Source organism: Balaenoptera musculus, chromosome 2, assembly GCF_009873245.2.
Source record: "Balaenoptera musculus isolate JJ_BM4_2016_0621 chromosome 2, mBalMus1.pri.v3, whole genome shotgun sequence".
Classification (NCBI taxonomy): Eukaryota; Metazoa; Chordata; class Mammalia; order Artiodactyla; family Balaenopteridae; genus Balaenoptera; species Balaenoptera musculus.
This window is the reverse complement of record NC_045786.1, coordinates 127,589,931-127,734,109: the sequence shown is the minus strand read 5'-3', so window position 1 is coordinate 127,734,109 and position 144,179 is coordinate 127,589,931. Positions and strand designations below refer to the sequence as shown.

The 144,179-nt window shown below is 41.4% G+C and overlaps 2 protein-coding genes and 2 non-coding genes across 4 annotated transcripts; 1 reads left to right on the top strand and 3 right to left on the bottom strand.

Annotated features, from left to right (window-relative positions):
- Positions 1-7,456: 7,456 nt before the first annotated feature.
- On the bottom strand, positions 7,457-7,560 carry LOC118891403. Its single transcript, XR_005018984.1, has one exon. It is a non-coding gene; the product is annotated as a U6 spliceosomal RNA (small nuclear RNA).
- A 35,502-nt stretch (positions 7,561-43,062) lies between these two features.
- NID2 (nidogen 2) lies at positions 43,063-122,175 on the top strand. The gene is made up of 21 exons (XM_036842643.1): positions 43,063-43,378; positions 44,056-44,364; positions 53,594-53,826; positions 59,571-60,280; positions 70,374-70,523; positions 70,952-71,197; positions 72,725-72,925; positions 74,271-74,501; positions 100,071-100,214; positions 100,916-101,044; positions 102,670-102,813; positions 109,765-109,884; positions 110,712-110,942; positions 114,397-114,618; positions 115,240-115,409; positions 117,629-117,758; positions 118,166-118,337; positions 119,157-119,314; positions 120,493-120,616; positions 121,082-121,194; positions 121,475-122,175. Exons 1-21 carry the CDS (start codon positions 43,148-43,150, stop codon positions 121,483-121,485), a joined length of 4,179 nt encoding a protein of 1,392 aa, XP_036698538.1. The 5' UTR covers positions 43,063-43,147; the 3' UTR covers positions 121,486-122,175.
- Positions 122,176-122,306: 131 nt separating this feature from the next.
- On the bottom strand, positions 122,307-142,827 carry RTRAF (RNA transcription, translation and transport factor). The gene is made up of 8 exons (XM_036842644.1): positions 142,653-142,827; positions 135,797-135,921; positions 132,434-132,533; positions 128,233-128,319; positions 127,232-127,320; positions 124,978-125,046; positions 122,760-122,808; positions 122,307-122,637 (listed from the first exon to the last, which is right to left on the bottom strand). Exons 1-8 carry the CDS (start codon positions 142,711-142,713, stop codon positions 122,483-122,485), a joined length of 735 nt encoding a protein of 244 aa, XP_036698539.1. The 5' UTR covers positions 142,714-142,827; the 3' UTR covers positions 122,307-122,482.
- LOC118891392 lies at positions 134,502-134,611 on the bottom strand. The gene has a single exon (XR_005018975.1). It is a non-coding gene; the product is annotated as a U6 spliceosomal RNA (small nuclear RNA).
- Positions 142,828-144,179: the final 1,352 nt, after the last annotated feature.

Sequence of the window (144,179 nt, the reverse complement as noted above, 5' to 3'; positions counted from 1 at the left end):
CTAATTAAACCTTCCCTGTAGAAACACACATCCTCAGGCTGGCATTTGAAACTTTTCATAATTATTTCCCCCCGATCTGTCCAACCTTCCATCCATCCAAAATCATTTCCTCCTGCTTCTGTACATACAATTTTCATCTGCTGTCCAAACCTTTCCTTGTACTTACGTTTCATTCCACACTCCTTCCTCTCTGCCTATCTACGGTCTATCCATTCTCCAAGTCCACATGAAAACCTCTTCCTTCAGAAGGGGTTTATGGATGAAATGACCAGATACCTGGCTTTGCTTTAAAATAATGGGCAGAGGAAATGAAGCAGGTATCCATATATGTGGACCTTTCCTCACTCAAATGCAAGTTAGTTCCCCCAAATAGCTTTTATTTGGGAAAATAAAGAAATATCTTTAAAATGCTCCTACTGAGACTTCTCTGGTGGTGCAGTGGTTAAGAATCTGCCTGCCAATGCAGGGGACGCGGGTTCGAGCCCTGGTCCGGGAAGATCCCACATGCTGCGGAGCAACTGAGCCCATGCACCACAACTACTGAGCCCGTGTGCCACAACTACTGAAGCCCGCGCGCCTAGAGCCGGTGCTCCACGACAAGAGAAGCCACCACAATGAGAAGCCCGCGCACCGCAATGAACAGTAACCCCCGCTCGCCGCAACTAGAGAAAAGCCCGCGTGCGGCAGCAAAGACGCAACACAGCCAAAAATAAATAAATAAATAAATAAATTTATTTTTAAAAAATGCTCCTACTATATAGGGAGTGCCCTATTTTGGAATGGATTGCAGTTTGAAGAGGGAAAGTATTGGTGGCCTAAGAATGAGGAAATAGGGTTCTAGTTTTTAAGTGCTGATTATTGATAAGTTTTGTTTATTCTATTAACCTTGTTTCATCATATATAAGTTCTTCCATTGCTTTAGTTCATTGTCTCACTCATGGAGGCTGATTTTCTTGAATACTTCATGTTCCTTGATCGTGAATTTAGCTTTGTGGTTGAGATTCCCTGTTAGATTCTCTGCTGCATCTGTTTGCATGGGAAAGAGGCAAGAGTTGCCCTTGTAGCTTGCATCCTGGCCTGCTTTCAGGAAGAGGAAGGACAGGGTGTGCCACCTGTCAGGGCACCTTACTGGTTGGTCTGTTAGATGTTGGTACTCACCACTCCCTCCTGAGGTCATCAGCGGTTGCTGCCCTGTCTCTGACCTGATAGAGCCTGGGGGCAGACACCCCATCATTGCTTCCTGGCTGCTGTTGCTATGGTATCTATGCCTTGTCTATTGCCCTGGACCCCTTTCTGCTGCAAGTCTGTGTAGCCTCCAGGTGTACCCTCCACCCCCAGCAGTCTGTGCCTGCCTTTCTCAGCAGTCTCAGGTGAGTCTAGTCTACAGATTTCCTTTTCAATCCAACCGCCTCAACATTTATTCTTTAAATTCTTAATCTAGTTTTTAAGCAAAATTATTTCTAGGCACTCGGAGGGAACTTCAACTTGTACTTAGTACACCATTTTGAAATTAAAGTCTCAGTTTGGGCTAAACTAGCCAGGTATCTCAGAAGCCAACCCTCCGATGGCCATTGGGATTAGTGCTTATTCACCCACCTTCGCCAAAAGTGAGACAAGAAGAGGACATGAACTTTTGGTTAGGAAGCAGGGACAATTTATTTTTCTTAAAACTGATTTCTTGTTAATATCTGAGTGGGAAGTTAGAAGTTTGCATCCAAAGAATTCTTTTGGTCCTTTAGGAAATAGGCCACTCAAAGTTGGAAACACAGAAAAATATCTCCACATATTTGCCTGTTGGAGTTTGAAATTACATAATCCCCTAATGAGTGGATGTCAAGCCCCTGCATCTGTCAGGGCTCCTCCTCTAGGCTGAGAAGCAGTTTGGGTCCACGCAGCTGGAGAGTTTATGGACACCTGAGTCCAATCCAGCTGAGTAGGGGAGAGGCTTGAGCAGGAGACAGCCAGGTGCAGGCCATGCTTAGGGCTACATCTGGGGAGAGGGGATTCCACGTGGGTGAGGGTCAGCCTGAGGGCTGAGTCAGAAGAGCAGAGAGGATTCGGAGGGCTCTGGAATTCTCATTAGACCTTGGTGGTGAGATGAAATTTGGGCGTTGATCCTCTGAGCAGGGTCAGACCCTGTTGAAAGAGATTCTACTCAGAGGCTACTCTCTTATTTCATGAAGGAGGGGAAAAATTGCAAAGTCCTGAACAAGGAAAGAAACCTTTTAAAGCTCTCTCTCCTTTTTTTTTTTTTAAAGGGGAAGTGTGTCGGTTTATTCAGGTATTAATACAGTGTAAATAGGATTTAATAATTTAGTTAAGAAATCATTGCTTTGTTTGCCTTCAGGAAGCTGTATAAAAAGATCCAGGACCCCTTGACCATTCTCTAAAACTTAAATGTGTGTGACCTACACAGGGGTGGGGTTAGGGAAGTGGGGTGGTGACTGGATGGGAAAGGGTAGTTTTAGGCCCTGATGATGTGTTCACCTGGTCACATGGTTTTGTAAAATTTGCAAGAGTAAAACTAGTGTCTCTTTCTATGCTGACTTCCCTCCATCACCATCCCTTCATATCACATGGCAGCCATGTGATATTTTGGGGTATTTTGGGGTCTGGCTAAAGAAGTGTTAAAGACACACATTGAGTTTGGGTTCAGTGTGATGTATAGTTTGCAGGTACTCTGGGTACAGTTATTTCTGGCCGTTTGAATATACGAGTAGCTCTCAGGAATTCTCTTCTTAAATGTTTTAATTTGAGCTGTAACTCATATATCATAAACTTGACCCTTTTAAAGCATACAATTCAGTGATTTTAGTATATTCATAAGGTGGTGCAGCCATCACAACTAATTCTAGAACATTTTCATCACTTCCTGAAAGAAGCCACATCAGTTCACTACCTATTCTCTCCCTCCCACCAGCTGACTCCCAATTTCTAAATCCCCTCCTAATCTACCTTCTGTCTCTGAATTTGCTTATTCGGCACATTTCATATAAATGGAATCATACAATATGTGTGCCTTTTGTGTCTGGCTTTTTTCACTTAGTACAGTGTTTTCAAGGCTCATTCATGTTGTAGCATGAATCAGTACGTTATTCCTTTTCATGCCTGAATAATACTCTATTTTGTTCATTCATTCATCAGTTGATAGATATTTGGGTTGTTCCCAGGAATGCTCTTCCTAACCAGTGTGTTAACTCATTCAGCATGAAGGTCCAGGGCCAGTGGTGGTATTATTCTATGAACATGGCTCAGGGTCCCTGAGGCCAGAAGTGTGAGAGCTGTAGAGGAAAAACAGGTTTGGAATAGAGTCAGAAGCTCTCATGCTAGAGGAATGACTAAATCTATCTATTCTTTCCACAGAAGTGATATTACAAAATTGTTGTCAGAGACTATCAAAATATTTGCAGCCAAAAAATCTAGGAAAACCTATTATAGTGGTATGTCAGGTAGTCAGTCAATTAAAAATCATTTTTCTGAATTTGGGGATATTTTTGGTAATTATCTGTTTTTTCAAAATATGTGATTTGTGGTTTATTTTCTCATTTTAAATAAAAACTTTAAAATATAATTTTATATTTGTAATTTTGTATTTTTTTCTTAAAGGAAGTCCCCCAAGTTATAGGTTGCAACCCCTCAAAACCAGGAACAACCCTGCCCTAGGGCCACACTTTGAACCTACTTTCCTTGTCCTATACTTAGAGGTGGTCAGGAGCTTGTTGAGGGACTTCCTCCAGGGAATTATACAGCAAGCTGTTCATTTTGTGGTTTTCCCTCCCTTTTATTGTCCACTTTTTTCTTCTTGGGAGCACTTCCAGGGGAAACTAGCTCATGCAACACCTTCATTAATGTACAATACCTTCAAGAGTTGCTGTAATTGATTGTATTCCTCTCTATGCTCCCCTTCCCTGTTGGGCAGAGTCTACTTACCCATAATTCGGACATGGGTTTGGCCATGTGACTTGCTTTGGCCAATAGGATGTGGACAGAGACGTCCACGTGATATTTCCAAGCACCAACTTCAGGGGCTTCGCAAGTTAGATCTAGCTCTAGAAGCGTGTGGTCCTTCAGCGTGCATCCTGGAAGAAGGTGTGCAGGACAGACCTGCATCCTGAAACCTGTATTCAGTCTGAAGAGGAGCAGCTGCTGCTGACCATGAGTGAGAAATAAATATCTGTTATTCTAAGCTACCGAGATGGAGGTTGTCAGAAACATAGTAGAATTGCAGCAGGAACTGACTTATTTGTTGCACATTCCCAATCCGAACAGCAGAGCTGATATCATTTATCTCTCAGGAAGAAGCTAAACTTAGTCCCAAAGCTCAAATTTCCCTGACAGCAGATCCCGATACCGCACCTTTCCAGGTTCCCATTTTAGCATGCTTCCACCTTTTAAGGAAATCCATTTCTGAGTTAAGGTCGTGTCTCCTTTTCCTCTCCTCCCCTTGGGTATAATTTTAAGTACAAATTATTTCACTGTTTACACTTTCTGTAATAGTATTTTTGCCACTTCAGTTAAACTCCAGATGCAGCCCACTACACTTCCTCTCTCAACTGTGGCTGCACCAATTTATTCCCACCAACAGTGTAGAAGGGTTCCCTTTTCTCCACATCCTTGTCAACATTTGTTATTTGTGTACCTTTTCATGATAGCCATTCTGATATGTGTGAGGTGATATCTCATTGTGGTTTGATTTGCATTTCCCTGTTGATTAGTGATGTTGAGCATCTTTTCATGTACCTGTTGGCCATCTGCATTTCCTCTTTGGGGAAATGTCTATTCAGTTCTTTTTGCCCATTTTTCAATCAGCTTGTTGTTGGTTTTTTCTTTTCTTTTTTATTTATTTATTATTTATTTATTATGTTTATTTTTGGCTGTGTTGGGTCTTCGCTTCTGTGTGAGGGCTTTCTCCAGCTGCGGCGAGTGGGGGCCACTCCTCATCGCGGTGCGCGGGCCTCTCACCATTGCGGCCTCTCTTGTTGTGGAGCAGAGGCTCCAGACGCTCAGGCTCAGCAGTTGTGGCTCACGGGCCCAGCCGCTCCGCGACATGTGGGATCTTCCCAGACCAGGGCTTGAACCCGTGTCCCCTGCATTGGCAGGCAGACTCTCAACCACTGCGCCACCGGGGAAGCCCCGGTTTTTTCTTTTTTTGATGTTGAGTTGTAGGAGCTGTTTATATATGTTGGATATTAATCCCTTATTGGTCATATCATTTGCAAATATGTTCTACCATTCAGTAGGTTGTATTTTCATTCTGTTGATGGTTTCCTCTGCTGTGCAAAAGCCTTTAAGTTTAATTAGGTCCCATTTGTTTATTTTTGCTTTTATCTCCTTTGCTTTAGGAGACAGATTAAAAAAGTTATTGCTGTAATTTATGTCAAACAGTGTTGTGGCTATGCTCTAGGAGTTTTATAGTATCTGGTCTTACATTTATGTCTTTAATCCATTTTCAGATTACTTTTGTATATGGTATTAGAGAATGTTCTAGTTTCATTCTTTTACATATAGCCGTCCAGTTTTCCCAGCACCACTTGTTGAAGAGACAGTCTTTTCTCTATATTGTTGCCCCTTTGTTGTAGATTAATTGACCATAAGTGCATGGGTTTATTTCTGGGCTCTCTATCCTGTTCCATTGATCTACATGTCTGTTTTTGTGCCAGTACCATACTGTTTTGATGACTGTAGCTTTGTAGTATAGACTTAAGTCAAGGAGCATGATTTCTCTAGCTCTGTTCTTTTTTCTCAAGATTGTTTTGGCTGTTTGGTATCTTTTGTGTTTACATACAAATTTTACAATTATTTGTTCTAGTTCTGTGAAAAAAGTCATCAGTATTTTGATAGGGATTGCACTGAATCTGTAGACTGCCTTGGGTAGTATGGTCATTTTAACAGTATTGATTCTTCCAATCCAAGAACAAAATTTTGCCATTTGCAGCAACCTGGATGGACTTGGAGGGCATTATGCTAAGTGAAATAAGTCAGACAGAGAAAGACAAATACTGTACGATATCATTTGTACGTGGAATCTAAAAAATACAACAAACTAGTGAATATAACAAAAAAGAAGCAGACTCACAGATATAGAGAACAAACTAATGATTACTAGTGGGGAAGGAAATGGGGAGGGGCAGTATAGGGGGAGGGAATTCAGAAGTACAAACTATTAGGTATAAAATAAGTAAGCTACAAGGACATATACAAAATGGGGAATATAGCCAATATTTTATAATAGCTATAAATGGAATATAACCTTTAAATATTGTGAATCACTATATCATACACCTGTAACTTATATAATATTGTACAGCAACTATACTTCAATTAAAAAATTAAAAATAACAAAAAAATTTTAATAAATAAAAACAGAAAAGAAACAACTTAAGTACCAACTATAGGGGATTGGTTAAATAAGGTATATCAATAGAATGAAATACACTGTAATCATTAAAAGTGATGCAATAAAAATCTACTTAGTGACATAGAAAGGAGAGGGTTACCAAACAGAATGAACAGTATAAACTCATTTTGTAAACACAAAATACATGTATATGTCTAGAAAGATATATGCCAGTTATTTACAGTGGTTATATCTGGTTGTTAGAATTATGGGTGATTTTTATTTATTTCATTTTGCTTATATTTTTTGTCTTCCTTTGCTAACCATATTTCCTAATGTTTTAATTTTGCAGTAAAAATTAAACAAATGTATTGTTATTTTGACCCTTACAACTGTTTTAGATGAATTGAGAGGACTTCTTTCCCTCTTTTTTTCACTTTAATTTTTTATTTCATTTTGTAGACACTCAGGGGTTGGGAATAAATGATGGGCTTTAACACAAAGGTGACAAGGATGATGATGGAGGTGGTTTCGTTCATAAAGAAGACAGTAAAGGTCCAGGCATGCATATATAAAGGGCATGAAATGCAAGGTTACCAAAGTGATATAGGCAGCACAGGTAAGATGGATTTCCTCCTGTGCCCTTCCTATAAAAAGTTAAGCAGATACCGATTAGCTTGGATTTGCATTTCCTGATGGAGTCCAAATCAACACAAGGTGATACCTTCCCATCCCCAAAGGCCTGTAGGTTATTCTACTATAGAGCCTTGGTTGGGGAGGAGGGGACAGATCCAACTGAGAGAATTTTCAATTCATTATATTTTCCCCATGAGTCAGAAATGAGCAACCTTTTATTGCTTGAGGATCAATGTAGGAAAAATAAAATTCCCAACAGGCTTAAGTGACATGCAGCAGGTCACACAGGAAGCTAGAGGTGAAGTCAGACTGATTTTCAGCACCATACATATTCCACCCATGTCATCTCAGTAATTTCTGAGGAGACTTATGATGGTGGCAGCGTTGACAAAGTTAACTCAAAGCGGAGAAACCAGACATCCTCAGCCTAAGCATCTGTCTGAATCATTTGGCACCATCATATAGATAGATGGTTCCTAGAAAAAAAATATGGAATACGTCACGATTTTGTGTGTCATCCCTGGGCAGGGGCCATGCTAATCTCTGCATCGTTCCAATCTTAGTACCTGCTCTGCCAAAGTGAGTACAAGAGGACCTCTTATTGTCGACCATGACATGAGCTCTCTACCTTTTTCAGAGAAGGGGCAATTCCAGATTCAGTGTTTCCCTTCTGAAATAAACGATGGCAAAGAAAAAAAATCAATAAAATGGAAAAGCTAAACTATAGGAAGAGAGAAATAACAGAAACATAAAATTGTTCAACAATGTGATCAGCTAAAAAAGATCAGAGTAAGACTGTGTCTGAACAAAGGTGGTTAAAGCAGAGGCTAGAGCTGGGTTTCTTCATAACAGGCACTTCTTACAGGCTGAGCGTCCCCTCTGGCTTGATGATGATGCAGAAGACAGACTTGTGGTGAGCTGGAGGAGCCAGTTGTGCATCTCTCTTCCTGGCTCTGCATTGAGTGAAATCAGCTATGGTGGGAGCATTTACACCACAAAAATGAGCAAGTGCTATAGATCAGGGCTCTTTCCCTTGGAAAACTAGTTGTTAAAGGTTTACCAGCGCATCACTGTGACAAACCACAATAACCTTTCAGAGGAAACTCCAGAGAATATGAAGCAGTCCTGGCAGAAGTTCAAAAGTATACAAACCCTTCCCCAGCCACTTTGTCTCACTACCCCCTGCCCACTGCAGTCCCTGAAAACCCACCTCCCCAAACACTTTCTTGTTATGCCAAGCAGGAAGCTTCCCGGGGCTCTTAGAGCAGGCCTGAAAACAGGGTACATTCTCAAGGAGAGGCAAAAGAATGAATGAAAATATGACTCCTGCCATGCACAGGGCATGCCACCTCTGAGCACAAAGTGAAACTTGAACTATCCCTTTGATCTTATAAGGAACATATAAAGGAAATCAAAAGGCCCTTAATGGCACTTGAATTTGTAGAAGAGCAAATCTCACTTCCTTTATACTTTTTCTCCAACATCTGCAGCTCTGTCTTGAATAGAATCGCAGATGGTTTTTCATTACCTTTTTTTAAATGTCTGGAGAAACAGCTCAACTTTCCAAGCAGAATTATTAAAAGAATTCAGGGCAGGATGTAAAATCTTTCACATTTTCTAAGTCATCAACTCTCCCTGCATTATCATAAGTTCTCTTAAGTGTAGTTGCTTTCCTCCCATTTCCTCCCCTCCTGGGCTGCACTTTTGTAATAAAGTAGGCTCAAGGGACATGAGTCCTTCCTCTGATTGGGTTAGGGTAGGACGAAGGCAAGGGGGTGGGGAGAGAGAGTGACTAGGCAGCCACGTGGAAATGACATTGTCTCTTACTGTCCACTTTACATAGTTGTCATTTTTCATGCTGGTGTCTTTAATTAAGTCTTGTATGCATGACTGGCGGTGCTATCTGTAACATCCTTATAAGAACAATTAAAAGCTTAATTTAATGGCTATAAAATGTAGAGAGAAATAAGAAAAAGAATCTCCAGATGCTGAGAAATCTTCAAAAACGATAAACTCTGTACTTTAGTGAAAAATAATGCTTTAATGTTTTCATTATAAAAGCATCCATGCATATTAAAGAAAATTTAGACTATATGGAAGCAAAGCCCAAAATAGCTAAATCCACAGGATACAGATATTTTTGTTTTCTAACATGTCGTGTTTTCAGGTCCATTTTGGTTGGATTATCTCTAACATCTATTGATGTGTGCGTGCTTCTGTTTATTCAGATATAGAGCAGAAGATGCAAATGGGCAGCTTTGGGGCCAAAAAAATATCTGGCATGTTTTATTTGGCCTGTGCAATATATTTATGATTTAAATTCAATTTTAACATGCAAAAATGGAGAGATTTCACATTAAATCCATATTTAGAATTTTTCTTGAAAAATTGAAATGCATTCCCAAATGTCAGGAGCTGAGAAGAGGCAGTCCCCCTCAGAAGGGGCAGGTGCTTGCCAATTTGAAAATTGTCCCAGTGCAGTTTCTTTTATTTCTTTATGCTGCCTGTTTGGCTCCTGTTGTTATTTAAATTTGATGCTCTCGATGTAGAAGTTTTTGGTTTTTTAATCATTGCACTCATTTTTTCCATGCAACTTTATGTTCAGTTCTTTTCTCTAAGCAGTATCTCACTAGCCTTTCCATATGTTTTCTCTCTGATTGTACCAGTGTACATGAAATAGTACATATCACGTACATAACAGTATAAAGAGCAAGGTAACTATTATTTTAATATTTTCTTCCCATGTTTTCTATGCAAATATCCTTTTTAATAGTGGGAATCATATTGCACTTACAGTTTCATATCCAGCTTTTTTATGTGCAGCTAAGCTAACTTAGTCTTCCCCACACGGTTACCTATTTAGGTGTTCCTTTTTCTGTCATAATTATGTTATAATAAATATCTTTGCTTGAAAGCTTTTTTCTCTACTGAGGATTCTTCTGCTAGGATATATTCCTAGAAATGGGCTATGCAAAAAAAGGAAGTTTAGGCAACAGTCTGTGATCCAGACCTCATAGCCAAAGCCCAAAATAGCTATATCTACAGAATACAGATTTTTCGTTTTCTAGCGTGTAGCGTTTTCAGGTCCAAAGTCCTAATGAGGCTGGTAGTCTTGGAGCCCACTTTACATTTTCCGTCACAGGTAATTTCACCATTTCTTTTTCCTTCATCCTACCAGTTCATCCTACCACCTTGAAATTCCTCTTGAAAAAGATTTGTCCAGAGCCTACTGTCCGGAATCTGAATCATTTTTTTAACTCACAGAGGCGTGTAACCAAACTAGAAGACAGGTACCACGAAACCTGTACTGTGAGGCTGAATTAAAATCACCTAAGACGGGAAGGAGAGGCCAAGGTGGCCGCTCAGACTTCCAAGCCAAGGGCACCATGGCGAGCGGCTGGTACTCACTGCCTGGAGCTGTTTACTGGTAAGGTGGAGTTAAACAGCTTTTCATATATTTCTTTCTCTGAACACTTCATGAAGCCAAAGTTTGAAGGGAAAGGGGAAATATGAAAATCTGCAACCTCATTCGAATAAATGAATATACTTAGCTAGAGCAATCTGTAATCAAACTTGACAGGAGCAGTTGTTTCTAGATTGAATTTGAAACTTATTTCATTTAAAGGTATTTTTCTTAATTTCTACCTCTGGACTTTAGGATTTGATTCTAGTGATTTTACTGCCCGGGAAACTGAGAGTGGGGGGAGCATGAAAGTTATACTTAGTTGTCCCTTGCTCACTGTATGTTAACATAAGTATTGATCTTTGCATCAGGGCTAACAAAACTTGCCAAATCCTAGCCTGCTTTTGTTCAGTCTGTGAGCTAAGAAGATTTATTTGTTTGTGTATTTAATATAAGCTTCTTCTACCAAAATGTTAAGGATAGTGAGTGCATCTTTCTTTTTCATGTGTCCTTCATCTAAGTTCATAGCAAGCACTTAATAAACGTTTCTTTAATATGTGATGATTATCTATTTATGTAATATTTATCAATGTATATATGATACTGTTTAGAGTAGGCTCAATTACCATGGGCATCTAAAATTTATGAAATATTTTTATTTACTTATATTTTAATGGCTTTTCGTAAGAATATATCATGTAGGCTATATACCTTTGTGTAAAATTAATATAATATATGAGGAAGATAACAGACTTTTTTTTCTTTTTCCTTTTCTCAGTTTTATTGAAATACGACTGGCATATAATATTGTATTAGTTTTAGATGTACAACATGATGATTTGATATGTGTGTATATTGTGAAATGATCACCACAATAAGTTTAGTTAACATCACATCTCACATAGTTACGAATTTTGTTTTCTTGTGATGAGAACTTTTAAGATCTACTCTCTTAGCACCTTTCATGTATGATACAGTATTGTTAACTTTAGTCACCGTGCTGTACTTTACATCTCAGAATTTATTCGTCTTATACCTGGAATTTTATATCTTTTGATCACCTTCACTCGTTTCCCCCATCCTCATCCCACCACCAGCCCCTGGCAACCACCAGTTTATTCTCTGTTTCTATGAGTTTGGTTCTTATAGATTCCATGTACAAGTAAGATCATACAGTATTTGTCTTTCTCTGAGTTGTTTCACTTAGCATAATGGCCTCAAGTTCCTCCATGTTGTTGCAAATGGCAGAATTTCCTTCTTTTTTTATGGCTGAGTAATATTCTATTGTATATATACCACATTTTCTTTATCCGTTCATCTGTCAGTGGACACTTACATTGTTCCCATGTCTTGGCTATTGTGAATGATGCTGCAATGACCAACGGGGTGCAGATATCTCTTGGATATGGTGGTTTCATTTCCTTCAGATAAATACCCAAAAGTGGAATTGCTAGATCGTATGTAGCTCTATTTTTAATTTTTTTGAGGAACCTCCATACTGCTTTCCACAGTGGCTGCACCAATTTACATTCCCACCAACAGTGTACAAGGGTTCCCTTTTCTCCACATCCTTGACAATGCTTATTATCACTCGTGGTTTTTTTTTTTTTCAGTCCATCTATGGTAATCAAGTTACTCGTGCTGCTGGAAGCTGACTTTTCTTTTCTTTTCTTTTTTTTTTAATAAATTTATTTTTTTATTTTTAGCTGTGTTGGGTGTTCGTTTCTGTGCGAGGGCTTTCTCTAGTTGCAGCGAGTGGGGGCCACTCTTCATCGCAGTGCGCGGGCCTCTCACTATCGTGGCCTCTCTTGTTGCGGAGCACAGGCTCCAGATTTACAAGGTCAGTAGTTGTGGCTCCCGGGCCCAGTTGCTCCGCGGCATGTGGGATCTTCCCAGACCAGGGCTCGAACCCGTGTCCCTTGCATTGGCAGGCAGATTCTCAACCACTGCGCCACCAGGGAAGCCCTCGTATTTTTGATGATAACCATTCTAACAGGTGTAAGGTGATATCTTATTGTGGTTTTGGTTTGCATTTCCCTGATATTTAGTGATGTTGAGCACCTTTTCATATACCTGTTGGCCATCTGTTTGTCTTCTTTAGAAAAATGTCTATTCACTTCCTCAGCCCATTTTTTAATTGGATTTTTTTTTTTTTTTGCTACTGATTTGTATGAGTTCTTTATATATTTTGGGTATTAAACCTTTATCAGATATATATTTAGCTAACTCACAATATGTTAATATAAGCATTGATCTCTATATTAGGGCTAGCAAACCTTGACAAATCCTAGCCTGCTTTTGTACAGTCTGTGAGCTAAGAAGAGTTTTTAGATGTTTACATGGTCAGGAAAAAAATCAAAAGGAAAATAATATTTTGTGACGTGAAAATTATATGAAATTCAGACTTTAGTGTCCATAAATCAAGCTGTATTGGAACACAGCCATGCCTATTTACTTATGTATTGTCAATGACTGTTTTTGTGCTATGAGGGCAGAGTTGAATAGTTGTGACAGAGATTATATGGCCTGCAAGACCTAAAATATTTACTCTCTGGCCCTTTACAGAAAAAGTTTGCTGACTTGTGCTCTAGTGCATTTAGAGACATAGCCTGACACAATTTAACACCCTTAGCAAGGGGTTCTGTCAACAGTAGAAGATCTAAGAGAGATGGCCCACATGACTTGAAATCAAGTGTTGAACCTATATTGGCTAAATTTGTAGGTGCCTCTAAATCAGGCAGGATGAAGAGAAAGTTGTTCATTGAATGTCAGAAAAAGAATTAAAAATGAATACGATAAAGGATTATGCTGAAGTGGGCATTTAGGATCTAAAATGAAATACCACAGGTACAAAATGAGGAAGGCCTGAGGGAAAGTATGGCATTAACATTCTGTTGAACGGTTGTCAAATGGTAGTGTTAAACAGTAACTCACATTCCCAAGAGAAGCAAACACAGGCAAGCTTTAGTAACAGTGACATTCCTATCCTCTTGAAAACAATCCTTCCCTCAAGCTCAGGAGCTGAGCTTTTTGGTTCTTTGGATCCCCTCACCATGCACTCCATAAAGGCTGTTGACTCATGAGCTGATATATATGCTGGTATCTGGATTTTGGAGCTCCAAACTCTACAAAGACACAGGACTGAGGGTTCTACAAAGATAATTGTAAGTGGGGAGAAATAGATGGATGAAAAATGGCCCCCAAAGCTGGTGTGTTTAAACTGTAGAATGAAGAAGGAATAGCTTTGAGGCTGTAGAGCACAGACTGGATGTGAAACAGAAGTCTTGGTCTTCAATGCCTGGCCGTGCCACTTATTAGCCAAGTACTTTAACCTATCTAAGCTTCTTTATCTAGGTTTCCTTATCTATGAAATAGAACTATCTCCTTAAGTGATTCTTGAAGGAATTAAATGAGATAATGTTAAAAGAACTTTGTAAATTCTAAAGCACAAACAGATGTGGAACACTGTTATTGATAGAAAGCGGGGCTGTGACAGTGATTATCCTCGAGTCCTGAAGAATTATTCCATAGGGTTGTTGGATTTGTGCACTGCACAAAGGGTTGCAGCTAAGAAGGCCAATGGGGGCTTGCCAAGCTGCTCTGGCTCAGGCTGAATTCATAGGGAAGACAAGAATGCTTTTCTCACAGTAAGCCATCTTCTGCTTGCCAGGACACACACCCACCCAGAAAAGGTATCTTTCCCCTTTCATTCTCATGAAGGTGCTGTGTAGATTTTGCATATTTATATGAAAATATATGATGGCATTGTATATTAAACAGTAGTCAAGGGGATAATGCTAGATAGATGTTTTCCATTTCCTCAGTGAAGATGCAATATTTGCTGAACTTGAAGCAAGGGAGAGCTCAGGCAAAGAGAAGCTCTCTGTTGATCTAAGAGAGCTCAAACATTATCAGACCACTTGAGGTGAGAATAGAATATTCATCTTTGCAAAATCTTTTAGGACAAAATAGAAAATCTTCTAAGTGTCTGCCATCTAAACATCTCCCTGACACTCTTTCTGGTTCTCTGATTCTCACATTATCCTGAGATTAAAAGACTTGAAGCCTGCCACGTGGTTTCTCTCTGCTTCGCTCACCAGGAAAAAAAATTGTTTCTTTTTCTTAGTTAGATTTGTATTTGTCAAACACCAAACTGTATTGCATGGTACTAATAAATTTAAAAAAAAACAGACAGGAAATATTTGAAACTTTTGGGAGTCTTTATAAATGTCTTATGTCCTGTGCATAGAACTTCTCTTTTCTAACATTTATTGCTTAATCCATTCAACTTTTTAACTTAGTCTGTAAGAAATGCTTCCCATGTGGTGATGCTTCCTCTGCATTAGCAAGAAGCTGAGGTTAGCAGTGCGCAATATAGTCTGTAGGCATCAGCAGATATAATACTGCCTGCTCTGAGCCAGGAGTTGAAATAAAAGCAAACAGGTAAACTGTTGGCCTGAGCCAGCTGTACCTTCCAATAATCCCAGCATGCTGATTTCTCTTTCACTTTTGGAAATCCTGCAGAAAGTGTAACTGAATATTTCTGGGCTGAAATAATGGCTTCACCCTCAGGACCACTTTATGCAGAGGACTCTGCTTTCAATATATTTTTGCAAAGCAGTGACCTTTTTATTTTCATAAATTTGCCCCATAGAGGACTATTTGTTTTTTTCAGTGATAGCAAATGGCCTACAACATGAATACTGCTTAAAATGCATTCATTGACTGAAGGAGTGCTCAAACCCTGCTAATATAGAATAGTTTACATGATAAATGCTTTTATATGTTATACAAGCTTTTATAACAGCTCTGGGAGACACAGAAAAATATGATCCTTGTTTAACAGATGAGGAAATACTGTTGGAAGGAAGTTAAATGTCAGAATCAGAATCACACAAGTCAGTAGCTAAATCAAGTTCACCCCATTAGTCTCGGTCAGGTTCTTTTTGGGCTACTCTCTCTGAATAACAAGCAGAAAAAAAAAGTTTATTTTTGGCTATTCTGAAAGATAGTTAAGGAGACACCACCACCAGATCATACTGGATGTTAAATTATATTTACTCAGTTAACCTCCTTATTGCTGCATTTTATAATGTTACATGGTTTAAAAATTATTTTCAGGGACCTTCTGAGTAGAGCACAGTATAAGATAGGAAGGTCTTGACCTACTTTTTTTTTTTTTTTAACATCTTTATTGGAGTATAATTGCTTTACAATGGTGTGTTAGTTTCTGCTTTATAACAAAGTGAATCAGCTATACATATACATATATCCTCATATATCCTCCCTCTTGCATCTCCCTCCCACCCTCCCTATCCCACCCCTCTAGGTGGTCACAAAGCACCAAGCTGATCTCCCTGTGCTATGCGGCTGCTTCCCACTAGCTATCTATTTCACATTTGGTAGTATATATAAGTCCATGCCACTCTCTCACTTCGTCCCAGCTTACCCTTCCCCCAAACCTCTAGGGGTTATTCTCATTCCATCATCAACCAATAAAACTCCCCATTCATACTGAATACTTGCCCTTGAGAAATTTACAGTTGAGTCAGGGAGGCCGATTATACATATTCAAAATGGAAAATATAAGTATAATCCCAGTGTCTAAAGCTGGTAAACACAAATGTGATTCCATGAACACACATATCCAAGTCTTCATGGCAATTGACTACAAATCCTATTTCTTCCAGTCTTTCTTCCCAAATAAATTTTTGGGGGTTCCCAGAGATGCACATTTGTGTCTAAGACCCAGTCTTGGTTATTGAAGCAACAGTGGGTGACAAAGCCAAGGTTCTGCGCTCCTGGTTTTTTTTTTAAATTTTTTTATAAATTTATTTATTTTTATTTTTTTATTTTTTTGGCTGCGTTGGGTCTTCGTTGCTGAGTGTGGGCTTTCTCTAGTTGCGGCGAGCAGGGGCTACTCTTCGTTGCGGTGCGCGGGCTTCTCATTGCGGTGGCCTCTCTTTGTTGCGGAGCACGGGCTCTAGGCACATGGGCTTCAGTAGTTGCAGCACGTGGGCTTCAGTAGTTGTGGCTCGCAGGCTCTAGAGCGTAGGCTCAGTAGTTGTGGCACACGGGCTTAGTTGCTCCACGGCATGTGGGATCTTCCCGGATCAGGGCTCGAACCCGTGTTCCCTGCATTGGCAGGCAGATTCTTAACCACTGCGCCACCAGGGAAGTCCCTGCGCTCCTGGTTTTGACAGCCCCTCAGAGGTCTCTCTCTGATAGTGGAACGTGGCTCACCCAGCATGGCAACCGTCAGAGCCATACATGTGACCACCACCAAGAGGACAGCTGGATTGTCCCTTCCCAGGGTTCAGAATACTTCTACATTGTTCTCCATCTTTGCAGGGGAGGGAAACCTCTTTGCTCAACAAATTCTTGTTGAACATCTATTACATGCCAGGCACTATTAAATCTAGGAACTTAGGGGATAGTCCTCTTCTCATGAAACTTATGTTTCTAGTGGGGGAGAGAGAGACAATAAACAAGCACACAATTTTGTAAAAACAAACTCCTAAAGAAGCAGTTTACCATGAGGGCTTTAGTCACTTTTTGATGCAGTGTCATCAGTAAAGGGCAGAGAAAGACAAACATGTATGAGAATAATAACAAATATTTTAAAAAATTAGAACTGATTTTGTATTCAATTTTTAGTCAGTCTAGATCCAATCAGGAGAATAAGTCTCAAAGGACTGGTTTGATCAGTTTTAATTAACCAAGTGACTTTTATCTCCTTTATTGATTCATTGTTTTGTCCTTTTTGATGTATTTACCCAAGCACAATAAAATACATTATGTATTATCAGACTTCATCTTGGATGGCCAGGAAATAGTCTAGGGCAATTTTATTTTTTAGAACTATATTAGGCAACATATTTATTCTAGCTTCTTGAGCAACTCAAGTTTGCATTTTTTTTACTTGATAATAAGTCCATTGTCAAGATAAATTGTGGAGCTTTTATTATAGTTCAGGAATCCTGTGTAAACCAATGAAATCCACTATATTGGACAATTTTTGGTAAGTTGTCATATAAAACTCTTGATAAAATATGAGCAAATGAAAGGATGGCTTTGAATACTTGGAAAGACTAGATTGTCCAAAGAATAGATCACATTTTGGTATGGTAAGGACAAAAAGGCTGTTTCATTAGTCAAGAGGAATAGACTCAAGAATAGCCATTGTGTTCTGTTTAATGGGAATAGGTACTAATAACAGTTTGATCTTAATTGGTCTAATTGTGGAAGACAAAATCCCTGGGAGAGTTTAAAAAAATCATGCAATGATTCTGCATAGCTTTTTGGGAAAATAATTGGACCTGTTTGCATAATTAGTCACGTGTCTCCTTGTTTTCTGATGTCCTTGGATCCCTTAGAGTTTCTGAGAAATATCAGTAACAGCAGCTAATTGATAGGGACCTAGAATCCCATTAAAGAATATAGATGTTCACTGAGGCTGCGCGTCTGGAGCCTGTGCTCCACAACAAGAGAGGCCGCGATAGTGAGAGACCCGCGCACCGCGATGAAGAGTGGCCCCCGCTTGCCGCAACTAGAGAAAGCCCTCGCACAGAAACGAAGACCCAACACAGCCAAAAATAAAGAAAGAAATTTAAAAAAAAAAGAATATAGATGTGTCAGAGTTTATATATATAATATATATATAAAATATGTATATAATATATATATAAAATATGTATATAATATATATATAAAATATATATAATATATATAAAATATATATATAATATATATATAATATATATATAATATATATATAATATATATATAATATATATATAAAATATATATAATATATATATATAAAATATATATAATATATATATAAAATATATATATTATATATATAAAATATATATATAATATATATATAAAATATATATAATATATATATAATATATATAAAATATATATATAATATATATATAAAATATATATATATTTTAGTGAGTTTTGAGGCTGTATATCAAAAGTAATATTTAGAAAGTTTGATGGTCACTCCAATTCTTTGAGAAAGGCAAATTTAGTTCGGAGACATTCATGGGAAAGGAAGAAGTTAAGAGGGCAAAAGAGATTAACACAAAAGAATAGAAGTAAAGAAGAAAGAAACAAACAATAAATTTCAAGTTCAATGATAAGGCCTTTGACCCAACCGTAAATGTTCATCCAAATGTATTAAAAGGAAACTGTCTATACTTGATGTCACCTTTTTCATCCATCAGGGGTTGGGAAGGAAGCTGATAACTTGCAGAAACTGTCTGCTTCTGGAGGCCTTTTAGTGAGCCTAGGGTCAGATATACAGTAGTCTAGATTGGAAGATTCAGATGGAGATCCTAAGTATGTTTATGGGCAAACATGTCTGTGATGTATGTGTTGGAACTTAAGAACACTATTTGTGGTTAAGAACACCTGAAATGGCCCTATTCTGTGTAGTTTGAAGGCTGGCTTTCATTGTAGTCTGTTTGAGTATATTTGGTCTCCTAAATCTGTAACATGTGGTGGTGAATTCAGCCAAGTACCTTTTAGAATTGCAGCTCACATCGGTTAGACCTATGACTACATATCAACCTGATCATGTCTGACAAGGCCAGAATGTTCCAAATGGAATCTGTCAGAGGGAGGGTCAAGTTGAGTCTCACAGGGCTTTATGGAACAATTTTATACAGTGAGAATTTATAGGCATTTTGACAGATAAAACTGAAATGGAAAATTGGGATAGTTTTGATTATAAAATAACTCATTTTATGTTTCCAGAATGACGTGTCAGTGACATGCTTCTTTAAATATTTCTTTAAATATTTTAACTGTAAAGTGACATTTAAAAAAAAATCATCCAGTTCTCCCTGGATTATGATAGTTATAGATAAGGCAAAATTTGATCACCTGTTGAGTCTCTCAGGTAAATTTCTTCCCACCCATAATTTTGTAAAGTCTGAGCCAATTTGACCCTCCACTCCCACTTGGGTTTTTTTGTTTGTTTGGTTGGGTTTTTTGGTGCATAAGTAAAAAGGCCTGGAGAGGTAGCTTGGAAAGGCATGAAAGGATGTGAGAAAATTTTGAAATAGTATCTTTTTTTTCTAGTGGAATAAATTGTTAAATTTGAGTAAGTCCATTTTATTCAGAAATCAGATTGAACAACTGTCTTTTAATGGTAGTAACACCAATAAGGGCTATTTGTTTTGTAGAATAGTAGGCAGGTGTGTTTTCTTTTAGGATGAGCTTCAGTCTGAGTTACTGAGATTTCCTTTAGATGTTAGACTGTTTACAATAAGTAGATAATTTAGTTTTTAAATTTAATTTATTTTTTAAATTTTTTATTGGAGTGTCCAAAGAAGTTAGAAAAGCCCTTTTAAAAAAATAATATATCAGGGCTTCCCTGGTGGCGCAGTGGTTGAGAATCTGCCTGCTAATGCAGGGGACACGGGTTCGAGCCCTGGTCTGGGAGGATCCCACATGCCGCGGAGCAACTAGGCCCGTGAGCCACAATTACTGAGCCTGAGCGTCTGGAGCCTGTGCTCCACAACAAGAGAGGCTGCGACGGTGAGAGGCCTGCGCACCGCGATGAAGAGTGGCCCCCACTTGCCACAACTGGAGAGAGCCCTCGCACGGAAACGAGGACTCAACACAGCCAAAAATAAATTAAAAAAAAAAAAAAAAAATCAAAATCATGAACAATGTAAACTTCACCCTGTCTTAATTGTGGCATACTCATGTCAGAGCTCTCCGGGGAGAATAAGCTACGGGTAACCAAATATTTAGAATCTATTATTCATACAGCACTAACTATGCATTGGTTATTCTTAAGATGTAGTGATCACCAAATAATATCACGTTAGGGTTGTCATCAGGGTCAAACATGAGCCAATCAGAACAGGGTATGCTTAGAGCAGATTTGCTTATATTAGGAAGGAAAGGTAGGGTTACTGGGTTTAGATCAGAGCAGCATTTAACCGCATGTGGGAAGCAGACATCACAAGAATTTTATAGGTGATAATCAAATGGCCTAAAGTGTTGCTTATTGTTTGGCTGCCTCTAACAGATAAACAAGGTGGATAGGCCTTAGATGAGGGGTTGAGAAAAACATAAGCAATGGGCTTATAATAAGCTCCTAGTTTTGAATAAGTACCCTTAAAATGTAACCTTGTCCTGAATGCACAATGCGTGAGAAGAGGTTGGCATAGGTTGAAAGGTTCAAAGTAGGGGGTTAGTCTAGTTTTCGCTTAAGAAAGGAAGAGGTTCATTTGGCATCAGGATTCAGAAAGTGGGCACTGGCACAGTGGTTCCAGTCACTTGTAGAGTTGACAGAGCTAATTATAATATGAAGAGCATGAGCCATGCCTTATTATTTTAGTATTGCTCCTCTCATAAGGTGAAGGGATAGATCTTTTTGGTTACCCAGGGACTATCTGGAAAACCTCAAAGATAATTTAGATGTAAAAGAATATTAACAGTTTTTTAGTAAAATTTGATTTTGGGGTTTAAATTTAAGAAAGACAAGAAAAGGAGTGTATCTGTATCAGGGGGTGTGATAGGAATAATGATGCAGCATTTGTAGGATGATATGGAGTGGAGAGGGTCTGCGGCGGACATATGTTATGAACATATCGCAGTAGTCCAGTCATGAGGTGATGAGGGCCCAAACAAGAATCTGTCATTGACATATATACACTACCAAACGTAAAATAGCTAGCTAGTGGGAAGCAGCCGCATAGCACAGGGAGATCAGCTCGGTGCTTTGTGACCACCTAGAGGGGTGGGATAGGGAGGGTGGGAGGGAGGGAGACGCAAGAGGGAAGAGATATGGGAACATATGTGTATGTATAACTGATTCACTTTGTTATAAAGCAGAAACTAACACACCATTGTAAAGCAATTATACTCCAATAAAGATGTTAAAAAAAATAAAAATATAAAGTGTACTTGAAGAGAAAAAAAAAAAAGAATCTGTCATTGAGACTGGAAAGGAAGGAACAGACGTGCAGCGGCAAATGCAGTGAGAACTGGCAGAGCTTAGTGACTGTCTGTGAGGGGAGGCACAGGAGCAGGTGAAGATGATGTCTAGCTTTTGATCCTGGGTCACTGGAAGAGACAAGGGAACCCGGGACAGAAATGCATTTGTAGTATGGTGGAGCTGTGATTTAAAAGGCAAGGAATTTTTTTTTTCTATTTCTTTAATTTTGTATCTATATGAGGTGATGGATGCTCGCTAAACGTATTGTGATAATCGCTTCATGATGTATGTAAATCAAATCGTTATGCTGTATACTTTCAACTTATACAGTGCTGTGTGTCAATTATACCTCAATAAACCTGGAAGAATAAAAACCTTAGAATTTCCTAAGTGGAAAAAAATAAATTTAAATACATAAATAAAAATAGCAGATTTTCAAATTAAAAAAAATAAAACCAGGCAAGGGAAAAGGCAACTGTAACCTTCTAAAGGAAGCAATAGAAGGAAAGATATGTGCTTTCTCATTCATTCATTTATTCTGTCACTTCATGCCACAATGGATCTGAAACCATTTGTAAAATTACACAGAATATAAATAGATGAGGGAACTGGTAGATGAGAGAAACAAGCATAGGAACTATCAAACCCAGATGTGATATTAGCACATAAGTTTACATACTGTAGACACTACCCTGCATGTTACTAGGTTTATAATGTAAATTTGGCTCTAGACTTCTTAATAACCTGTGCAGGGACAGAAGCACTACCAGTAGAAGATTCCCAGTATCCATGAAAATGAATGTACTGTTTAGTAGGAGCGCAGCTTTTCATGACACTGACCTGTGAATGTTTTCCTGTTGTTCACAGAAAGAGGACACAGGGATGTAACAGATGATGTAGTCTCCTGCCTGATCCCTACAGGGATTTGTGATGGAGCAAATGCATTAATATATGAATGCCGCCGGCCTTTCCCTCTGCCCTGCTTTAGGGAGTATTTTGGCTTTGTTCGTTCAGTTTCTTTTCCTCATCCACCATGTAAAGACAGTTCTGCCTTTGCAGACTTTTTTTTTTTTTTCTGGATTTTGTGGATGACTAATTGAGAGGAAAGGGAGAGGGACGGGAAGCCAAGGTGTATATGTGAACTAAGGTTGGGAGAGGGATTCTTTAAGGAGTTTCTGGAGGAGAGGTCGGCTTGGAGGAGCCATGAGGCATGAAAGAAGCACAAGGAGAACAAAATGGTTCTAAGAAACATTCCTGTTGATTATATATCTCCTTCAAAAGGTTTGAGAAATATTAATCAGGGATTGTTTCATTTTGAAATCACAGCTGGTTGTTGGCATTTCTTCCATGGATGCTGGCACTACTCTGAGACTGGAGGATGTGGATCCTTGTTTCATTATGGAGATATGAGGAGGCTGCCAGGTGGGATGGTGGACCTAAAGCGCTGCACTCCTGCCCTGGGCTAGACTGACATCACTGCAGATCTGAGCTGAGAGCACAGTTTCTCTCTGACAGTTAGACCAACAACACAGGTGACCTTGAAACATTGGAACAGGGGCCAAAGTGAAGACTTGATCCACTAAGAGTTGCAAACTAAGGGATAATGTACTGGTGTGTGTTCATTAAATAGAGGTAGCCTCATCAGTAACAAAACAAGAAGGCTCAAGAAATGGCAACTTGGCAACTTGTTGGTTTCCAGGTCAATACAGATGAATGCCTTTCTTAAGACAACTCCAAGAAGTGGTATAGGCCAGACCCACACTCTGCGTGGTTAGGATTGTCCCAGTGGCACATATGATTATAGGACATTGCTTTGTGAGGACTGCAAACAATGAGTATTCCTAGCCTCTCCTTCCTATACCTCCATCCCACCCCATAGAAAATTAGGGCTTTGGCTGATTAGTTTTTCCTCCTTCCCTGTTTTGTAAGCAGGGTCCTGCCTTTGGGAGACCAGTTCTTCTGAGGTTTCATAATGAGAATTGATTGGGAAGGGAGTAGGATGGTGAAGGGCTAGGGGTAGGCTGGTCAGGACAAGTCAGGAGTTTTCTACGGATTTGGGAGTTGAGAGACTCTGTAGGAGACATGATTGTCGAACATAGGTGGCAATTTTTTCTGGAAGCTTTATTTATTACTTTTTACAACTTTATTGAGGTAGAGTTGACATACAATAAACTGCACATATTTAAAGTGTACTATTTGATGTTTTGATATATGTAGACACCCATGAAATTATCACCACAATCAAGATAGTGAACTTACAGATGAGATTTTTAAGAAATATCCGGTGAATTTTGTCTTGCCTTTGCTCTATTTAAGAAGCAAATGTTAATGAGAGAGTTTTCATTATTTCAAAGTTACTTTTTGGTTGCCAAACTATGTTTCTGTGACCAGGACTCCACTCAGATTCTGGGCCATTGCTTCAGCAGGGTTATGTTTAATACAGAATTTAGATGGCTGTTTCTTTAACATTCTTCGATTGAAAATATAACTTCAAAAATAACTTTATGGCTGATGGGTGACTTGGGAGAGGGAAAGAGGCATAATAGTACAGCCATGGTTGCTGGACAGTCTGTTTGAGCCAAGGGCAGAGTTTCTAATCTCTAGTAGAATGATGGATTATGTGTCTTTTGGCAAGCTCCATTCTTGTAGCTGAGCTTTGGATAAGTCCTGGACCACAGAGAGTTGAAACTTACAATATTTAGCAAAAACTTGGAGTTGCGATATTCTGGGTTGTTCTTTAAAACCAAATCCAAATACCTTGGCAATCAGTACAGCCAAGGGTAAAATTCTGATCTTCTTATTGAAATTAGGGAGACTGACCAGGAGAGTTGTCTGGACAGAACCACAGCAGAACCAAAATCATCCCCAGGAAACAAGTTTGGAGTTACTCTGACTTATAGATGAACAAGAAAGACTCAGGACTCTGAATTTCTGTGGCATGGAACAAATCATTTTAGATTAGAAAATTTTAAAAGAAGATAATATTCATTTCCCACCAAAGTCATAGAAAAATTTAAATAAAATTCTTATACAACTTCTGATGCTAAGCATGTACCTTTCTGGTTTGCTCTCCAGTATAAATTAATTGTACATTGAATTCCCAGCTAAACCACTTAATTTGACTTACTGCATCAGGATACTTTCAACTGCGAGTAGCAGAGACCCTGACTCAACTGGCCCAAATAATAAAGTTATTATCCCATTTAACAAACCCACAGGTTGAGCAGCTCCAGAGTTGGTTAGTTTAGTGACTAAAAGACATCATCAAGAACCCAGGGTCTGGGCTTCCCTGGTGGCGCAGTGGTTAAGAATCCGCCTGCCAATGCAGGGGACATGGGTTCGAGCCCTGGTACGGGAAGATCCCACATGCCACGGAGCAACTAAGCCCGTGCACCACAACTTCTGAGCCTGCGCTCTAGAGCCCATGAGCCACAACTACTGAGCCCACATGCCACAACTACTGAAGCCCATACGCCTAGAGCCTGTGCTCTGCAACAAGAAAAGCCACCGCAATGAGAAGCCTGCTCACTGCAATGAAGAGTAGCCCCCGCTCGCCACAACTAGAGAAAGCCAGCACGCAGCAACAAAGACCCAACGCAGCCAAAAATAAATAAATAAATAAAATAATTAAAAAAAAAAAAAAAGAATCCAGGGTCTGCTGGGGGAGAGATGGCTATTAAAACAAAATCAGGGTTCTGCTAACAAGGAAGAAGGGGGAGCAACTACATCTGTCATTCAGAATTATGGATAGAATCTGATTAAAATTGGAAACATACACCAAAGTTGATCGTTTTTATTAAGATTCATTCTTAAGCCATTATTTCTGGCAAAAATCTATTAGCAAGACTAACAGTCTATAAAGACCACTCCTAGTACATTGCAGTAAAGCCATATCCTTTGTATAGAGAATATGTGTTTTAATTCTTAATAGCAGGCATTTAATCATTAAAATTAAAGTTCAAAAGAAAGAGACATAGAACATCTCTCTTTTGCAGTGCTACAATGTTTATCTGATCAATTAGAAGATGAGTCTTATCAACCCTGACCCTCAGGATCTATTAAGGTATGAGTTTTGTGTGCGTATGATTACCTGGAGGCTCCGTACTGAGCTCATTCAACCTAGCCCTTTCAGGCTCATGACCATAGAACCATGGGCTAAAGAACAGTCAAAAGCAACTGCTAACAACTTTTGTCATTCCTGTCTTTATAAGGAAACAGAGAGCAGGATCAATGTCAATAGCCGTCATATCAGACACCTGCATCAGGCCTTACCTGGTCTTGTTCAAGCCCCCCTGTGGGGGCCAGCACTGCTGTGGGCTCAAGCAAACTTCATGCAGGTGCCCCCTGCCAGGGCTCCCCCTTCTCTGTATGTTGTACCCCTCTTGTCTCCAGCCCCTTAGCCTCCCTACTGATGCTGAGCTGTGGGACAGGCCCTGTTTGGTACTCACACATGCAGACCTGAAAGTGCAGAAGGAAGTAATGCTCCATGGGGCAAACTTTTGACCTAGAAGAAGGGAACTGGTGGATAAATTCATCCTCCTTTATCCCTACCCCACACACAGCTTATTTCATGGCTTTTTAAGTAAGGACAGTCCTGACAGTATCAAAGCATCAGTTGAATTTAATGGCACAGAACTCTATAAAGTTTCCTTCCATTGGCTCTCCTTCCTCCTGCCTCTCTCTCCTTGTCTCTCGTGCCTGCTTCCTGAGCATGCATCCCTAATAAAGTAGGGACATAGAAAGCAGCTTTGGGCTCTGCTTTCTGGGGAACTCAGGTTAAGCCAGTAGAGTAGCTAGACCTAAAATCTACCTGCTCCTTGTATAAAACATGGGGTTAAGAAACCCAGTCTCATAATTAATAATGGAGAAAAGAGATACAGAGTTTAGAGGAGACATTTAATACATATATCTAACACATTTAATAAATAAAAATTGTAATCTGGGAAGATGAGAAAAATTCCTTATTTAAAACAGGATAGGCTAAAGTCTGGGTTCTTCTAGGAAGGAGATGTAGATTTAGGAAGATGGGACGTGTCCTCTTTATCTTTTTAGCTCTTGCACCTCCTTTATGCTGACTGTAGAGTATATGCTCAATTGACACTTGCTGAATGAAAGGAGGAGAGAAAGTGATGGAGATATTTTAAAGTTGTGCAGAGGAGGTATGGTCAGATGGCAAGTTGAAGGCAGGGAGTCAAGAGGAACAGGCGTGTCTCTAAAATCTGCCAGGCTGGGGCTATGAGCAAATCTGAGTCTCTAACGCCTCATGGTATTGGACTTTACCTACCTGAAGGGAAGCTGTAGGCCAGGGGACTTGAGGTACTCCATTTCTGAGCATCTGTGATCTCGATTCCTTCTCTGTAGAATGAGAGCATTGAAGGACATAACCTTTAATGGATCTACTCATTCTTAGTATGCTGTGAGTCACTTCTCTAGGCTTTTCAGAGAGGGGGTCGTGGGGAGGCAGGAGGACTGGGCAGTGGGAAAAGCCTAGGTCAGTCTCAGTGGTGAATGTTGGAATAAGCAACCAAAGTAAGGGTTCTGAGTAGCAATTAGGACCCAGCTAGGGTTGTATGAGCACAGCCAGGCCCGGCAACCTGAGACTGTGAATGGAAAAGTCAAGGGCTGGAGAGATCCCGAGAAGGCTGATGATGCTGGGAGGCCTACAGAGTCGGACCCTGGGGTCCAGCCTCTGCACGGGACGAAGTGAATCCAGACGGAGGTCAGTGTTCCTAAAAAATGGAAGGGGAGGGGTATTGCCATGTGGGAATCTGGTTCAAGGTTAGCTTGAAGAAGCAGAATTCCAACAGTCAATTCAGAGGAGGAGACTCGAAGTTTGAGGTCTTGGACTTGAAAAGTTGCCGACTGGGAAAATTGCACTCGGAAGGAAGTAAAAAAAATCTGAGCTCCAGACACAGTCAGTTAACAAGCTATGCAACCGTAGAAAAAGGATTTCACCCCTTGGAGTCCTGTCCGTGGAACAAAGTGCAATTTTAAGGTTCTCTTTGTCTTTCATCTTCCATGGTAATGGGACAGTGGTGGTACAGCTCGTGGTACTGTTGTGCCGGGGAAATTCTATATAGGAATAAAGAGGCAGCTGTCCACAGAAAATCTTGATTTTACCCTGCTAGAGGGGACATCAGATGCATTATGTGCTCCTGACGGTCCCTCCAGCAGAAGCAGGAGACAGATGGTGGGGACAGAGAGGAAGTGAGAGACTTCGCAGAACACTGACCTACAAGGGACCATCCTTTCCACATCCTTACTTCATGAGCTCACGGGGTGTGGCTTCCAGGGCTCTACCAGTGTCCTAAAGTCACGTCTGTCCTCCTTTTCCTGCCCCACCCCTGCATGCCCTGGCAACAGAGTGAAAGATGAACGGCCCATCGCCCAACTGCCCAACTGGACTGCCCTGAGCCACTGCAACAGGCCTCCACCAATGGCATCAGTAGGAGGGGGACCAGCTACTCCCTTCATGATGAGGGACCTGGAAGAAAGTCTTGGAAGTGGCCAGGAACACCAACCCTGTGGGCGTCTGGGCCCTTCCTGCAGTATGGCAAGGGGGACCTCAGGCCCAGGCCCTTCATCCACATGCCTCTGAACCATAGATTTTTATATTTTGAATATTCCTTTCTCTGGACTCTCTGCATTTGAATATTTGGAAGCCTGTTGCATCTCAAGTTTTTAGCTTTTTTTTTTTTAACCAAAAAGGATGAAAGACTTAAGATAGTCTAAGGAGGAAGATTGTCTTGCTGGTGTTGCATCAGATTCTTTTCTCTGGGGGAGGCCTGCTGTTGAGGCAGCCTGGGGTGGGTTGAAAAGATTGTAACATGTTCTGGCTTGGGGCCCAACATTGTTGAAAAATGCTCAGAGGAGACTCAGAGCACTTAGATTTTTGGCTTTAAAACTGCCTTTGTTTAGATGTTCAAATTTGTTTAAATATTTTCTCAAACAGAGACAACAAAAGAACTTGAATAGAAATTTTTTTCCATAAAACAAAGCCTTTCCTAACCTAGGCTGACAGACTCTTTACAACAATAATAACAACCACTCTTATCTATTTTTTGATGTATATTGTTTGCCAGGTCTTAGGTCCTGTTCTAAGTGTTTCACATACTTTATCTCATTTAATTTTTTCAACAGTCTCCAAACTTAGTACTATTATGCCCATCTCAAAGGTGAGGAAGCAGAGACTCAGATGGCTTGAGTCTACTATATACCAGGGTGAACTAGTAAACTTCAGAGTTTAGGTTTGGCTACAAAGTCAATTTGTTTGACTTAAAAGCCTGGTCTCTATCTGTGGTATGCTGGAGAATGTCCAACAGCCGGCTCTCTGGGAGGGGAGGGGAGGTCTGCTTTATAGTGCTTGCCAGTTTCCTGGAGTGTAAATACCCCCAACCATGGCTGATTTCAAGCTACCTACTTGACCTCACCAAACATGGAGTTGGGAAGAAATACATAAAATTGACTCTTGCTGGTATCAGCTGCCTCCAGCACACCACAGCTTACTTTGTGTGTTATATTGTCATCAAACACGTTTTGGAGCCTGGAGCAAACTTGTATCACCCACGATTTAGTGACAAGGTCCCCAGTCTCTCTACTCTTCATACATTTATTCTTGGAGGGGGCCTTCTTGGGACATTGAGGCAGAGTACTTACCCTGGCCAGACACTGCCCTAAAGGCTTTTCTCACCTAATTTTTCCTACAGCTATTTTGAGGAGACTGCTGTTGTCTTCCTTATTTCACAAAATGAGGAAACAGACGCTCAGAGTGCTCAAGGAATTTGGTGAAGGTCACACAGCTCACAGGTGAGTGAGGGGTGGCTAGACTAAGGATGGACCTGAGTCTATGAATCCTGATGAACTTTTAGGGAGGAAAGGGGAAATAAATAAGAGGCTGGAGAGAGTAGTGTTTGCCAAGCAAGGTTGGACATAGATGAAGTTTTATCTATATAATGGAAAAAAAAAAAAGCTATCATTCACTGGTATCTGGGTGATAGCAAACATCAGAATGATTGGCTATATTTTCATTTTTATGATCTGGATAACCTGGGAAAGAGCAATTGTGGTACAGTAAACATATGGAGGAATTGAAGGGTCTTGATTGAGTCCACCTTCAGCCACATCAGCTACATGATCTTGGACGTGTCCCTTGACCCTTCTTAGCTTTGACTGTCTCATTTCTAAAACAGTTGAACGGGCATCAACGGAGACAATGTAAGTGAATGGCATTTATGATCCAAATGTTTACATAATATTAAGTTTGGGGGTTGAACAGACACAGCTGGACAGAAGGAACTTCCTTTTATTCACAGCCTTTGAGCTTTCAGGAAAAATGTTAAAAGTTGAGAATTAGCTCAGTTATTGTATAATTTGGGGTTCAGTGATAAAGAGATGGTATATAATTTCTTTAATCTTTAAGGGCTTTAAAAAATAGGTCCAAGATAAGTGTATTTTTCATGGAATTAAAAAAGTTGTGAACTTATGAATGAATATCCAGAACCAGTCTTCTCCAGGAGAACTGGGTCTAGTTGTGTTATTCTGTTTCTTAGACTGGTTCTTGCTGATTTTAAGTTTAGGTTAGAAAACCATCTGAATCCAAATGGACTAAACGGTTGTTCCTGGTCCCTTAGAGCTGTCACCCTAAATTCACATTGCATGGTAATGGTAGGTATATCTAGCCAAAGGCTTATGAGAATTTTCTCATACATTGATACGTGCAAGTCACAAGCAGTCTTAGGTTAAGACTGATGCTTAAGGAATTAAATCCTGTACATTCTCCTTTGACCAGAAGGAATGTTGAGAAAGAAAAGTATGGCTCTGTTTCCCCACGTATGCGATAAAGTCTGAGACTTGCAAAAGAGCTTAAGTAGTACAACTCGTGTAAGAAGAATTCTTTGGGTGTAGTTAGTATAAACAGAGGGTCCTTGGCATGAACAGAGCCTAGGCAGCTGCAAAAGATTTGCTTAGAAAACCAAAAGATTAAATACTCTTAGAAGAGAGAGAGAGGAAATACCCACTAAGGTCTCTGATATTTCCTTTTTCTTTCCTACTTCTCAATAGCCTTCTAAGATTAAATATGCCTATCTATGGCTATTAAAAAAAACAACAACCAAAAAACCAAAACAAAAAAACCACTTCTACTTAAGAATAATCATATTGTCAGCATTTCCCCCTAATTTCCTTAAATTTAAACAAGCATGGGGGTCTAAGTTTTAGTCACAAGAAATAAATCATTTACATTCCCTTGCCTTCATATCTATTCTTTATGAAATCATTCATAAAGGGACACTGAGAGTAATTTAACCCCCATGAGAATATTATGAGTTAATAGGAGTGATTGATGCAGAAAGGAAGTGCCCTTAAGTGAAATAATTAAAAATACATACCAAAATCAGTTTGTTTAATATGGAAAACTGTGGTGAGCAATAATACAATGTAATAAATTTCTTTGTAGTCTTGCTATTCCCTATGATAGAGCAGCTACCCATATGCCAAGTTTCTTAAGACACATACGTGCAATTAACTGGACCTTGTTTTATATTTCCACATAATTCAACTGGTTACATCTCCTAAAATAGTCCTTATTGCTGCAACAAAGTTCTCAGTTCAAAGCTGGGAAATGTGTAATGTATAATTTCATCAGGAAGTTGGTACAACTTTAAAATTTTACTAGAATATAGTAGAAATACTAAATGCTATTATGTTTAAAAATATGGGATTGTCAAAATGTGACTTTTTGGACTTAAAATCAGAAAAATTTCTATTTTATTAGAAAATATAACACAAGACAATTGAACACCACAATGTGGAAAGCTATCCAGGATTATTATTAAGTGATTAAAAGCAAGTTTTCAAAAAATACGTATAAAATGCCACCATTTTTGCACTTCTATAAATACTATATATGTTAGCATATACATGGAGGAATATACACTAAGGTGTTAACAGTAGCTATGACTAGAAAGTAAAATTATTAAAGGAAACTTTTGTATTCAATATAACATATTTCTGTAACATTTAAATTTTTTATAACAAGCATGTATCACATTTGAAACCAGGTAAAGACTGTTTTTAAAATCTGTATATACAGATGGCAAATAAGCATATGAAAAGATGCTCAACATTGTTAATAATTAGAGAAATACAAATTAAAACCACAGTGAGCTACCACAGCACATCTATCACAATGGCTAAAGTAAACAATAGTGGCAACATCAAATGCTGGAAAGGATGAGGAAAACCCGTATCATTTAGACATTGCTGATGGGAATGTAAAATGGTACCACAACTCTGGAAAACAGTTTGACAGTTTGGTATAAAGTTAAACAGACACTTAGCATATGACCCAGAAATTGCACTCCTAGGACAAGAGAATGAAACTTATTTTCACACAAACACCTGTACATGAATGTTTATAGCTGCTTTATTCATAATCAGCGACATCTGGAAACAGCTCAAGGTCCTTCAGCTAGTGAGTGGATAAAGAAACTGCAGTACACCCATAAAATGGACTACTCAGCAGTAAAAAAGAATAATGTACAGGTACATGTACCAAAATAAATGAATCTGAAATGCATTATGCTAAGTGAAAGAAGTCCAGCTCAAATAGCTCTGTGATTTCATTTATATGACATTTGGAGAACAGATTAGTGGTGTCTAGGGCTGAGAGGTGGGGTGAGGGAGGTGGATGCACTGGGCAATGTTTTAGGGTGATGGAACTTTCTGTCTCTTGATTGTGGTAGTGATCATACAGCTCTAAGCTTTTGTCGAAACTCATAGAACTGTACACCAAAAAAGCAAAATTTACTGTACGTACATTTTAAAATAACTTTTAAAACAGAAAAATGTTACTGAAAGAAAAAGATCTAATTAGTGTTTTATGAGAAAAATATATATTTCTTCACAAGTCTTTATTCATTCTGTAAATTTTCTGGGTAGAGTTAAGAGAGACTGCTTTTAAATTGACAAAGGCAGTGGCCAAGTGTGAATGAACTGTGATTCTCTTGCTGCTTGAGGAGGGATTGGGAGTTCAGGGCCATCGCTTGCAAACTCTCTTTATAAACGAAAACTGTATGAAGTGTAGGTCAATGCTCAGTTCTTCAGGAGTGGATGATACAGATGTGGAAGATGTACGTCCATTAAGGCTTTAACCCCCTTCACGCCTGAGCGTTGCCTTTCCCCCACCCACCAATTAGATGCAAAAGGTTGTTTCATCCTACTTGTCTTAAATTCCTATGCTCCTTCTTCCTTTTATTAAAACCATGAGTATAGAAGGCCCTTGAGGGCCACAATAAGCAAAGTTCTCTCTCCTCTGACAGTTTCATGGACCCTAACTGTGTATATCTGCCTGGGCTCCAAAATGTACAATGGAATGCTTTGGTAGGCGGCGTGAGAATAATCTCTTTAGCAGTTAGCATGGTATTTGCCAAATATAAAGCAATGTTTTCAATTACATTTTTCCTTTAAGTTTGTGTGTATTATGGAAGGGCAATTAAAAAAAAAAAAAAAGGAAAAGAAGGAGGAGGAGAAGGAGAAAACAACACAAGAAAATCTGCTGGCCTGAGGCCAGAAGGCTGAATTTTTCTTGGTTGCGTTCATTTCCCAGCTCAGCGTAGAGATGAGGCCTGTCCTATTCACATGGCTTATTAATGAGTCAGGCTTTGAGTTGTAAATAGAAGGGCCAAAACAGATCATTCCATGTAAGTAAGTCTTTAAAATGGCACCCTAAGTAATGGTTAGGATGCACCAGATATTTTTAGTGAAGTCACCACTTCACAGAACAGCTTACCCAGGAGTCTCAACTGAAGGAAGCACCCTCCCCCAAATGCCTATCATTTTATTTCCCTTCTTGGAATATAACACCTTTCCCGTCCCGTCGGAAAATAACATTGGGAAGCTACCATTCTGCTTATGTGATTCTGTTATTCTGTTCACTGTGGCTGCCAGATGCTTCAATTAAGGGCTAAAAGGTGGTCTTTTCAACTGAAACTACCAAGTGAATGCTTCCACGTTGAAGTCAAGGGAACAGGGGTCTATTAAGTCCTTCCCGTATACCTTGTCTTTGAAGAGATCATAGCCAGAGAGCTCAGCAGAGTCCATCACCAGTGCTTTGAACTGATCTGAGAGAGGGTGCTTCTTCCCATCATCTCCGTTTATTGCCGGCATTGCGTGGGGCAGAAAGGGCTGGAGCTTTGGCTCCGTGGTTGCTAGCCTGGGAACTTGAAACTTGATTCTCTTCCTGCTACGATGTGTGAACGAGAGACTGGAACTTCCTGAGTCAGAGTTTTGTCACACTAAAGCAAGGGGATTCGAGTACAGGATTTCTTGGGCCCCTTCTAGTTCCAAAAGGCTATGAGTCTATGAAATAAGAGGGGAAAAACATATGAAACCCAATGAGATCAAGTCAGTAATGGAGTTCAAGGATATATAATGCTCAGGACTATTCCTGAATCATGAACTCACCTGTTTATCAGGATACTGCTCATTGAATATATAGAATAAAAATTAAAGAAGTGGCAAAGGACCCTATTAAAGGACAATTTAGAAGGATGGAGATGTTTAAAATTCTAGGACACATGGTATAATGATGTTAAATACTCAAGCTTTTGAGGTAGCCTGCCCAGGTTTGAATTTTAGCCTCGGTACTTGGTAGCTGTGTATCCTTAGCTAAATTGCTTTTCTGGGCCTCATCAGAATGTAAAAAATTCATCAGATGTAAAAAGAAATAATATTTTCCTCAAAGAGTTGCCATGAGGATTAAATGAAGTAATGCATGCTTGCCTGGATCATGAAACATTTGAAGTAGATTGCCAGTACTACTGCTGCTACTACTACATAGAGTATATAGTGAATGATAATACTCCAGAACTACATAGAGCAGTGGATGGTGGTAGTGGGACGGCACTGGTGGAGTGACTAAGGTACCAGCCTCGGCATACAAAGTCTAGGGTTTTACTTCAAGATAACACAGAAACAAAGAACGTGCCCACAAACAAATTCCACAGTGTCAGTGCCATTGGGCATGTACTGCCATTTGCTAGCTAGGCAACTTTTGGCCATGTCTCCCGACCTCTCCAAGCCTCAGTCTCCCCTGAAGATACTAATGCTTGCCTCTCAGGATGTTGGAATGAACTGCATGAGACAATGCATGTGAAATCGTGCACTGTAAACCACAAACTCCTCTGCTGCTGTAAGGATTGTTATGACCTAGTAAGATAATGAATGAAAACCTATGACAAGTCTTTCTAAAATGATACATCCATTTCTCTGACATGTCTTTGCTTTTTTTTTTTTTTTTTTGATGACATCTACAGGAACATGTATTACTGATAGATAAAACATTAACTGTCTGTGGCGCTTTACCATTTTTACCTGCTTTACATAACCTCCTTTCATTCCCACAACCTGAAAGGTGCGTAAGCTATCTGTCTTCATCCTGACCGTGTGCTTAGTTCTAATCAGCGTCTTCCTCCCCAGCTGCCGTGGTCTGACCTCTGCTCCTTCTCCTTTTCACTCATACCGTGTAGTTATTATTGCAAGCAGATGTAAGAATAATATCCAACGCTCCTCTTGAATGGTAGGTCAGGGGAAGCCTTTGAACAAGGAAGGCGCATATTCAGGTATTTTAGGAAGCTTACTTAACAGCAGCTGAACTCTGATAGACTGGAACTTGTGGGCTAAGACTGGGTAGATTAGAGTGTTGTTTAACGACAAGGAGAGGTGGTAAGTGCCTGGACTTGAGTGACGGCAGGGAGGATTGGAAGGGGGCAAAAGACTGGAGACCAGGAGGCAGGAAGTAAATCTACAGAATTATATTCATTCACTAAATATTTATGAAACGTTTACCGTGTGTCAGGTATTACATTAGGGGCAGGGAACACACCAGTGAGCAAAAAAGACAAAATCTTGATCTCTGTGAATCTGTGGTCTGTGGCATTTGTCAAGTAATTGGATGTACATGAAAAGGGAAAGCGAGAAGTCAAATAGAGGTGGCTGAGGTTTCGGCTTGAGTGTCTGGGGACATGGTGTCACAGTTGACAGCAATGGGAGGCAGGAGAAGGACTGGGTTGGTGTGAAAGGTGACACATTCGTTTTCAGCACAATGAACTTGGAGAATTGCTATAGAATTAAAATGCTTTCCTGAAAGGAAATGAGCTCAGGATTAACTCTTGGGTTCTGTGACTGGCACCATGTGATCTATGGGGAGGTGTACAGTTTAATCAATGTTTGATTCCCAGAGACACCCAGATTAGACTGGAGATACTTACTTATTCCTGGTCCTGAATTTTAAGAGGCATTTTTCTTGTAAACCTTATATGAGAAAATTCATTAAAATAGTATCATTAAATGTAGCTTTATAAAAAGATACTGAAATGTTTATCAAGTTGATTTTTCTCATAAAGACCTTCCATAAAGGTTGAAAGCATAAAATTAAATCTTAACTCAGTCAAGGTATTTTTTGGAAGCAGTAAGATAACATAACCCTACTGCATTGTTTTCTGATGACATAACTTAGTACAGGGAAGGAATATAGAGAATATATGTCCTGTAGGCTGTGTTTCAAATATCAGATGTATCTGGGAAACTACTGCTGAGGGTGGATTTTGGTTAATTTCGGATCAGATTCTCTGCCTGGTACCTGGCACAGCAATGTTCAGTGTGGCAAATCAAAAAAAGCTCTGGAGGCCACAGATATAAACTAAGAGAGTTGGACTGCCTGGGTTTGAATTCTGGTTTCAACCCTTGCTGGCTAAGTTTTTGGTCAAGTTGCTTAATCCCTCTCGCCTCAGTTTCTTTATCTGCAAAATGGGCGTGTACAATGGATTAATGAACTCATTCTTATCCGGTCCTTAACTAGAACCTGGTACATTATAAAGGTTCAATTAAGGCTTGCCATGATTATCTTTGGCTTTATTAGCATTGTTCTGACTCATGCACTAACTTCTAGAGGAAGTGACAATGGCCAGCCGGTCACATGCGGCAGAAACAAGGTGATTCAATTCGGTAAGAAGCACAGGATGTCTAGGAAAGCAGCACAGATGAAGCCAAGGACAACAGCCTCTGGAAACACGGCCACAGCCACTACCCAATGAGACAGCGCACACTGAGATCACTCCCGGGCAGTCACTCAACTCATTAGAAGTTGACCAGCCCTTATTTATTCAGCATTGTGTTAGACAGCTGTGGGAGTCTTAAAGGAAGTGAAAAACAGGACCTTTGAGGAACTTACCGTCTGGGTAGGGAGAGAAGTCTTTGTGAAGGAGCTGCATGCTGATGTTATAGTAATTAAATCCTAACTTGTACTTGGGGTAGTCACAGGAGGAAAGGGAGCAGTACTGGCCTTTCTGCACTATTCTTTCTATAGGCATCTAATGTCATCAACCGGAATACCTTCAAATATAATCAGCAGTAGAAATCTTGTCTACCAACATAAAAGCCACACCTTTTAATTTCTACTTTCCCCGCAACAATCCAGGATATAATTAATATGTGAAGAAGCAGGGAGTGGGTTGCTTGGGAAAAAGTACAGGAGTTAAGAAAGATTTCTTTACAACACTTTTTCCCCCTTCAAATCAACAGTGGTTTACTAAACAGCCCAGAGGGTTGTAGCAGGTACTGTGCTAGACCCATGAGATTTAGAATATGAGGAAGATCCGATCCTGCCCTCGAGCGCTGGTTCACATTCTAGTGGCCAGGTGGGACTGTCAAAGTCTATCTCTCTTTCCGTGCTCAGGCTTGTGGGAAAAACAGTCTGAAACAGACATTAGAGTGCATAAGAAAAAAGAACACAGAAGAGTGCCATTACAGGAAAACTACAACCGAGGCCCTTTCAACCAGATGAAGGGACAGACATAAATAGGCCATTTCAGTATTTTCGGTGAGGAGCTAAGACAGGAGTGTGCCCGGGTGTCACAGCCACGCAGAGGAGAGGTTCTCTGCCAGAATTTGGAGAGGCTGCTCATGTGATGTGATGTCTGCCCTGCATCCTGAAGGGAAGGAGAGACCATCAGGAGACGGGCAGGGTGTTCCAGTCCAAGAACAGCGTGACCAGAGGAACACCAGAAGCAAAATACTTGTGTGGACGGGGAACTAGAAACAGTTGGGTGTTGCTAAAGGTGTGAGCAGGAAGGCGCAGGAGATGACAGGTGAGGCCAAGCCATGAGGGCCCTTCCAGCTTAAGATTCACCCTAAAGGTGAGGGAGAGCCACCAGAGGGTCTTAGACAGGAATATGTGATGGTCAGATTTGTGTTTGAGATACACATAGAGGAAGGATTTAGCAAAGTATCTGTTAGGATTAGGTACTGCTGCGTGGAACAGTGCTTAAGCCAACAGGGTTTGTTTTCTAAGTCTGGAGGTAGGCAGTTCCTCACTGGCTAAGACACTCACATCCTTGTTGCCTTTTTGCTTTGCTATCCTTTTGTCCTCACAGTGTCACCTCATGGTCAGAAGATGGCCGTCTGAGCTCAAAACAACACATTTGTGTTTAAGGAAGCAAGAATAGGGAAAGATGCTACTCTTCCCTTTAATCACCAGTGTAAAAGCCCTCCCAGGGACCACCATACTTTGAGGAAACTACTGGTGGTCAGGTCAGGACTATACTAGCTGGCCACCTCTAACTGTAAGAGAAGCTGGGAAATCAGTGACCTTCTTACTTACGTAGTAGATTTGGGCAAGGGAGGAGGTTGGGAATAAGTGGTAGTTTTCAGGTATGGTATGTAGCTAACCTGTAGTTTCTGCCACAGAAGCTAGCAGGTGGGAAATAGTGAGGACCCAAAACAGGGCAATGGTAATAGAGAGGGAGTGGATACTGCTGCCATTAACTGAAACTGAAAACTCAGAAATTCTGAGTAGTGGATCTCATTCTCTTAGATGTCGGTTTGAAGTATCATCCCAAGAGGATATTCAGCAGGGAGTTGGACATAAATGAAAAACTCAGACTTAGGGCTTGGGATATATTTGGAGGTCATTCAAATGTAGGGCATCCCACCTACATTGTAATGACCTTCAAATATATCCCAAGCACTAGGAATTTCTAAGTAGTGAATGGTTTTTCATAGGCCTAACATAATTTTCAATCAATCCTGAGTCTGTGGAGATGGGCAAATTTGCACAACTCTATTTTCTCTACCTGCTAGAACACCCAGCCTGGAATTTAATGGAGAGTAAAGTCATGTAGGGAATCACTGTGTGCAACAAGAACCAGAATATTTTCTGCCAAGGCCACCTCCAATACAAACATGTACACACACCAGTCCGTGCTATACATAGAACTTGGCCTTGAATACTAAAATCTATTTGCCATACCATGGAGCAAATGTGTTTTCATTCTCTTGATTAAAATAACAGGAAATGTCATCATTCTTGAAGTCATTGTATTTATAACAGAAATATAGCCACAAGTATATATATATATATATATATATATAAAACTTTGGAGACTCTTGCCGAGGTCTATTGGCAAGGCATCTGGTACCATCCGTGGCTTGGGTTAAAAACTCCTGCACTTGAGAATCTTACCTCTCAAGCAATTACTCTGAAGATCCAATCCAAGAGGACTAAAAATGTCTAGAGAAGAAGTCCTCTATAACTTCCAGCCTGGAAGGGCCTATGTCTCTTTAGCTAGTCTGGCAGGTCATGGAAATTCTACTCTGGAGCTGGGGATACAAGAGAAATACTTTTTCAGTATTTACTTTGACCAGTGAAATAGCTATGACAGATTTTTTTCTTTTCACCAAGACCCAAAGTGACATTTTAAAGGAGAAACCACTCTTTGGGTACCATAGAGTCTTTTAAAAACAATATTAGAATAAGAGCTCAAAGGAGTGTCTGCTCAAGCACAGCTGTCCAAAGCCTCATATTTCAAAAAGAATTCGGCCACTTTAATGCAGACAGGAGTCAGGACTGCTCATTTCAGCCTCTTCCCTGTTGGATCTACTTCTTCGTATTCAGATAACATCAGATTCAAACCTAGTGACAGCCTCTCAGTTCAAGGGCATTTTTTGCCCGTTTTGCTGTTAAATGCATGCTACATTGCAGCATTGCTCCTTTTTTTTTTTTTTTAATATATATTTTTTAAATTTTATAGCTACTTTATTTATTTATTTATTTATTTTTGGCTGTGTTGGGTCTTCGGTTCGTGCGAGGGCTTTCTCTAGTTGCGGCAAGCGGGGGCCACTCTTCATCGCGGTGCGCGGGCCTTTCACTTTCGCGGCCCCTCCCGTTGCGGGGCACAGGCTCCAGACGCGCAGGCTCAGTAGTTGTGGCTCACGGGCCCAGCTGCTCCGTGGCATGTGGGATCCTCCCAGACCAGGGCTCGAACCCGTGTCCCCTGCATTGGCAGGCAGATTCTCAACCACTGCGCCACCAGGGAAGCCCCGCTCCTTTCTTTTTTTTTTTTTTTCCCATATTTATGCTTTGTTTTTGCAACTGCTTATGAGATCCGTAAGGTCAAGGGTCACATCTTGCACTCTGTTATTTCTTGCAGAGTTGTGTTTGTCATGGTAAACTCCCAGGAAATAGTTGCTGAATGGATGAATGAATGAAAGAATGACAAAAACTGGAGAGCAGTGGTAGGTGAGTCGCTAGGCAGCCTGGTAAAGAGGATTACAAAACTCAGGTCAGATTAGCAGGAAAGGTGGTGTAGGGACAAGAATGTTTCATCTGAGCTGCAGACATGGATCCTAGGCCTAGGTTGCCTTGCTTGGCTTCACTCTTTCAACAAATATTTCTTTAAGGGTCTTCCAACGAGCCAGGCTGGAGTTGTAGCAGGCCATGAATGAGACCAAGTCCCCTCCCTCCAAGTGTTGTAGTGGTAGGGAGGGGCCTATGAGGAGACCAGGGATGGCAGGAGATATGATAATGACAAGCGCTGGGCACATGGAGCAGAGAAGGGGCTTCTATGTTAGACTGGTTTCCAGGAAAGCTTCCTGGAGAGAAGGGTTTTGATTCAATTCTTGAGTAAGTTTTTGGCTAGATGAGACTGATTGGAAAAAACATTACAGGTAGAGGGACTAGCATGTGGGGTTGTCCAAACCATATAATAGGAGGTTGCCTTTGAGAACTAAAGTCCCAGCTGAAAGGCCAGTGGCGGCCAGAGCTGAAGTTAGAGACGTAGTCTTGAGCTGCCTTGCAGAGGGCCTTGTGGCAATGTGATTTAGAGCTAAAGATCAGACGTTTAGAAATCAGACACAACTGAGTTCAAGTCACAGCTCTTGTACTTACTAGCCATGTAGCAGTAGCTGTTCTTTTTTTTTTTTAACCTAGAAATCAAGTCTTGATTTCTTTAGCACAGTGTCTGTCTAGCTCTATCACTTATCTATTGCTGCATAACAAATTATCCCAAACCATAACAGCTTAAAACAACACGGCTTTGGGCTTCCCTGGTGGCGCAGTGGTTGAGAATCTGCCTGCCAATGCAGGGGACACGGGTTCGAGCCCTGGTCTGGGAAGATCCCACATGCCACGGAGCGACTAGGCCCGTGAGCCATAATTGCTGAGCCTCCGCGTCTGGAGCCTGTGCTCCACAACGAGAGAGGCCGCGATAGTGAGAGGCCCGCGCACCGCGATGAAGAGTGGCCCCCACTTGCCGCAACTTGAGAAAGCCCTCGCACGGAAACGAAGACCCAACACAGCCATAAAATAAAAACAAAAAAAAACAAAAACAAAAACAACGTGGCTTTATTAAATTCTCAAGTATCTGTGGGTCTGGAATCTGAGCCCTGCTTAGTGAGGGTCCTCTGCTTCAGGGTCTCTCACTAGGCTGCAGTCAGAGTGTCAGCCAGAGCTAACGTGCCATCTCAAGACATGACTGGGGAAGGATCCACTTCCAAGCTCACTTACATGATTGTTGGCAGTGCCTTGCAGATGTTGGCCAGAGCCTGCCCTCCGTTCCTTGCTATGTGGGCCTTCCCAGCATAATGGCTTGCTTCATCAAAGCCAGGGAGAGAGAGTCTGCTAGCAAGACAGATTTAGCCTAATCATTGAAATGATTTCTTATCCCTATTGCCACATTCTTTGGTTTAGAAGTTACTAGGCCAGCCTACTACTCCAGGGGAAGAAATTACGCAAGGGAGTGAACATCAGGAACTGGGGATCATTGGGGGCCATCTTAGGGTCTGCCTGACCCACTAACTTATGGCTTATCACCACTAAATAAATGTTAACTATTATTCTTCTCAGTTGAGAGATTTGCAAAGGCTACAGAAAGCCAGTGAAGGATTTCATATCAAGGAGTAACTTTAGGTGACCTTGGGCAAGTCAAGTCACCTCATGTCTTTGAGCTTCTAATTCCTCCTCAGTACAATGAAAATATCTGTCTCCAAAAGAAAGGAGAACATGTATGCAAACAAAAATACATTTTTGTAACACCAAATGTACAAAATCTCCACAGTCTAAGGAAGCAAACTGCTTTGGGGCAATTTTCCATTTTGTGTTGATTCTGTGAATCTCACAGTCTGATCTTTCCAAAGTTTTCAGGGCTTGTCCCTGTGGGCCGGTAAGGATTTGTATAACTGGAATAAACACCCACAAAAAGAAATCTGTTTTTTGAGCATCCCTTAAGGCATTTCCAAAGGTTTGCTTTTCCCTTCTTTTTAAATACCTTTGCTTCCAAGGACCCCATGGGGGTCCCGAGAGAGAAGACAGTCTATCTGGGAAATATCAAGCTCTTGATAATAATATTGGTAATAAAATCTCGTCCGGCTCCTGGAGCTTCGCAGCGGGGATGTTTATGGTAGATGGGGTTCCCGCACACCCTCGCAGCTGGTTTGGAGGTTGTGCGATTTCCAGTCCCGCGGAGAGCTCGGGTTACCACCTCCGTGGGCGCTGTCAAGGGCAGCTTCCATGCCCGTGGGTAGCGGGCGAGAGACCCGGGGTCCCTCCACCGTGGCTCCTGACTCATTTCTGCTTGGTGTCCAAACCGGATGCCTCATTCCGTGCCCCAAACAGAGCCGATCACACACTGTCGGTTTCATGGCCTTCCCGGGTGCGGTTTTCCCCGGGGAAGGTAAACAACGCTCTTGACCCGAACTGGCAGGCATTTCGGCCCGGTGGCCCTGTCCTCCCAGGCAGTACAGCTCTCCCGGGAGGCGGCCTTCGGGAGGGGGACGGAATTTAGGAGTCAGCCCCCCGGCTTCATACAAAGGCGCGCTTCTCCGCAGCGTCTCTGGGTGGAGCGAAGAGGTCGAGGAAGCTGTGGCTGCGACAGTGCCTTTTGCTTCTCGGCCCGAGAGCCTGACCTCGAGGGCGAGGGGCGCCCGGCACCACAGGGCAGGGCACCATCCTCGCCTTGCCAGCCTGGCGGGGCACTTCGCGCCAGCCAGCAGCTGCACAAGCCGCCGCGAGGTCCCCCTTGGCGCTGAGGTCATCTCCTGCAGCGCTGCTGCCTTCGGACCGTGCGGGCCATTTGGTCCCGGAGGCGGGAGTCGCCGGCACCCCTGGGCAGCCTCGAGAGGAGGGTGAGAGTGCCCCCGCGAGCTCTCGGGGAGCGGAGGCGGAGGAGAAATGGTTCCGACCACCCCTGGCCGGGATGTTTCACCCCGCCAGCCCCGCCGGTCCGGTGACCACTGCCTTAGAAAACTTAAATGAGAACCAGATGTGGTGGCCGCTGTCGAACTTTCTCAGAGCCGGCGATTGGTCCCGGGGCCAGGGCCGCAGCCAATCAGCGCTCTGGGAGGGCCCGGAGTCCCGCCCCGCCCGGGACCCCGCCGGGATCCAGGTTGGAGGCCAGCGCGGCGGGTCTAGTGGGCTGGTTGGCGGAGCCGGGACGCGCTCTGCCGTGGGGCAGCCCAGGGCCGAGAGAGCATGCGGGGGGACCGGGCGGACGAGCGGCCCGCGCTGCCGCCGCCGCCGCCGCCGCTCCTGCTGCTGCTGCTGCTGCTGTCCCGGGCCGCGGCGCTGCACCCGGGCGAGCTCTTCCCCTACGGGCAGTCGCGAGGGGACCAGCTCCTGCAGGAAGGCGACGACGAAAGCTCGGCTGCCGTGAAGCTGGCGCTTCCCCTGCGCTTCTATGAAGCCCAATTCAGCGAACTCTACGTAAGTTTAGCTTCTTCCTGGTGCGGGATTCTGCAGATTTCGTGCAGCTTCTGAGCAGGCGTCAGTGTAGTGCGGCTCTCAGTGAACCCCTGCCTTCCGAAGGGAGGAAATAGTCCGCACAGTCGGCTGTCCCCGAGCGCCCTCGGGGTGGGACCTGGCTTTGCAGCGATGCTGTTGCCGGACCCTCTGCTTTTCCCTGCTTCAGGGGGGCGGGGGGGAGGGGAGGAGGTGTTCAGAATTGTTCGCAGCCGCATAAGCGTCCCAGGCAGAAAAGAAGGTGGGATTGCCAAGCCGGCCAGTGGGGTTTCCAGTTAGGACAGCGAGGAGGCTGTGCACGTCTGCAGAGCTGGGTGTTCCCTCCTCGGACCCGTAGCTTTTTTCCAGGGTTGTGCGGGAAGTGTGAAGATAACGTGAACGAGTTTTAGGGCTCCTGGACCTATTGCACCGCGCTTGTGGGCTAGGGGTGACGGATGGGACGCCGGCTGAAGTTGCGCTGGTCGCCCTGAACCAGGAATCGGTCTCCCAGCCGATGGGGAAGGGGGAGCTTCATGCCCTGGGCGGTTCCCTTCCCTCTTTACGGAGCCAGGGTGGGCGCTCGCGTCCGGACCTGTGGTGGCCCTCCTTGGGCTTCCTGCAACGTACGCGACCGACACACTTTTGTCCCCCTCGTCCCCCAGGTGGTCACCAACGGCATCATCTCCACCCAGGACTTCCCCAGGGAGACCCAGTATGTGGACGATGATTTCCCCACAGACTTCCCGGCCATCGCCCCTTTCCTGGCCGACATCGACACGAGTCACGGCAGGGGCCGGGTCCTTTACCGCGAGGACACCTCCCCGGCGGTGCTGGGCCTGGCCGCCCGCTACGTGCGCGCAGGCTTCCCGCGCTCCGGCGCGCACTTCGCCCCCACCCACGCCTTCCTGGCTACCTGGGAGCAGGTGGGCGCCTACGAGGAGGCCACGCGCTGGGCCCCGCCCTCGGGAGAGGTAAGCGACCAGGGATGCTTGCTTGGCCTCTGTGCCAACCGAGGGATGGGCTTGAATTCTGGGCTGGAACCCAGGGACTGGCTTGAAATTTTTCCTGAGTCTGCTCTCCCGCTAAATCTGATGTATAGTTTGGTGGCACCAGGGCTGAAGTGGCTCGGAAGGGAAGAAGGCTGTTTTCTCCAAGCTTTCTCTGAGGGTCTGAGAGGTCATTCTTGCAAGGGGAGAACTGCTTAAGGGATGTGAGTGCCCCAGTGCAGATGCAGAAGGGGTTTATGGTTTGATTGTTTTTAGAATCACCTCATATATACAAGAATTATTTCTAATTACATGTTCATTGAAGGAAACACATCAGAAAATGCTGGCAATTTTAAAAAGAACAACCACTCATTTTCCTACCACTCAAAGATAACCACTGTTAAAACAGTTTCGTGTGCATCTGCCAGAGCTTTTTCCTATCCATATCTGTATCTATCACTGTCTATTAATGATGAGTTCACATTGCACATACGGTTTTGTAACTTTTTTTTCACTAATTAGTAAACTCTGAATATGTTTAGCTGTCAATAAATATACTTCTACAACATCATTGTTAATGTTTGCATATATTCCATCCAGTGGATTTCTCATTGTGCCCACTGGTCAGCAAGGTTATTTCCAATTTTTCATCATTATATATTTGTGAAGCACTTTTTCTTTTTTAAGATAAATCTTTGTACCATGTCACTAGTTGACATTCCAGGAAGCGGAATTGGTGGGCCAGAGTGATGCATTTTTTATAAGGTTTTAATAGCCTTTGCCAAATTGCCCTCCAGGTACCGGTTCACATGCTCCGTACTTTACAGGAGACTGCCCTTGATTCCTTGAATAGTCTCTACCTGAGAAAGTGAAACAACGTAAGCTCCCGGTCATTAGGCTTGGCAGCAACATTTGAGGTACTCCAAATGGACATCAGGTGGCGCCAGGGTGGCTTGGCAAAAGGTGAGCTGCCTCACTCCTGGGGTAGGTAAGGGCTTCCTCCTATGAAATTAGACCTGGATCTAAAATGTCAACTCTGAAGGCTGAAACTCTTTGAGTTTATCTCTATTTTAACTCATCAAAGTGATTCTTAGCTATAGAAAGATGACACATATCCTCCGTAGGTTCAGAGAGATTAACTAGCTTGCCCACTCTCAATGAGTGATTCAAGATGGTGGCCATTCTTATTCTGTGCTCCCTGAGTAAGAGGAATATTTCCTAAAGGCTTTACTAAGCAAAGAAGATCTAGAAATACAAATCATTTGAATTGATTTTTGCCGTTCATTTTTTTGGGGGTCAGGCAACATCTAGTTTTGTTTACTGAATGATTTTTTAATGCATAGGTTTGACATTTCAGTTATTCAATTCAACAGAGTACATTCAATTCAAACAAATACACTGAGCACCTTCTTTTTTAAAAAAAAAATTTTATTTTATATTGGAGTATAGCTGATTAACAATGTTGTGATAGTTTCAGGTGCACAGCAAAGCAACTCAGCCGTACATATACATGTGTCCATTCTCCCCCCAAACTCCCCTCCCATCCAGGCTGCCACATAACATTGAGCAGAGTTCCCTGTGCTGTACAGTAGGTCCTTGTTGGTTATCCATTTTAAATATAGCAGTGTGTACATGTCAGACTCAAACTCCCTAACTATCCCTTCCCCCCTGGTAACGATAAGTTTGTTCTCTAAGTCATTTATACAATGGAATATTACTCAGCCATTAAAAAGAATGAAATAATGCCATTTGCGGCAACATGGATTGTCATACTGAGTGAAGTAAGTCAGAAAGAGAAAGAGAAATATCGTATGCTATCGCTTATATGTGGAATCTAAAAAAAAGAATGATACAAATGAACTTATTTACAAAACAGGGACAGACTCATAGACTTTGAGCACCTTCTTTGTTCAGGGCATTGGTCTAGGTGGAGGGTTGGAGAAAGATGAATAAGGTATGTTGCATTCATTAATTCACTTTTGTCCATAAGTTTAAAAAACATTTAAAGTTTAATATATCTATAATACAAAGTTTAGAAAATAACGTTTATAATTATACTAACCAGAGGTCACCACTGCTAGTATTTTATTGTGTTTTCTTCCAGTCTTCTTTTCTAAACATATATCTTATATGTGACATATTCATATATGTATGTGTATGTAAGTAATTTATATTTAAACATAGTTGAGATTTATTCATCCAACAAACTTTTTTGCACTTACTGTATGTCAGGACATGTAGAGACTGTGAAAGGACACATTCTTTACTCCTAAGGATGTCATAGTTTAATAGGGATATTGATTATTATTCAGTATGATAAGTGAAGTAGCATCTTGACTTAAAGAGATTAACTCTACCCCTCCCTTGTTAGGGGAACTGATCTGGGAAAGTTTTGGTGAGCAATTGTCTTTGCATCTGAGTTGAGTAGAGTAGAACATTCCCAATAGAAGAGGTAGCATATGACATATCACCCATGGACTATATTGTATAATGTGTTTGGGGCATTCCATGTGGTATCTTATTACTGAAGAGGAAGGGTGGTGGGACATGAGGCTGGGAAGGCCATGGAGCGGGGGCAGATCATGCTATGCTCGGAGTTTGGACTTGGTTCTTTGGCATTGGGCAGCTTTTGAAGGATTTTAAACAGAAGTTTTTTGTTGTTATTTTATTTTTTAAAGAGAGCTCTTTTTGACTGTATTGAGAAGGTAAGAGTTCAATGGAAAGACTGACTACTTAGACAATTATTATATATGTTGTTTATTCAGGATATCTTGTTAATTCTTATAACAACATTTTATCATGCTGTCTTCCCACAACAATGCTGCATGTTTAAGATAAGTACAGCAAGACTTATTGTTTGCCATACCTAGTAAGTTAAGGCAGTTGTCTAGAATTCTGTACATAGTGAGGCAAAGGCAGGTTTAGAATACAGATTTCTTTTTTTTTTTATTTTACTTTATTTATGGCTGTGTTGGGTCCTCATTTCTGCGCGTGGGCTTTCTCTAGTTGTGGCAAGTGGGGGCCACTCTTCATCGCGGTGCGCGGGCCTCTCACTATCGTGGCCTCTCTTGTTGCGGAGCACGGGCCCCAGACGCGCGGGCTCAGTAGTTGTGGCTCACAGGCCCAGTTGCTCTGTGGCATGTGGGATCTTCCCAGACCAGGGCTCGAACCCGTGTCCCCTGCATTGGCAGGCAGACTCTCAACCACTGCACCACCAGGGAAGCCCCTAGATTTCTTGATTCTTAGGTTTTTGTTGTTGTTGCTTTTACCCAGACTTTTCATGCAGGACCCATTTCCTTGGCACAAGTGATGTAGGTAGACACAACAATAGTTGTACCTTTTCCAAAGACTTCCAATAAATGAGGTTTTTTTTTTATTGTCTTGATGTGATCTTTGTACCAGAAGAGTCCTTGGAACCATATTTCACTCAAAGGAAGAATGAATTTGGAATGAAATTTTCCAAGGACACTACCAACACCTTATTACTTCCAAATTAGTATTCCAATGCTCTTAAGTGAATTCAGCTGCATCTATCTTATTTTTTCAACAGAGAAAGACAACGTTGAGCTGAGTGAGAGGAATCGGAGAGTTGAGCAGTTGCACAGGATCTCTGGGGTGATGAAGTCACACTAGAGCTTTAGGATTCCAATTTTATCAGGGCTTATTTGAAACTGAAAATTATAATACAGACAAGGTGACTTATTACTTTTCTCAGTTTCATCTGCAGCATGGGAATAATGCTTCTGATGTGAAGATAATGACAATAAAAAACATTTTGAAAGAAGTGGTTTATGAAAGGTTATCCAGTGACTTTGGAAGCAATACTCCAGCCTCAGTCTTAATTTCCTAATCTGTAAAATGAAGTAGCAACGCCTACCTTACGGGACTGTTGTGAGAATTCACTAAGGTGACATTTTAAAGTAGCCATTATGGTCCCTTAGACACAGCAAGTGCATATGCTCAGCCAATCTGTGTTCCCCTACATTGAGTTGATGGGACCAGATTCTGGTTCTTTTATTTCTCTATTTCTCTGTCTTGTAAGGATGCTGTGATGTAAGTCCTCTACTTAAGGACTCTTTAAATACAAGCTTTTCTAAATTCCAACTTCTGTCTAGGCCTTTTTATGGTGGGGGCAGAGTGGGAGAAGATTTGTAGAATCCATCTCTTTTCTAATTAAAATCAATCTTCAGACGTTGCCATATGCTGAGTTGGCATAATTTGTTTCATTTAGAAAGGAGATACTCTGTTTGGAGAGAGGATGTTTCTTTAATTACCCACATTGAAGTTTCTTCTGAATACTTTGAAGAGCTCTGTGACATGAGTTCTCGTTTTAATAGTTCTTTGCAGATAGATTTTGGCAAGCAATAATCTACTTTGCTTGAAGGACTGTGTGAATTCTACATGGCCTTCTTAAACCTTGGCATACTAACTTCATGTTGCAGAGTTACTGGAAACTTGAAGATATCAGAGGAATGGCATCTTTACCATTTAAAACTATTTCAGATGTTGCCCTTTCTCGACATGGATGTTCGTGGTGGGTGTGACAGGATGCGGTACCTGATACTGCAAGAATATCAAGGTGTTACTGCATCTAAAAACATATCACCAAATGGTGTTTATCAACTCACTCAATCTGAGACTCCTTGAACTGTCATAGGTACTTCACAGAGCAAAGTCACGGTATTGACCTTCAAAGAACTTATGGGCAGGAGACATACTGCCCATATGTTTACTTTAGCTGTGTTTTTTTTCCGGAGGTGGGGTAGGTGAGACTGTTGTTTTGTTGTTGGTTGAAGGATGAAGGGGGATAGGGAACTGGGCTACATAGATCTGTGTGGTACAGGGAATGCATTGTTGACCTGTATTAAGTTGGGCTGAAAGAATGGATATTGAGAATGGGGCAGCAGGACAGATTGTTCTGGCCTAGGGTGTGTCCTGGGGGAAGGCCAAGAGAGCTGAGGCTGGAGAAATGGATGAAGGCAGGTGTGGTGCAGTAACATAAGATAAGCAGAAGACTTCCCAATGGAGGCTTCACCATGGGGAGGGAGGCATGCTGACTTGTTTCAAGGAATGATAGTCATTGACAGAGAGGGTTGGATCCAGGGAGAAAATGAGAGGTAAAAGCAGGACACTGTTGTAGCTTTCTGAGCTCTGAAGCTGAGGTCCAGAAGAGGGGAGGTCTACAGTCTACCTGAAAGAGTTTAGCCTCTGTCTGAGATATAGCTATGCAGACATAGAGAACAGAGACATATATGGAAATTGGTTAAAGAAATGCTGAAGTTTTGCTAAAGACTAAGTGTCAGGAAGGTTATAATATTAGTGATGTGATAGTACTGAGCATTTATTTTTGAATTTTTTGGCAGGATCTGTAGGATTTAGGGAAGAAAGAAATGAACACGGGAAAATCATGCATATGACAGTGACCTATAGGTAACGGGAGATGGAGAAATATACTAAGGAATGGAGATTACTGTTCACACCAAACACTGGAGGCCAGAAGTCAATGACGCTATGACTGTAGACAGCATGTGACCCTAGAGAAAACAGGGAAGAGAACTTTGTGACGTGTGTCGGAGACCCCCTACTTCTTAATTTTCATTGTAGTTTTTGTAAACCACTCTAGGCAAACCCCTTTGGGACATGGATGTCACCGTTGTGATTTTTTTGGCCAGATGGCTGAAATTAATTAAATCAGTTGCAAAAATCAGGAGCTCATTGAGGGGCATGTTTCCTATTTATCAGCCTGGCTCTGCCAAGCATCAAGTCAACACTGATTAGCAATGTCCCACACCTGGGAGGGAGAGCCCAGCGCTGCCTGATTTCTGCCCAGGGCTCTGGCTTTTCTCTCTTTCTGATAACAGGATGGCAGACCTTGAAGCTCCGAAGCACTGGCCCTGCTCCTCTTCCTCCCTGGGATCCTGAGGGAGTTGGGAACTGGTGACCCTTTTGTGGGGTTTGGCAGCCCATCTGAGGCTTTCCCTTCAGGGACAGAGCATGTGGGGTTCTTGCGAAGACTTTTCTCCAGGAATGTGAAGACCTTTCCGGTCTGGAAGCCTGTCAAGGAGTGCTCCTGGGGGAGGAGCCCTGCAGGACATCATGAAGAGGGCTCTTTAGCGATTAGATGTAGAATTTTGTGGAACGGAGAGAACTTTAAAAGTGATCATTTGGTATGCGGGTGGTTTTTAAACAGCCAAACTTTTTTGGCCGGTCTCTGGGATCCTATATTCTATTTAAAATTCTTCTATTTGCCTATTTCGGTGGAGACAAGTAGATTAAATAAATGCTTGCCACCTGTAGTAAGTGCTTGTCTCAGGATGGCATATAAAAGACATTGAATAAATTTTCATTGAAATGAACTTGTTGACTGGCTGAAAGAATGAGTAAAATAAAGTGCTAAATACCCAGACCCCACAGTAAAAAGCCAGACTCTCCCCTTCACAGCTCTGTTTACTTTTTCCCTCCCCTCCCATCCCCTTCAATTCCTTCACAATCTATGGGACCTCCTTATCTTATAGAATTTCTCTAGACTTAGAACCAGGATTCCTCCTATCTGACGTTTATTGTGGGCAATCAATGCCAGGAACTTTGAAAGCTTTGCTTTTTAAAACAGAATCTGTCTCCTTCCTTAATTACTTTTCTTTCTCTAGTTGAACTTTATTTGGACTAAAGTAAAACTGAAGTTATTGAATCTCCATTAATCGATGATGTACTGAATGGCATATACTCTGTATAGACATGATACAGGACAGCCTTTGTTTACATTTGGCAGAAGTTATGGCTTCCGAGCTTTGAGAAATTCTAGAAAACATCCCTTGCCTTTTGTTTTTGGAAAAGTCAGGCTTTCCGGATGAAGCAATCAACAACGACAACAGTAACAAATATATGAGCACTGCCCCCTGCCCCCCATCATTAAGTTTCTGAACTTAAAGAAAGAAAGAAAAGCAAAAACCCAAGCCAAGCAAGGTGACCTTTTCTGTGTTGGAGATCTAAAAGAAAGTTTGGATAGTATTTTGGTTTTTTTCTGGAAAAGCATTTTAACACCTGAATTTCTTTGTCTTGTAAGCAAACCCTCAAAACTGTACTTTGAAGTTAAACATAAGAAAGAAGAATCAACACTAGGAAAGAGCTTGACCACCGTATGGGGAAGGACCCAGGACAGAACAAAATGCAGGCCCATGCCTCTTGTTTGCTGTTTCATTTAGTAAAATGTGATGTGCTTCTCTCTGCCTAATTTTGTCCGTCTAGCAAAATGGGGAAACCGTGCTACTTATCAGTAAATAATGTTTCTAGGAGCCACATTGTTTAGGAAGTGGTGGTATTTATAAATACCTCCCCTGCTGCCTGCTAAATTGTAAACGGAGTGGGATTTAGTGAGAGAGGTGTTCTCAGAGACCTTAATATAACATCTTTTTTAAGATACTCAAGCACCATTAACTGATCATTTGGGTGGGGGGAGGTAGCTGGATGTAGGTAAAGGCAAAAATGTGTCTTGTTGAAAATACGAGAGTAAGTTGAACTTTAAGGAGTGATTCTACAAGGACCTGGGTGCTGAGTCTGTGGCTAACTCAGGCTCCTGGCCTCTCTTTCTGGTCTGCTTTGGCTTCTGCAGTGTTTATTAATGTTCACAGGCAGCCTCTGCAACGCCTCCCCACCCCAGCCCTTAAGGTGTTGGGTCCACGCCCTCCTCTCTGGCCTCCACTACCTCCTCCAGCAATTCTCCTAGAATCCCAGCCATGGCTGCTTCCCTGTCCTAAGCTCTGAGACTGTCCTGGGCAGCGGCTGCGTCCTTTGTTTCTTGGCCTCTTTGTGCCAAGCATACTGTCGAGTGCTTAGTAGGTACCTGGCTGTTTGAAGTAATGTACAAATGAATTAATGAACTGAGTTTACAAACATGTAAGCAGCTAACTGGGCAAAACGAGGTGAGTGCTAACTTGAAACACTGAGATGCTGCAGAGGGTCGGAGAACAGCAATAAATCTACAGGGAATCGCGAAACCCCTCAGAGGGGCGGCATTAGAAGGTCAGGAGTGTTTCCAGGCACAGGAAAACGTGAGCAAATGTGCGGAAGCATCAAAGTACATGGGACAAATGGACAATATTAAATAATCTGGTGGAGATGCAGGGGATCTGAGCCTGAGAAGAGAGTTTGCAGCTTATAAATCACCTGAGATGGCCGGCCAAGGAGTGGTTGGGACAGCCTGGTGGTGCAGGGTAGGGACCCTGGCCGGCCTGCCACCGCATACTAGTAGCCTGACCTTAGGCAGATCTCTTAGCCCCTATGTCTTTGTTTCCTCATCTGAGAAATGAGGGTAGGGTAACTCTGGTGCTGGTGTCAAAAGGTAGATGGGGGCTTCCCTGCTGGTGCAGTGGTTAAGAATCCGCCTACCAATGCAGGGGACATGGGTTTGAGCCCTGGTCCAGGAAGATCCCACATGCCACGGAGCAACTAAGCCCATGCGCCACAACTACTGAGCCCGCGTGCCACAACTACTGAAGCCCATGTGCCTAGAGCCCGTGCTCTGCATGCAACAAGAGAAGCCACCACAGTGAGAAGCCCGCACAGCACAACAAAGAGTAGTCCCCGCTCGCTGCAACTAGAGAAAGCCTGTGCGCAGCAACGAAGACCCAACACAGCCAAAAATAAATAAATAAAATAAATTTATAAAAAAAAAAAAGGTAGATGGAAGAGAATAGAGAGTAAGGCTTTGGGAACAGTAAGGAGGCCTTTTGATCAGCCAGTGCCTCATACCACCCCTGCCCATAATGGGCATTCAATAAATAAGTGAATGAGTGAATGAATGAATGAATGAATGATCCAGATGAGTGCCCAGGGCAGAAAACTAGGGCAGTGGCTGTGGGAATGTACAAGTTAATTTTGCTACTTGCTCTCAGCTCTGAAAGAAGTTTGGATGAAAGAAGTTTGAAACCTTAAAAAATAGCTTTATTTTTTTTAACCAGCGTTTTTTTTGTACCTATGCATATTTCAACTATTAATCTAAATTGACGAAAGATGATTATAACAATAATATAGCTTATGTAATTATGTTTATAACTTGGAGAGGAAATTTAAAAGAATATTATGTGTAAAAACAATTTAGAGAAATCCTGAGAAGGGGGACAACCCTTTGCATTTTATAATGCTTTGCTTGCATTTTGGGGGGGGGGTTTGATTTTTGTTTGTTTTATTAAGAATATTTTCTATTTTTTTTTCACAGCTGAATACTTTCCAAGCAGTTTTGGCATCTGATAAGTCTGACACCTACGCCCTCTTTCTTTATCCTGCCAATGGCCTTCAATTCTTTGGAACCCGCCCCAAAGAATCTTACAATGTCCAGCTCGAGCTTCCAGCCCGGGTGGGCTTCTGCAGAGGGGAGGTCGATGACCCGAAGAGAGAGGGACCATATTTCAGCTTGACTAGCACTGAACAGTCTGTGAAAAATCTCTACCAGTAAGTAACATAGGGCTTACGCCCTTTCCTGTTGGAATGTAAAGACCCTTAGGAGCTACCTAAACTTGAGTGGCCCTACCCATTAAATATCATCTCCGTGGTTTCTAAGCAAGGGGTCAGATCAAAACCAGGAACTAGGCTAGACCCTGGGAGGAGCACGTTGACCAAAATATAAACAGTCCTTTATTTTTCCTGCCCTATTGGCTATAGATACCGGAAACAGAACTCTGTGTGTGTGTGTGTGTGTGTGTGTGTGTGTGTGTGTGAGCACAGCCACTGAGGCTTGCTATGGAAAACATTGCCCTTGGAACCACATAAAAATACCCAGTAATACAACTGCCCAGGTTGAGGTTTTTCCAGGTTAATCGTTTCACAGCTGGAGACGTTGTGAGTTAGTCTTTTGGACGGAGAGGTGTTAAGAGTAGTGTAATTTGGGAAAAAAAAAAGGAAAACCAAACAAACAGATTGGTAGATTTTTGGAAGTCTCAGGATTTCTCAGTGGCTTCATTATCTGAAATCGTCCGGAGGGTTTTCCATGCAATGCCTGGGACCAGGCACATTCCTTAGTCCCATCACATAAGATCACTCTGCTCGTGCACATCGTGCCCAGTATCTGGGTTAGCACCTGTTGATATTTAATAATTTCCAGGCTCTAAAAAACTACCTCTGCGTTTATCCCTTCCCTGAATACTGGTCTAGAAGCCAGACGGAATATATTGGTTACCTGGCCTCCCTTGGCGCCTCTAAAGTTTCGTTACATGATTCCTGGGTATTGGAACATCTTACACTTTTGCATGCCATCTGCTTTACTCAGAGACCAGAGAGCGGGCCCTACAACCAAATAGGGTTACTCAGAACTGACATTTATTGAGAGTTTACTGTATGCCAACATTGTGCTAAACACTTTCTAGAAGTTCTCTTAATTAAAACTCAACAAGAATCTCTGGGGGTAAGTTCTTCTCTTTTCTCAATGTGACACATGAGCTTAGGGAAGTTAAGTTGCCTATAATCTCAAAGTTATGAAGTGGCAAAGCCAATATTCAACCACAAGTCTGGAGCTCTGAACTACTTATTTTATGCTGAATCCTGGACTGCTTTCCCCTTCTCATGACTCATGTCGGACATCTTTTGAGCTCCACCAAGGTTGCCTTTTAGTCTTGACTCTGGAGAAAACTTAGCTCCTTGTTTTCTGTCCCCTGGTTCCACCCTCCTCTTCTACTCTGGAGCCCATAGGTTCTCTGCCTCTCAGACATTATCGAGAGCTCACCATGCGCCAAGGGCTGGAAAGAGAAAGATGTCTAAGGCCCAGGCCCTGCACGCAAGCAACCTGCACTCTCCTAGAGCAAACGGACAAACTACAGTTCCAGAGCATGGGAGTAAGTGCTAACACCTCCTCAGGGTACAGGAGGCAGTGAGGGCCGAAAAGCCGGAGGGAAAAAGCAGGCGTGTTCCCCCCACCATAGCCGTAATTGCATCTAAGAACTCACACAGACACATGCACGCACACACGTACACATATACACCACTTCCACTTACCTCCCTCCACGCCTACCTCATCTTTATCTTTCATGCTTCATAGAAACCTCTGAGTTGCTTGATTGAAAGTGGAAGATATGGGGCCAAAATGACCGGCAGAGGAATTTTTCTTTAGTAGAATCTGTACTTAGTATAAAAACTAAAATAAAGTACAAACAATGCCGAGAAATGTGAAATAGAAGTAAAAATTACCCATTCTCACTACTTCAAGTGATAACCATTATTAACAGTCATTCCAGAATTTTAAGTTTATGCAAAACCTTTTTCAAAACCAAAATGGTTCTTTTGTTATATATATGGCATCTTCCCATTTATCACTGTCTATAGGTGTCTTTCAGTAAGATATCTGTTATATTATTATTTGAACGCTATAAAACATGGCATCATATATAGCCTGTATTATTAAGACAATAACTTATTGATGAACATTTAACTTATTTCTGGTTTTTCCTTTTATAATTATTGTTTCAGTAAACAAAATAATACACATTGCTCAGATGCTCGTCTTAAAGATAAATTCTTGAAAGTAGAATTGCTGAGAAAGGATATATATGCAGTATAACATTTTAATGAATGCTAACCAACTGCCCTTCAGAAACCCTGCACCAACTTACGTTCTCACCAGTAAGGAGGGCTGTGATCAACAGTGTCTGTTTCCTACAAGCTTCTAATCTTTCTAGTATTTGTGAATCTGATAGGTGTAAAATGTTCATATTTTCACTCTAATTTCTTTGATTACTAGTAAAACTGAACACCTTTTCATATGGTTAATAGCCATTTCTTTGCTATTTTCTATTGAGGTATTTACAAAGACCTTTAACAAATAAGAAAAAACCTAGTAAAGATATTTCCTCTCAAATGCTGTGAATATTTTTATCCAGTTGTTCATCTTTAAAGTTAGTTATGATCTAGAAGGTGTAAGTTTAGGGTTGTCAAAGTTATTGGCCTTTTCCTTTATGATTTCAGGTCTTGGTATTATTCTTAGAAAGGCCTTCTGTACCTCCAAATTATAGAAATGTTCCTCAATTTAATCTTCTATTTTACATTTATTTATTTATTTATTTATCTGGGGTATGTGTGTGTGTGTGTATGTATGTGTTTTATTGAAGTATAGTTGATTTACAATGTTGTATTAGTTTCAGGTGTATAGCAAAGTGATTCAGATATATATATATATTTTTTTCAAATTCTTTTCCATTATAGGGTATTACAAGATACTGAATATAGTTCCCTGTGCCATTCAGTAGGTCCTTATTGGTTATCGATTTTATATATAGTAGTGTGTATATGTTAATCTCAAACTCCTAATTTATCCCTCCCCTCCTTTCCCCTTTGGTAACCATAAGTTTGTTTTCTATGTCTGTGGGTCTGTTTCTGTTTTGTAAATAAGTTTAGTTGTATCTTTTTTTTTTTAAGATTCCATATATAAGCGATATCATGTGATATTTGTCTTTCTCTGCCTGGCTTACTTCACTTAGTATGATAATCTCTAGGTCCATCCATGTTGCTGCAAATGGCATTATTTCATTCTTTTTTATGGCTGAGTAGTATTCCATTGTATATATGTACCACATCTTCTTTATCCATTCATCTGACAATGGACATTTATGTTGGTTCCATGTCTTGGCTATTGTCAATAGTGCTGAAATGAACATTGGGGTGCATGTATCTTTTTGAATTATAGTTTTCTCCAAATATATGCCCAGGAGTGAGTGGGATTGCAGGATCAAATGGTAACTCTATTTTTAGTTTTTTAAGGAACCTCCATACTGTTTTCCATAGTGGCTGTTATCAATTTACATTCCCACCAACAGTATAGGAGGGTTCCTTTTTCTCCACACCCTCTCCAGCATTCATTAGTTAAAATTTCAGAAAATTTCAGAAAAGTGGAGGGAGTCATCTAGATTTACAAGCTGTTGACATTTTGCCATCTTCATCATTTTTTTTCTTTTTTGCATAAGTAATTTAAAGTAAGTGACACACAGCATGCCATTCACTCCTCAGTGCTTCAGTATGCATCTATAAAAAATAAAGTTATTCTCCTAGTCAATGGAATTGTTGTCTTCCTCAAACTTGTCTCATAATTATAAGCTCAGAGGTCATAAATTATATAATTCATAGTGTGTTTGTCATAACTCTTCTTCTGCACATTTAAATATGAATGTACACATTTGTATTTTTTGAGATTATACTTTCCTACCTCCTGGAAGACAGTAGTTACTAAGTACTTATTACATGCAGGGCCCCATGCTGAACATTTTATGTGATTTTCTAACTTAATCCTCCTAACAACCCAGGGAGGAAGGCACTGTCATCTCATTTTGGAGCCTTGTTTTCCTTTCTAGGAAATAAATTAAGTTCTTTCTGTCGCTAAGCTTTCCAAATGACCTTGGATTTTAGGATAAACTCAAACTGGCTACTTTCTCATCATGCACAATGACAAAAGCCAGGGTAGTGATTTATATTTAATTAGAAGATTATTTTATTTAGCTTTTATCTGTCATAATTTGTATTTTCCTACTCTTTTAAGCTTTTATAGTTTTCTGTTTCTGACTTCAAGAAGAAATTTCACAGCTGCAACACCTCTGATGTGATAATAAGCTCAACATCCTCAGATCTTCAGAATTCTCTCTTATCGTCTTCAGCGTTCCTTGCTTGCTTGCCAAAAAGCACCGGCATTAATTCTTAGAACCGACCAAGTCTACATAGCATACTGCACAAAGGATCACAGTTTTGCTTTCTATGCTCCTGTTTCCCTGAAGTAATTCCAACAGCAGCAGTGGCAACAACAACAATATACAAGGGGGTGGGGATTGATTGATTGATTCTTGGAATTGTGTTAAAAATATTATTGCTATGGAAATCCACATGAATATGATGAGTACCAACCTAAATGAGCAAAAGTCTCTTGTCTCTATATGACTCAATGAATTTCCTGTTGTCTTATTAGTCATTAACTGATTTCTCATGGACTGACTTTTGAGGAAATCCCACAGCATGAGAGACTTAGAGCCTGGTGTTTGGGCCATATGCCAGAGAGTACAGAAATGGGTGTATTCAAGCCAGCCAGACCCTTTGTTCCTTCAGGTTTTTTCTTATTTTTTTTGAAATTTTGTATGGGGTTATCCTCTTTGGAATGTATCACTGACTAAAATGATGGATCGCTGGGATATTTGGAAGGCTGAATGGAGCCCGTGTTCTTTTCTAGTGGGGGAAACGCGTGAGCTCCCTGGCTGCAGATGTTTCTGGATAACTCTCACCTGTGACCCGTGGCAGTTTGATTAACTTGCTTTCTTATTTTCCCCTTAACTTTGTTCTACATTTGCTCAACATTTTTGAGACTTAGGCATTTCTATTTCTTTGAATTTTTTGACATGGGTTCACCAGTCTCTGTGAATTAGTTGATTGATTAATCCACGTGACTAAACCCCAAAACGTCTCTAACATTCTGTAATGTAGAGTAAGATAATTAGAATGTGGATTGACTCTAGTGTGTTAGCTTTCTGACGTAATGTGGATGTTCAGAACACGGGCTTTGGTGGTAGTGCTGAATTCAAGTCCAAGCTCTGTCAGTTATTAATTGTGCAACCTTAAGAAGATTAATCTCTCTAAACCTGTTTTCTTCTCCGAAAAGTTGGGCATGATCACTTCCCCTACCTTGCAAGTTGTGTTGAAGAATGTTAAGCACTTGGCATGTAACTAACTCTCAAATAAAAAATATTGTTTAAGAGTTTGGCAAAAATGTTTAAGCATATGTTTTCTTGAGTTTGTTAAAAGTAGAGGAAGGATAAAATATTCCCACATTCCCTATTTGTTTTCAAATAGCCATTTAGATAAAACATGTAGAGCAGAATTCTGATTTGAGGGTCTGGCAATTCTGATTTGAGGGTCTGGCATAAAACATGTAGAGCAGAATTCTGATTTGAGGGTCTGGCATAAAACACGTAGAGCAGAATTCTGATTTGAGGGTCTGGCATTCGGTAGACACATGGCCTTTGAAACCCATTGTTAAATAAGAGGTAGTTTACATCAAAATTCCAGTATAATCTTTAGTTACCGTGTAAGTCTGGTTTTATTTGGGTTTCCTGCCAGTGAAAACTCTGAATCTGATCTTAATAGTCTTTCAGTTTTAAAATAAATCGCTCGCCTTTGTGGGAAGGTGGTGGATGGACACTTTTGTGACAATGTCCTGTTTCCTTTTTATTTAGACACAGCAACCTGGGGATTCCTGGAGTGTGGGCCTTTCATATCGGCAGCACCTCCCCGTTGGACAATGTCAGGCCAGCGACAGTTGGAGGAGACCTTTCCAAAGCCCACCCTTCGGCTCCCCTGGGACATTCCTTCAGCCGTGCTGCGGCCCTTGAGGGTGACTACACTGAGGACAATTTGGATTATTATGATGAGAACGAGGAGGACGTCGAATACCCGCCCGGTGAGCCAGAGGAGGCATCGAATGGCCACAGCACAGTCGATGTTTCCTTCCACTCGGAAGCTGATTCGAGGTCGTTAGGAGGTGGGATCTCTCCACCAGATTCTGAGCTGGCCTCCCCTTTGCCACGTCCAACATCTAGGGATGGGCCTGAAACAGACTCTGCCACCTTGAACCCTCCAACCAAAGAGGGGAGACCTCAGGGGGAGACAGATGCCCCGGATTTAAAAGGCCGAGTTGAGTCTTCTGAACAGCCGGCGACCACAGTCCCTGCTCCAGCAGAGACTGGAGATTCACTGGATCCTTCCCAGCAAGCCCCGCCTCCCTACCCAGATGGACGGGCACAGCCCGCAGACAGAGATGTTCCTCCAGCCCATCCAGGAGGAGAGGCGGTTCTTCCAAATTACCCCGGGCCGGATCACGCTCCACCCCTGGGTCGCAGGAGGCAAGTGGTCGGGGTGGAGGACGACATCAGTTCCAACACTGAGGGTAAGTGGGTTTGAACCCTGGGTACTAAGCATTCATTGAAACAATGCTGGTCTTCCAGAGAGTCGTGAATTTTCTCTCAAGCGAGCTGAGGGAAGAGTTTCGCAAAAAGAAGCTTGGGACTGATTTCTAAAACCCATTGTTTCAGGAGATAGAGTATCTTTCCTTTGCCAAAGAAATCTTGGCAGGCAAATTCTGTTTGGAATCTCTTGACCATTACTAATGTTTTATTTATTTATTTATTTATTTTTAAAATGGGCCTCATGAATCCCGTGGGGAAGAACTGGGGTTGCTCGTGCCAGCTGTGCTCTCACATGGAATGAAGTTATTTCAGTCTGAAAGTTCAGCAAAGGTAAAGCGTTTTGAGGCTTCGCACACATTACGGGAATGGAGGGCTTCAGGCTTTAGTTTCAAGCAGCGGGTTGTGCTGGCTCGGATGAACATTCCGGATTCTTCCTCTGTGATGGGATGACCCCGGTGCTCCCCTCGCTTAGAGACACGGCGGTGGGGTGTGGGAGAGGGGACCCCTGGGGAGAGAAAGCTGCGAAACACCTGTGTCTTGTCAATTCTGGTTCACGGCTGTGCAGCTGTGCTAGTCAGCTCCCCGGAGACTTGCCCTCATTTCATGACTCACTGACCAGAGCGAGGGGCCAGCAGAGAAATGCCCAGGGGAGGTGACGGTTCATTAATACAGACACGGAGCCCATGTCACCTTCTACTGAAGGCGAGGCTTGTCATGTCAGCTCTTTCTTCCCCGTCAGGGATGTAAACACCTGAATGGGAAACTGGCCACGGATTCATCCCATTTGTTCCAGGGACTGCTCATGTGACCTCTGACGGGAGGAGAGAGGTCAGAGGTGAAAGCGTTCTTTAGGACCTTTGTTTTTTTCCTTCACCTTTTCTGTTTCCCATACTTTTTATGGTAAACAGGTTGACCTAGCAGAGGGTCTTCCAGGTGGTTCTGCTGTGGTCCTGATCTGCAAGAATTTGCTTGAAGAAGCCCTTCTTTCAGGAGAGGTGAAACTGTTTTGTGACTGAGGCGGCATTGTGTAATGATTACAGGGAGAACGTCGGTGTAGGTTTGAATCCTGGCTGTCACGCTGGCTGGGTGACACTTTATGTAGCGTCCAAGCCACCAGTTTCTCCTAAATTTGTCGAGAGGATTAAAAGAGATAATGAAGTTCTTAAGCTAGCGTCTGTACTAGTTGGATCTTAATAAATGGTGACTGCTGTTACTAATTATAGAGGATTTAAAGCAGTGGGAATGGGGGTGGGGCGGTAGAGAATGAAGAGCGGGCTTGTTAAATACTTGTGCCTTAATTTGTGCCTAAGGACCACATTTCTCTCAAGTTGAAGATGTGAAGTTTATTGGAAGGCTTCAGAACCTTCACACCCTTCTGATAGTCTCCTGAGTTTTCAGCCTAAGTGCCATATATCTAAACAAAATGTAAAGCCAAGTATCAAAGACACTTTGATCAAAGAGATGTTGAGGTAAAGATGTGCTCCTATGTGGTCTTTTCATTTGTGGGTTGTGATTTCCTGCCCTGGGAAGAGCTTGGAATATCAGAAAGCAGGTCCCTGGAGTGAGTTGTTAAAGGGTTAAGAAGAAGGGGCTGCACATCCTGCTTTGAACTGTGAAGGGCTGCAAAAGCTGGAATAGCTGTAGGGGTCTAGGGAACTGGCCGTAGAGAAAAACAGGCAGCAGCCAGAACCCTCGCGGGGCATGAACTATGTATGATATTTATCAGCTTCTGGATGACGTCTGCCACTGACATCTTAGAAATGGCAAAATGCCTTCGAAACAGCTGGTTAATACAATGAAACATTTAGGAAAAAAAATCCAACTAGAAGTTTTTGAAACGCGAAGAAAAAAGAAATCAACCACCATATTAGCAGACAGGGAAAGCTTTAAAACTTGAAAGCAGAAAGGGAAAAATAGGTGAACCTCTGGTTTCACCTCAGGCTTTAGGAAGACTCGGTATCCATGGGGAGTTTGTTCCAGGATCCCCCCGCAGATACCAAAATCTTTGGATGCTCAAGCCCCTTAGTCAGCCCTCCGTATCCACGGTTCTGCATCCTCAGGCCCCCCCAAATGCGGGTTCCCCTAACCTCAGATCCTTAACATTGCACAGGATCCGCCGTTCCTTGAATCTGCGGAGATAGCGGGGAGCTGACTGTATAGAACCACGCAATTGTTAATTACTTGGTTTTTCTTGGCAGTGAACTTTGTTTTTTCAAACAAAACGTTGGCATCCCAGAAGTCCATCAGGCAAAAGTGGACTCCCTCTGGGAAAGCCGGTGGGCGGGGTGGCAGAGACTCCCACCAAAGAGCGCCTGCTAACTGTCCAGCCTCAAGCCATCTTGCCCAGCTTTTCCTACTGATGCAGTGGAGGAGTGTGGATTTTGGTGTTTGATGGACTTGAGCTTGACCCCCAGCTCTGCTATGTGGTTTGGGATAAGACATTTTCTCTGACTCTCATTTTCTTCAGCTATAAAATGGAGATAATGTAGACCTCATCAAAGAGTTGCGAGAATTAAAATTGGGCATGGAAGCACCGTGCCCAATAAATTTTAGTTTCCCCTTGAAGCTTCATAGCAGTCAGCTTGGTAAACCAAGAAATTAAAATTTAAAGCCCTCCCCCAAATAGCTCTCCTTTCTCTTTTAAATTTTTTTTTTCCCCCTTAGGGACTCTTTTTATAGACTTTTTGTTGAGAAATCTAGATTCTTTTTAGATCATGTCCACACCAGGCAAGAATGTCCCAATTTCACTCTAGTTCTAGCCTTGAGCATATTATTTGCTTTGTTCTGTTTTCATAGACCAGAGAACTGGCAGTAAATTGGATGCACAAGCTTTCTCTGTCTCAGGGGTCTTACTTCTCCAAGCAGCTCTGGAAGCTTGTTGTCAAACCAAAAGTTACCTGAGCATCTGCCGTGTGTCCTTCTCTGACCGGGGCACTAGTGGAAGTTTTTACTGGTGTTTATCAAATGTCCACTCAGACTCTGAGAGGAAACTTTGCTTGGATTGCACTAGCACAGTTAATCCTCAGAATTGCCCTGTGGGGTAGATACTATTATCCTTCTCACAGTACAAAGAAGGAAACTGAAGGCTGAAAATACTGAGTGATTTGTCTGCGTAAGAGGCAGACCAGTACTGCAGGGAAGCCGTGAAGATTAGAGCAAGCTGTCAGGTAGCACAGCGCAGGGCAGATTCACCTGTGGTGCCATCAGGGAAGTCTTCGTGGAGGAGGGGGGCTTGAGCCAGGCCATGGGGTCGGAGTCTCAGTTTAGAGAGGGAGAAAGTGGGGCATATTCTGGACAGAGGAGTGACAAGAGTGGAGGTGGTGAGGTGGAAATGGAGAGGGAGTGAGTGAGTGAGTGAGTTGGGGGCGGGGGATGTTAGAGGCAGCTGCCATTGAGGCTCCAGATGCCTAGGACCAGAGACTGCCGGTGTTGTGGGCAGCAGGACAAGCTTGATTCACAGGGGTCGTAGAGATTTTTAAACCTGCCCAGGTGGTGCAATGGGGAGCTGAATTTGACCTCAGTCTGCATGATGCATTAGAAAGGGGGTGGGACACCTGGCTTTCAGAGACCTCAGGTGTTCTCACTCCACCATGGGATCCTGTTGATTCTACTTAGACGGCATTCACGCAGGGCAGGCCCAGGGTGTGAACAGGGATTTCCCTGTGGCTTCCGGTCCAACTCTACTTCTGGCCTTGGGAGAGGCCTCAGGAATGTGTTGCTCAAGCAGCTTCTACCCTGGGATGAATTCGAACAGGCTCTGCTGCCCAGCCCAGCCTTCCAGGCACAAAAGCCCCTCTCCCGGGTGCACCCCCAGGTTGCTGAGGGACTGTGAACAAGAGGCCCCCCATACCTGTGAAGACACCTGCACGGGAGAACCTGCTAGTCTCACGATGGTGGATGTAACCCTCCCCCCACGGAAAAACAGGGTCCTAATAACTGTTTGCCCAACGAGCTTCACGATGTACCACACACGTACCCCCAAAACAGACGAAAACTGGAGGGAAAAGCATACCACTGTTTTTCATTATAAAGTTGGATGTGGTTTTTCTTCTTCATCTATCATTCTGTGAGGTGGGAAACCTAAGAAAAATCTGTCCTGCAGTGAAAATGTAGGTCCTTTTTCTTGAGGTAGCAGGAAGTTAAAAGTAAAAGCTCGGCTGCCAGGGGCAGCCCTGCGCAGGAAGCCCACCGTCCCCGTTGGCATGATGAGCCCGGTCTGCTCCGTGGGGCCTGCTGGCCTTCCACGTGGCCGGGCCAGGGCGGAAGACGAGCGCTTAAGTGTTTCTGGAGAAATGAAGACCGAAGGGTGGGTCAGAACAAGTGCAGAGGAGGAGTTTTCCATTTGTGTGAAAAACTCCCAATTAGGACAAGTCTCAAGTACCCTGGCAGCACTTTTGCTTCTTTTCCCTTACACAGCCCCCCTAACCCTACCCCAGTTTTCTTCCTGTTAAGGATAGGAGAAGAGTGAAAAGCATTAACTGGAAAAAAGAAATGAGATTTTAAAAATCCTCACGTGAAGTTTCCTTTAGCAACGGTCTAACCTCAGTTAACAAAGCTGCTGCAAACTGAGCTCATTCAAACCTGGCTGACCTCTGCCCTCCTGCTGGGCCCGAGCTGCCAGCAGACTTGTCCCTATCGTTTCTGACTCTCTGTGACAGGAGCTGCCAGGCAGAGCGTGGGTCCCCGGAGGGTCTGGAAGACAGCCTGCCCCAGTGGGTAAAATTCAGGAGAGAGGAATCTGTGGAATGAAAACTATATTTCTCAAAGTTCGGCTCTAGTCCACTTGTGGCTCTTTCTCCCGTGGCCCTGGTTTAAAGTGCTGATTCCACACCCTTCCTCCACCTTCTGACCCAGAATCTGCCTTTTTATTTATTTTTAAAATATTTATTTATTTATTTATTTAGGCTGCGCCGGGTCTTAGTTGGGGCACACGGGATCTTCAGTTGTGATATGCGGGATCTTTCTTTCAGTTGCAGCATGTAAACTCTTAGCTGCGGCACACGTGCGGGATCTAGTTCCCTGAGTGGGGATCGAGCCCAGGTTCCCTGCATTGGGAGGGTGGAGTCTTACCCACTGGGCCACCAGGGAAGTCCCCAGAATCTGCCTTTTTAAACCAGGTCCCCTGGTGATTCTGAAGCCCATCACACTTGAGTACTGCTGGTGTAATGGAAGGAGCATGGGATTTAGAGCCAGAAGATCATATAATCTTTGTGGGCCTCAGTGGTGTCATCTGTAAAGAGGGGATACCACCTCCTCACCAGAATAGGAAGAAGTGTGTGAAAACACATTCAAAACTGTGAGGTACAGAGGCATAGAAACGACCACAGAAAAAGAAAAAGTGCCACTTTGTTTTTGCATCTGCTCACTGCACATCTCATCCAGCTGGGATTTTGACACTGATTCCCCACCTTCACGAAATTCAGCATCTTTGAATCTACCTGCAGTTATCATAGAAATTTGAGAAGTCACGTTGGCCAGAAGTCTGGCTTTTCTTCCCTGGATAGAGAGCCACAGGTGGGGTCACATTTCTAGGTCCTGTTCTCCCCCTTCATCGGGGAAGGGAAATGGCTCCCGGGCTCCCGGTTCCCTCCACTAAGGATCTTCACGTGCCCCGCTTGGGGGTTTGGCCTAAGTGGGCCATAAGCACAGCGTTCCGCTTCTCAGCCGGGCCAGGAATGAATGCTAGAGCATTCCCTGAAATCCCAGCCACCGCAGGAGCTAATTGGTCAGATGAAATTCATTCACTACATTAATCAGCATTCTCTGGCTCAGAAATGGAAAGTTTGCAAATATCCTGAACATTGTAATCACTGGACGTAATAGTCACCCCAGGAGTGGCTAAGGTACAGACTCGTGGGATCTGCCCATCGAGAGTCTGAATTGATAGGTCTAAGGTGTGCCCTGGGAATTTGCATTTTTAACTGGCATCCCAGGTGATTCTGATGCAGTGGTTCCCAGAATCCATAGGGAGGAACGCAGCTGTCCCTCTGAATGGTTGAGTAGTGCCGTGCTGAGGGTATAAGTCCCTCTCAGAGCCGCGGTGGGACTTCTCAGATGCCTCAGAGGTGTTGGGAGAACTGATCTGCCACAAACCTGCTCCAGTAAGTGGCAACTCCAGCCTTCCAGTTCCCACGCCAGGAAATGAACATCCCTGTGGACCCCTCTCTTTCTCCTCTTGTCCTCCCCACCCTCCTCTCCTTCCCTCTCTCTACCCTCCCCCAACTCCTTCTCCTCGTCTCTCCCTCCATCCAATTCATCAGCAAACCCTGGCAGCTCCACCTTCAAAGTACTCCAGATTCGGTCCCTTCTCATCCTCTCCACCAGGACCTCCTACTATCAAGGCACCGGCTCATTCCTGAGGTTCCTGTAAGTCAGACCGTGTCACTCTTCTCCCCAGCAGCGTCCCCCCCCTCACTCAGACTAAAGCCCAAATCCTTCCCTTGACCTGTGAGGCCCCGCGGGTGAGAACTGGCCAGGATTACCTCTCCCGCCTTCTCCTGTCTCCCTGCCCCCGTTCCTCCCACGCGCCCCGCCAGCCTGACGAGAGCTCCTGCCTCCACTCACCCTCTCCTCCTCCAGGCCTCTGCCCAAAGCTCGTCCTCTCCCCAGGCCCTCCGTGGCTGTGTCATTTAAAAGAAGCAAAGCCACCTTCCGTCTCCAGCCCTCTTGTTCCTCCCCGATTTAAGCTTCTGCACGGTTCTTGACACCATCTGCCATACTGAATAATTGACCTGTCTGTTGACTGCTGCCTAAAGGGGGGAATGTAAGCTCCAGGACAGGAATTTTTGTCTCTTTTGTTCCCAGCTGTATCCCTAATTCCTAGTCCAGTGCAGGGCCCATAGGGAGTGCTCGATAAGTATTTGTCTGAATTACTGAAAGAATGAAAGAAAGTTGCAACAGGCGTTTACCTTTCATCTAAGCTGACATTGTCAGTGTTACACGTGCACGTCTGCATGTGAAGGCAGGCGCGGAAAAGGGATCCCGGTGTTCCTCTGACTAGGAGCGCAGCCATCTTTCCCCCGTGGGACTGGCGTGGGCTGGAAGGCTGAGCTTGTGTTCTTGGCTTAGTGACTCCCATCCTGAGCAAGCAGCTTTACACACACACACACACACACACACACACACACACACACTTGAAAAAGACCCCCAAGCCAGCTTACCAATAGTTAATTTAACCCATCGTAATTATAGTTTCAGTCTCGTAAGAGCCTTTCATGGGGCTCTAACCGTTATTTTTTGTTAGAAACTTGCGGTCTGCGTGTCCACGAACTTATAAACTTTGTCACAGTTGCATTTGTAAGTTGCTGGCTGCACTGCTGAGCCTCTCCTTTTACCCATAGAAAAGCCATGCCTCCTCCTAGTGTTTCTGTTCAATTAACCCAACTCAGCACACCTGTGGTCCTCCTCCAGCTCATCTCTCCCTGTTTCATGATCCTCTCTTAGAAGAGGGATCGGGCGGAAGAACAAGTCTTCACAAAACAACAAATAGAGGGAACATAATACAAACCCATCATTTCTTTAATCTGAGGGCAGAACAGTGTTAATGTGGTTTTCTTTTTACCTGAATTTCCTGAAAATGACTACCTTTTAGTCCTGCGTCAGATTGCCTTTTTTACCTTGGTGCTCAGAAGTACGCTAAGAAATAACGTGATTTCTGGCAATGAGGTGTGAGAAGGGGTGTCATCCTGATTTTGGAGAGGAGGAAACAGACACGGTGCATTTCTGTGGTTCCTGCAGAGCCACCTGAGTCAGGCTGCTGTTGAACGTCAGAGCTTGGGACCCTCTGCTGCCCCTGCTTCCCTTGTGTTCTGGAGGGAGAGTCCTGATGGCAGTCGACGCCATGAACACACAACTATGCCAGTCCCTCCAGGGGCCGCTTCTTAATACTTGTGACTTTTCAGAGCTGGAGAAACCCAAGATTTTGACAAGTTACATTCATTTATTTTTACTCAAACTGGAATTTTTCCCCCTTATTAAACCGATGGTATAGATAATGATACATTGTTTTCTCACAGCAACCTCTTATCTTTTTTATTATCCATTCTGTTTTTCTGCCTTGAGTTTTGTGTCACTTTCCTGTTTTAAAAAGTGTTCATGGTGATGCCTAATTTTCTATTTTTATCAAACTGGAATTTCTCAGCCGTGTAGGCCTGGTACCAAATCTTGAGTCACCGACTTCACTCTCACTCTGTTCCCAGTCAGATATTCCACTTGAGTCAAGATCGTCTGTCCTGCCAACCCCCAGCTCACTTCTTTCTCAAGAATCTGTAAGCAGCAGTCAAATACTGTCCAGAAGTTAACGCTACTGCTGCTACTCAGTTCTCCTACCTGTGCTTTTCTGTCAGCTGTGACAGCCATCTGGACAATCTCTGCTATCTTCTCCCATTAAGCCTGATTTATAAAGTAGGACTCAAACCTGACTGTCCAAAGCCTGTGTTGATTAACCCCAGTCACCTGAGCAGATCTTTGCCTGGCTCTCATGATCGATGTCTTTGGGCTCTGCCGGAGGGTGGTTGAGTGCAGCTGTTAAGAATCTGGAGCCAGACTTCCTAGGTTCAGATCCCAGCTCCACCACCTACTGCCTGTGTGACTTCAGGAGAGTCACCTTAATCTGTGCCCAGCTTGTTTACCTGCAAAACAGAGATTAAAAAAGTCCCTGCTCTTGTGCAAATTAAAAGAGTTAATAAAGTTCATAGAGTAGTACCTGGCATATATTAGGCACTATTTCAATGTTCACTTTGTTATATTCTCACTTGCTGATACAAGTCTACGCTGGCCCCATTGTTACTTCTATGGTGCTACATTCCCACCCTGCCCCAACGTTGGTTTGTTTTCTGTTCTCCCCGGAATACTGGGTAAGTACTGATCTTTCCATTTCTTCTTCCTCTTCCCATTTCCTCCTTTTCAGAGCTAGATGTGGAACACAACTGCCACCCAGTTTTTCCCAGGAGCGGGTTATCTGTCTTCCTTGGGAGCCGGCACCTCACAATAGCACTGGAGTCTAGCACTAGAGTTCTGTGCCATCTTCGCTCAGTCAGCTCCTGGAGTCTCCACCCAACTCCTGCTCCGGGGGATGCAGACGCAGAGGTGTGCACAGCCACTTTGCCTCCTGGCGGCCGTGCTTGGGATTGGGATCATCCCCTGTGTCCCCGGACAAAGCTTTCGCTTATCTGTCAGCAAGCCCCAGCCACACCCCAATTCCTTGGCCATTCCCTTTAGGGACAATAGCATCTGCTCCAGTTCCTTTGTTTCTTGGTAGCACAAGTGATTCTCTTTCTTTTTTTAATGGGCTAAATAAGTGGGAGCTGGAAGGAACAGCTACTGGAGCACTGAGGTTACCCAGGTACACATGGCTTCCTAGAGAATGGTGACTATGGCCAGGCTCTCCGCTGCTGCCCTGACATCCAGCTCGGGCCACACCCACCACGAGAAACCCTGCAAAGGCACAGACCCTTTCACAGCCGGACTCCCTGTTTCCTCCCCCTCCATCTCCACCTGCCTCTCATACACTTTCTTTAGGGTGTGTGTGTGTATGTGTGTTCTTTCTTTAATGCCCTTCTCTTTCAGGAAAAAAATTTTTCTGGGAAGTAAGACAAGCTATAGGTTATTCTCTTCAAGTTCAGGGTTACCAAAAATAAAAGAATGGTTAGACAGAAGACTGTGTTTGTTAGTTTCTCTCTTTGGTCTTCCTCTCAGGAGCTCATTAATATTAGTTTGAACCGTATAAAAGTGCTGACCTTTGGCCATTTTTGACCCAGAAGATGGCAGTTCCACCTAACACATACTTCCTGGTTGGCTTTCCTGTCACTGCACCGAGGGGTGCAGTCCCATCCTCGCTCACCAGCTCTGCAGAGAGACCAGATGGGAGCAGTCAGCAATACTTCTTGCCAGCAGACAAAGCAAGTTAATTCCCCCGAGTTGAATGTTATTTCCGTCTCTTAATCATCAAAACCCCATTTGTTTATTACAATCTAAATGATTTTATGGAGCAGATGCTGTGTCCGTGATGAACCTTGGCAACCGTGATGCTGGAATCCCTTAGTCCTTTACATGCAAGTTTGTTTTACTTTCCAGTCTTCATGTACAATGCTGCCAACAAGGAGACCTGCGAACACAACCACGAGCGCTGCTCCCGGCACGCCTTCTGCACTGACTACGCCACGGGCTTCTGCTGCCACTGTCGGTCCAGGTTTTACGGGAACGGGAAGCACTGTCTGCCCGAAGGTGAGGGGTGCTGGCTTGATTGGGGCGGGGGCTGCTCTGGGTCTGTTTCTGTCCCTTGCTGTTTCCAGCTGCCAGTGTGAGCTCTGTTTATGGACCTTGTGTCTCTGCTGCTGGAATCAAAGCCCGAGCAACTTGCAGGTGCTCCGTAAACGTTTGAGGAATGAACACGCTTGGGCTGATTTCCCAACTTGATTAAACAGAAATGTTTCCTCCCTTTTGGCTAGCTCCTTAGAGTCCAAGTGGACAGGAGAGAGGGAGGATGGGAGAAGAGAGATCAAAGGCAGGTCTGTTTCGTACCTAGATGGGTAGCGGGTGGGTTAGGGAGTTGTGAAAAGGGCTGAAGGTGGAGTGTGGGGAGCTGTCAGTGGGATAGTTTTATCTGTGCGTGTGGACGACGTTCAAGGCTGACGGGGTTTGCTGTCTCTCAGGGACACCTCATCGAGTCAATGGGAAGGTGAGTGGGCACCTCCGCGTGGGCCACACGCCCGTGCACTTCACCGACGCGGACCTGCACGCTTATGTGGTGGGTGACGACGGCAGAGCCTACCTGGCCATCGGCCACATCCCGCAGCCCGCCGCCCAGGCCCTTCTCCCGCTCACGCCGATCGGAGGCCTGTTTGGCTGGCTGTTTGCTTTAGAAAGACCAGGCTGGGAGAACGGCTTCAGCCTCACAGGTGAGGAGGGCCACAGGTCACCATGGCTTTGGCGGCCTGGAGCCTTGGGTTTTTATTCAGTAGTCAGTTGTCCAAAGTTTCAGAGCCACACAGGTGTAGTTTTTCTGCCCCGAGGTAGTTGGGGATGGTTTGGCCTTGCAGGACTGTTTTTTTTAAAATTATTTTTGGCTGTGTTGGGTCTTCGTTTCTGTGCGAGGGCTTTCTCTAGTTGCGGCAAGTGGGGGCCAGTCTTCATCGCGGTGCGCGGGCCTCTCACTATCGCGGCCTCTCTTGTTGCGGAGCACAGGCTCCAGACGCGCAGGCTCAGTAGTTGTGGATCACGGGCCTAGTTGCTCCGTGGCATGTGGGATCTTCCCAGACCAGGGCTCGAACCCGTGTCCCCTGCATTGGCAGGCAGATTCTCAACCACTGCGCCACCAGGGAAGCCCCAGGACTGTTTTTAAAAGACAGTGATTTCTTCTAAAGGTTCTCCAGGTTGTTCTGAGAAATAGGATGATCCCATTTAGAGCATTCATGCCCTCTTAGCCCAGTTTGTTGAAGCTTCCGTGTAATTCAGGTGTCACTCACAGATCTGCCAAAGAGGGATGCAGGTGGTAGTTCCAGGGCACCTGGAGATGATTTTACTTCATGGGGGAGGGGTGCCTTTCCTCTTTGTCCCCTGATGACTCTGATCTATAATAGTATAGACAGTGCTTCTCAGACTTTAACCCACCTGCACATCACCTGGGGCCTCGGGAAAGTGCAGGTTCTGATTCAGTAGGCCGGGGGTGGCAGGCCTGGGGTGTCTGTGATCCTGTTTTCCTAGCAAGCTTCCAGGAGATGATAATGCTGGTCTAAGGACCACCCTTTGATAGCAAGGGTGTAGAGAATACTTTCTGGCTTCTCACCTCACTACCCCTTGTTTCCTAGTGGATTTATCTTTATTGCACATAAAGTGTGAGAGAAAAGTTCTTGGCCCACCTCCAGCTGTAGAGCTCAGTAGGCATTTGTAGGATCTTGCTCTTAATCAAGTTTTGATAAAACCTTGAGTCAAAAGTAGATAAATAAAATACAGTATACCTAGTTACATTTGAATTTCAGATAAACAATTAATAATTGAATAATTTAGTATAAGTATGCCCCAAATATTGTATGGGACATACTTATACTAAAAATGTTTTTTATTCATCTGATATTCAAATGTAAATGGGTATCCTGGGGATTTTTGATTGTTTTTGTTAAGTCTGACAGTCATAGAAAGAGAAAGGTCACGGATGTTCCTAGGGGTTTATTTTTCACAGAAAACAAGTTCCTACAAAGAGAAGCAGTGTGAGATGGGATAGAATGGAACCATGCTCTTTAACAGAAAGTTCGGGGAACTGGTGAGATCAACAGCTGATAGTACTTAACCTTGGTTATCAGATCTCCTTAGGCACCATCCCCAACAGTAGCAGAAATTGGGAAGTGGAAGTATGCACTGGTGATTATTGCTGGAAGATGCAAGCAAGGCCTCCTTTCATCCCTGGGCTGGATTTTTTTCCTCTCCAGGTGCTACCTTTATCCATGACATGGAAGTTACTTTCTACCCAGGAGAGGAAAGGGTTCGAATCACTCAAACTGCTGAGGGGCTGGACCCAGAGAACTATCTGAGCATTCAAACCAACATTCAAGGCCAGGTGCCTTACATCCCAGCAAACTTCACAGCCCACATTGCTCCCTACAAGGAGCTCTACCACTACTCGGACTCAGGTACGTGCAACCAGTTCTCACTCCGTAAAATGGGGATGGTGCGTATCTCACGAGATAGTTGTGAGGATTATGTGAGTGACTATGTGGAATGTCCTTATAGAACAGTGTGTGGCACATGAAATGAGCTCAGTGTTGTTTTTATTATTCTTGTTATTTTATTAGTGTGAGAAAAGTGCTGGCTGTTGTACACAAGAATATCAACATCCCTACCCAATATTTGCAGATAATAATAACATAATAACAACCTTGTCTATGGGGTGGGGAGGGATGGTATGATTTTGTACCGTTTTTAACCATCCTGCTCTCTGGGCTGTGGAAAAATATTGATTATTGGAATTTATACTTGTTCTGTAACCTTGTTTCAGCCTGCTTTGAACTCAGAGATGCCGTACAGTGTTGTAAAACTACCACTAGATTTGGAGTCAGAAGACAGGAATTCTTATCATGGATGTGTTTAAAATATGTGGGGAATAAGATCACTTACTGTCTGAGAGCTTATTTTCTCATCTTTAGAATGAGAATAATCACCCTTTTCTGTCTCTCTTACATGGTTGATATGTGTAAGGTGTGATGTGTTCTGTAAGACACCCCCTGATTTTGAGACGCTGCCCCAATCTCGGTTGCTTTCCTGCAGCACAGGGGTTTGTTCTGAGTTGTGCCTTTGCTTCTCGTGCGGTGTGAGAGCTGGAAGCCAAGCAAGAGGCACAGGGAAGAGAATGAGCAGCAGAGATCTGGCCTGGGCACAGGGTAGCTGATGTCTAGAAAACTGCCTGGCCTCCCAACTCTGCACCCAGATGGAGATAAAAGACCCCCGCCCCTTTCCCCAGAAGCCTCCAGACTTAAGTGCAAGGTGTTGGAAGTCTTCTCTTCTGTGCACTGATGGATGGATTGGTTGAAAACCTGGGGGGAGCGGGGTAGAGTCAGGCCAACTTAAGTTCCACTTCCAGCTCTGCATACCAGCTTTGCTTCTTAGACTACTTAATTAACTCTTTAACCTCTGTGAGACTCTCCACACAAGATGGCAGGGCCCACCTCACTGGCTGCTGTGAGGAATAAATGAGGCACTGCTTATAGAGTGCTGGGCATGGCTGGCATATAGTAAAGTTTATTCTTTGTGAATATTGGCAGCAGTGATTATACCTCCTCCCTCTCAGTGCTTTGGTTTTACATCTACACGGGTTCTTGGGATTGCCTTGCAGGTTTCTCATATAAACTCAAACTTCCCAAGGGGACATGCTCCAGCAACTACATTAAAAACTGTGTAGAGAAACTCACCTCACATAAAAAAACCTCTATATTTAATATTTGTAAATTTCCTCGTTTGACTGAATAATGTCTATTGCAGCTGTGACCTCCACAAGTTCCAGAGCCTACTCTCTCACGTTGGGTGCCGTCAACCAAACACGGTCCTACCGCATCCACCAGAACATCACTTACCAGGCATGCAGGCATGCCCCCAGACACTGGGCCACCCCCACCACCCAGCAGCTGAATGTGGACCGGGTCTTTGCCTTGTACACGGATGAAGAAAAAGTGCTCAGATTCGCTGTGACCAATCAAATTGGCCCTGTTGAAGGTATGGTTTCCCTTTTTTGTTATTGCTGGGCAAAAATTACCTCCAACCTTCTTTCTTTCATGCGTTTTGAGTGGCCTCAGAATGATTCACATAGGTTACTAAGGGTAACTGAGTGCCAGGCTCTGTTAGGTGCTGGGTGTAAGGATGAATAAAGCAGGGTCCTGTCCTTGAGAGGTAGAAATGGAACTTTTAGGATAGTGTTCCTGCCAAGATCAGGAATAGAGCATATACATGACGCTGGTTTGCTGCAACACCCAATTTTGTGTGCCGTCTGTGTTGGGGATACACCTGTGAACAGCGTGTGGCCAAGTTAGGAGGGAGATTGATGCTGACAAATATTTGTTATGATTGTGATAAGTGCAGGGTGCTGTGAGCCTAGTTGCAAGGTTCAGGACTGACGTCCCCAACGAAGTGAAATTTTAGCTAAAACTTAAAAGATGAGAAGGATTTCACCAAATCAAGGTGGGACAAAGAGCCAGAGCCTAAAAGAACAAAATGAAATAGAACTTGCATGTATGAAAAAAACTAAGTTAGCATCATACTTAATGAGGAAAGACTGGTTGCTTTCCCTCTAAGATCAGAAAGAAGATGCCTGCTCTTGATACTTCACTTCATCACTGTACTAGAAGTTCTAGCCAGGGCAGTTAGGCAAGAAAATGGAAAAAAAAAAAAAAAAAAGCCATCTAGATTGGAAAGGAAGAAGTAAAATTATCTCTATTCTCCTCTGACATGATCTTATTGGTAGAAAAACTAAGGAATTCATTAATAAAAAAAACTATTTGAACTAATAAGTTCAGTAAGGTTGCAGGATATAAGATCGGTATACAAAAATTAATTGTATTTCTATAAAGTAGCAATGAGTAAACTGAAAAGGAAATTAAGAAAACAATTCCATTTCCAAAAGAATAAAATGTTTAGGAATAAATTTTTAGGAAGAAGTGCAATGCTTTTACATTGACATCTATAAATGTTTCTGAAAACAAAGATGGCTTAAATAAATGGAAAGACATTCTAAGTTCATGGATCAGAAGACATATTGTGTTTTTAAAATTATTTTTTAATTGAAGTATAGTTGATTTACAATACTGTGTTAATTTCTGCTGTACAGCAAAGTGACTCAGTTATACACATATATTCTTCTTTTATTCTTTTCCATTATGGTTTATCCCAGGAGATTCAATATAGTTCCCTGTGCTATACAGTAGGACCTTGTTTATCCATTCTAAATGTAATAGTTTGCATCTCCTAACCCCAAACTCCCAATTAATCCCTTCCCCTCCCCACCAACCCCCTTGGCAACCACAAGCGGAAGACATAATATTGTTAAGATGGCAGTGCTTTCTAAATTGATCTATAGATTCAACACAATCCTGTCAGCTAGCTTTTTTGCAGAAACTGAAAAGGTGATCCTAAAATTCATATAAAAATTTAAAGAACCTAGAATAGCCAAAACAATCTTGAAAAGGAACAGAGTTGGAGGAATCATACCTCCTGATTTCAAAACTTAAGAGTAATCAATACAGTGCGGTCCTCTAATAAGGATAGATATACAGATCAATGGGAATAGAAGTGAGAATCCAGAAATAAGCACTCACATTTACAGTCAATTGATTTTTGACAAGGATGCCAAAACAACTCAATAAGGAGAAAGAGTACTCTTTTTAACAAATGGTTCTGGGATAACTCTGGATATCCACATGCAAAAGGATGAAGATGGTCACAGCAATAAGACAAGAGAAAGAAAAGACATCCAGATTGGAAGGGAAGAAGTAAAACTGTCACTATTTACAGATGACATGACACTATATAGAGAAAACCCTAAAGTCTCCACCAAAAAATTATTATGACTAATAAATGAATTCAGTATAGTTGCAAGATACAAGATTAATGTGCACAAGTCTGTTGCTTTTCTACACTAATAATGAACTATCAGAAAGAGAAAGCAAGAAAACAATCCCATTTAGAATCACATCAAAAAGAATAAAATACTTAGGAATAAACTTAGCCAAGGAGGTGAAAGACCCATACTCTGAAATGTATAAGACATTTATGAAGAAAATTGAAGATGATACAAAGAAATGGAAAGATATGCATGTTCATGGACTGGAAGAATTAATACTGTTAAAATGTCCATACTAGTGAAAACAAACTACAAATTTAATGCAATCCCTATCAAAATGCCCAGGACATTTTTTTTCCCAGGAATGAAAACAGATAATCTGAATTAGAACACATAATCTGAAAATTTATATGGAACCACAGAAGACCCCAAATAGCCACAGCAATCTTGAGAAAAAAGAAGAAAGCTGGAAGTATTATGCCCCCGGACTTCAGACTATACTACAAAACTACAGTAATCAAAACAGTATGGTACTGTTATAAAAACATACCCATAAATCAATGGAACAGAATAGAGATCCCAGAAATAAACCCACACATTTATAAATAGCTCATAAAACTCAATACCAAAAACTAAATAACCCAATTAAAAATTGGGCAGAAGACCTGAATAGACATTTTTCCAAAATAGGCATACAGATGGCCAACAGGCACATGAAAAGATGCTCAACATATATATCCAACATATATAAATAGCTCATACAATTCAACATAAGAAAAACCCCAAACAACTCATTGAAAAATGGAAAAAAAAAAAAAAGGAAAAATGGGCAGAAGAACTGAATAGAAATTTTTCCAAAGAGGAAATGCAGATGGCCAATAGGTACATGAAAAGATGCTCAACATCGCTAATCATCAGGGAAATGCAAATCAAAACCACAATGAGATAGCCATTCTGACAAATGTGAGGTGCTATCATCAAAAAGAACACAAATAAATGTGTTGGCAAGGATGTGGAGAAAAAGGAACCCTTGTACACTGTTGGTGGGAATGTAAATCTGTGCAGCCACAGTGGAAAACAGTTTGGAGGTTCCTCAAAAAACTAAAAATAGAACTACCATATGATCCAGCAATTCCATTCCTGGGTATGTATCTGAAGAAAATGAAAAAAAATTCGAGAAGATGCATGTGCCCCAATGTTAATAGCACAATTATTTACAATGGCCAAGACATGGAAGGAACCCAAGTGCCAATCAACAGATGAATAGATAAAGAACACTTGGTACACACACACACACACACACACACACACACACACACACACACACACACACACACACACACACACACACACACACACACACACACACACACACACACACACACACACACACACACACACACACACACACACACACACACACTGGAATACTATTTGGCCATGAAAAAGAGTGAAATTTTGCTATTTGCAATAACACGATGGACTTGGAGGGTTTTATGCTTAGTAAGATAAGTCAGACAGGGAAAGACAAATACTGTATGCTGTAACTTATATGTGGAATCCAAAAAACAAACGTGAATGAAGTGAATATAACAAAACAGAAATAGACAGATATGGAGAACAAACTAGTGGTTACCAGTGGGGAGAGGGACGGAGGGAGGGACGAGATAGGGGTAGGGGATTAAGAGGTACAAACTACTATATATAAAATAAATAACCTACAAGGATATACTGTACAGCACAGGGAATATAGCCAAAAGTTTATAATAACTTTAAATGGAGTATGATTTATAAAAATATTGAATCACTATGTTATACAGCTGAAACTTATAGTGTAAATCAACTATACTTCAATTAAAAAATGAAATTGCATATGCAAACGTTGCATATGCAAACCTGAAAGTGTTTTGCCTAATTGTAAAGCATTATAAAATATTGAAGTATTGTTAAATCTATTTCTAGACAAACAAGAATTGCAGTAAAATTGAATAATACTCATTAGAAAAAGAATGAAGATGGACCTCTACTTCACACCATATACAAAAATTAACTGAAAATAGGTCAAAGGCCTTAATGTACTTAAATTAAAATTTTAGAAAAAACTTAGGGGTGAACTTTTGTGACCCTAAATTGGGCAATGGCTTCTTCAATATTATGTTAAAAGTACAAGCAACAAAAGAAAAAAATAGATAAATGGAGTGTCATCAAAATTTAAAACTTTTGAGAATTCCCTGGTGGTCCAGTGGTTAGGATTCAGTGCTGCCGTGGCCCAGGTTCAGTCCCTGGTTGGGGAACTAAGATCCTGTAAGCCAAGCAGCATGGCCAAAAATAAATTAAAAAAAAAAAAATAAAAAACTTTTGTACTTCAGAGGGCATTATCAACAAAGTGAAATACAACCTGCAGAATAGGAGAAAATATTTGCAAATCATATATTTAATAAGAGACTTGTATCTAGAATATACGAAGAACTTTTACAACTCAATGAGACAAATAATCTAATTAAAAGATAGGCAAAAAATTTAGATAGGTATTTCTCCAAAGACATCATCCAATGAGCCCATGAAAAAATGCTCAACATCATTAATCATCAGGAAAATGCAAAAATCAAAACCATAATGAGATACTACTTTATATGCATGTGGATGGCTATAGTCAAAAAATGGATAATAGCACATGTTGGTGGGCATGTGGAGAAACTGAAACCCTCACATGTTGCTGGTATGCATGTAAAATGGTGTAACTGTGGAAAACAGGAGTTTCTCAAAAAAGTTAAACACAAAGTTACTATTTGACTGAGTAACTCTACTCCTAGTTATATACCAAGAGAAAGAAAGAAAAGCTTATGAAAACTTCATAATAGCCAAAAGGTGGAAACAACCCAAATGCCCATCAATTGATGAATAGATTTTTAGAATGTCATAACTCTTCAATTATAATAGTATGGATAAGGATAGTATTAAATTTAGGTTAATGGATGGTGAAATTTGGTATAATACTGATAAGGGTGCAAGTTTTTTGTCATGTTAATAAGATTAAGCATGCTATTAATGAAATACCTTATGTAACTTCAGGCACTCAGAAGTGGAATGGAGATAGTCCTAGTTTTATGGTTAGGGCTATTGTTATTACTACTGATACTGTTGTATTAAAGATTTTTGTAATGGTTCATTGGCCAGAATATAATAGGTTAAGGAGAAAAGCTATTATATGTAATATTGATGTGGTAGCTTGTGTTAGAAAATATTTAGTGGACGCTTCTATAGCTCGTGGGTTGAACTTTTTTATCATGATGGGGATAATGGCTAATATTTCTTTCAAATCTGATTCAGATGAGTAGTCAGTGAGAGCTGGTTATTACAGTTATGGTCCCTGAGAGAATTGTTGTTAGGATGATGATAAAGATGATGGATTTTATTAGTACTGGAAGGATATAAACCAACATATTCGGGGTATGGGGCCAATAGCTCATTTAGCTGACCTTAGCATAGAATATAGTGTAATACGGTAGCACGAAGAATTTTGAATTCTTAAGGATAGGTTCAATTCCTGTGATTCTAGAAATAAGAAGGCTTAAACCTCTATTATTTACTCTATCAAAGTAACTCTTTTATCAGACATATTTCTTATGTTTGTGGAGGGATGCTTGATGTTATAATAGGTAGTGAGACGTGCCATATGCATAGGGCTAGTGTTAGTGGTAGGAAGTTTGTTCACAGTAGATGTATTAACTGAGCATATTGGAATCGAGAGTAGGATGCTCAAAATCATAGGAAAGAAACTGTTAATAATAGTGTTTTTATAAGAAAGTTGGTTGTATATAGTTCTAATATGCGGGGGTTGTGGAATGCTCCTAGAAAGAGGATTGTTGTGAAAATATTTATTATAATGGCATATTCTTTTTTTTTTTTAATTTGTTTAGTTATTTATTTTTTTATTTTTGGCTGTGTTGGGTCTTCGTTTCTGTGCGAGGGCTTTCTCCAGTTGCGGCAAGTGGGGGCCACTCTTCAGCGCGGTGCGCGGGCCTCTCACTATCGCAGCCTCTCTTGTTGCGGAGCACAGGCTCCACACGCGCAGGCTCAGTAGTTGTGGCTCACGGGCCCAGTTGCTCTGCGGCATGTGGGATCTTCCCAGACCAGGGCTCGAACCCGTGTCCCCTGCATTAGCAAGCAGATTCCTAACTACTGCGCCACCAGGGAAGCCCTATAATGGCATATTCTAAGAAAAATATAATGAATGGGCCTGCTGCATATTCTACGTTGAAACCCGATATGAGTTCAGATTCTCCTTCTGTTGTTAGGTCAAATGGGGCCTGGTTAGTTTCTGCTAGAGAGGAGATAAATCACAGCTAGGGGTCATGATGGGAAGACTATTCATAAATGTTCTTGTGTTGTGATGAGGGTCGAGAAAGTAAAAGTTCCATTTATTTAAAGGGCTGATAGAAGAATAATTGCTAGTATTACTTCATATGAAATTGTTTGTGCTACTGCTCGTAGGGCTGCAATTAATACATATTTTGAGTTGGAAGCCCATCCGGATCATAAGATGGAATATACGGTGAGGCTTGACATAGCTATTATAAATAACACCCCTAGATTTATATTAATGAGGGGATAAGGTATAGGTAGAGGAATTCATATGATTAGGGCTAGGGTTAGGGCTAGGATTGGTGCAATAATAAATATGGAAATGAAGGATGTAGCTGGTCATAATGGTTCTTTAATGAATAATTTGTGTCAGCAATAGGTTGTAATAGGCCATATGGTCCAACGACATTTGGTCCCTTACAGAGTTGCATATAACCTAGGATTTTTCTTTCAATTAATGTGAGGAATGCCATGGCTAGGAGAATGGGGATAACGAGTATTAAGATGTTAATTATAAACATTTTGTTAGGGAGAGGATTTGAACCTCCAGTTATAAAGGTTTAAGTTTTACACAATTACTGGGCTCTGCCACCTTAACAAACCCTGTTCTTGGGTAATATTTTGTATATATTAATTAAATTAAGATTATATCATTAACTGATTTATCAGGTGCTTTTTGAAAGTGGGCCTTATTTCTCTTGTCCTTTTGAACTGAGAGAAATATATAATAGATAGGAACCGACCTGGATTACTCCGGTCTGAACTTAGATCACGTAGGACTTTAATCATTGAACAAATGAACCTTTAATAGAGGTTACACCATTGGGGTGTCTGGATCCAACATCGAGGTCGTAAACCCTATTGTTGTTATGAACTCTAGAAGAGAATTGAGCTGTTACCCCTAGGCTAACTTGTTCCACTGATAAATTTTTGGATCAAGAAATGATGATATGTTTTGACTAGTAAGTCTAGACTTCAATCACTCAGAGCCTTTTTTGTTCTCTGAGCTCACTCCAACCAAAATTGTCAACCCATATAAAAATTTGTTATCCCTTAGTGGTTTAGTTAGTTTTTTGGGGGGTTAATTAAAGCTGCATAGGGTCTTCTCGTCTTATTTTATTATTCCCGCCTCTTCATGGGAAGGTCAGTTTCACTGATTGAAAGTAAGAGACAGTAAAACCGTCATGAGGCCATTCATACAAGTCCTTATTTAGAGAGCAAATGATTATGCTACCTTTGCACGGCCAGGATACCATGGCCGTTTAACAGTTGTCACTGGGCCGGCAGTGCCTCTACTGCTAGTTATGCAAGAGCTGAGGTTTTTGGTAAACAGGCAGGGTTTATGTTTGCTGAGTTCCTTTTACTTTTTAAAATCTTTCCTTGAGTGCATGCCTGTGTTGGATTAACAGCTTACTTAATAAATAATTTAATGTTGCGTTGTGTTCATTTGCTGTTAATTATCAGTATAGTATTAGTTACTGATGTAAGCTCATGCAAGGAGAAATATTTCTTGTTACTCATATTAACATTATTGCCTCTATTGGTCAATAGACTAGTCCAGTATAAAGCTAGGAGTTGATTTGCTCATTATTGGTATTAAGATAAAGTTACTGTTGAGCTTGAACGTTTTCTTAATTGGTGGCTGCTTTTAAGCCAACTATGGTGGTGTTTTTACTCTCTAGATAAGGTTGTATCCATTTCTAAAAAGCTGTACCTTTTTAGATTAACATTTAAAAATACATTAAAATTTATGACTTTTTTGGTAATTTTTAAAGTTGAACTAAGATTCTTTTCCTGGACAACCAGCTATCACCAGGCTCATTAGGCTTGTCACCTCTACTTACAAATCTTCTTATAATAAATCTACTTATTTTGCTACGTAGATGAGTTTGTTCTAATAAACTGTTCATAAGTAACTCATCTGGTTTCAGGATGTTTAACTTAAGTTCTCTTTGTTAAATGTTTACTAGTTAAATCATTATGCAAAATGTACAAGGGGTTAACTGCTTTTTATTACTTTTAATGTTTCATCATTCCCTTACCGTATGATCTCTGTAGTGCCAGAGGATATTTTAAATTTCTATCCCCTATACTTTAAATGTTGAGTAAATGTTTTATTTAATTTGCTTATATTAGTAAAACTTGTGGGGGGTTGGCTAGATTTAGTTCAAAGTGTTCATAAATTATGAAATCTCCTAGGGGTAAACTAGGTGCTTCTATGTAAGCTAGGCTTTGATTTATCCAAACACACTTTCCAGTGTGCTTACCTTGTTATGACTTGTCTCCTCTCATATAATTAGTGTTTAGTAATAGATTGTAGGAAGCTATTGTAATACTTGAGGAAGGTGATGGGCAGTGTGTGCTTACTTCATGGCCTTATTCAGTTAAGCACTCTATTCTTAATTTGCTACTAAATCCTCCTTTGGTTTTTAGTTTTCATAAAAACCTACATGTAGTGAGAAATACATTCTTGAGATAGAAAATGTAGCCCGTTTCTTCCCACTCCATAGGTTACACCTTGACCTAATGTTTTTATGTATAATTATGCTTACTTTTATTCCTTTTTAGGGCTTGCTGAAGACGGCATATAGACTGAATTAGCCAGGGTTGGTGAGGTTTATTGGGGTTTATTGATTATAGAGCAGGCTCCTGTAGAAGCACTGCCAAGACCTTTGAGTTTTAAGCTGCTGCTGGTAGTACTCTGGCGAATAATTTTGTTATAATAATTATTTGGGTTTAGGGCTAAGCATAGTGGGGTGTCTAATCCCAGATTGGGTCTTAGCTGTCGTGTAATTAGGAAATACTAAAGTCACTTTCGCAGTCTATTTTTATTTTAGCTATGGCTTTTTACAGCTTAATTAAAATTTAACTTTATGTTACTCTTTAACAGGCTTTCCGCTGAATTTCTATTAATTTGGGTTAATCGTTTGATCGTGGTGGCTGGCTCGAAATTTACCAACCCTAGTTAATATAACTTAGTTGAACTTTTGTTTATGACTTAATTTTAATCACTGCTGTTTCCCGTGGGTGTGTGGTTAAGCAAGGTGTTATGAGCTACTAGTATTAGTGGACTTGATGACAGGTCCTTTTAATGATTTAGAGGGCATTCTCACTGGGGCTCAGATGCTTGCATGTGTAATTTTATTAAAAACCAGTAGAAAGGCTAGGACCAAACCTATGTGTTTATGGAGTTGATAAACTCATCTAGGCACTTTCAGTGTCTTGCTTTAGGTTTTAAGCTACATTAACAAGTTGTGTTTATATTGTAAAGTAACATGTATATAGTTGTTTTGTATGATTTGTGCTAGATTTAGTATTAAAATTTTGATAAAAATGGTCCATAGATCTAGGGAGATGCCTGTCTATATAAATGGTAAATATCTAAGTAATTCATTGGTACGATTAGGGTTTATTTTCTAGGTATATCCTATTTTGAGCATTGTTTATGTTTGTTGGATAGATTAACTAAATTCTATGTATTTATATGTTTTTGCCTTGTTTGGGGGGTTTGGCAGGGCATTATAGGCATGTAGAGTATGGGATTTAGTGGGGCGTAAGGAGGGCTTGTTAAACAGGTTATTTACCTGTTCAATGTGTATGTGTATGTATATATGTATGTGTGTGTAATTTCCTTATGTCCTGTAGCCATTGACCGAATAACACCTTATGGTTGATGATGTTGGTAAATAATATTCAATTAAAGTCTAGCTACAGTTTATTTGACTGTGTTAAGACCTCAGATGGCCATAGCTGAGTCACAGCATCCCTATAAAAATTTAAAGATACCAAATGCATAAAACCACAGTTATGTGTGAGCATGGGCTGATTAGTCATTAGTCCATCGAGATGTCTTATTTAAGAGGAAAGAGTGGGTGATTTTAGGTGAGTAAGAAGTAGGAACCAGATGTCTGATAAAGTTCATTAATAGAAACCCTCACAAGTTATGGGCCCAGAGCAAGAAGAGGGACACCTGCTAAGTGGGGTTGATAGTTTCACACAGCTTGCTGATTGATCTTGTGATCTAGTGGATATGATATGTATGTTGACTAGCATTGATTTGACTTAATGTACTGTGTACAATCAATAATATGTACTATGTAATAATAATGTACATGCTTATAAGTATGGGGTAAATAATGTACGATTATACATATCATGTATTATGTATGGTATGATGTATATGTACTTATTAATGTGGTAATACACATTATGCATGAAGTACATGGTAATTTATGGTAAAAAGAGGTTATTTTAATACTAAGATTGTACTTAGTAATCTTGTAAACGTCCCATAACAAATCTTCAGGGAATAGTTTAAATAGAATTTCAGCTTTGGGTGCTGATGGTGGAGCTGGAGCTTCTTCCTTGAGTCTTAGGGAGATGTGTTATTCTCCTTTTCTGGTTTACAAGACCAGGGTAATAGATATATGGATACTACAAAGACTCTTCATTTTAGGAGATTATTTTCAGTGATGCTAGTTACTGGCATTAGTACTAGAATTAAAAAGAAATATAGAATGGATGCTAGTTGTCCGATAATAATGAAGGGGGTGCTCTATGGGTTGTCCTCCAATTCACGTTAGTGTTAATAGGTCTCCTACTAGTACTCAAAATACGCATTGACTGAGAGATCGAAATGTTATGCTTTGTTGTTTGGACGTGTGAAGCATTGGGATAAATGCTAGAATTAAGATTGAAAAGATTAGGGCCATTACTCCTCCTAATTTATTAGGAATTGATCGTAGAATTGCATATGCAAATAGAAAATTATCACTCTGGCTTGATATGAGGTGGTGTGTTGAGAAGGTTTGCTGGGGTGTAGTTGTCTGGATTCCTAGTAAGTCGGGTGAAAATAGCACTAATATTATTAGTATTAGAATTAGCAGTAAGGCATCTAGGATATCTTTGATTGTACAGTAGGGGTGAAATGGGGATTTTGTCTATATCAGTTGAGATTCCAGTGGGGTTTTTAGATCCTGTTTTGTGAAGGAATAGTAAGTGGACAGCTGCTAGTGCTGCAATGATAAATGGGAGAATAAAATGGAAGGTGAAGAATCGTGTAAGAGTTTCTTTATCTACTGAAAAGCCACCTCAGATTCATTAGACAGGGCTTGTGCCAATATATGGAATTCCTGAAAGGAGATTAGTAATAACTGTTGCCCCTCAGAATGATATTTGTCCTCAGGGTAAGACATAGCCTATGAATGCTGTAGCTATGACTGTAAATAGTAAGATGATTCCAAGGTTTCATGTTTGTAAAAAGGTATAGGATCCATAATATAAGCCTTGTCCTACATGAATAAATAAGCAAATAAAAAATATGGAGGCTCCATTTGCATGTAGATATCGGATAATTCATCTATAGTTTACATCTCGGCAGATATGTGTTACTTATGAAAAAGTAGTTATTGTGTCTGATGTATAATGTATTGCTAGGAATAAACCTGTCAAGATTTGTAGAATTAAACAAATGCCCAGTGGGGAGCCAAAATTTCAACATGATGAAATGTTTGATGGAGCTGGGAGGTCAATAATTGCGTTGTTAATAATTTTTATTAATGGGTGTGATTTTCGGATGTTGGTCATTAGTGTTCTTATAGTTGAATTAAAACGATTTTTCATTTCATTGGCCATGGTTAGATTCCATGTAAGAATAATGATAACATACATTGTATTTATTTTAAGTACTATTTTTGTAATTAGTTTTGTGGGCTTTTCTTCAAAACCTTCACCTATTTATGGTGGACTTGAATTGATTGTAGGTGGTGGTGTTGGTTGTGGGATTGTGTTGAATTTTGGTGGTTCACTTGGGGGTTTAATAGTATTTTTTATTTATTTAGGGGGAATATTAGTAGTATTTGGTTATACGACAGCTAATGGCTACTGAGAAGTATCCTGAAGTTTGAGTCTCTAATAAGACTGTTCTAGGTATATTTCTTTCAGGGTTGATGATAGAATTTTCAATAGTATTATTTGTTTTAAAGGATGAGGAAGTGGAGATTGTATTTAAGTTTAATGGACTAGGGGACTGGGTAATTTATGATACAGGTGATTCTGGGTTTTTTGTGAAGAGCCTATAGGAATTGCAGTGCTGTATAGCTATGGTTCTTAATTGGTAATTGTTACTGGTTGATCATTACTTATTGGTGTTGTGGTTATTATAGAGGTTATCATGGTAATTAAATAGAATTATGCTTAGGGCAAGGGTGATGAGGAATGAAAGAAAATATAGTTTGATTAGGCCTTTTTGGTCTGACACTAGTATAGAAAATTTTGTTTGAATAAGGGAAGTAGTTTTTGGTAAGATACTTTCTAGTCAGATTAAATCTAGGAGACATGATGCTGATTTTTGACTTGTTGATAAATTTAAGTATGGTGGGAAGCGGTGTATAATAATGGGGAAATACCTAAGAGGTTGGAAAATTTGAAGAAGTTTGAGGGATATTTAAATTTTAAGTTTTGTGTAGTGAGGTTGATTTCAAATGCCAGAATAAAACCTAGGATGGTCACAGCAAAAGCAGTTAGTTTCAAGTAATCAGGTATAGTTATTTGTGGGATTGTCATTCGGGGAATTTTGCTGGAGGTAATGAATCCAGCAAAGATACTTATAGCTAATAAACGTTTAACAGAATTGATTAGCAGTGGGTTGTTTTCATTAATTAAAGTTAAAGTAGAAAAGCGAGGTTGTCCTAATAGTGCGAAGAAAATAATGCGAGTGCCATAGACAGCTGTAACGGATGTGGTGACGAGAGTTATTCGCTGGGCTCAGGCGTTGGTGTACAACGTGTTAGCAGTGTCGATAATTAGTTCTTTAGAGTAGAAACCTGTGAGGAACGGTATTCCTGTCGGTGAGAGACTTCAGATAATGAGGGCCGCTGTGGTAAAAGGTATAGCTTTAAATAAACCTCCTATCTTTTGAATGTCTTGTTCATCATGAAGGCTATGAATAATGGATCCAGAGCAAATAAACAGGATGGCCTTGAAAAAGGCATGTGTGCAAACATGGAGAAATGCTAGATAAGGTTGGTTAATACCGATTGTTACTATTATAAGGCCTAATTGGCTTGAAGTAGAGAAGGCAACATTTTTTTTGATGTCATTTTGGGTGAGAGCACATATTGCTGTAAATAATGTAGTTAGGTTTATCCAGGCATAATGTTATTGTTTGGGTAAATTTATTATTCTCTGTTAAAGGGTAAAAGCAGATAAGTAGGAAAATACCTGCTATAACTCTTGTGCTTGAGTGAAGCAGAGCTGAAACGGGAGGAGGGCCTTCTATTGCTGAGGGAATGGCTGGAGGCCAAATTGGGTGGATTTTCCAGCTGCAGCCAACACAAGTCCTATTAGAGGTAGGTTTGAGTGATTTTGGTTAAGTATCAAGATTTGTTGTATGTCTCATGAGTTTCAATTAAATAGAAATCATGCTGTGGATATAATAAGTCCAATGTCTCCAATGCGATTATATAACATTGCTTGGAGAGCGGCTGTATTTGCATCTGCTTGTCCATATCATCACCTGATAAGCAGAAAAGATATAATTCCGACTCCTCATCCAATGAAAAGTTGTAAAAGATTGTTAGCAGTGATAAGAATTAGTATTGTGATAAGAAAAAGGAGTATTTAAAGAATTGATTAATGTTAGGATCTGAGTGCATGTATCATATTGAAAATTCTATAATAGATCATGTGACAAATAATGCTACTGGCACAAATATTGAGAAATAGTCTATTTTGAAGCTAAGTGATAATTTAAGGGTTTGGATAGTAATTCAATGTCAGTTTAAGATAATTATCTCTTGACCTGTATGAATGAATATAATTGTTGGAATTAAGCTGGTGATAAAAGCATATGAGATAGTGGTTTTTTACAAAGGATGGTTATGTGTTACTTTTGTAGATGTTGGTGTTTCTTATTATAATTGGTATCGTTAGTATAAATAGTATAACTAGTGTGAAAGAGGAAAATAAGTTTATTACTTTTATTTGGAATTGCACCAGTTTTTTGGTTCCTAAGACCAATGGATAGCTATCCTTTAAAAGTTTGAAAAAGTCATACTGTTAGATATGGAAGCATGAATTAGCAATTCTTGCATACTTTTTCAGTAAATAAAAATATTTAGTCTTCTGTTACTAGATTCACAATCTAGTGTTTTTTAAAACTGTATTTACAGTACAAGGGCCCTAAAATGATTTGGGGGTTTAATGATAGGAGTAAGAGATGTAAAACGTGAAGGGGTTATGAGGGCATTTTCTCATGTGAATGATGGTGGGTATATTTGCCTCATTGTGTTACAATTAATATGTATAGTGAGTATAAGGTGGTAATTACTATGTTAATTCCTATGAGGATAATGGTGATATTTGATCATGAAAAGGATGTTACTACTACAAAGAGTTCTCCAATTAGATTGATAGTTAGGGGGTAGAGCTAGGTTTGTTAGGCTTGCTAGTAGTCATCATGTTGGTATTAATGGGAGGAATGTTTGTAGACCTCGGGCTACAATTATTGTTCTGCTGTAAATTCGTTTGTAATTTGAATTTGCTAGGCAGAATAATATGGATGGTGTGAGGCAGTGGGCAATTATTAGAGCAGTGGCTCCAATATAACTTCAAGGTGTTTGGATAAGAATGACTACAATAACAAGTGCTATGTGACTGACTGAAGAATACGCGATAGGTGATTTTAGATCTGTTTGGCATAAACAAATTGAACTAGTTATGATTATTCCTCATAGGAGAGTGTGAGAAAAGGGTATTCTATGACATATATTAGTGGGTTTAGTATTGTTGTAATTCGCAATATACCGTAGCCTCTGAGTTTTAGTAGTACGGCTGCAAGGACTATGGATCCTGCAATGGGGGCTTCTACATGTGCTTCAGGTAATCAAAGGGGAAGGCCGTTGAAGAGTATTTTTACTATAAAGACTATCATACATGCTAGTCATATGAAAATGTTGGATCAGGAGTTGGCTATTGCTCGTGTTCGATATTGAAGTATTAGAAAATTTAGTGAGCCTGTGACGTTTTGAATATGTATTAGTGCTACTAGGAGTGGAAGTGATCCTTCTCGTGTATAAAATAAGAAATAAAGTCCTGTGTTAAGACATTCTGTTTGATTACCCCATCGGGTAATGATAATAAGTGTTGGAACTAGTATTGCTTCAAATAAAATATAAAATAAGATTAATTCTGTGGCAGTGAATTTTATAATTAGGAATATTTGTAATGTAATTAGCATGGTAATATATAATTTTTTTCAAGTTAATGATTCTTTGAGTAGCTGAAATTGGCTGGCTATTAATATTTATGGTAACAGTCATGTTGTAAAAATTAATAATGGTGCTGATAAGGAGCTGGAGAAAAAGAATTAGTGAAAAGTTGAGGCTATTGTCATTAAATTGATTAAGAAGAAAAAGGCTATGAGACTGATAAGCTATGGACTGTGGTATTAATTCAGATTATGTTGTTCTTTGATAATTATGTTAGTGGTATTAGTATAATTGTAGGAATAATAACTTAACATTGGAGGAGATTAAGATTTTGTACATAATCAATGCCATATGTGTTTGATACTGTTACTAGTAGTGATAGTCCGAGTGTGGCTTCTCAAGCTGAGAATACTAGCAGAACAATTGGTATTATGCTGGCTAGGGCAAAATGTGTATTTAGGATTATTAGCGTTGCTATAATGAATAGTGATAATATTATGCCTTCAAGGCATGATAGTGAAGATATTAGGTGAGATCAATATATTAATAATTCTATAAGAGATACTGTAAATGTTATAATAATTATATACACTAAAAGCACTTGGTAATTATGAACTTAATCTAATGAGTTGAAATCATTTATTTTAGTTTATTTACCATATTCAGTTCATTCTAGTCCTTTTTGGGTTCATTCATTAGGCTAGGCTTATTGCTAGTAATAAAATTAGGAATAAAGCTATAATGAGTATTGTTTTTAGATTATTTGTCTGAGATGCTCAGGGTAGGGGGTAAAAGAGCAATTTCTAAATCAAAAAGGAGGAATATAATGGCTACCAGGAAAAATTTTATGGAGAAAGGTAGACGTGCTGATCCTATAAGGTCAAATCCGCACTCTTAAGGACTTGTTTCTTCTGTGTAAATATTTAATTGGGGAAGTCAGAATGTGATAAATACAAGTAGTGAGGCTAGTGCTATGTTTGTAATTAATGTCAATATTAGAGTTATTCTTTTCCGGATTCTGCTGAAGCCAATTGACTGTAAGTCAACTGTACTATTTAATGCTAAAAGAATAAGATCCTCATCAATAAATGGATACATAAAGGGATAGTCACACTCCATCTACAGAATGTCAACATCAGGCAGTGGCTTTGAAGTTGAAATGGTGGTTAGATGTGAAGTGATATTTTAATTGACGTAAGAAGCAGACGATGGGACTTCCCTAGTGGCGCAGTGGTTAAGAATCTGCCTGCCAATGCAGGGGACACGGGTTCGAGCCCTGGTCCGGGAAGATCCCACATGCCGCGGAGCAACTAAGCCTGTGTGCCACAACTACTGAGCCTGCGCTCTAGAGCCCGCGAGCCACAACTACTTAAGCCCGTGTGCCTAGAGCCTGTGCTCCACAACAAGAGAAGCCACCCCAATGAGAAGCCCACGCACCACAACAAAGAGTAGCCCCCGCTCGCCGCAACTAGAGAAAGCCCGCACACAGCAATGAAGACCCAACGCAGCCAAAAATAAATAAATAAATTAAAAAAAAAAAAAAAAAAAGAAGCAGACAATAAGGAAGAGCCAATAGTTAACATGCAGTCTGTGGAATCCTGTAGCTATGAAGAAAGTTGACCTGTATACCCCATCTGAAATTGTAAAGGATGTTTCATAATATTCTGAGGCCTGTAGAAAAGTAAAATAAACACCTAGGGCGACTGTGATAAAAAGACCTTGGAGTATGTGTTTTCAGTTTCCTTCTATGAGGCTGTGGTGAGGTCAGATAGTTGACACCCCAGAGGCTAATAATACGGAGGTATTAAGAAGTAGTACTTCTAATGGATTTAGAGGACAGATACCTGTTGGTGGTCGGCATCCCCCTAGTTCAGGTGTAGGGGCAAGGCTTGAGTGGTAGAAGGCTCAAAAAAAAAACTGGTAAAAAAGAGGACTTCTGAAATAATAAATAAGATTATTCCATATCAAAGTCCTTTTTGAACACTTGGTGTATGATGGCCTTGAAAAGTGCTTTCTCAGATGATGCCTTGTCATCACTGATATATTGATAAGGCATTAGTTAGTAGGCCTAGTGCTAATAATAATGTTGAATTGAAGTGAAATCATATAATTAGGTCTGCTGTTATTAGAAGGGCTGAGAGAGCTCCTGTAAGGGGTCGGGGACTGGGATTTACTATGTGATATGCATGAGTTTGGTGGGACATTATGTATTGTCATGTAGGTAAAGATTTGCTAGTAAGGTAAATGCATAAACTAGAATTATTGCAATGGTGAATTTGAGGGTAGTAAGTAAGACAAGGATAGGAAATGTAATGAGAGCTGTGGTGGTGCTAATACTCAGCAATGCTAGAGTCGCTCTTCTAATTAAATGAATCAATAGGGGTCCTGCTGTGATGTTAGCTGTTAATAGTATGGCTAAAGCTGTTGGTTGAATGAATAAGCTAATAGTTTTGTTTTTTGTTTTTAAACTTTGTTCTCATAGAATTTTTTTTAAATTAATTTATTTTATTTATTTTTGGCTGTGTTGGGTCTTCGTTTCTGTGCGAGGGTTTTCTCCAGTTGCGGCAAGCGGGGGACCACTCTTCATCGCGGTGCGCGGGCCTCTCACTGTCACGGCCTCTCTTGTTGCGGAGCACAGGCTCCAGACTTGCAGGCTCAGTAGCTGTGGCTCACGGGCTTAGTTGCTCCACGGCATGTGGGATCCTCCCAGACCAGGGCTCGAACCCGTGTCCCCTGCATTGACAGGCAGACTTTCAACCACTGCGCCACCAGGGAAGCCCCAAGCTAATAGTTTTGATGACTGCTAGCATAGGAATAAGAGGAACCAGTGTTCCTTGTGGTAGAAAGTGAGCTAAGCATGCTTTTGTTTTCTGATGAAAGCCTGTAATTATTGTTCTTGCCCATAGAGAAACTGCTGTTCCTAATATTATTATTATAATATTCCTAATATTATAAATTGCTATTAATATTATTGAGAGTTGTGTAGTAGTATGAATGAATGTAGTAATAGTCCTAATAGATTTGTTGATCGAATAAATAAGTGATGTAAGTATTAGTGCTCAGGTCTGTCCTTTGTGATTGTGAATAGCTATTATTTGTTTCAATGTGAGTTGAACTAATCATTGTTGAATAGAAATTATACAATGGTTAATTAGTTGATTAGGGGTTGGGAATAAAATACCTGGGAATAAAGTGATTAAGATAACAATAGGAAGTCCTATTATTGTTGGGGCAATGAAAGAGGAAAATAGATTTTCGTTCATTTTGTTTCTCAAGGGGTAGATTGTTTTTGTACTTTGGTAGACATCAATTCTGGATTTGAATAATAAGTACATTTTGAAATTTTTAGTTGGAATATAATAGGACTAGAATTATTAATAGAATAGTAATAAATCATGTTGATGTGTCGAATTGTGGCATATCATGAAAGGGAGTTTTAACCCCCAGTCTTTAACTTAAAAAAGTGAATGCTATTTAGCTTCTTAAGGAATTTATAATATTGATGAGGATCATTTTTCAATGTATTTTAGTGGTTCTAGTTCAAGGACAATGGGTATAAAACTATGATTTGATCCACAAATTTCTGAGCATTGTCCGTAATATAGACCTGGTTGTGGTGATATGAGAGTTGTTTGGTTTAGGCATCCTGGAATTGCCTCTGTTTTTACGCCTAGTAAAGGCACAGCTCATGAGTGTAAAATGTCTTCTGAGGAGGTTAGTATTCGGATTGTTATTTCTGTAGGTAAAACTACTCCGTTGTCTACTTCTACTAGTCGTAATTCTCCTGTTTTTAGATCTGATGTTGGAATGATATAGGAGTCAAAATTTAATTCTTCATAGTCTGTATATCATAGCTTCAGTACCATTGGTGTCCTATAGTCTTTACGGTAAGGGAAGGGTTATTTAGTCCAGCATGTAAAGCATTTGTAATGATGGCAGGGCAATTAGAATTAGGATAATGGCTGGTAAGATTGTCCAGACAGCTTCTACTTCTTGTGCATCTATTGTACTTGTATGTGTTAGTTTAGTTGTTAATATGAGTAAAATAATATAGAGGACCAAGGAGCTGATTAAAAAGATGATTATTAACGTATGATCATGAAAGTGTAGTAGTTCTTCTATAATGGGTGATGTTGCATCTTGAAAATCTAGGTGGAGAGGACACGCCATAGAGACATAAACATAAAACATAAAAAGGAATGAAGCACTGTTACATGGTACAGTATGGATGAGCTTTGAAAGCATAATGCTAAGTGAAGGTAATGAGTCATGAAGGACAACATATTACATGATTCTATTTATGCAAAATATCCAGATAGGCACATCTACGGAGGCAGAGAGTAGATTAGTGGTTGCCTAGGTTGGAGGCATAATAGTGGGATAGGGAGTTGATTGCTAAAAGGTACAAGGTTTCTTTTAGGGGGGATTAAAATTAAAATGTTCTAAAATTAATTGTGGTTGATGGTTACACAACTCTGTGAATATATTAAAAACTAATTGCGCACTTGATGTTTTTCATTTTTTTCATTTCCATTTGCATGGAATGTGTACTTTAGATGGGTGAATTGCATGGTATGTGAACTATATCTCAATTTGAAAAAACAGTTGTGGGGAAAAAACCAAAACTCTAAAGCAGTGGTTCTTATACTTCAATCATCATCACCTGTGAAGCTTGATTAAAAATCTGGATACAAATGTTCTAGCTCTATCAAGGAACCACAGGACATGAGGAACTTTAAGTGCATATTATTAAGTGAAAGAAGCTAGTCTGAAAAGGCTTTGTACTGTGTGATTCTAGACTTTCTAGGAAAGGTAAAACTGTAGAGACAGTAAGTAGATCAGTGGTTGCCAGGGGCTCAGGGGGAGGGAGAGAGGGATGGATAGGTGGAGTACAGGGTGTCTTCAGGGCAGGGAAACTATTCTGTATGATACAATAATGGTGGATACACATCATTATACATTTGTCAAAACCTATAGAACTGGACCACACAAAGGGTGTATGCCAATGTAAACTATGGATTTTAGTTAATAACAATACATCAATATTGGTTTATCAGTTATAACAAATGTACCACACTAATACACGATACTAATAACAGAGGAAACTGTGCAACTTGATGGGAGGTAGCTATGGAAACTGTACTTTCTGCTCAATTTTTTGGTAAACCTAAACCTGTTTAAAAAAAATAAAGTATGTTAATTTTTTAAAAATGTTCTAGGCAAGCCAGAGGATGAGCCTGGGAAGTCAGGGAACTCTACAGATGTGAAATGACCTTGTCAGATCAAGGGAGCATTTTAATTCTGAAAACCAGTAGGCAGTTTTCCCCTAGAAGAGGCACATGAGGAGAAAGAATGTTTCCCTTGTTCAGTTCTGTATTGATACTGCTGAGCCCGGAATCCACACCTCAGAGAGGTGAGTGTGTAACTGGCGAGTCTGTGCTTCACCACTGGAGCTGAGGGCCCCTTAAGCCTCCTTGGGCTCGATGTGCAGTGGTCACTTCAGCAGTATGATAACAGGAGATTAAGGTAAGAGGACAGGGCTCCTCTCTAGGATGTAGAGGTGATTTGAAACGGGAATCCTGAGCTTGTTGGTGTGGTTGGTTGGCTGGTTTGGTTTTAAGAAACTGGGCTGGGGGGGGCGCACAGCCATTGACTGTCTGAAGAAGGGATTATACGGTAGTGAATTAATAGTATAAAAATGTCAGCTGACTTTACAGGAACACGTACCTCAGAAGGAAGGAAAAGATCTCAAGGAGAAATTTCAACAAAAACACCAGGGGAAAATGACCTTCACCTTTGAATGTCCAGTTCAGCCCTTCGCTGGGTGTAGGCGTCTGATCTGTAAGAAGAGTAGTTTATCAGGAGAGCCTCCCAGCCCTCAAGGTCTCATTCAGACTCTGGAATCATGTAAGGAAAAGACAGATCTCTGGGTGTATCTTTCCTAGAGACATACCCAGAGGGAGAAGTAGCAAAGGGTCAGAAAGCCAGCAAACTGGCCAGGTACCAAGCTGCTAATTTGCCTTTAGAACTGCATGATTTTTCCCTTCTACCCAGGTCAAATAATAATAAGTAGTAGTAGTAGTGCTAGTAGTAGCAAAGGACAGTCTTCTTGATGCCAAGCACTGTTCTAAGTACCTTGCATGAATTAACTCATTTAATCCCCACCACAACCCTACCCAGTAAGGGAATTATGACTCATTTTACAGAGACTGCGGTGTAGACATGAAGTAATCTGCCTGGTCACAGCTAGAAGTGTTGAGCTGGGACTCAAACCCAACGCCGGCTCCAGAGCCCACTCTTTCCCCCCAAAGGCACTGCGGCTCCACATCGACTCCACAGACCCCGGGACTGCCTCGTAATATAGACCAAACTTTAAAAGAAGGAACGTGGGGATTTACCCTTTGCGTTTCAACCCTGCTCATCCACCCCTACAGAAAACAGCCATACTGTTCATTCTACCCGAATAGGAGAAAAATGGGGAAGAAAGAAGAAAATTTATGAAAAGGAAAACAAAACACAACCTATTTTTTCTTTCCCCTCGCAGCACATGGCAGTATCTTCACGAGAGCCTTTGCATTTTTCTGGAGGGAGCAGTTATCTGGCTGGAATGCACGTGAAACAACACAGCTGCCCCACCTGACGTGGGAGCCCCTGGTTCAGTGTCCTGGGATTTAGAAGCAGTCTCCAGACCCTCCACAACCCTCCAGTCAGCCCCCTGCCCTCCCCGAGAGTTTGAGCTTCCAGTGCGGCTTGGCTGGTATCGGTGGGTTCACAGGACAGGATCCAGGAACGCTTCCTGCCTTTGCCCCCGCTCAGCTCTCCAGTTGAGGAGCCTTTGGGCGGAGGGCCATGCGTTGAAGCTGAACGGACTGTTCCTTTAAGGAAAACCACTCTTCCCCTGTTGATTGAATGAGTAAATTAGTTCCAGATCCTCTGTCAGAGAGTCAAGCTGTTCAGAGGGTAAGGGTGAAATAGAAAATGTCTTAAGAAGGATACAGCTCTTCTTTACTTACTATAATAGGAGAAAAGCTAAACTAGCCATAGAGAATGAATAACCAAACATTTTTAGAAATGGGTTTTTAATACAGTGTTGTTGGAAACCAAATTCTGAGCACAGGGCCCTCAGGCTCAGAAAGGGTTGACACTTGGTTTAAAGCTGTGCTGTCACCGTCTTGAAACTCTTAATAATTTATGAACATAGAGTCCCACATTTTCGTTTTGCACTGGGCTCAGCAAATGATGTGACCTTGCTGTCAGTGAAGTCTATTTTAAGTCAGCATGATGTAATTATGCACACTTTCTCCTCAATTTCAGGTACGCTAGTGTGTCCCGTCCAAGTTTGCCAATCAGCTTTTGTGCTGCATGTTTTTTCTTTTGTTCTTTTTAATTTTTATTTATTTATTTATTTATTTATGGCTGTGTTGGGTCTTCGTTTCTGCGCGAGGGCTTTCTCTAGTTGCGGCAAGCGGGGGCCACTCTTCATCGCGGTGCGCGGGCCTCTCACTATCGTGGCCTCTCTTGTTGCGGAGCACAGGCTCCAGACGCGCAGGCTCAGTAGTTGTGGCTCACGGGCCTAGTTGCTCCACGGCATGTGGGATCCTCCCAGACCAGGGCTCGAACCCGTATCCCCTGCATTGGCAGGCAGATTCTCAACCACTGCGCCACCAGGGAAGCCCATTTTTTTTCTTTTAATGCCTCACCGGGTGGTAAACTCCTGACATTACGTATACTCACTAATCTCTGCTGAAGTGTGCCACGGTGAAGTTTTGATACTGGAAAGTACTGAACATGAGGGCTAAGCCACTAGTGTTTGTAAACGAAAACATTTCAAAGCTCACTTCTTCCTTTGACTGGGTACGTCAGGAATTGGTACAAAACCTTCTCCTAAAATGGAGAGGGAATAATGGGGGGCAATCAGGTTCTTGTCTCACGTGGGGCCTTCAGTGAGGATGCAACCCTGTCGTTCTCAACTGCAGCACACAGGGGACTGACTCAGGACCTTGGTCAATACGATCAAGTCAACCCTGCAACTACAACCCCAGTGCTGTGCTCCTGGGCCCGTCTGGCAAGAGAACCAGAGGGGGAGGGATGAGGGACGTCCAAGGATGTCTGCGTGATTTGGGGAGCGAGGCCTCTGCTGGCGTACTTCAGTTCCTCAGGTTTAAAAATGCTAGAGCCACTGTTGGTCCTGTTTTCTTGCAAAGATTCCGTTACTCCAGCCAGTGTCACTGAGGTGAACTGAGGATAAAACCATGGCCCTCCTTATTTTCAGGCCATAATGTGGGAATCAATGATAGGAGAATATTCCACCACGGGACCACACGTGGTGTTTCTTATAAAGCGATGATGGGAGTTTACCAGAAAGTGAAGGCGTCCCATCAGGGACTCGGCCAAGGCATCCCCATTCACAGCAGACTCATAGAGGAAACTGGAAGAGTCGTAACGTGGGCGGTGGGCTAGCACTGGGGAAATGACCAGGCATCCTAAGGACTGGAGGGAAGTCCATCTGTGAGGCAGGTGACAGCAGCAAGCACTTGGGTCTCGACTGGGAATTATGTGGGTGAGGCCCACTCACATGAGGTCAGGGGGTGGGGAGATGTGGGTGAGCTAGAGTGAAAGCAAAGGGAGTCCAGGAGGAGGTGGTACTGCCAAAGTCTATGGATGCCAAGCTGCTGGTTTCTAGGGTAGTGAGACAGCTGTGGGGGGCAAGGTAGGCTTGTGCCCCAAGCTGGCTGTTGAGACAGAAACCCGGGGACAGAAGTCAAGTTATCATGACTTAGATGGAGCCCCATTAGGAGCAGGGATGGCTTGAGGTAGAGCCCAGGAGGTTTGGGTGGGGCTCATGCAATCTTTTGAATCTAAGGTCAGAATTAATTCACAGGACTGAGACAGAGCTAAAACTTCAAGCGAGAATGAACTCTGCCCGGCTGATGAGGAAGAAGGAACGCAGTCACTGGGGGCTGGGTGGGCTGGCCTGTGGTGGAGTTTCCTTTCACATACATTGAGTTGGGTTTTCTTTATTTTCTTCAGCAGTTCTAGCAGATATAAGCATTATTTTTATTCTCATTTTACACCTGAGGAATCGGAGAAGTAAATGGAAGTGCCCAAAGTTAATGGATTCATCCAGTCTGGGCAACTGGGGCTGTCTCCAGCGCCACCATCTCTGTGCTCTTGGCTTCGATTAGATGACTTCATGAAGTTCTTTTGGTGGTAGTTGTAGCAAAATGATGGAAAGCATGGGTGGGCTCTGCAGCCAGACTGCCCAACTTTTTGATGCATCCACCTCTTCTGGCTGTGTGACCTTGGGCAGGTTACTTGACCTCTCTGTGCTGCGGTAAAATGAAGATGATGATGATACCTTCCTCACGTTATAGACATGAGTATTTAATGGAATGGTATATGTATGGGTTTAGAACAGTGCTAGGCACATAAGTGCTTAATACACATTACTGTTACATTCGATCTAGAAGTAAAGGTCTTTAGGGAAGATTTCAGATGTTAACAGTCATCACTACCCAGTGGATGGATGGAGTCATGGCAAGATTAATCCTAAAGAGTAAATACTGTGAAAGCCATTCCTATTTATTTGGTCTTAATAAATCTTTTTTTTAAAAAGCAAGATTTTCTCATTAATTGAATTTTGACCCATAGAATAGTGCACTTGGTGAGAGACTGCTCAATTAGGAGGCAGAAATTTTGGCTATAAGTCCTTGATGTACCACTTCCTGGCTTTGTGAGCTTGGGCAATTTTTCTAATGTCTCTCGCTTATTTTCCTTATCGGTGAAAATTACCAATAAAAGGAATGACAGCCTGCCTCACAGAATTATCTTGAGAAGATAGAATGAAAGCACTTTTAAATAAAAGGATGCCATGTGTTGGATATTTTTATTCCCTGACACAAACCTGCTGTAAACAAGAAAAGGTTAGTAGTCTGCAGAGTAGGCAAGGGGAAGCCATTCTGGAATCGAAAACTGCTACGCAGATGATCCGCCCTCGCTTTGGATATTAATAATTTAGTAAGGTCGCCAGGCGGGCCCCAGACAGACAGGTTCACAGACAGTTCCAAGGACTTGCCGATCTTCTTCCTTCTGTGCCGTTCTCTTTATGACAGCCAGATTGTGCTTTTGTTTTTTATTTTCTCTCTACCCATGCAGGGGACTCAGATCCCACCCCAGTGAATCCTTGCTATGACGGGAGTCACACGTGTGCCACCACAGCTCGGTGCCATCCGGCGACAGGTGTACACTACACCTGCGAGTGCGCATCCGGGTACCAGGGAGATGGACGGAGTTGCGTGGGTAAGAGCCGTATGCTCTGTGTTCCCTCATGGAGTCCTCCAACATTATGTCCATAGAAGACAAGTGTCTGCTTTGTCATCTCCATGGATCAATGAGTTTAGCAGCTATTCATCTAAATACAGCTATTTAAAAACTAAGCATATTCTGGTTAGGTTTAAGAGGGTAGTTTGGAGGTGGGTATTTTGGGCTGGGACTCTGAAAATGGCTATTGTAATTCCTGAATATTTTACATTCTCAAATGTTGTCATTTTAAGATGGAATCAAGTATTTTTTACATTCATTAAAGAGTACATTTTCTGGTTACCTTCAGATTTCAGACATTCACCTATTTCTTTCACTTACTGTATCTCAAAAACAGTAGTGGAAATTTCTTTACATTTTAAGAGAAAAATCGTTACTTTGTGAGTTTTTCTTCTAAATGTTCAGAATTGTTTAAATGTTTAAAGAATTCTCAGAATATTTGTTCAAAACATATCTCCCTGGGGCCCATACTTGAATGACTTGAAATAAATGTTTATTTTTATGACGATCGGCAACATGCATCCACATCTGGTGCTTAGCGTGCATTTCAACCCCTGTTGAGTCTACCAACCGTTAGTCCCATTGAAACCTCTTAAGGGTGAGAGAACATTGAGTTTGCAGACCTTGCACTTGTGGGGACTTTGGTTTATGCAGCCTTTTCTGTTCTTATTCCTTCTTAGATGTAAATGAATGTGCAACCGGCTTCCATCGCTGTGGCCCCAATTCTGTGTGTGTCAACATGCTGGGAAGCTACAGGTGTGAGTGCCGGAGTGGTTATGAGTTTGCAGACGACCGGCACACCTGCGTCTGTGAGTGCCAAAACTGTGCCTCTTTTTAGCCAAAATCATGCTGAACCTTGCTCTTGGACTCATTACTGTTTCCACTTCCGTTATACAGAAGTTCTGTTGCATGGTTTTCTAGAAAACAGACAATTTACATTGAAATTACCCAAAGCTATGGCTCAGTTCAGCCCTGTTTGTTGGGGTTTTGTTTTTGTTTGGGTTTTTTTGTTGTTCTTGTGTTGTTGTTTTTCTCTAAATAGATATTTTTGGTGTAAGTTATGGAAGGATGTTCACCTCTTTCGGGATGGCTGTGTATCTTGGTGTTTGGCCCAATCATGTAACAAGACTATGAACTTTTCTAATACCAACAGGTCTAGATAGAGGTCAAATGTTTCTCAAATTAGAATGAAATGGATTTGTAATTCAAAGAGGCCTGTCCCACTTGACTGGTCAAAGAGCTCTGTCTGTAATAAATATACCCTTTCTAGAATTCCAGAAAAATACTTGACCGAAGAGTGGATCCAGGGCTTCCCTGGTGGCGCAGTGGTTGAGAATCTGCCTGCCAATGCAGGGGACACGGGTTCAAGCCCTGGCTTGGGAAGATCCCACATGCTGCGGAACAACTAGGCCCGTGAGCCACAGCTACTGAGCCTGCGCGTCTGGAGCCTGTGCTCCGCAACAAGAGAGGCCGCGATAGTGAGAGGGCCGCGCACCGCGATGAAGAGTGGCCCCCACTTGCCACAACTAGAGAAAGCCCTCGCACAGAAACGAAGACCCAACACAGCCATAAATAAATAAATAAATAAATAAATAAATAAATAAAATTGAAAAAAAAAAAAAGTGGATCCAAAAGAACTAGAATTCCAAATTCATCCCACTGTTAGAGCTAGATGATATTAGAGCCAACCCACTTTTCAATCCAGTGAGATGAAAAAGTAGCAGCAGTCACAGAGACGGTGTGTGTGTGTGTGTGTGTGTGTGTGTGTGTGTACGCAGGCATGCAAAGCAGCAGTGCTCTGGGGAGTTATAAACTTTAATCAAGGACAGTTTTTTTTTTAAGCCATCCGTGCTTGACTGTTTTTAAAAAAATTATTTATTTATTTATTTTTGGCTGTTTTGGGTCTTCATTTCTGTACGAGGGCTTTCTCTAGTTGCGTCGAGCGGGGGCCACTCTTCATCGCGGTGCGCGGGCCTTTCACTATCGCGGCCCCTCCCGCCACGGGGCACAGGCTCCAGACGCGCAGGCTCAGTAGTTGTGGCTCACGGGCCCAGCTGCTCCGCGGCATGTGGGATCCTCCCAGACCAGGGCTCGAACCCGTGTCCCCTGCATCAGCAGGCAGATTCTCAGCCACTGCGCCACCAGGGAAGCCCCACCAAGGACAGTTTTTGATGACTGATCTTCATGCCTAGTGTTAGAGCCACAGACCATGATCAGCACTTCTCAAATCTTAATATGCATACAAACCATCTAGGGATCTTGTTAAAATTCCTATTCTGATTCACTGGCTCCACGCTGGGGCCTGAGGACCTGCATTCCTTATAAGCCCCCAGATGTCTCGATGCTGTTGGTGTGCAGATCACACTGTGGAGAGCAGGGTTCACCCATTCGTAGGTCTGGGCTCTTGGACATCCTTGCCTTCTTCTCTTTTCAGTGATCACCCCACCTCCCAACCCCTGTGAGGATGGCCGTCACAACTGTGCTCCCGCCGGCCAGGCCCAGTGCATTCACCACGGAGGCAGCTCGTTCAGCTGCGCCTGCCTGCCTGGTTACGCTGGCGACGGGCACCAGTGCACCGGTGAGTAACTGTGGGCGGCCTCAGTGACTCTGAACGTTGCTTTGGATGCACATCCCCAGGGCCTCTCAGAAGCCTCTCCCTTCCTTTGACTCACACCTCTGTGGAACTGCCAAAAGAGAAAGAAAAGGTGTCCTTTGAGTCAGAAAGAGAGGCCGAGGGTGATTGCCCTGGGACCAGATTGTTGAGCATGTATGGTTGTCCTTGGAAGAGCCGTGCCTGGAGCAGTGGGGAGACCCTGCCAGCTTGTAGCTTTCTGTTCCCTGGAGCTAGTGTAGCCAGGAGGGATGTGGGGAAAGTCATATATCCTCCTGGGAGGAAGTCTCCATCCTTCAGTCTCTCTGGCTAATGGCTTAATTCAGCGCCTCCAGTCCTGCCTAATTTTTAGTTGCTATTCCCCTGCGTGAAGTGGTAATTTAAGCAATCTCTAAACATACATACAGTTCTTTCTGTGGAATTTATTCCCCTTCTTCTCTCTCTCTGGAAGGGGAGAGAGAGAGAGAAGAAATAAATCCACAGATATAAAAGGATATTAATGCATACCTAAGTACTCAAAGCTTTTCTCCCAGAAATCTAACTATCTTTAAGACTTCATACTGAATTTTATAAAATCACTAAACCAGAAAGCAGGACTAACTGTTCAAATTTAACTTAGAACTGTATGAGGTTGTTACTGAAAAACTAGGCATAACACTGATTATAAATGTTCATGAAACTGGGATTAGTAATACCTTAATATAGAGATCATTCAGTAAATCTACGTAATCACTAAAGATCTTCAAAACATCTGTCAGTAATGCACACAAATAATGGTTAAATGAGACACTGGGAATGAGAGGATGGTGGGAAAAGGGTTGGTTTTAGGAATATAAACCTAAAATGCAGGCTTTCCCTCTCTCATCAAATTGCTTCTTGCCTCTGCCCCCGTATACCTGGGCCCACTGAGCTGATTTGCTAAGAACAGCCTTGTAACTCCTGAGAGCTTCTTTTTTTTTTTTTAATTTATTTATTTAATTTATTTATTTTTGGCTGCGTTGGGTCTTTGTTGCTGTGCGCGGGCTTTCTCTAGTTGTGGCGAGCGGGGGCTACTCTTTGTTGTGGTGCACAGGCTTCTCATTGCGGTGGCTTCTCTTGTTGCGGAGCACGGGCTCTAGGCGCACAGGCTTCAGTAGTTGTGGCATGTGGGTTCAGTAGTTGTGGCTTGTGGACTCTAGAGCACAGGCTCAGTAGTTGTGGCTTGCGGGCTTAGTTGCTCTGTGGCACGTGGGATCTTCCTGGACCAGGGCTTGAACCCCTGTCCCCCGCATTGGCAGGCGGATTCTTAACCACTGCGCCACCAGGGAAGCCCCCTGGGAGCTTGTTAACTGATCGAATAGCTTGGCCCTGCCCTCCTCGCTAGATGTTTGATTCTCCTCCTCCTCCCTTTTCCCTTTGGTTTCAGCAGGACAGGCTGAGTGGACCAGCAGCCTGAAGCCATGCGTTATTGACAGAACAGACATGTCAGGGCAGCAAAGCCCCTCTACTCCTTTCCAGATGTGGGGTTTTTCGGGATTGTCTGAACCTGGCTCTTTAATGTTTCCACTTCTGCTGTACAGAAGCTCAGCTGTATGGTTTACTTTTGAAAACACAGTTTATATTGAAATGACCCAAAGCTATGGCTCAGTTCAACCCTGAGGTTTTTTTTCTTCTCCCTAAAAACACCCCCAGGTTTAGACAGAGCTCAGGTGCTTTTCAAGTTAGGATGAGGTAGATTTGTAAGTCACAGATGCTTGTCCCACTTGACCGGCCGGAGAGCTCCATGTGTAGTAGATACTCTGTACAGACAGAGGTACCCTCTAGGTCTGGAGGGAGGGGTGTCAGGTGACACACATAAACTTCTCATGTTTCTGCTAAGCCCCCGCAGTGGAAATACTGCTCTTTCCACCTCGTGGGACTCATCATTCAGTTCGATTTAACACACTACTGGCTCTCAGAAACGAGAATGCACAGAGGAAAAAATCTTGTCAGTAGAATTTCGTATTTAAACATCCGGCTGCTCAGGTCAGCAGACATGGTGTTTTGAAAGTATTTCATTCCTTAGGTCTTTGGTTTAAAACAAAGAAGTTGAAATTATTGCAGCTTAGATGTGATGAGTGTTAAAATCAGAATGTTAATGTAGGTGAGCTTCTTGTCCTAACCCCTTCTAGAATCATTCTCTCTCCCTTCTTTTAACTTCTGCTTGTCCTGTAGGACTTGGGTTACATTTGGGGGTCATATTAGGATCCTGAAATTAGCTACTTTTCCATGCTAGGAGTTTTATAGGGTTGTCATTCCTTGTTATTGTTGTCTTCTTGCTGATTTCTGCCATTTTCAGTTGTCCCTGTTTTATCCCTGGTTCTCTACTTTTGAGATTCTCTCTGGAACCCACAAACTTAAAAATAGGCCAAGCCCATCCATTGCTTCCCCAGTGTATTAGTGATCTACTGCAGCATAACCAATTCCCCCAAAACATAGCAGCTTAAAACAGTACACATTATTATTCTCTATATGGTCTAGTCAGGGGGTCTCTGTCAGACCTGGGGCCTCATCTGAAGGCCCAGGTGGGGAAAGAGCCTCACGTGGTTATTGGCAGGATTCAGTTCCCCAAGGACTATCGGACTGAGAGCCTCGGGTCCCCGCTGGCTGTTGCCTGGAGGTGACCTTTAGCTTCTTGCCACGAGGACCTCTCCTACAAAGTAGCTTCCTTCATCAAAGCCAGCAGCAGGAGGTCTGCCAGCAGGTTGGCAGTGATCACAAAAATGACATCCCTTCAATACTGCTTTAGTGTCTTGGTTGGAAGCAAGTTACTCAAAGGAAGGGGATTACGTAAGACACTGAATATCAGGAGGAAGGGATCTTGGGGGACCATCTGAGAGGCTGCCTGCCATAGTCAGTTACCCTGTGGCTGCCGTCCAAGCTTCCAGGCTGTGGGGTAGTAGAGAATGAATAGTCATTTTCCTAAAGACCTATGCTGTGCATAAATCAGGCTGGGCTAATCATGAAGGAGGCTTGCAGGATAAGTATATAAATGTGTGTGTGTGTGCATTTTTAAAGGCATGTCACAGTGTGCATGTGTCCCAGTGACCATAGCGATAGAGAAGAAAGAGAAAAATAGAGATGAAGGCTCTATTTTGTGGAAAGTGTGCACACTTGAAACACACATTTGTTTTCACTCCATCAAACTAGCATTAAAAGGGTGTGTGGGTTTTTCTCCAGCCAGTTTGTTAAAAACCAGGTTCCCCGGGGAGGCTGCACTTGGCTTTGGGTTCTCGACCTAGTCTGAGTCACTAAGAGGAATTACTTTTATGCAACTGAATGAAATCTTTCCAGCTCCCCTCAGTGGGGATTGATTTCAGCCCTGCATTGGTGTGAGCTGGATATTTCTCAGGCATGTTTGTCCCTGCAGATCTTGATGATCCTGCCGGGTGGAAAAGCAGAGTGTTTTGAACTGGGACCTTTCCTCACGTGTGAGTTGAGGTACTGGGTTACAGATGGCCCGTTACCCAGAGAAGGGCCGTGAGGAGAGGTACTTACACTGTCCTCTCTCGTGGTTCCTATTGGAAGCGTGTAGATGCTGGGTAAGGTATAGTAAAGTTGGCGTGGTCACAGCGGAAGCAGAGAAGAAGCTGATTATACTCAGGTCCCAGAGAGCGGGTCACTGCACACCACGCAGGATCCAAAGGGCACAGCCAGCAGCAGGGTTCTTGACCGAGTAGGTGGGGAGCAGGAACTCATGGGCCGAAGCCTTTGTTGGGGTCTGGAGGCGGGTCGAGGTGAGTTGGCCGCCAGGAAATTTCACTGGGTGGTTGAAAAGCAAAGCAGGGGAGGTAGAGAGGGGGAAGCTAGAGTCCAGGGGTTGGGTTTGTTTTGAAGGGATTTCAGCTGGTTTTGGGTGTGGGCTCAGAAGTAAGGCAGGGAGAAGAATGTTGAAGCACCAAAGCATGAACTCAAAATAGAGAATTTTTTAAATTTATTTATTTATTTATTTTTGGCTGTGTTGGGTCTTCGTTTCTGTGCGAGGGCTTTCTCTAGTTGCGGCGAGCGGGGGCCACTCTTCATCGCGGTGCGCAGGCCTCTCACTATCGCGGCCTCTCTAGTTGCGGAGCACAGGCTCCAGACGCGCAGGCTCAGTAATTGTGGCTCACGGGCCCAGTTGCTCCGCGGCATGTGGGATCTTCCCAGACCAGGGCTCGAACCCGCGTCCCCTGCATTGGCAGGCAGATTCTCAACCACTACGCCACCAGGGAAGCCCGAGAATTTTTAATACAGTTTCCAAACAGGTTTTCTTAGCAGCTTGGTAGAGGACAGAATGGAGAATTACACTGAGAATAAGCCAGCTTGCATTATCTGACTGGTAAGGGGCTCTGCTCTGCCTTGAACCTCGCTGCCTTGACCTCAGTATTCTTCCAATCCTTGAAGACCCCAACAGTGATGGTTAAGCAGCGCCCCCCCCCCCGCCCCGTCCCCAGTGGTGTAACAGGAAGCTCCTCCCTTGCCAAGGGGTTGAAAGTCTCTGTGCACTTTCTCTCGACACCTGACCGCCCGTGAAATTGGGAAGACTTCTCCTTTACACAAAAGCTTGGGCTTCCCCCGCACACTCCTCAGGGTTGGCGCTCCTAAGGAGGGGGGTAACCTGCTCTGCACCCAGGCCCTGGGCTGGCTGGCGAGCCTCCAGTTTCCTGTCACGGTGCAAGGTTCTCCAAAGAGGTGTTGGGGACCGTGCTTCAGGGAGTCTTAAACTTCTCCAGCTGTGGGGGACAGGTGTTGCTCACTCGTGATGCTTTCAGTCTCTTCAGAGACTTTCTCCCTGTTGGTGCTTCATCAGTTATCGTCTCCCGGTGACTTTGGTATCTGTGGGAGGGTGGCTGCTCTTTCGGGTCCGGTCAGAATTCCTAGGCCATAGGCTTTAAGAACATAACTCGGTACCTCTGGGGAGTCCTCTTTCTCTTAGTTCAAAAATAATCACAAGCAAGTGATCCGTGGTTTCTAGAAATAGGCCCTGTATCTCAGGAATTCCTGCTTCCTGCCATTGCCTGGGGTTCCTGTTACCATGAGAAGTACTTTTAGCATATGCATTATGAATAGCTTTAATTTCCTGCATTTGGCTGGACGTTAATTTTTACAGCTTTGGTTTTATAGCATCTTCCAGTCCCAAGGATCTGGATGGGCACCAGCTTCATCCAACTGGGCATTTGAGCTGTCCTTCTGAAGAGACAGAGGGCCAACCTCAAAGATAATTAAGTATGACAATATAGAATCCATGATGATTGGATTGGAGATAAGCTTTTTGTTGTTGTAATTATTTTTATTCGGTTTATTTTTGGTTAACTGAGGAGCTAACCAGCAAACCTGGTTTGATTTCTAACCTTGCAAATGAATTTATAACCACTTTCCAGCCTTTGTCAGTGAACGGAAGGTGACTAGACAGGCCCACTGTTCATCTAGGCAGAGCCTCTCTGGGTGGCATTAAACTTGGTTGTGTCAGGCATTCAGGGGTTTTGGACTTCAGTGTAAACTAATTTATGTGCAGTAAACTCCCTGAGCCTGACGATAAGCAGATTAAGTAATTACATTGCTAATTACGATGTCAGAGACTCCTCTCCCCTGAACAGAACGTCTGTGCTGTGTAACCAGCACATCTACTTACTGGTACCTGGGAAAGGCCCTCAGTCATGGGAAGGTGGCTCAGTGCGAGCACGGTCACAGCAAGGGTGGCACTGATCGCCCTAGAAGAGACCTCACCTGGGTCCCTCCCGGAGGCTGGGCGAGGAGCCACGTCTGATTGACGTCACATTCAGGACTGTAAGTCTCCGGCTTCCAGGGTGCGATGTGTCTCTGCACGAGCTGTACAGAATTGATGCAGTTCTCTCCTTCTGGGACTCCTGTTCTCTAGGTTTTACACCGATCACCCGGTCCCACATTTTTCCCTGTTCACACATTTTAAAAACATTTCTTGGATGTTACCTCAGATGTGACTACTCCGTTTTATTTTCAGTTGAGCCTTGATCAGATCTACACCCTTTATCCTTCTTTTACTCAGGAAGGCTTCCTGTCTCTGAAGATGGCTTATCTCAACCACTGGCCACTGGTTTCAACAGTGATATTTTCAGACTTTTATTTATTTTTTGGCAGCAGGGTGGAGCGGGGGTGGTGTCTTGCTATTGTCAGCCTGTGCTGATTTCAGTAAATAAAAGGAATGTAAGTCAGCCTTTGTTTGAAGTTTCAGGATGTTGCAGTTTTGAGAAATGTGAGAATTAATCCTCATGGTACCATATTGAGAATGTTAGGACCCTGAATTGTTTGTACTGATAAGCCAGACAAATTTAGATTTTCTTTTCTATGTGTTGTTTCAAAATCTCTGATAATATTTTTCTTATACTTTTCTATTTCTTCTAAAGGTGGAAAGTAAAGAAAATTTCTGATTAATTGGGCATTCTAGGTAGTAGGACTCTCTGACTATGTAAGACTGAATGTGCTTCTAACTTAGTTGAAGAAGTATTTGGAGCCTCAGTGGGTTCTTTGCACCTGTAAATCAGTGCTATAGGGAGATGGTGCCAATAAGGAAAGGAAAAAAAAAAAAAAACTATTGTTATGTGTATTTATTATATGGAATACAATGGAAAGGAATGAATGGTTTACGGACTAAAGGTTAGTTCAAAGGTAAAAACTTCCTGGAATTCACTGTACATGAAAGATGCCAGGATATATTTCTCTGTGAAGTATACGTTTGATTTCTACACTGAACGTGCCCCTCGACTTTGGACCGTTAAGCTTGCCTTTAAGGTGCCGACGTGTTTCTGCTCATGCCCGAGGTCTTCTGAAGTGGAGCCCTCGTGGTTGATCCACGCGCACTAAAGCCATGTGGTGGCATGGATTGTGTGCAGTGAAGGTCATGCTCCTTCCTTCCTTCCCGCCCTCCCTCCCTGACCACTGCAGATGTTGACGAATGCTCGGAAAACAGATGTCACCCCTCGGCCACCTGCTCCAATACTCCTGGCTCCTTCTCCTGCCGTTGCCAACCTGGATATCATGGGGATGGATTTCAGTGCACACCTGGTACAGTCTGGGGGGCCAGATCAGGCACAGAAAACTCCCGGATCCTTCAATGCTGTTTTTCTACAGCACCTCAGCCCACTCTTGACTTATCCGGTCTGAGGCCTGAGTTGGTGGATTTTCCAGGCTCTGGATTTTTTCCTGCATTATTTCTGGCTGCCTAGTTTACTGATAGTTCACTGGTTATTAGCATTCTGGGAGGCCCGACGTATGGCCCATCCATGGTCCTACCTAGTAGCAGTTCTGGTTAACTCTCTTGCTGATCTGCTTTGCCTTGATAAGTGCAATTTAGATGAAGCCTTGAGATCGAGCTGACCGACCAGGAGACACATGCACTAGTGAGCGGGGAGTTAGCCCCCATGGTGACGGTTCTAGTAGAACCTGGCCAACACGGTGCAGTCTAGCAACTGCCCTTGATCTGGAGTTTCTCAGACTCCAGCTCTGGACCTCAGGGGATGAATACAGTTGTAATTGTCTTCTCTGGGGTCTCTTGGAATGTTTGAACAGAAGTCATGGGTTGCTCTTCATTTTACCCAAATGGCAATAGGACCCTGAGGGCTGAGGGGAGGGGCTGTTTCACTGTATAATCAGCCAGGACTTACAGGGTAAACTGCGGGAATTAGGGGGAAATTAGGTAGATAGTGGCAGAGCTAAAATAAGAACCCAGGACTCCAAAATTCCGGCGCCTTGCTATTTTTCCCATGTTATCCTGTCTTCCAGTTATAGAAAAAAAGAAACCCTCAGGAGACTTTGAGGCTGGCTGGTAAAAGTGGATGGGTTGCAATGCCTTTTACTCCTCCTTTGTATCTCCTCTGCTCTGGTCCCGGAAGACCCCGCCTCTGGACTGAGACCCTGTGAGCACCAGCAGCGCGATGCCCAGGCCCAGCGCACTCATCCCGTTGCCCAGCTCCACATCCCGCAGTGCGATGAGCAGGGCCACTTCCTGCCGCTGCAGTGTCACGGCAGCACTGGCTTCTGCTGGTGCGTGGACCCCGATGGTCAGGAAGTCCCTGGCACCCGGACCCCACCTGGCTCCGTCCCGCCTCGCTGCGGACCACAAGGTAAGCCAGTCAGGAAAGACACCTGGTCCCAGCACAGGCCTGGGGCAGAGCAGCAGAATGGTGCTTACTGTGGGATAGATTGTAACCCCTGCCCAGACCACGCAGACTCAGGGCTGATCGTCATCCTTGCATAGCCTCCTTCCTCCTAGGAACACCTGAATGGTGGGCACACACCTATGTGCACGTACATCTTACAGGGACACAGAGACCCGTGCATGACATGCATGTTGGACTCCAGCCTCTTAGACAAGTACAAGACTAGAAATTGAGACTGAGTGTGGAGGTCAGGCTGAGGTCACTGCCCAAATGTGTTACTGCAGCTTAGGGAGATCTTAGAGCTTGATAACCTCGCCAGACCAGCCTCTTGTCCAAAAGGAAAACTGTCTTCGCATGTAACTTTGTATCATTTAACTCTGACTTCTGGAGTGCAGGAAACAGTTTGAAGGCTGTTTTAGTATCAGTGGGAAAAATAAGTATGACACGCGTAGGTGGATGCAGCTAGTTTGCTCTAAGCAAGTAACCCCAGCCCTCTCTAGCCAGGCTCACATGTCGATGGGGAATCGCTCTTGCTCCTGCCACCTTTGGAAGAGATGCAGGAACCTGTTTTGTTAGCCTGCGTGATCTGAGATGCAGCGCATGAACCTGTTACCGTCTGAGCACTCCCCACCTGTGTGAGGCGTGGTTCCCGAGCGCTCAGTTCACGCCAACCGCAGGTTGCCAAGGCAGGTTTCTATGCCTCGCTGAGTTGTTCAAAGATGGGAAGAACTTTTTCTTTTAATACAGAAGAACTTTATTATGAAGAACATAGAATTGGTTTGATATCATTTTAGCCAAAATAATTCCTATACATATTCATGAGCTTGCTATTCAAAGATCCATTTTTACTATTGAAAAGGGTTCCATAAGTACTAGTCTTGGCTTTTCATGTATGAGAGTAAGAACTGGAGAATTACTACCAATTTTGATCCTTTCAATAATATGAATTGTGATGGCCAGGACATTAGTGGTTCTAAGATTCATATAAGTAAAAATTGTTAATCTAGATGTATATATACCCTTGCTTTCACAGTGACACTTCTAGTTCCTCTCTGTCCCTATTTTTAGGAAAATATTTTGCAGGTCCCAAAAAAAAGAATACAGAGAAATTCTGTTTCACTCATGCCTAGTCTTTAAAAAGTCTTGGTTCTAACTCCAGCTGGGGTTTGAAGAAATCAGATGGTTGGGAGGCGCCTTAAGGGAATGGTTCAGAATTCTATGAAATTTATTAAGACAGGCATGTGTTAAGAACAGTGATCCAGAAGGGAGCCAAGAGAATGAAAAGTTAATTACTAAAAGAAGAACATGTTCCTTTGTGCAGACTCTTTCCCATGGCCAAGCTTCTCTCTTGGTGCTGGTTTGGCTTCGGCTGCCATTTCTGACCAGTCTCATCTTCATAACGGGGTCAGCTTTGAAGGGAGAGAGAACACTCTGTGCTCAAGATTTAAAAATATTTAAAACCCTGCCAACCAGAAATAGAAATAAATCCATGGTTGGATCGAGAAGTAGCTTGAAATAATAAGGAGTGATTGGGATGCCCACGTGTAGGTGACGTGAGGTGCCCCTTTCCCAGAAGCTGACTGTGCTGTGTGTCGCATTCCAAACAAAGAGATGGGCCTCGTTGGGTGGTCCCCTGAGAATCGATCCTCTGAGTTTGTTATGTGGGTCTGGGGCAGTGCTGGGAACTTCTCCAGGGAATCCCACCTCTGGTGATGGATGGTGAGTGTCTGAGGAAGTGGCATTTCCTTCTCTGGGTCCTTTGAGACACATCTGGGTGAGGAAGTCAGTCTCTCCTTCTCCAAGATGTTTTAAAAAGAGCTTTGCTTCTTGTGGGTCATAAGCTATAGAGACAGCCTGAAGGGCATCCGTTTCCCCCAAACGTCGTGAGTCTTGGAGCTGTGATCATTGGGTTTGAGCTCTGAAGATTTTATTCACCATCCTTTCCTAGAGGAAGTGTAGGTGCTGGAGCCCAAATGTAATGTTTTCAACTGTTCTTTGAAGCCATTGGAGGTTTTGACCAGAGGAGTGACATGAAATGAGTTTTTTTAAAGGGACTCTTTCTGGCTGCTAGTTGAGTTTACAGTGGGGTGGGGGAAGGGGTGAGGTGGGTGGGCAGGAAAGATGATGGAAGCAGGGAAACCAGTAAGAAGGCTATCGTAGTAATCCTGGCATAAGATGACAGGGGTGGATGTGGTGAGATGTGAAGATATACTGCTGACATTTTTTGACATATCAGATGTGGAGAATGAGAGAAGGGAGTCAGGGATGACCGGGCCTGAGCAATGGAAAGATGGAGGTGCTGTCTACTGACATGGAAAGGTCTAGGGGAGAGCAGCTTTGATGGGGGAAAGCCCAGTTTTTGTTCTCCTCCGAGATCTCTGTTACACATCCACATGGTGGTATAAGTAAGTACTTGGCTGTATGATTCTACAGACCATAGGCATGAGTTGCAGGAATTAATAAAGGAGAAGTACCTTCTACTTAAGTTCCTTTAGGTAATCCTATCTTAGGAGGCTGTACAAGTTAAACTGCCTGAAGCAGTCCTCTCAGAGAACTGCCGTGTTTGGGACAGAGCCTTGGCAGCCCTGTGGAAGCAGTCTGGGAAAAAAATTGCAGGCAGAGAAACTGCTCTGCAAGGGCAGCTAACAGGAGTTTAAGTATGGTGGTGAGGAAGGGGGGGGTATGGGCGTGGGGGGCAGGGGCAAGGATGGGGAAGGAAGCTGGAGAAAGGAGGGGACAGAGCAGTATGGTGGGAAGCTGGAGCCTCCATAAGAAGGTTCAGCTTTGAGATAAGCCCAGAGCAGGGTGGCCAAAGGACTTCAAGGAGCTGGAGTGTCTCACAGTCAGTATCAAATTGTTTGCCACCAACTCTCCTACGCTCACACATACTAATTACAATAGGTTTTACTTTTACTCAATATAGTTTTACAATGGATAGATACTTAGGGCCACGTAAGTAGGGCATTCGGTAATACTTTCTAAGACACACTGGCCAGTGTCAAGACAGCCCTCTCAGACGCAGGTCCTGGAGTTTGAAACAAGAAAGAATAAATATTGGCTTTAAGCATCATGTAGGCCCTGAGTCCCAAAGGACTGTTACACGCCCCTTCCCAGGCTGAGCGAGCTTTGCACCCCAGATGTTACCTCCTCTTGTTCTTTCCTGATGTGGCTCGGCCTTGATGACAGTCCTTCTGGCCTAGGGAGACAGGAGCATCAGGACGACCCCTTCTCCTGATTCCTGTGGAGAACTGCTTAGAGCACTTTGCTACTCAGGGCCAGCATCCAGGGGCTTGGCTGAGGCGTCGTTAATGGATACGAGGAGGAAGAAGGCCAGGAGGCCAGGAGTGGGGATCTTGAGCCACATGCTACATTCCGTCCTTGGTTCACAATCAAAGGCCTTTTGTCCCCACCTGCTCAGAGCCCACCCAGAGGCCCCGGACCATCTGTGAGCGCTGGAGGGAAAGCCTGCTGGAGCACTACGGTGGCACACCAAGGGACGACCAGTACGTGCCCCAGTGCGATGACCTGGGCTACTTCATGCCCCTGCAGTGCCACGGGAAGAGTGACTTCTGCTGGTGTGTGGACCAGGACGGCAGAGAGGTGCCGGGCACCCGCTCCCAGCCAGGCATCACCCCTGCATGTAAGCACCCAGGGGCGGCATCTGAGGTGTCCCTGAAGGAAAGCTGCCAGCTGTGGGTGAAGGTGGGGGGAATGAGGGGTGAACAGGTCCAACAGAAGAAGTCACTGATAAGCCGTGTTGATTTATAACCTGGTCTGCCCCATATCCCGATTCAGATTTAACATTTGGTTTTGTCATTAACGGTTTCTGTAATTAGAACATATGGAACTAAATTCAATATGCAGTTCCTCCTCCCTTCCCTACTCTGAGCCCAGGGTGAAAGGGGACACGTGTCACCCTGGGGCCCCAGAGAGAAGCTGACACAACACTGCCTCTGGATTTTTTCCCTTAAAAAAAAAAAAGAAAAAAAAGGAAAAGAAAACTTTCTCCTTTGTTCTGAGGGGAATGTTTTGTTGTCTTCCTCCCCAGTAATTGGCAGTGATTTACATAATTGATCTTTGGGAAAAACCCTAGAAATTAGACTTTCTTTTAAGGAACATCTGGAGCACATCTGTCCAGGGTAAAAACTTGTGATGTTTCTGGAGGCTCTGGTATGTGGGAAAGTAACTTCTCTTCCCCTCTCCCCACCCACCCTGTTCCCTTCCCTCTCCGCTCCTGACACCCTCCTCTTCCCCACGGCAGGTATACCCACGCTTGCTCCGCCCACAGCCCGGCCCACGCCCCGGCCCGACGTGAGCCCTCCACCCGTGGGCACCTTCCTGCTCTATGCCCAGGGCCAGCAGATCGGCCACTTGCCCCTCAATGGTACCAGGCTTCAGAAGGACACAGCCAAGACCCTGCTGTCGCTGCATGTAAAGTGGATTTCTCCCCCCGGGGGCGGGTCTGCATCGGGTTTCCAGATCTGGGCAAGGTCTGAGGTGGAGGGGGATCCTGGAGGGTTTCTGGACTGCCATCTTTGGGAGCCTGACACACAGAAGAGGAGGGGGCTCTCTGTGGCTGGGAGTCACGTCTGACTGACCAAGGCCGCTTTCTCCAGTTGGTTCATGGGGTTTCGGATACGTGGTAAGGGAATTTCAGAGTTGGCAGCGTATTGAGGCAGCATATGGGGATCCAAGGGAAAATGACAGAAGGTAAACCCAAGTCCCCAGCATTCTCTTTAAGCCATAGACGTCTCTGCAGAGATCCTGGAAGCCAACTAGTGATGGCCTCATCGTTACAGCCCTCTGCCCTCCCATTTGGTTCTGTTGACCAGCCTCTTGTCTTCTCTGACTCCGTCACAGATGAAACTTTGGGGAGCGTGTGATCATGGAAGGGCATGGACAGGGCTTTCCCCAGGGGATGCTGGCTGCTTCCGGAGCCAGCAGCCTCCCTGTGGTCAAGGCACTCCACTTTGGAGAAGGGATTTCTTCTCTAAAATGGGGAAAAGAGAAGGAAGTCCACCAGAAAGGCACTGACACTTACAATGGAAAATCGCCTAATTCCATTTCTAAACTTCACGCTCCAGGTACTTGCTCATCTATGAGAAAGAATAATACAGCGTCCATGTTTACATTTACTTCTGTTAATGAACAACCTCTTATCTGGTCTAAAAAAGTTTAGAAGTAGCCAGTGTTCAGAAAACAATGTGGGTTTTATTTTTCCAAGATGTGAGTTGTGTATGCGTTTCCAAATACTCGCTGCTGTTTTGTAAAGTTTCTCTAAAAGAGAAAATTGTCATCACCTCAAGCTAACTATTTATTCTAGCCAAGTCAGGTGGCTTCACTGCATTTCTGAACTTGCCTCTGATGAGGGCAGGGTGGTTGATGGTTATGGTGGTGGAACTGAAAGAGAAATGGAATATGGGTTCTAAGCACATCTTGTGGAAACTTACTTAAACCGGGACTTTTTCCTCCAAGAAACCTTGAAATCATTACATGAGTTAATGGATCCCATGATTCCCTGGGTCAGTGGAGGCCCGTGCACCCGTGCCCGAGACAGATGACTTTAAATTTTAAAACTGTACTTGACCTTCAGATCCTCCCATATAAACTGCCCGCTCTTCCCCAGGAGCCTAATCCTGCTTTGTCGTTTCTTGTACTGACTCCTCTCCCAGAGGCGTAAGTTCAGGACAGCCCCAGGAGGCTGTTAGGCCAGCAGGGAGCTTGCATGACCTCAGGGACAGCTGGGTGGCCCCTGCATGTTGGCTCTGCACATCTGCCAGGCTTCTCAGAGCAGGACTCTGGGTTGGAAATTGAATGAAGCAACTTCTGTGCAGAGTTTTGGAAAGGAATATCACAGACTCGGCATTTAAAAAAAGACTGCATCATTTATTTAGCAATAAGGAAGGAGGGGAGAGCTCCCTAGCCAGAGGTCAGGTGACCACTATTCCCCAGTTCCTTAACCCATCAAGTTGTAAACTTTCTTTTACACAAGAGTACAACTAAATGATTGCCTTGGAGGAAGAGGCAGAGATGTGGGGGTAAGGGTGACTGCACCTCAGATAGCAGAAAGATCTCACTCACAGGGGAGGGGAGGGTAGATTTTGTTATATATTGGCAAATTTTAGAAAGGCTTTTTGAAAAAGTGCTGATAACATTTGAGAGAGTCAGTTTTTGTCCAGTGAAATATTAAAGACTTACTTCGCTGAGACTAGCATTTGTCCTCTAATCACTGAAGGGGCTAATCTTTTCATGAAATCACTTCTGTTTTTACCACCAATAGTAATAGTGCTTATTGAGAGCTTACAGTATATTAAGTACTGATTAGGATACTTTATAAGCACTTATGGTATTAATGTTTATAGCAGCCACGTGAAGTGTAGGTATTGTTATCTTCATTTGGCAAATGAGGAGACAAAGGCATATAAGAAGTTCAGTACCGAAGTCACACAGCTAGCAAGTGGCCAAGCCTGGCTCTGCCCCGGGAAGTTGGCCTCCATCACCCACACATCTAACCACTGTGCTCGGTTGCCGTAAAACCATGCGATGCAGGGTTGTTCGCTGCAGCCACGCATGAGTGAGGCAGCCGAGCATGAAGTCGGGGGAAATGCAAGGAATCCTAATTCTTCCAATTCTGTGTCTTGGTCACAAAGGGCTCCATAGTCGTGGGAATTGATTACGACTGCCGGGAGAGGATGGTGTACTGGACAGACGTTGCTGGACGGACAATTAGCCGCGCCCGTCTGGAATCGGGAGCAGAGCCCGAGACCATCATTAACTCAGGTCAGCAGCTTCACCCAGAAGACAACTCCCATTCCATTTCATTCTACCAAGTCCAAGTTATTTGCCTCTTTTACGCCAAAGTTTCCCCTCTACCTTCTTGATAGGGCTCTGAATAGAAAGGGCTTGCGGTAAGAATTCAAGGTGCGGCTACAGTTGATGCCGCCTGGCCCCAGCCCTGGGGATGCCTGGTGCCATCAGGCTGGGAGGTCTTGTTAGGCTAGAGGGTACTAGAGGTGGTAGAAAAACTAACGCAGGATCTGTTCCTCTATTGACTCTGTTTGTTTTGACTTAGAAACTCTCAAGACTTTTTTTTTCCCCCAACTATTCAAACGTAGTAAGCAGAGCTCTGCTTCAGGTTCACCTTTCATAGCTGCAGTGGCTCCAGCCCTGCCTTTGTTTTATTCCAGGTCTGATAAGCCCCGAAGGACTTGCCATCGACCACTTTCGTAGAACGATGTACTGGACAGACAGCGGCCTGGATAAGATAGAGAGGGCCAGGCTGGACGGCTCTGAGCGCAGGGCCCTCTTCCACACGGACCTGGTGAACCCCCGCGCCATCGCTGTGGATCCAATCCGAGGGTCAGCCGGGCTTCCCTAATTCTCCTGTTACCTGTAGATCCTCATTTGAAGCCCTTGGGCTCTAAGTACAGTTGTAGGGGAGGGTCAGAACATGGGCATGAAAGTTCAAAATATATTAAGTTAATAGTATTCACTGAGGATCTACTAGGTGTCAGGTACTGTTTAGGCAAAGACAAGGTCTGTCCTTTCATGGAGTTTATGTTCTACTAGGAAGAAATAAGACAGTAAACTAATGAATAACAAGGAAATTCTTAAGCCTGTGATGTGATACATAGAGAATTCAGAGTATGTGAGAGAGACTGGGGGCTACTTTGGATCAGATGATCAGGCCAAGCCTGAGACAGCACTTCAACCGGAATGAAGTCAGTCTCCTCCAGCAACACATTAGGAAATCCCAGTGTTAAACCTGCAGTGGGGTTACCTGCATTAGTTGGTGAGTAAGCAAAACTCAGACACCAGGCATGTTATTTCTCTGACCTCATTTTCACAGTGGCAACAGTCAAAAGAACAATGTTTCCTGTCTATGATAATTGCTAAGGTCATCAGCTGGGACATATAACTTGGTCCGTGTTTCAGTGGGACTTGTTAGAGTCAGGGAGGATTTCTATACCTTGAGAAACTCTTGCCATATTTAATGGGGCTTCTACCAAATGAAATTCCAGAGAAACCTTCAAATCAGTCAAGATAACCTTCAGCTTTCACTTTCAGCGAAGTGTTTTTGACTCAGAAATGCTTAGTGAAAAGCCTCAAAGATCGTTCTGAAATTTGGGTTCTATACATTGGGGAAGGTTTATCTTTCTCCATTTAATTTATCCACAGCAACTTGTACTGGACAGATTGGAATCGAGAAGCTCCTAAAATTGAATCGTCGTCTTTAGATGGAGAAAATAGAAGAATTCTGGTGAATAAAGACATTGGACTACCCAATGGTTTAACCTTTGACCCCTTCTCCAAATTGCTCTGCTGGGCAGATGCAGGTACTACTACTCATGGAATGCAAATACAGAACACCACAATGTTCAGTAAGCGTGAGCACTCTAACAGATTTTACAGTAAAACCAAATCCCACCATTTGGGACTTCTGGCTTACGTTTATAACAGTACAGCAAATGATCTACTCCTTTTAAAGGACACTTTGTAATGACTCCTGTGATGAATTTCCTGAGGTCCTGGATGTATGTGTTTGAATTAGGCGGTAGGTTTGAGGGCTAGTACTATGTCCAACCTACTTTTGTCCTGCTTGCCCTTCCTCCACATGAGCACTTGGCACACTTTTTAGGTTAGAAAATAAATATTACCCACTGTTGGAATCGACAGGCTTAGATAAATGAACAGGGGTCATTTTCCTTTTTTGCCAGTATTATAACATTTATAAATATCTGTTACTTTCACAGTCAGTATGCTATTGTGCTGAGGACATTCTGTGAAAAGTGATGTGGCAGGATGGCTTCCTTCAGTAATAAATTTGGGTTGCCTATTCCCAGGTTCTCTCTTTCTGTTGTGTGATTTCATTATTAGCACAACTGAAAAGATGCTATTTCATTATATTGCATTTATATTTTTAATAAGTATTTGAAATTTAAATCAGGGTTCCATGAGAAATGTGAAACTTGGAAATTCTTGCCTCGTTTAGCTATTTAAAAATTTACATTGAAAAATGGCACTTTTTATTCCTAACTAGAAAATAATACAGTCTTTAAAAAAAAAAATTAAGGATTTTAGTTGAAAGGCAGCCTTGGCTATTACTATACATTGCTTACAAAGGGCAAGTATTAATATTTATCCAAATGTTATGCTTACAACAATTTAAGAGCTAACACAAACTTTTTTAACACTGACATAATTTCATCTCTAATGTCCTACTTTGGGAGAAACTTAGCCAGATTTCTGTAAATGCAATCCTTTCTTCCAAAAAAGGATTAAGAGTTTAAATTCCACTAAAAACTAGAATGCTCTTAAACAAACTGAAGACACTGGTAATAGAATAGGAAAATTTTACAGTTTTTAATTTGTATTATTGCAATGGGGATAGAATACTCTAGTTCTACCTTTGTTTCCTTTGAGAATGAACTTACCTGCCACTATTTTTGGTAAAGGATTTTTTTTTTCCCCATCGCATGAAAGGATCTCTTTTCCCTCTTTGATGTTTTAAAAGGAACTAAAAAACTAGAGTGTACACTACCTGATGGAACTGGACGGCGTGTTATTCAAAACAACCTCAACTACCCCTTCAGCATTGTGAGCTATGCAGATCACTTCTACCACACCGACTGGAGAAGGTGAGCCTGACACACTCTGGACAAGCCTGAAAAGGCAAACTGTTTTGGAAGACACACCACTTGTACCAAATGTTAGTAAGCGACTTTAGTTATTAAGCCCTCCTGCTAAAGTTTTCATTTCATTCTCTCTTCATTAGCAGACATCATTCAAGTGTTAACTGCTTTTAAAAGCATACTTTTACATCACCCAGAAATTTAATGGTATTGCTCACATGTAGCTTAAAAATGGCAGAGCTATTTGGTAATAAACTATCCAAAAAGGAAGCACATTACTCTGAATCTGATCTTCAGAGAATAAAAGACTACCTTTAAATGGTACCATGAGGTATCTTATTTAGTTATGTGATTTAAATTGACTTTTAAAAATGTATTCTAGAAGTCTGGCAGAGATTTCTCTTCCTGATAAACTGGCTTTTTCTATCCAACCTTAAATCCTGTGAATTCACTCTTCCTTTCTGTTACCAGGGATGGTGTTATATCAGTAAATAGAGACAGTGGCCAGTTTACTGATGAGTATCTCCCAGAGCAGCGATCTCATCTCTACGGGATAACTGCAGTCTACCCCTACTGCCCAACAGGTAAATGGACATGCTCAGGTGGCTCCCTGGGATCAGCCAGGTAGAGAAAGATAGATCTGGTAACTGACCACACTTGGCCTGCTGCTGCCACCAGTGAGAGCCACTCTGACCTAGAAAAGCTAATGGCCAACACATAGGGGTGACCATTCTACTACCTTAAGTCTACCTAGCTTAACTATACACAAAAAACGGTCAGTCTATTAGGATATTTCCCCTTTAAAAGACTTGCTGTGGCAAACTGGATATAAAAATACTCACATGCTGTCCCCTCCCTCCACAGGAAGAAAGTAAATATGGTATTATAAAGGACTTGGAGTTTACAATCGGAATCAGGACCCTAAAGAACATTTACTGCGAACAAAGGTGAAGAAAGTGAAAAAGCAATTGGCCATTAGAAGTTCTGGACATATAAGATGAACATTTTCAGTGCAAAAAGACTAAGTATATTTTGTGAAAAGTTTATACCTCAATCTTTACTACTGTATTTTTAAAAACAAAAGTTATTTCAAGTTTAAAAAGGTAACAATTTTAATTGTTGCTTATTAAAGCAACTTTTAATAAACATTTATGTCATATTTAAAAGGTCAAATTAATTGAACTAAGAACCAATTAGAGCAGGTTAAGACCCTAAATCTGACTATTGCTACAGATTCTTTCTGGCCAAGAAATTAAAGTACATGTGATCAGTATAAAAATATGATCCTAAAGATCATAAACCTTGATGTAGAGAAGGCTATGCAGAACTGATGGGAAAGAACCAACTTCTTATTCTATTTTTTTTTTTTAACCTCTGCATAAGAAGTGCATTTCTATTTATATTAAAAGGTGCTACAATGTTTCAGTTTGTATTTTCTGATCCTAAATCCCTCTACAGAATTACCCACAGAAATTACTACATTTATATATAAATACCAAAGATGTAACAGTTCTCAAATTTTCTAGATTACTCCAATAAAATATTTTAAGTTTTCCTATGACTTACTTAAGGATCTGTATTTTCTATACGTGTAATGAAGTTGGGGGGTGGCATGTACCTAAACCACCAGGGAGGAAGCAGATTAATTAATTATACAAATACATAAACATAACACATGGTCAAAAAACAAAAAAAAAATCACCTTCCCAACTTTATTGAAGAAAATGCAGTGATGGTAAATCTCTAGAACATGGTCAATTTTCTGGAATTCTTCCCTTGAAGACATGACATTTCCAAACAAACAAACACATGCCAAAGCGTACACGGTTCCCAACTGTACTAAGTAGGTGAGAAGCTGAAATCCTAAAATGTTCATCTTCCAACTTTCCCCAGTCTGTGGTCTGTCTTTGGATCAGCAATAATCGCCTGAACAGCTACTATGGCTTCATTAATCTTTGTCTGTAGCTCTCTGAGCTCTTCTATATGCAGCAGTCGCAGAATTTGAGCAGCTTCATTAAGAACTGCATCTGTTTCATAAGAAACGCTGCATTAATCAATAACGTTTGCATTTATTCACTCATTTCCCCCAAATATTCACTAAGTAAGTAAGTCTCTAAAAACAGTTTGAATTAAAACAAAAATCACTTACCTCCTGTGTCAAAACCAAGAATATGCTTGTCTAAAGCAACAGGCAAGCCCTTTAGAAAAAAAAGGACAAAAATCAGACTATAGTTATACGTTCACATTTTCTCACCTCAAATTGAAAAGCAGCTAGCTATTGTTATTTTAACCCTTTTAGCTGCAGTGGCAAGGTGCCTGAGAATTTTCTCTTTAAATTTGCCTTTTTATGAGTTTTTTCCTACTACAACTAGTTAGGAAAGAATGGCCTTTACATGTAGTGGGCAGCTAGTCCCATAACACATCCAACCCTTTAAGACCAGGCATATAAAAGAATAGCTCCTTTTTGCAGAAGTGCTGTCACTACTGCTATGGAAGGAAGGTTGAGCAGGGCTGCTACTGTCCCGTTTTAGTTATAGTAAGCAGCAGTGTACCGGGCAAATAGGACTACTGTTAAGATGACTTTTCTCAAGCAAGTTTACTTTTGGAGCACATTAATTTGTCTTTATGAACTGCACAAATCTAAAATATACATAACATTTTTCTGCAAGCATGATGTTTACCAGATTATCTATATATTAACTTTCAACAGTTCATTTAAAAGTTACTTTGAAGTCGTCTAGGAAAATGAACAGAATCTAAACCATTTAGCTAACCAGTCAGCACCTGCATACAGATATACCAGAGATGGTGCCTATGGTGGCGCCAACCTGTATAAAGTTCACAATAACTATCAAATAAAAACGAGGACAGGCAGTCTAGACTTTCTGCTGATTATACTGTATAAAATCATTACCAGTTTTTTTAAAAAGTCACTATACTTTCAACATTACAAATGCTAAGCTGTCACTACTCACTTCTTGCCTAATTATTAATGCAAATCTACCCAGACTCAAAATGCTTTAAAATCACTAGTAATACATTATATACATGAAGAAACAAATGGGTATGAAAATTCTGCGAGCAAAAAACTAGAGTAGAATTGTACTTGAGTAGCTTTCTGTGTCAGTCTGGTACCAGAGGTTCTGTTCTCCCTTCATCTGCCAACAGACCACCTAGGAACAGGCACCCCTGAAGATGACCACACGCCCCAAATGCTAGTTATGAACAATTGCAAACAGGAACACTCAACTATAGAACTCTTCCACTGTATTATTATAGCATAGTATCTTTTGAGATGACATTAAAGTTCAGATTTATTTGGAGCATTGAAAATAAACTGAATTTTACTTTGCAATCAAGAGCAAAGAGATTTGGCTATGGCCTTACTTGCACTGCCTTCCAAACCAAAGGCATAATTTTGCTGAATGATGAATGATTTTATTATGCCAGAACAATTTACTGTCTGTTCTATAGTGTGGGTGAAATAAGCTGATCTTTAATCCAATTTCCAGTGGCCTGATTCATACATAATTAATAAGCCAATAAGAACCTTTAAAAGAAACTGAGCGTCTTTCAGAGGAGACTACACTGCCCCAGCATTAATAACCTTAATGCTGTTGGGCTTCGATAAAGATGGGATCAGAGGACAAAAGACATCGGGGAATTGGAGGGTGAGGGAGGCACAATAGAAGGCCCAGGGTCCAGAATGTGGACTGTACCCAAGACATTCATCTGTGTAGCAGGAAGGGGCGTTATCAGACACCTGCAGCTGCTAACCCCTGAGGACATTCTCTGCACTGACCCATAGTCAAGAGGACTTAAGGGACATTTGGGTTTCTTGGACAGTTCATCTAAAAATATCCTAGATTTATTAACAAGTTACTTTTTTATGATTTATGCTAGGAAATAGAATAAACTGAGATTTCTCTGAAGAAATAAAAGGGTGAAGATAAAGACTTAGGTAGAAAAGAAAATGAATTACTAAAAAAGAGAAGGTGTGTCCTGTTTTCTAGCAGTTAGTCAAAATAACCCAGTAAATTTCACAAGTGAAAGTTCTTTTAAATAAACTTGAACTGGGCACATGCGGTAGTTTTGAACTGGTAGACTGTGGATATGCTATTGGAGGCTTCTTAAAAGTAATGAAGTGAGATAAACATGAAGTTCACTTTTCACTCAAAAATGACTGGATACAGTTTGCTTCAGAATCAAATTCAATCCCACTGAAGTAAGCTATTCTTTCTCTAGGCAGTTCTAACACAGAATAGATATCTTAAGCATTCTCAGGCAAAGTTCAAACTCATGACAACCAAAAGAAACTTTCAGTAATAATTAATTTAGAATTTATTTAAATTAAAAAAACAGCATACCTCTTTCGTTTGATTTGCTTTAGCAACTGCATCCTGTGTCAGGCGCTCCTGGACCAAAATGCGAATTGCCTAAGAAATCCCAAAATAGTATTTTTACTTTTTATCAGCTGTTTGTTATCTTTTCTTCTCTGAGAATACAAAATAAGGATGCCCAATTTGATGAAATTAGAAATACCTAATTCATTAACAAACTCCCCAGCAAATTAAAAATAAAAATAATAGCTACTGTAATGAAAGTTTTCACTTCTAGTATTTAATAATGTGGAATGATGTTCATAACAATTACGTTTTTTGAATAGGTAATTTGTGGGTGCTAAAAAATTTTTTTAAATAAAGAAGGATACATGGCGAAAAAGTATGTCTCCTTTCTACCCAAGCCTCAGCCATACTTTCAGAGAACAATTATTGCTACCAGATCCTTGTGTATACTCACAAGGCCTCTATCAAATTACAAGCATGCTCAGGGATATATGCAAGTGCACACATGCACACACACACACAAACATGCACCTTTGACACAAAGGGTAGCATATCATGCACACTGTCCCTGCTTTCTTCACTTTATTACAGTAAAATGTTTTCAGATCTTTCAAAGGACACATTGGTTTTTTTTTCATTAGCAAGGCATTTTACCACTGCAGACACAAATGCATGCACGCACCTGCACACACTTAAAAAGTAAGATTTTTTAATGGAATTTTAATTAGTGGATGACAGTTACAACCCCAAGATAAGTGTGAAAATTTGAAAAATTATTTTTAATAAAAACAAACCAAATGCTACATTTGAAAAAGAATTAAACCAATCTAACAGTGATTGCAAATGTATTTACACAGTCCAGTTGCCAAACAGTTAATGTACTGATTCTCACAGCTGCAATGTGGATGTTTTCCATATTGTCATGTATTGTTTGAATGCTTCTTAAAATAACTCAAAAGGACAAACATGCTAGGATTAGAATTTTATAAAGCTTTTGATTATAACTGACTTATATTGTACTTTAGCACCCCAAATATGCTAGCATTGTCTGTTCTCCTCTCACTCAGTTTATGATTAAAGCTGACATAACCACTGTAGAACTGTTCCAAAGCAATTTCTATAATTGCCTGAGTAAGGAACAAGCCTTTCAAAGAGCTAAATTTCACTAAAAACAACTTTTGTCTCTTGGCGTCCAATCTGAGTTGAGAAAATCTGAGTTAACATTCAGATTCAGTATAGAGAATTATAGTAATCTAGGAATAGAACAGTCTTCCCATATTACAACTGTCATTTAATAAATACAATTCTAAAAAGGAGAATAAATTATGATCTCTTGTGGGTAGAGTGAAATTATTCAATTTCCTGCAAAGTAGTTTAAAGTAATTTAAAGCTCTTTAATTTCTCATAAAATCAATAATAATTTCTAAAATAACTTCCAAGTCTGGTATCTTAAGTACCACTCCCCTGCCCCTCCCCTTCCCCCCACTAGACTATCATAATTACTCGACATAAATCTTCTGAAGCATGAGTATATTTTTCCACTCAGAAATAAGAGGCCTCTTTTAGGCCATCAGGTTCCCTGCTGTAAGGGGCTTGGAGGACAGAAACATTCATTCCTCAAAGAGATTTGGGGGTATGTTTTTGACCAAATTCACCATTACTAGTTTGGCATTTTCCACAATCTTAATGAATACAGATGATGAATATTTAAAAGGACTGATTAAACAGAAGTGGGGTGATATAGGAAAAAAAATGGACCAGGACGTCCTTGGCGGTCCAGTGATTAGGACTCTGTGCTTCCAATGCAGAGGGCGTGGGTCCGATCCCTGGTCAGGGAACTAAGATCCCAGATGCCATGCGGCCAAAAAAAAAAGAAGAAAAAGAATGGACCATAAGGTCGAGTGCCTAGATTAAAATCCTATCATTTTCAATGTCAGCTTGAACATTATTTATCTATTATCTTTAAGTCTCAGTTTCTTCATATACATATTTTAAAAAGACACTAACATCCACCTCTAGGATTGTTGGCAGGACTGAATGAGTCATCTGTGCACAGGATTTAGCACAGTGGCAGGCACACAGTAAACACTCTTTGATATTAGTTGTTAGGTAATCTAAAACCAATGAATTCAAGAAATCTGCTTTATGTCCCACATTCCTCCAACATTTTACTCATTCTACCATAGATTTAAATATCAAACAGTTATTTTTAGAAAATGAAGTTTTTAAAATTATATACAGAGTTTTTGTCAAGAATCAAGAATATGAAGCTGACCTTAAGCATTACCAGGTAATCGTCATGACGCTGAATCTGAAGAAGGTTAGCCAAAGCCATTACACCAGCCTTAAAATCAGGATTATTTACTATAAAAGATTAAAAATGGAAACTTAAAGCTCTGCAAGCATGTAATTACAAACATATATGCAAACATATAAACTTAAAAAAATATTTTTATTTTCTAGTAACAACAAATCTCTTTAATTTCTAAAATTGCTGCTGACAAAAGCAGTATGGGGTAAATTAGGTAAACTGATGAGATCAATGGTTTTCCTACTAATCAACCAAAGTGAACAATCCAATAACTGACTAAATTAACTCACATGAGGTTTGTTCTGTAACTTTCTCTGCAAGGCCCATTTATGTAACACTATTAATTAACCTTTCTTCCCAAAGCTATTAATTTTAATACACAGGTTCCCTTCAATGGACAGTTTTCCCAAAACCTTTTCTCCAAGCAGCAGCTCTAGAGCATCCAAGCAGCTTATTAATTCATAAGGGTAACTCATAAATTACAGGTCACAATCAGTCAGTGAAAGAATATTTAACATATTATAATCTAAGTAATTAGAATCTTAATACTTTTAAAAGGAGAAAGAATTACTTAAAGACATCTGGGACTTAAAACAATGAAAAATTTTAACACTTGTCTCATACTGTCATTAGATTAGAAAATATATTTTCTGCACCCAGGAAGGCAAACAATCACCACCATGATTAAATAAAATCAAAACCCCCAAGTTACTATGAGCAGATGAAAGAAGAGCATTTTCAGATATTCAGCAGTTTCAGATATTCAGCTACAAGAGGAGGGAGAAAGCACACTATAACTGACAGTAAAAAACAGCATAGAGAATAAAATATCAACACAAATGTTGTCTGCATGAAACATTCTTCATCTACTAAAACCAAATAAACCCAGACTTCATTCTAGGAAGTAAAAAACATTCAAGAAACCAAAAACGTTGATGATCATTTTTATGCATTTATAAACTTACCATCCAAATTGATCAATGGCTCTGCATTTTTAGCTGCATTGTCAGCGTTTTTTGTATTATCAGGTACCAAGTCCTTGTATTTTTCAGCTGTAAAAATAGGCAAAAATACAATTTGTAGAGCTTTAACTTAAGGTAAAACAAACGTTGCTTATTTACTGAATTTAACTGAGCCAAACTGGTTATAAGCATAAGACAACTCAAGCATTCAAAAAAAAAAATGCTATAATAAAAAAATCTACTAGAAGAGAATGTGACTAGCTTTTTAATTAAGCTGAAATGATTATCAGACACAAATATCTTTTCAGTAACATTTCTTAAAGTAAAACATTTCAAACACTATCTAAATTTTAGAAGAGAAAGTCTGCTTTTCAGCTTCCTCTCAAACTTGGTAGGGGTAGAAGAATGGGAGAAGGGTAAGTATAGGTCACATGAGGTTAAATACAAACACACTAAGAAGTTTCTTTGCAAATCTTGTGAATGCTGTATACAAAACCAAAAACCTTGCTTTCTAAAAAAATCACTTCAAATACACCATCATATACAAACCTAAACTTATTTTATGGAGACTTAAAATGCAGAATTCCAAAAGGAGATTTTATTACTTTTACCTGAAAAATACTAAATAATAATATTTTAAAAGACTTTACAAATAAAAATATTTAATAGTAATTCACCAAACTTAATGCCCAAAATGCCATCTTTGGCTATAGTGCTTATATGATTTGCTAATGGAAAAAAAAAGGGGAAAATAAAAGCATTAAAATTTAAATCAGACAGGAGTTAGCTTAAAGGAGCTACTGGCCAAACCTGGAACAATGTAAACATCAAAATACACGATGACAAAAAAGGATTAAGACCCACTGAGTAAAATAAGAATCCACATATCTACACTGATATGAATAAACAAACAAACAAACTGGTGAGAAGGGAAAGCTCTTCCTTATAGTGGGAAGACACAAAATAAATGTAGAGGAATGATGGAATTAGAAAAACACCTTCTAGTCATCATAATCAACATAATAACTGACTCAGGCAAAAATCATCAAATGTATACTAAAGCTAAGGTTTGAAGAGGAGAAGAATATAGAAATCATCTCATATCTCTCCACAAGATATGTAATTTTTACACTGAAGAAAGCTTAACCAAGTGATCAGAATAACATGACCAGTATTCAGGCATATCACCAACACATGCCTCCTGATATGATGCACTTAAAAGAACACAACATCACTTCTGTGTTACTCTTAACAAAACTACAAACCCTGAATCTAATCATGAGGAAACATCAGACTCACTCAAACTGAAGGACATTCTACAAAATAAGTGTCTATGTCCTGAAGCATGACGACTGAGTAACTATTCCAGACTGTAGGAGACTAAAGAGACTAAGGAGAATGAATGCAACACGTGATCCAGGACTGCTTTGAAGGTTTTTTTTGCTTGTTTATGCCATAAAGAACATTGAGACAAATGGTGAAATGTGAATCTCATCTATAGATAACAGTAAAGAATCAAAGTTAATTTCCTGATTTTGATAAATGTACTGCAGCTATGTAAGACAATGACTTTTTTTAGGAAATGCGCATAAGGGTAAAAGAGGAATCATTTACAACTTAGTGTCAAATGGTTTAGAAAAAAATTAGGAGTATGTATATATATATAGAGAGAGAAGGATAAGGCAAATGAAGTAAAATGTTGATAATATCTGCAGAATCTGAATATGAAAAAATTCTTTTTACTATTCTTGCAACCTTTCTGTAAATCTAAAATTATGTCAAAAAGTTAAAAGAATTTAAGTCAGATTTTAATCACCTTAACTGACAAGCTAGCAAAAGGCTTTAAAAAACGTTAAGGCACAAACAATAAAAATTCACAATGGTTTTATCAAAGAATAAAAATTTAAAATAACTGAAAAGTCAAGAAGAATGCAACTTATTAATGTAAAACCATAAAAGCACAGCAGTGCCTCCTACCGATAAGGGGCAATGTTTCTCATACAAACTCAGTTTTTTTAATACATTAAAAAAAGACCATGCTATCACTGAGAAGAAACTGTACTCTACAGTCAACTACAAGGATACACAATCATATGGCATCTACTGTTCTTGGTACAACCTAGGTAACCTAAGTTGAAGTATTATAAAAATGGGAGAAATGGACTAAATAAGGGTAAAACAGAAATAAGTTGAGATGTGACTATAATTTTATGTGGGAATAGCTGAAAAACACTTGAAAAGCTGGAAAATACTTTGTTGCAAATTAACTAACAGAGTTCCTACCAACTCAGACCAGAACAGGTAGATTTTGCTAAAGGCTCCATAGTAAAGAAAAAGTCTTTGAGCTTTCCTTAAGATTTCTGCCATAAGGCATCTGAAACTTAAGTTTGAAGAACCAGCAAAAAAACAGCTGGTTGATGCTCCACACCAGTATGTATAAACATTCATATATTGAATTTACCAAGCACTTATAGTTGATAAGCACATCTACTGTACACAAGAAACTATGTCAGGTACTGTGGCAGAGAGAATCATGACTGCTCCCTTCCCCCCCTCAATTGTCCATATTCCAATCCCTGGAACTTATGAATATGGTATCTTACATGGCAAAAGGGACTTTGTGGATGTGATTAAATTAAGGACCTTGAAATTGGGGGTATGGGGGTTATCCTGGATTACCTAGGTGGGCCCAATGTAATCAAAGCATCCTTATAAGAGGGAGGCAGGAAGGTCAGAGAAGATGTGACAATGAAAGCAGAATCACAGAGACCTTAGAAGATATGCTGCTAGATTTGAAGATAAAGGGGCCAGAGTCACAGAATGCAGGCAGCCTCTAGAAGATGGAAAAGACAAAGAAATGGATCTTCCCCTAGAGCCTCCAAAAGGAACCAACCCAGTCAACAAATTGACTTCAGTTCTAATACAGATGTTGGACTTCTGACCTCCAAAACTGTAAGATAATAAACAGTCTTTTAAGTCACTGAGTGTGTGGTAATTTGTTACAGCAGCAACAGGAAACTAATAGAGGTACCATGTAGGAAACAAAGCTGAGTATCAGCTTACAATTTAGTGGGGCAAGTAAGACATAAGCAAAATGGAAAGTGGCGAATGACTTAAAAAGCTATAGAGTTAAATGGGAAAGCAATGGTTTCTGAATATATAAAAGGAACTATCATTTGGAAACAAAGTGTAGCATTCTAAAACATTTATGTTTCAAAAACTTGGCTTGGTGGGTCATGTGGATGAGACTAGAGGGTGACATAGATGGGAGACTAGTATGAAAGACATTCCAATCATCTCAGGAAAAAGTGGCAAGAACTTGAATTAGGGCGACAGCAGTGAGGATGGAGAAGGAAAGATACGACAAGGGAAAAATGGATGGAACAGAATGAGAGGAAAAGGGAGAGGCCAAAGACATTAAAAAGGCTTCAAACGTAAATGATTAAGAGGACCGGAACTGACAGTCCCATGAAAGAGAACAACATAAATGCAGAGGATTGAGGTAAAGTAAGATAATCAGATATTACATTCAGATGTTAGCAGGCCTTTCAAAATGAAATGGCCTGAGAGAAAACAGTGTATTGGAAAACTATTTTTACTATAGGTACTAACATTCAAAACCTTCCAATGATACAAGTATCTGTAATAAAATAACACTAAACATTAATAATAAATATATTTTGGCCTATAGTGCACATTTGCATTAGATGTATATTTCAGTCTCTTGTGAAATTACCTGCTGCAACCAACACTTGAAATCCTATCAATTCTGGGACAGCAGCAACAAGTGAACTTGAAAGGTTAAGGTACAGACTGAAAGATGGCAAATTCACCAAAGTAATGTGACATTGTGAGAAGACATTCAATTAGCCTTCTTCTTCAGAAGACATCATCTTCAAATTCTAAAAGAAAAATCTACATACCAATGGAAACCAGTGCTTTTAATATCTTATGATAGTAAGGAGACTCTAATTTTAGAAAAGAAAATTCTTTCCTAGACAATTTGGGAGGTGGATACAGGAGAATAATTACAAAAAGTAAATTTTTAAACAGATGCTGTAAAGTGAGATGAGGAGGTACAAAAGTTAAAATGAACCAGAGGTAAAACAATGTAAGACAAACTGGCAAGTTCCCTACATTTTTACACTCCTTTCCCACCTTTCCTCTCTCTCTCTTTAAAACACACATTCCCCACAAAACATACCATTATCTCCATATTCAAGTCTAACAGCTAAACCAAGAAGCCAGTCGATTGCTTCTGGTCGATCTTGAATCTTGAAAGGACAGTTAACATCTCTGAGATACTGTGAGGGGAATAAAAAGTCTGGTTTCATTATTACTATAAAGTCACAAAATAAAAAAATGGTAGAGTTGAAAGAGACCTTAGTTTGGATCTCTAAGAATTTCTTATAACCATTTACATTACTAAACCTTTGATGCAATTATATAACCCAAAGGAAGGAAACACTTAAGTGTACCACTCAGGGAAAAATAATGAAGTAGGCCCATCATGCTTTTTGAAATTTTTACTTTTGCAGATTCCAGATAGGGCACCACTGATGTAGAATAACTTCATTTCGTAGATGAGAAAACCGAAGCCTAGAGGTCAACACTTGCTGACAGTTACACGACTTAAATTGGGGAGCTGAATCTATACTTTCTGATTCCAGGTCTCAATACACATAGAGCAGGTACATAAAAAGGACTTTAAAAAGTCTAAATAAAAAGGACTTTTGTTTCTCCCAAACAAAACAAAACAAAACCAATTATTATCTAAACCTTAGCTTTCATATCATGGAAATGCTTCTGAAGAGAGTAAGCCATGTGACATACAAGTGTTTTTAATAAATGTCAGAAGCTGCATATTCAAATGAGTATATCCTTAAAATAAGTCTCTTAGGAACTTAAAATCTAATTCCACCAACAATGATGTTACTCAAAACTTCTGGAACTCCTTTTTGGAAATCCTTTGGGGGATAATTAATGAATCAGCACTTTTTAGCCATAACTTATTTTCTAACCAAAAATTTTATTCCCCTGCTTTAAAAAAAAGCACCTCATTCACAAGATTTAGTCATGATGCAAAAAGCAAATCCATGTTCAAAGTATAAATAAACTGTCAATATTAAGGATATTCAAAAGATGTCTCCTGATCTAAAAGTAATTGCAAAAGAAGTTCCAAATATGCTTTAGGCAATGACATCATCATTCCAAAGAAACCACCTTGAAAGATAATATCTGTGTAAGTTCCAATACATTTATCTTTAGGTTATACTACTTTACTGTCATTTCTGGGTGTTCTTCATCAGAAAGTTTTTTATATTCTTCAATACCCTTCCACATGTGGAACTCTATATTGTCTTGTACATGTGAGTGGGCCATCATAAGATGTAATACAAGGAAATATAAAATCCTAACAATATATTTCAAAGTCTTAAGAAGCCTATCAAAATTTTCAAAAATACTCTTGAAGGGCAAAGGAAAATAATCCAGTAGTAGCAATAATAGTAGTAGAGGCAGAGAAATTAATAAACATATAGCACTTGCTATGGGCAAGGCACCTCTGTGAAAAGGTACATAGGTATATTTCAATAACAAACATACCACTATTATGAGATAGATACCACTGTTATCCCCATTTATTGATAACAATATTGAGCCACAGAATGGTTAATAAACTTGCCCATTGTCAGAGGCAGTATGTAACTTACACAATCCTCTAATTCATAAAACTAGAAACTTAGGTACCTAAACACCAGTAAATGAAAATTTAGTCACTTTTCATATTCTTTCTTTTATTTAACATTTTTATTGGAGTATAATTGCTTTACAATGTTGTGTTAGTTTCTGCTGTACAACAAAGTGAATCAGCTCTATGTATACATATATCCCCATATCCCCTCCCTCTTGCATCTCCCTCCCACCCTCCCTATCCCACCCCTCTAGATGGTCACAAAGCACCGAGCTGATCTCCCTGTGCTATGCAGCTGCTTCCCACTAGCTATCTATTTTACATTTGGTAGTGTATATATGTCAATGCTACTCTCTCACTTCGTCCCAGCTTCCCCTTCCCCCTCCCTGGGTCCTCAAGTCAATTCTCTACATCTGCGTCTTTATTCCTGTCCTGTCCCTAGGTTCATCAGAATCTTTTTTTTTTCTTTAAGATTCCATATATATTTGTTAGCATATGGTATTTGTTTTTCCCTTTCTGACCTACTTCACTCTGTATGACAGACTCTAGGTCCATCCACCTCACTACAAATAACTCAATTAAAAATATGGAACACTCCACGAATTTGCGTGTCATCCTTGCGCAGTGGCCATGCTAATCCTCTCTATATCATTGTTCCAATTTTAGTAGATGTGCTGCCGAAGTGAGCATTACTTTTCATATTCTTAAAGGAAGAGATCTCATCAAAGTAACAGAGCCAATAAAAATGTTTAATGTAAATAATGATGCTGTAAAATGTAATTTTTATTCTAATTTGAAAACAACTCTGTTTTCTGCAAAAACATTACTAAAATTAAACTAGGTCAACAGGAAAGTTATTCCAGCCACAAAAATAAGATAATACACACAGATCTTTTTAGGATTATTTCTATTGTACATAACAAGGGACAACTGTGTATGTTAAATATAGGCAAAAACAAGACATAATCTTAGTTTTCAAGCGTGTCAATAATGTCTTATTTTAATATAATACTCTAACTGTATCTCTGCTATATTTTTAATGTAATGTAAATATTCTTATTTTTGCCATTTTTACTATTTAGAGAATATGTGTCACTGTTTATTTAAGAAGTCTCAGTGTTTCTGGACAAAACTATTTCTTCTTTTTTTTTTTGAGTGTCTACTTGTGCCATTACCTTTATTAGTTAATAGTCTATAAAGTTAGTTTTCAATGGCAGCGGGCTAGTCAGGTACAGGGCCCTAAAGGACGTGAATACAGAGTAAGTTTTGCTATAGAGAAAATGCAGAAATGAATATTGATATATCATTCATTTACATACATACACATATATGTATACAAATAAACACACATAAATATATAAATTCATGAAACAAACAGGTCTCTCTATTGTATGTCAGGCACACATCTAAGTACTGGGGATAAGCACCTCCTCTCCAGCTACATAAGCATAAAGCTGACAGTTTCGAAAAACCAGGGATTGGTTGGGAAAGGTGAGGGGTGGGAAGAATAGTCCAGTCACATCACCTAAAACTGTGACAGCTCCCCAGTTGGGTCAAGTTCAAACTCTTTACGGCACATGAGCTTACCTCTCTCCTCAGCCTACTCTATACTCCCCTCCACCCTCATGCCTAATGATTCACCATACTATTTCTATCTAATACTGAATGCTTGGTAGGAAGAGATAATATAATCTGCTTTAAAAACAAAAAAATATGGTAAGAAAAAAGTTAAATCCCTGAAGTCTAGCTTTTCTAACACTGATCATTATTAGTTTTATTTATTTTAAAAGAACACAGTAATTTTAAGCTTGCCTGTCTTCATATAATTTTTAGACACGCTCCCTGTATGTTTTATTTTAGTTTCTAATTCGTTACCTTTTCAAAGAACTTGGGCCAGTCACTGCTGTGGATGTTTCTTAAATTACCTCTGTCTTCAATCTTGTAGTGTCTGATTTTCTGGTCTTCGAGCCAAACAATAAAGTTTCTAAATTCTGTTTCATCTGCAATAAAAACACCGTATAAATCACGAGAAGCACCAGGTAACAGGTAAAACACTTCCTTCTTCACAAACAGTCCTGTGGAATTTGTTTTTTTAACTCCAAAATTATAAGTTACTTCAGCTGCTTGAAGTAGGAGTTGAAAGTGCAGACTTTGGAGAGCCTCCCATCAAGCCTCTTAGACAGCCTCAACCACCAGAGGGCAGACAGCAGAAGCAAGAAAAACTATAATCCTGAAGCCTGTGGAAAAAAACCCACATTCACAGAAAGACAGACAAGATGAAAAGGCAGAGGGCTATATACCAGATGAAGGAACAAGATAAAACCCCAGAAAAACAACTAAGTGAAGTGGAGATAGGCAACCTTCCAGAAAAAGAATTCAGAATAATGATAGTGAAGATGATCCAGGACCTCGGAATAAGAATGTAGGCAAAGATCGAGAAGACGCAAGAAATGTTTAACAAAGACCTAGAAGAATTAAAGAACAAACAAACAGAGATGAACAATACAATAACTGAAATGAAAACTACACTAGAAGGAATCAATAGCAGAATAACTGAGGCAGAAGAACGGATAAGTGACCTGGAAGACAGAATGGTGGAATTCACTGCTGCGGAACAGAATAAAGAAAAAAGAATGAAAAGAAATGAAGACAGCCTAAGAGACCTCTGGGACAACATTAAACACACACACACAAAAAAAAAAAAAAAAAAAAAGGAGAAGAGAGAGAGAAAAGACCAGAGAAAATATTTGAAGAGATTATAGTCAAAAACTTCCCTAACATGGGAAAGGAAATAGCCACCCAAGTCCAGGAAGCACAGAGAGTCCCATACAGGATAAACCCAAGGAGAAACACGCCGAGACACATAGTAATCAAATTGGCAAAAATTAAAGACAAAGAAAAATTATTGAAAGCAGCAAGGGAAGAACGACAAATAACATACAAGGGAACTCCCATAAGGTTAACAGCTGATTTCTCAGCAGAAACTCTACAAGCCAGAAGGGAGTGGCATGATATACTTAAAGTGATGAAAGGGAAGAACCTACAACCAAGATTACTCTACCCTGCAAGGATCTCATTTAGGTTTGATGGAGAAATCAAAAGCTTTACAGACAAGCAAAAGCTAAGAGAATTCAGCACCACCAAACCAGCTCTACAACAAATGCTAAAGGAACTTCTCTAAGTGGGAAACACAAGAGAAGAAAAGGACCTACAAAAACAAACCCAAAACAATTAAGAAAATGGTCATAGGAACATACATATCGATAATTACCTTAAACGTGAATGGATTAAATGCTCCAACCAAAAGACACAGGCTTGCTGAAGGGATACAAAAACAAGACCCATACATATACTGTCTAAAAGAGACCCACTTCAGACCTAGGGACACATACAGACTGAAAGTGAGGGGATGGAAAAAGATATTCCATGCAAATGGAAATCAAAAGAAAGCTGGAGTAGCTATACTCATATCAGATAAAATAGACTTTAAAATAAAGAATGTTACAAGAGACAAGGAAGGACACTACATAATGATCAAGGGATCAATCCAAGAAGAAGATATAACAATTATAAATATACATGCACCCAACATAGGAGCACCTCAATACATAAGGCAACTGCTAACAGCTATAAAAGAGGAAATCGACAGTAACACAATAATAGTGGGGGACTTTAACACCTCACTTACACCAACGGACAGATCATCCAAAATGAAAATAAATAAGGAAACAGAAGCTTTAAATGACACAATAGACCAGAGAGATTTAATAGATATTTATACGACATTCCATCCAAAAACAGCAGATTACACTTTCTTCTCAAGTGCACAGAGAACATTCCCCAAGATAGGTCACATACTGGGTCACAAATCAAGCCTCAGTAAATTTAAGAAAATTGAAATCATATCAAGCATCTTTTCTGACCACAACGCTATGAGATTAGAAATGAATTACTGGGAAAAAAACGTAAAAAACACAAACACATGGAGGCTAAACAATACGTTACTAAATAACCAAGAGATCACTGAAGAAATCAAAGAAGAAATCAAAAAATACCTAGAGACAAACGACAATGAAAACACGACGATCCAAAACCTATGGGATGCAGCAAAAGCAGTTCTAAGAGGGAAGTTTACAGCTATACAAGCCTACCTCAAGAAACAAGAAAAATCTCAAGTAAACAATCTAACCTTACACCTAAAGAAACTAGAGAAAGAAGAACAAACAAAACCCAAAGTTAGCAGAAGGAAAGAAATCATAAAGATCAGAGCAGAAATAAATGAAATAGAAACAAAGAAAACAATAGCAAAGATCAATAAAACTAAAAGCTGGTTCTTTGAGAAGATAAACAAAATTGAGAAACCATTAGCCAGACTCATCAAGAAAAAGAGGGAGAGGACTCAAATCAATAAAATTAGAAATGAAAAAGGAGAAGTTACAACAGACACCGTAGAAATACAAAGCATCCTAAGAGACTACTACAAGCAACTCTATGCCAATAAAATGAACAACCTGGAAGAAATGGACAAATTCTTAGAAAGGTATAACCTTCCAAGACTGAACCAGGAAGAAACAGAAAATAGGAACAGACCAATCACAAGTAATGAAATTGAAACTGTGATTAAAAATCTTCCAACAAACAAAAGTCCAGGACCAGATGGCTTCACAGATGAATTCTATCAAACATTTAGAGAAGAGCTAACACCCATCCTTCTCAAACTCTTCCAAAAAATTGCAGAGGAAGGAACACTCCGAAACTCATTCTATGAGGCCACCATCACCCTGACACCAAAACCAGACAAAGATACTACAAAAAAAGAAAATTACAGACCAATATCACTGATGAATATAGATGCAAAAATCCTCAACAAAATACTAGCAAACAGAATCCAACAACACATTAAAAGGATCATACACCACGATCAAGTGGGATTTATCCCAAGGATGCAAGGATTCTTCAATATACGCAAATCAATCAATGTGATACACCATATTAACAAACTGAAGAATAAAAACCATATGATCATCTCAATAGATGCAGAAAAAGCTTCTGACAAAATTCAACACCCATTTATGATAAAAACTCTCCAGAAAGTGGGCATAGAGGGAACCTACCTCAACATAATAAAGGCCATATATGACAAACCCACAGCAAACATCATTCTCAATGGTGAAAAACTGAAAGCATTTCCTCTAAGATCAGGAACAAGACAAGGATGTCCACTCTCACCACTATTATTCAACATAGTTTTGGAAGTCCTAGCCACGGCAATCAGAGAAGAAAAAGAAATAAAAGGAATCCAAATCGGAAAAGAAGAAGTAAAACTGTCACTGTTTGCAGATGACATGATACTATACATAGAGAATCCTAAAAATGCCACCAGAAAACTACTAGAGCTAATCAATGATTTTGGTAAAGTTGCAGGATACAAAATTAATGCACAGAAATCTCTTGCATTCCTATACACTAATGATGAAAAATCTGAAAGAGAAATTATGGAAACACTCCCATTTACCATTGCAACAAAAAGAATAAAATACCTAGGAATAAACCTACCTAGGGAGACAAAAGACCTGTATGCAGAAAACTATAAGACTCTGATGACAGAAATTAAAGATGATACCAACAGATGGAGAGATACACCATGTTCTTGGATTGGAAGAATCAATATTGTGAAAATGACTATACTACCCAAAGCAATCTACAGATTCAATGCAATCCCTATCAACCAATGGCAAATTACCAATGGCATTTTTTACAGAATTAGAACAAATCATCTTAAAATTTGTGTGGAGACACAAAAGACCCTGAATAGCCAAAGCAGTCTTGAGGGAAAAAAACGGAGCTGGAGGAATCAGACTCCCTGACTTCAGACTACACTACAAAGCTACAGTAATCAAGACAATATGGTACTGGCACAAAAACAGAAACATAGATCAATGGAACAAGATAGAAAGCCCAGAGATAAACCCACGCACCTATGGTCAACTAATCTATGACAAAGGAGACAAAGATATACAATGGAGAAAAGACAGTCTCTTCAATAAGTGGTGCTGGGAAAACTGGACAGCTACATGTAAAAGAATGAAATTAGAACACTCCCTAACACCATACACAAAAATAAACTTAAAATGGATTCGAGACCTAAATGTAAGACCGGACATTATACAACTCTTAGAGGAAAACACAGGAAGAACACTCTTTGACATAAATCACAGCAAGATCTTTTTTGATCCACCTCCTAGAGTAATGGAAATAAAAACAAAAATAAACAAATGGGACCTAATGAAACTTCAAAGCTTTTGCACAGCAAAGGAAACCATAAACAAGACGAAAAGACAACCCTCAGAATGGGAGAAAATATTTGCAAACGAATCAACGGACAAAGGATTAATCTCCAAAATATATAAACAGCTCATTCAGCTCAATATTAAAAAAACAAACAACCTAATCAAAAAATGGGCAGAAGACCTAGACATTTCTCCAAAGAAGACATACAGATGGCCAAGAAGCACATGAAAAGATGCTCAACATCACTAATTATTAGAGAAATGCAAATCAAAACTACAATGAGGTATCACCTCACACCAGTGAGAATGGGCATCATCAGAAAATCTACAAACAACAAATGCTGGAGAGGGTGTGGAGAAAAGGGAACCCTCTTGCACTGTTGGTGGGAATGTAAATTGATACAGCCACTATGGAGAACAATATGGAGGTTCCTTAAAAAACTAAAAATAGAATTACCATATGATCCAGCAATCCCACTACCGGGCATATACCCAGAGAAAACCGTAATTCAAAAAGACACATGCACCCCAATGTTCATTGCAGCACTATTTACAATAGCCAGGTCATGGAAGCAACCTAAATGCCCATCGACAGACGAATGGATAAAGAAGACGTGGTACATATATACAATGGAATATTACTCGGCCATAAAAAGGAACGAAATTGAGTCATTTGTTGAGATGTGGATGGATCTAGAGACTGTCATACAGAGTGAAGTAAGTCAGAAAGAGAAAAACAAATATCGTATATTAACGCATGTATGTGGAACCTAGAAAAATGGTACAGATGAACCAGTCTGCAGGGCAGAAGTTGAGACACAGATGTAGAGAACAAACGTATGGACACCAAGGGGGGAAAACCGTGGTGGGGTGGGGATGGTCGTGTGCTGAATTGGGCAATTGGGATTGAGATGCATACACTGATGTGTATAAAATTGATGACTGGTAAAAAAAAAAAAGAAAAAAGTGCAGACTTTGGATTAATTTATGTTCATATCCTGGCCTGAATTCAAATTGACTCCAGACATTTAGTGGTTGTGTGAACTTGGGCTAATTACCTAAATTTTCCGGGCCTCAGATTCTTGAGTTACAAAATGGGGAGTAATAGTAAGACTTACCTCATAGGGTTGTTATGAAGATTAAATAAAATATTTAAGGATAAAAACAGTGTCTGGCACACAGTTTTCCTATTTAAGTGTCAGTTATTATTCCAGTTCCTATGGGAAAGAGGAGGAGGAAGGACTGGGCCAGGTTAAATTTACAGCAGTCATAATGTACAAGAAATTAAATGGCAAACAGAAAGAAGATACTGACTACCATTGTCATTTACTGTTATGGCACATTAAACGCATTCATGAAAAAGTACAGATGTTGTTTCATTTAATCCTCCCACATCATTTCGAGGCAGGTAATATCCCGATTTTACCAGTGAAAAAACCTGAGGCTCAAAGATTCAAATTCAGATCTAAGCTCTACTACCACTGAACCTTTTTTGTTACATAAAAGGCAAAGCAGAAAAACAAGATTCTATAAATTGACATGCTTCTACAGGAGATGAACAAAACACCGCTATCCTGCTTGGAAATTATTTTCAATTACAAAATTCAAGCTTGAATTCAAATTCAGGCCTCCCTTATGAAGTCTTGAGACTTATAAAATGGTCTGAACATCCCAGGCTGTGCTTGATCACTTTCAAACTTATTAGTCTACCACAGGCCAAAAACTCTGGAAGAAAATGAATAGTGGGTAGTAAGTGAGTAGCAGTGGGTAGCAATGTTAATACTTTTTACAATTTTAATGCTGTGAAATCCCAAATACCTTTGTATTTACTATTCAACCGCCCCGCTCGTGTGCTATTAACTTTTTTTGCACGACTCGCACACTGTCACTAGCTCGTTCCTATACGCGCTTGCCCCGACACCGTCAGTCCTGGACTTCGTTCTATCTCGAGCTCAAACTGCCGGATGGGCTCCCACTGCCCCCACCCCACCCCTTAGTTCCCGAGGGGCAGTGAACGAGTCTTCAAGTTACTCAGCATCTTCCTCAGATTCCAGCACTGTGCTGGGCCCCCAGCAGGTGCTCAAGGTATCGCCCAATCACCCGGGAACCACGGGGCTGAAAGGCTACGTTAAAAAGCGAAGACTTTCCCTCTAGAGCGCTGAGAGTGCGGGCGAAGGGGGTGGGCGTGGGGTCTGGAGTTCAGCAAGTGCAGAAAGTGGCGATGCCAAGGCAAGAGCTGGTGACGGGGCTCCGAAGCCGGGAAAGGAAGGCGGAAAGCAGAGGTGCTTGGCGGCCGGGAGGAGAGGAGTCCGGGGGAGACAAGGCCGCGGACGGTCCGGGTGGGGAGCCCAGGTGCCGGCGCTGAGAGCGGCGGCCGGGCGGCGGGGAGTGGGGGGGGGGGGGGTCACGGACGCGCGGCGGGCCCGGGACCGCCTCCTCACCTTTGCAGTTGAAGCCGGCAGGGTTGTGGTAGTCGAGAGCCGTCAGCTTGCGTCGGAACATGGTGCCCGCTGCTCACTCCGGTCCCCCGGGCTGCGGCCGGGAGAGGAGAGGCGAGGAGGAGCGGGCTGCACAGACACCGGCGACGCGGCGAGAGGGCGGGCGGGCGCCGGGCGCTCCGAAATGACGGCGGCCTTAGCCAATCGTGGCTTAGGAACGGCCGCCACTGGCCAATGCCCACCAATCGCGGCTCCGGCTGGGAAGGCGGGGCCACGTCGGGGCACGTCGACGCTCAAATAAACTTTATTGTCAGCCTCCTAGTTGTACAATAGGCAGAAAGCAAGTGAGAAGCCAGTTACCTCTTGCTTTCCTCGCTGTCTTTATCATACAAACTGTTTAGTATTTTCAGTGTATTCATTCATTCATTTAGTTACTATATGCCTCCTACATAACAGGTGCTCTTCTAACACTGCTAATGCAAAGACTTTTAGCAAGGTCCCTTTACGACTCGTTGGGAGTGATCCACAGGTAAACATACAACGGTAATACTGTGTGATAGTTCCAGACATCACCAGCAGCCACGGAATCTTGAAGCCAGAAACCTGGACTTATCCTTTACTCCCTCTCACTGAAGTTACAACATCCAGTAGTTCATTGATTCCTGCTGTTCTCTCTCATGTCTCTCTCAAATCCCTCATCTTCTCCCAACCCCACTGATGCTGCCTCAAATCAGGCCCTCATCATTTTTGCTTACTCTAATTGTCTGATTTCTTAGGTCCAGTCTTGCCTTCTCCAATCCATTCCCCCACACAGCAATGATACTGATTTTCTAAAACAAAAACCTGTCCATAACAGTTTAATGCTTAGTATCTTTTAGTGGGTCCTCGTTGCCTTCTAGTAATAATCAAAACTTTTATTTAACACCCTTTCGGATCCAGTCCCATCTGCTTTCAGACACTGGAGAGACAACAGTGAGCAAGACAGACCAAGCTTCTACTTTCATGAAGTTTAAAAGGCCCTTGAGGGAAAACAAGCAATAAACAGACATGCAAGTATGAACTATGGCTTGAAGATGGTGAGGAATTCACCATGCAGTCAAAAGGGTAACTTGTTTTGAGGGAATAGGACGTACAAAGGCAAGGAGTGAGCAGCAGCACGGCCCAGAGGGGCTAGAGCTTATGGGAGCTGGAGGGTAGGAGAGAATGACAGCTGATGAGACTTGGACAGAGGCAAGGACCTGATCGAGAAAGACCTTTCATGCCACACTAAGGTAAAAAGCGGGGGAAAGCAGCTTTTCAATTTTATTTTCTGCAATTGACTCTTGAGTGCAAAAAACTAAGTTGTTTGCTCCTAACCATGTCTATTTCAGGCCCAAAGTTATCAGCCACTTGAAACTCTGCTCATCATCGCCAGGTGTGAGAAGATTGGAAGAGGATTCAGACACAGAGAAGGCTGCAGGGACCACCAGACGCAAGCAGGGGTTAAAGCTAATTTTGGAAAAGGCGTATAGCAGATTATAAGCATTCAAC

What these genes read in the sequence shown, in the direction of transcription:
- NID2 (XM_036842643.1), top strand. Translation starts at nt 43,148, where the DNA reads ATGCGGGGGGACCGGGCGGACGAGCGGCCCGCGCTGCCGCCGCCGCCG. An exon ending in TGGATTTCAGTGCACACCTG is followed by an intron (nt 109,885 to 110,711) that starts GTACAGTCTGGG and finishes TGGTCCCGGAAG; the next exon opens with ACCCCGCCTCTGGACTGAGA. An exon ending in GCTGTGGATCCAATCCGAGG is followed by an intron (nt 118,338 to 119,156) that starts GTCAGCCGGGCT and finishes ATTTATCCACAG; the next exon opens with CAACTTGTACTGGACAGATT.
- RTRAF (XM_036842644.1), bottom strand. Translation starts at nt 142,713, where the DNA reads ATGTTCCGACGCAAGCTGACGGCTCTCGACTACCACAACCCTGCCGGC. An exon ending in AAGCAAATCAAACGAAAGAG is followed by an intron (nt 122,809 to 124,977) that starts GTATGCTGTTTT and finishes TTTTTTCTAAAG; the next exon opens with GGCTTGCCTGTTGCTTTAGA. An exon ending in TCTTGGTTTTGACACAGGAG is followed by an intron (nt 122,638 to 122,759) that starts GTAAGTGATTTT and finishes CTTATGAAACAG; the next exon opens with ATGCAGTTCTTAATGAAGCT.